Here is a 121,896-nt window from a genome sequence, read left to right on the forward strand (position 1 = left end):
ACTGGGTAGCCCCACTTGTACAGGATCCCATTGTCTCGTAGAATATTTGTTGCTGTTGAGGACTCCCGCCTCCTGTTCAGGGTGACAGCGGACAGATCCATAAGTGCCAGGATGTTCTTGAACTTGTCGGCGATCTCTGGGTTGCCGGCTGCCGCTTTGGTCACGCCGTCCTTGAAATGGAAAAATTACAGCCGGGCAATTGCATCGCAGGATGCAGAGTTGGAGGCACTTTTAAGTTTGGGGATCCTGTGTGCCCGATCTACTAGGAGGTCCCATTGCTCGGATTCGGGAATTAATGCTGTGAAAGTCTTAAGAACTTCTATGCGTTTGCAGTAATGCTTTCTGGTATCGTTTTGAACTGCAGATTTGTCTGGAGCGGTCCTTCAGGTCGGCCAGTTTCAAAGCTGTTCTCTCCTCGTCTGCCTTATGTTCATCCACCAAATTGTGTGCGCTAGTAAACTCCTCCAGCTTCTCAATATGTTGGCTCTATCGCTTATGTGCACACTGTCCGTCTGTAATGCAGTGATGGCTGAGGTGCTATCTACTTGTATAGCTTGCTTTAAATCCCCCCTAGAATATATTATGATTAGCTATACAAAAATTGAGATATGGCTGATAAACCCTCCATTGTTTGGCATACCGGAATAGTGACTCCATGTCACGGCTAAGCCATGAACAATTAGATTGATTCCAAAATATTCAATACATGTTTTGGTGTTTCTCAAACCTGGGTAATAAAGGTTGTAAAAGGGAATGCAATCATTGACACATTCTCATTCAAAGAACCGATTCCAGCCACAATGGGTCTCATGGATGGCGGGAATCTGTTCTTGTGCAACTTGGGTAAAGAATGAAAAATCTGGACTACAGGATGTGATATAAAATAATGCTGTTAGCTGATGGCAAGACCTTCGTCCAATAAGCATTTTAATTTCCTCTAAAAAAAAAAAAAAAAATAACGAGTGGGATTGCATGTTCATTTTGTGGGAGTCACTTAAAGGGATCCTGTCAGGTCCCCCCATGCTCTCCAACCCCGCAGTTTGCCGTATTTGCTCAGTAGATTCCCTGCCTAACCAGCCCTGTAGAACGTTTTTCTGGTCAAATGAGGTTTAAAAAAAAATAAAAAATTGCCCCCGTTTCCTATGCGAATGACTTCTTAGACTGGGGGCAGCCAATGCCCCATCAACTAAACTAGTCTGCCATATTTCCATGTTATCATGCCCCTGTGTGCGTGATGACTCCGCTCGTGCAAGTTACCGCCGCTCAAGGAAGTGTAGCGCATGCGCGCCGTTCATTCCGGCAGATGCGTATTGTGTTCCTCTGAAGCTGGGAAGCGCAAAGCGCACACCCGGACTGGCTTCAGAGACGCAATGACTGCCGAATTGAGCGGCAGGCATGTGCTAGATTTTCTCAAGCAACGATGACTCGTGCAAATTGTAATCGCACCCACAGAGGGGCATGATGACATGGAAAGAGGGCTGACTAGTTTGGGGGCAACTAAGGCTATGTGCACACGTTGCGGATTAGGCTTAGGAATTTCTGGTGCAGATTCTGCCTCTCCTGGCAGAAAAACGCACCTGTGCGTTTTTGCTGTGGTTTTCTTGCGGATTTGCTGCAGTTTTTACCCCTGCGGTTATCTATAATGGAGTGGGTACAAAAACACTGCAGATTCACAAAAAAGAAGTGACATGCTACTTCTTTTAAACCGCAGCGGATTTTCCGCAAAGTGTGCACAGCATTTTTTTTTTTTTTCTCATTGATTTACATTGTACTGTAAATCAATTGCGGATGTGCAGCGTTTCTGCACCTCCAAAAAACGCTGTGGATCTGCAGCAAATCCGCAACGTGTGCACATACCCTTATGGCCCACAAACTAGTTAAAGAAGTCATTCGCATAGGAAATGGGGGCAATATAAATGAGTGTTTTTACCTGATTTGACCAGAAACGTTGTACAGGGCTGGGAATTTACTGATAAATAACTGAATGCTGCTGGGTTGGAGGGAATGGGGGACCTGACAGGTTCCAATTAAAATGGCATTTAGTGAAACCTATAAAGATATATTGAGAATTACCAGTGATCCACCATTGTCCGCAGAGAACCGTCAAATCGGGGTGATTTTTATTTTTTATCCGTAATACAGCCGGTCTTTGTTGGGATGAATTGTAAGACGCTGCGGTCATTAGCTTTATGTAGTTTGCTCATCCTGTTCTGACTCCTGAAATTTGTCCGTAACCCCAGATCTAGATTGGACAGGATAAAATGAAGGGTTTTTAATTTAAAAAAAAAAAAATGATCAGGCTGACCACACATTTTGATCTTCTAGCTTCCAAATCCAAAACAGATTAAACTCCATGGACAATTTTGATCTCCAGATTTCACCACACGGTCATTAATATAAGACACCAGAGGTGAGGGAGGAAGAGATGAATACTCATCATTTATAAAAATGTAAAACTTTTTACTGTAAGATCTCTTAATATTAGTAATGGTATTATACAGGTCAGTGATGTGTGGGAGCAGAATTCGCACCTTCAGACAATTGAGCAAAACTCATGATGAATGATAAAGTTTATAACATTAAATTCCTCTTCCTGCTCGGGTATCTCCTTGTGATGTTCCCTCCTTCCCCATTTTCTGTACTCGCCGCTATAATATGAAGGCCACATAGTTAGTTTGGGTAAATCCTCGGTGGAGTTGTTACCAGGTTTAGCTGAATGTCAGAACGATCAATCTCCGAACAATAACTGACGTGTGTTGTCGGATTGTGATACAATCAGTATTGGCCCAGGAGATCCGTCCCACCTCCGCCCAATCATGAACTTTTTGTATTGGTCATTACTATCACGTTTACATCTTTCTTTCTTTCCGCACAGTATTGGTTCCCTCCAGTTTTCATACCTTGGACTTGACTTTGTGGTCCAGACCCTGTAACTCTCCGGAGTCCTTGTAGTAAGGTCGCAGGTTGTCCTGTATTTTAATGTCCCATTTCCTTGTGTGATCACTACATTCATAAGATGTAATGAACAGTCAGAATGGTGTCCACTCCTCCACACAGCTCTCCGTATAGATTGCTGTAGGGATTTTCTTGATGCTTAACCCTCTAGGGACCATATGTTTATCCATATACACTGTTGGGAGATCCCACCATGTTGGCATTTCACGTGTCATGAGCTTCTCCATGGAGGCCATATGCTCTTCATGTATCATCGCTGTGTGACTAGGAGTCTCCCTTAATGTTAGTAGCTTTATCCATTTGATCAGAATAATCATCCATAGCCTTAAAAAGCAATCTATGTGTGGGTTCCATCATCCATATCCAATATCAGAGGCAGGAGGCTGGAAACACAGCAGAGCAAATGCCACCGGGGAAAAGAGAAAAGTAGTAGCTCAGACAACTGCAGTTCTAGGTGTATTGTGCACACTGATTTATGTAAGCGTTCCTACCTGCACACCCTACACGCTTCTGACCCTGATCAAATCCGGCTGTGTCCAGGCACTGTTTGCAAGCGCTTTTTTTTTTTTTTTTTTTAAATTATTTATTTTTTGTACGTGCATTTTGTTTTTATACTTTTTTTTTTTTTTTTTTTTTTTTTTTCTGTCCATACACACATGCAGGCTAATCAGCCAGGCAGAGTGCATAGTCGTGTGATCTCGGGTGAACATATAGGTGAGAAATTAAGCAGCACACAGGTCAAACGCACGGCCTTACCTTTTCATGGCTTCCCGCCATGCCTCACGGAGCGGCTGTGTGACCTGTTCATTGGTTTCTTTATTGGAATAAAAGCCTTTATGGATGACACGAGTGCTGGACTCTTATTAATAAAATAAACTGGTTTTTAATATGGATAAAGGGCAATTAAGAATAGGTGACGATCCCCACAGCCCATAGTTTGGTGTTATGAATGGTGAGTCAGGGCTGGCGTCTGGGAACTAATGAGACTCGGATTAGGCTTTAATTTAGTGAGGCCTCCACCTAGGTATCGGACCCACGTGTACTTCAGGTAGTAGTAATGGGTCTATTAACATGACGCCCAAGGAGAAACTTCCATTCTAGGTCTGATCTGTAATGTGACTTAGTTCTTGTCTTCCTTTCCCTTCTATGTGGCTTCTTTATTTAATGTGGTTTTGATTGTTTAAAAACTGATGGGAAATGTCAGTAAAAATCCTTTTATTGAAAGCAGAAACTGAAAACGACGTATCCCTGTCACTGTATAGGTGATACGAGGTGTGCGAGTGTTGGATGCCGATTCTGGTGGGTTTCACCACTGAGCCCCCTATGATTCCCGAGGTTCCTTTGAATGTCGACATTTTCTTGCTCACACATCACTTCTATATGAAAATGAGATCAGAGCTCTGTTATTGGGATCAAAAGTGGGATTCCCAATGGTGGGAACAAAGGAATAAGTCATGTCTGACGGGGTAGTGATTGACGTCTGCTGATCGTCACTCTGGGTATGTTTGAGGCCACGATCACGTTACACCGTAACTTACAAGGCCACGATCACGTTATACCGTATGCTGACAATTTGCTTGTACAAGTTAAACCTGTCTATAGGGTATATTGTGTTCAGGTAGTATACATATATACCACAAAGGTGTGGCATAACATGGGGATTATGCTATTTGATGCAACAGTTACAGCTGGCATGGTGGTCACTAAAAAAAAAAAAAGTGTAAAAGCCATATGTACATCAGACTGGGAGTGCATTGGGGGGGTGTCCATGCAATATAACAACTCCAAGTGTCCTGGCACGCCCCTTAGTGCACTCCCAGCCTGATTTGCATATGACTTCTTTGCTAGATTTTTCATCAAGGTCACATCTGATCTCTACAAGAAAACTCAAGTCTATACAACCGTATGTGAATATGTGCTGACTGATTCCCTTTTATTGAAATTCTGATTTTGTGAAATCCACCAGAAATAATCCCGTATAATGCATCCGTAGGGTAACTGAATAGGGCTAAAAATGGTTAATCTTCTGATCTCCCCGATAGGTGCAGATTTCATTGCATGTTTTTTTGTTTTTTTTTTTTTTGTCTCCTGCAGACTCAGATTGACGAGTTCGAGCACAAGCTGATTGTTTGCCACAACAAAGGTTTGGAGAACATGGACGCCCCTGGAGAAACCATCCAGAACGGAGACGCCCCGCCGTTATCTGTGAAGAAGAATCCGCCTGGTAAGTGCCGAGCGACGGCATCGTCCTCATTCAGATTAATGTCTGACAACCCGTGGTCACGGTGACGCTAGATCCCCAGGAGGCATCTGACAACCTTTGTGATGGGGTAGGTCCATGCTGACGGCTGAGGTCACGTTTCCTTTCCAGGTAAGAGACGTCCTCTTAAGTCTGTGAACAACAAAGCCTCAAAAGTTACTGAAGAAAGTGACTTCCAGACTCCAAAAACTCGAGCCCCCAGAAAAAATGTCAGGAAGGTGACGGTGAAGTTCTCCAGTGATGAAGAGTCGGACGGTGAGTAATTCCAGGGTTATGTAATCCCCAGGAAGGTTTACCTCTAGTTCTCTTGTAATGGATTTGCTCAGATTTGATCTTCACATTTTTTTTTTTTCCTCCTTTCCAGATTCAGAAACGGAGTTCAGTGAAGCAGAAACTCCTAAAAATACTACCCCCATCAGACGCACCTCTACCCGATCCCGGGCCCGGTGACCTGCTCTGTGGGCGCCTCCTGTGTGACTGCACTTCATGTAACACTCGGCCTTTTTTAGGTGCTTCTTGTATAATATTAAATCTTTATCTTCTTAAACTTGCCGTTAGTGTGATCCATGCCCCCTGCAGAGCTCACAATGCTGCACCCTGCTGATAAATGTACTGAGGGCCATGATAGAAAGGTGCCGGGATATGTAGGTCGTCACCGCTCTGTTTATTGGGCTGTAGATGACCCGGTACACCTCCAAAAGAGCCAGTAATGGCCACTAAGGCATCAGAACTATGGAGCAATGGAAGGTGCCGGCTCGGGTCTGACCAAAGAGGCTTGGTTTTACATCTAGACGGCCAGATGCATCACTTAAGAGATGTACTATAGAGGCTGGCAGCGACACTGACGGGGCAGCGTTCTGGCATCACATGTGCCGCTACCTAAGCACTGTACACAGCCCCCCATCACAGCAGCGCTGGTCGTAATTTTAGCAGGTTGATATTGCCGCACTCAAATTGTTCAGGAAAAGTGATTTAAAAACATTGCGTGTGATTACGAGGCCCGGCACATTAGATCTGTCTGATGGCCGATTTGTTGGATGCAACATCGGACTGGAGCATTTTGGTCCCACCAAAGAAAATCATTCTTGGGGGGCCCACTATGTAGCTACATGGAAATAAATACAAGACCACCAATTGTGTGGTAAAACACGCAAATATCAGGGTATAATATAAGGTAGCACACGTCTTAATTATGTAGCAGGGGTTGGGGTAGCCCCCTAATGGAATATAAAGTAGCCCCCCTCATGCAATATAATGCAGCCCCCCTCAGAGGTGTATCTAGCCTTTCCAGCACCCGGGGCAAAGGATCAGTTTGGTGCCCCCCCCAAACCCTCCCCCATTTGAACCTTAACTCTATTGAAACAGTATGACCAAGCCAAGGTACGTTCCTGAATTTCCATAATGTTAAAATAGATACCAATAAAAGTAAAATTAATTGAGACATCAGTAGGTTAAGTGTTTTTGAATATCCATATTGAATCAGGAGCCCCATATAATGCTCCATAAAGTTCATGATGGGCCCCATTAGATGCTCCATACAAAAATATGCCCCATATAATGCTGCACAAAGGTCAATAATGGCCCACATAAGATGCTCCATAGACACATTTGCCCCATATATTGCTGCACAAACGTTATGGCCCCATAAGATGCTCCATACAGACACTTGCCCCATTATAGTGCTGCACAAACACTATGGCCCCACATATAGTGCTGCACAAACGTTATGGCCCCCATATAGTGCTGCACAAATGTTATGGCCCCATAAGATGCCCCACACAGATATTTGCCCCATTTGCTGTTACAGCGATAAAAAAAAAAAAATCACATACTCACCTCCGTCGCTCAGGCCCCGGCACTTTCAATATTCACCTGACTTCGTTACAGCTGCCGCTCCATCTCCCGCCTCCTCTGCACTGACTGTCAGGCAGAGGGCGTGCACTAACTACGTCACCGCGCCCTCTGACCTCAGCGTCACTGCAGAAGACGGACCGGCGGCTGTAACGAGGAGAGGTGAATATCGCGCAGCGCTCCCCTCCCCGTATACTCACCTGCTCCTGGCGCTGTGTTGTCCCTGCTTCCCTGGTGCCGGCAGCTACCCCCTGTACTGAGTCACCGTTACCGCTCATTACAGTAATGAATATGCGGCTCCACCCCTATTACTGTAATGAGCGGTACCATGTGGCCGCTCAGTACAGGAAGAAGCCTGGGCAGCCAGGGACCGCGCCAGGAGTAGGTGAGTAGAATTAGACAGCCCCCGCTCCCTGGCCCTGCCAACCCCCTCCTTGGACCGCCGCATCATCAGGCGGCCTGCTGGGGCCCCCCCTGTCGGCTGTGCCCAGGGCACATGCCCCGGCTGCCCCCCCCCCCCCCCCCTAGATACGCCACTGGCCCCCCTCAATCATTGTTCTCATTGCCACCTCCATCATTGCCTTCTCACCCACCACCCCTATCATTACCCTTTCCACCACCTCCATCATTACCTTTTCCACCACCTCCATCATTGCCTCCTCCCTCACCTCCATCATTGCACATTCCACCATCGTTCTTTCCTCCACCAACATTGCCTTCACCACCTCCATCACTGCTCTCTCCATCACCCCCATCATTGTCCTCTCCAATACACACACACCCCACACCACTCCCACTCATACACACAGTACCACTCAGGAGTACTGTATAATAAATGGTTATGTATTTATTTTTTTTCTCTCCCCCTCCTATTGTTCAAAGCCTGGCCTCTTTCCAGACAGTGGGGTGCTGGCAGGGAGCTCTGCCTGGCCTCTTCTAGCCTCCTTATTGCATCACGTGCTTTCCTCCCTGCCTATAGGCTGGCTTTTCTCTGCCCTCCCTGCGATGCTTTGCCCCCTCTCTGCTTTTGGAGATCGCTCAGCTAGATAAAAGATTTGTACCCGGCAGCAGCAAACTAGGAAATTTTGTAATGAAAACTTAATTTAGAAAGTTGCTAATTTTCATTTAGGAAACAAACCCTGTACAGATGTCTGTGGCCGCAGGTTACGTGGCTTATGGCTGTACTATAAGAGCAGCCGCTGAGTCCTGCAGCAGCGATGTGGGGGAAAAAAGTGCCACTTCTGCTCTTCTAATATGTGTATAATACCAGCTTTGTTTTCAGGCGTGCCCCATCGCTGGATCCTTTCCATCACTAATGGCTGGGCTGGCACATAGTCTGATGGTTTCTTGGCTGCCATCAATCACTGCGCTGCCTGGCTACCAGAAGATGCAAAGTCCTAAGAAGTTTTAGACTGAGCTGGTTAAATAGTTTGTGGCGTTGCGATCGGCTGCCGGACGGATCAACCACTTGTGTTTTTGCAGCTGCTCTCAGCAGTTGTCGTTGTTCACCTGGCGCGTCGTGTTCAGTCGCAGCTTTGGCTTCTTGGATTGTACGTCTCTGAGAAGCAGGATATCTTGGTAAATTGCGTAAAGACAACTGTTCCCCTTCCTCCTTATTATTATTTATTTTTATGTAGGTACAACATCCTCCATAATGAATGTAAAGCCTTCTGATAACTGTAGCGCTTGTGGGCCACTAGAGGGCGCAGTGATGGTAAAATAAAGGAATCTGGCAGATGGTGGGCTTCCTCTGCTGATCGCAGCGTGCCCCCCGAATACTAACAACGTGGGCTCATCTGCAGTCAGGAAACGAGCGCATTTCATGCCGGTTTTGATCTTGAAGCTGAACTTTATGTTGGAGACAAGTGGGTCATCAGGGATAAGAGGGGGTGTTTGTACAGCTTGGACCCCTGACGTGCAATGTGCTGTACAGACCTTGGGCAGCCATGACTTGCATGTTTCTTTCTAAAGGTGTCAGTGCAAAATCTGTATTTACTGCCAACAAGAGCATCACAATGTGTTCCACCTGGTCCCTGGGCTCTAGCAGTTTCTGATGGTTGCCCCTTACATGAGATTAAGGCCCCAATCAATCAATGATATTTTTTTACACCGTCTTGATGAATGTCATCCCTTGGCATCACAGACTTGGCCCTATCCTGGATCTCATCATACCTAACAGACCGGACATTCAGCGTCTCCCACTCACACACCACCTCCTCACCTCGCCCCCTATCTGTCGGAGTCCCACAAGGTTCAGTCCTTGGGCCCCTGCTCTTCTCCATTTACACCTTTGGCCTGGGACAGCTCATAGAATCTCATGGCTTTCAGTATCACCTCTATGCTGATGACACACAGATCTACATCTCTGGACCAGATATCACCTCCCTACTAACCAGAATCCCTCAATGTCTGTCCACTATTTCATCCTTCTTCTCCGCTAGATTTCTGAAACTTAACATGGACAAAACAGAATTCATCATCTTTCCCCCATCTCACGTGATCCCCCCAACGAACCTATCCATTACAGTAAATGGCTGCCCACTCTCCCCAGTCCCACAAGCTCGCTGCCTCGGGGTAATCCTTGACGCTGATCTCTCCTTCAAACCACATATCCAAGCCCTTTCCACTTCCTGCCGACTTCAACTCAAAAATATTGCACGAATCCGTTCATTCCTCAACCAAGAATCTGCAAAAACCCTAGTCCATGCCCTCATCATCTCTCGCCTTGACTACTGCAACCTTCTGCTCTGTGGCCTCCCCTCAAACACTCTCGCACCCCTCCAATCTATTCTAAACTCTGCTGCCCGACAAATCCACCTGTCCCCCCGCTATTCTCCGGCCTCTCCCCTCTGTCAATCCCTTCACTGGCTCCCCATTGCCCAGAGACTCCAGTACAAAATCCTAACCATGACGTACAAAGCCATCCACAACCTGTCTCCTCCATACATCTGCGACCTCATCTCCCGGTACTTTCCTACACGCAACCTCCGATCCTCACAAGATCTCCTTCTCTACTCCCCTCTTATCTCCTCTTCCCACAATCGCATACAAGATTTCTCTCGCGTATCACCCCTACTCTGGAACCCTCTACCACAACACATCAGACTCTCGCCCACCATCGAAACCTTCAAAAAGAATCTGAAGACCCACCTCTTCCGACAAGCCTACAACCTGCAGTAACCACCGATCGACCAAACCGCTGCATGACCAGCTCTATCCTCGCCTACTGTATTCTCACCCATCCCTTGTAGATTGTGAGCCCTCGCGGGCAGGGTCCTCTCTCCTCCTGGACCAGTTATGACTTGTATTGTTCAAGATTATTGTACTTGTTATTATGTATACCCCTCCTCACTTGTAAAGCGCCATGGAATAAATGGCGCTATAACAATAAATAATAATAAATAATAATAATAATGTCTCTTACTGAACCTGGCTCCTCTTCCAGCGGCCGTGCACAATGAATGTCAAAGACTAGAGTAAACCGGTCCTAATTTACTCACTTCTTTTACTCCTATTTTAATGAATTGTCAGTTGTGCTTGGTGACCCCCTTAGTTCTTTATCTAGACTCCTCATGTGCAGAATATCTGCTGCCCCCCTGCCGTGCAGTCCACCATCACTGATCGAAGCGCGTTCCTGTAATAAAGGCCACCAGGGTAACAAGTCCGTCTATTACATTTCTTCCCTCCTGAAATTTCTCCTATCTGTTGTGGGTGAGGGGAAGGAACCACCTCAACTCGGCCACGAAGAGGAGACCCCGTAACGTTACAGAGCGGGGGGCCGAGGGCAGAAAAGTCACCACCGCTCTGCTGACCCCATAACTGCAGAGTCCAGACCTCCTCTGGTATAACATCAGCACAAAGACAGCGCCCCCGCCAGGAGCTTAATGGCCGAGCAACCGTACATCAAGCATTGGATGGAGTGGTGTAAAGCCGCCATCACTGAATTCTGGAGGAGACGTGTTCTGTGCAGTGACGGATCACACTTCTCTCTCTGGTGTCTGATGGAGGAGTCTGGGTTTGGTTATTCCTGGAGAACATCGCCCCCTGTACAGATGGTGGAGGAGGATGATGCTATGGGCTGTTATCGGGGGGGGTGGCCTGGGACCCTTGGAGCCAGTGAAGAGAAATCTTAAAGCTTCAGCACAAAACATTGAGGACAATTGTAGCTTCAGCTCTGTGGGAACCGTTTGAGGAAGACCCTTACATTGTCATCTGTTGTGACACTACAACTCTCAGCATGCCCTGTATTTTAAGTGGTATTCCAAGGCATTGAGGGCATATTTTAAAAGACCTTTCAGTCTGGATGGTGGGGGTCTCGGTCTCCAAAACAAGGCTTCCAATCATCCCTTCTGTGCCAGTTTGTTGGAATCCAAAATTTGGTGCAAGAGTTACAAAAAAAAATTAGTGACGTTTTGGGTTCAGGATTTCTCCAGAAAATAAGCGGCTTTGCTAAACCCAGGTGATTCAGAGATGATGTGCCAGCGCTGTGTGGTCACTGATGAAATTGGAAAGTTGGGGTCTCACTCACTGTAGGTGATGTACCAGGGGCTACTCTACATTCACTTTGTCAATTTTTGTCTTTGTCTTGTCGTTTTTTTTTTTGTTTGTTTGTTTTTTTTTTCAAATTATTTTAATTTGCGCCCGATTTTGTCTGGGAGGTTTTTTTGTTGGTACACCGCAAATTTTAGTTTGTCATATTAACACTTTGGGGCTTCTTGCTTTAAAAAGGTGCAAAGAAGGTAAAAAAGCATTGTTATTTTGGTGCAGAATTCATGAACTCGCTTGTGGAATCTTGAAGAATTGGGTAAAAACTCCAATGTTGAATTGAGCCCTCGGAGCATCAGACGTGGCCCTTTGCACATGTAACGGAACTGATTTTCACTTGCTGAATCTCCTGCAATAATTCTGCCTTGTGTGAATACAGTCTCTGGTTTATCGTCACGTTCATCACTGCGGCTCCACTTGAGATCTGTGCTGCCTTTCCCCCCTCATTCACCGCAGACCCACCAGGCTCTGTCGCCTCTCGTGTGAACGTGCAGCTGGAATCGGGCCGAGTCCTCACCAGGGGCAATGTCATAAGAGGATGCACCGCTCTGCCCCACATAGGACCGGCTGGACCTGACCTGACCCTTCACCCTGCTGGGCGAGTTCAGTGATGGCTGGGACCGGAGCTGTAAGATTTCATGATCGCCAGTAGTGAGGAGCGAGTGCAAGAACTGCACCCGATAGACATCGAATATATGTAGCTGTTATATAACCTAGTGGAGAGACCACCTCTGTCCTTGTGACTCGGTTTTCCAGCATTTTCCCACTGATTGACCAGATTGAAATTTGGGAAATCGGAGACCCGACGTTGCCGTGATCTTTATCGTCCTCAAACAATTGCTGAACAATTTTTGCAGTGTTGCTAGGAAGTTGAAGAATCCCACTGCGGTGAAGGAGTGGGCTAGGTCTGTACAGTGTTTCTACAAGTTGTATGTGTTGCATCCACGGGATTAATGCCAGGACCTAAGGCATCATGTCTTCCTATAGTGCAGTCTGACCGTGGGTGTATGCTGCTGCCACTAGGAGGACACTAAGTGATACAAAGAAAGTTCTCCCCTCCCCTGCAGTATACACCCTCCTGCTGGCTCTCAGCTAACCATTTCTTGCTTAGTGTCTGTAGGAGGCATTTGGGTCTGTTTTCAGACCCCAACATTTGTTATTTTTGTTTTCTGTAAATTTTTATTTTTTAATTAACTGAGTGAAGGGGGCGACTGATTCCTTTCTAGGGTCCGCTCTCTCCCGAACCATCAACAGGCAAGCACGGCGAGTATACCTCCCCGTACCTTTTCTGCGACGACTGGGGCACGCCTAATCTACGCTAGGGCGACGGTTCCTATACAGTCCCGATCTCCCCCCTGTAAGATGGCGAGCACATAGAGTATACCTCTTATGTGCATCTCCCGGGCTCCTCCGCAATTAAGCCCTCACCTGTTGGCGTCATGTAGTCCCCACAGTAGCCGTAAGTCCCCTGCGGCAGGCACCGCCATAAGTCCCCTGCGGCAGGCACATATGAAGATGGACAGAGACTCTCCATCCCCTGGCCAAGGAAGGATCGATTAAGCTTATTCCCTCGCAATAGAGGCTGCATCTCTGCTCGGTGGTGGTGAGTAGTTTCCTTCCTCACGCTACCTGCATGGAAGGTGCGGTCCTGGTCCCTGGGGAGAGGTGCCGCTGGCCGGTACGCCAGTGGCAATCATTCGGCGCTACGTCGCGGCCCGCCGACGCGCTCCATAAATTTAGTCCCCGGCTTTTTCAGCCGGACTAGGCCGCAGTTGAAATTCCCGCCAACCGCCGGAGCCCCGCCCAGCTCACTTCAGGGGCGACGGTGCCTTCATGGTCCCGATCTCCCCACACCAGCAGCAGGCGACCACATGGAGTGTCTCCTCCATGTATCCTCTCCTGGAGCCAGGCCTAATGCCGGACAACTGGCCCTGTCCACCCGGGGGCTGAACTCCGTGGATGTACAGAGGCCCCTCTCTATGGCGTCCGAGCAGCCCCCACTGTCCCACCACTGTGAATGCGGATGGCACAAGGAGGCGGACGGTTCCTCTCCACCTCCCTAACAAAAGGGATGATGGATTGAGGTTTATCCCTCTATCCCTGCACCGTCCACGCTGCAATACCCGACATCCGCGTCGGCTCCATGCCGGGACGCGCACCGTTGGTGAGTGGATCCTGCCAGCGATGGGCTTCTGCAGCGGGATATTGACAGGCAGTCTCAGGCTTCCCTGTGGCCACCTCCCTGAGGTAACGCTCCAGCCGGCTACAAATTTTAGCCCCCGCCTTCGGCCGATGTGTAGGCCGCACCCCGGAAGCGCACTGTGGCGTCCTAAGGCAGCTCTGCCTTTTTTCCTGGCGCTTTTCGCCTGGCACGGAAGCACTCAATTTTCTCGAGCAACGCCCCTCACTTCTACGCTGGCACCGGCTGCAGAAATTTAGGCCCCGGCTTGGGCCTATTCATGGAAGTCTGGCTCCGCCCACGTCATGCATGTGGCTCCGCCCCCTGAATTGGCGCTTCTCGCTCGCTGCGAGATTTTACCTAAACCCGCATGACCAGTATTCCTGGTCTTAAAGGCACATGACCAGTATCCCCTGGTCTTAAAGGCACATGACCAGTATTCCCTGGTCTTAAAGGCACACGACCAGTATTCCCTGGTCTTAAAGGCACACGACCAGTATTCCCTGGTCTTAAAGGCACACGACCAGTATTCCCTGGTCTTAAAGGCACATGACCTGTATTCCTGGTCTTAAAGGCACACGACCAGTATTCCCTGGTCTTAAAGGCACACGACCAGTATTCCCTGGTCTTAAAGGCACACGACCAGTATTCCCTGGTCTTAAAGGCACACGACCAGTATTCCCTGGTCTTAAAGGCACACGACCAGTATTCCCTGGTCTTAAAGGCACACGACCAGTATTCCCTGGTCTTAAAGGCACACGACCAGTATTCCCTGGTCTTAAAGGCACATGACCTATCCGAAGCTGGTCATAAATGAGGAGCCCTCTGCCGCTGATCCCAGTTTATCCCAGTGTAACTAGTTCCCTCAGTGGACTTCGTCACTGCCGCAACCCATGGTTTTTCTGACCAAGAAATTTAATCCCTCTGTGGCTCGGAGTGCTTGCAGGACCGATATATCTGGTCCCTCTCCTACATGGGATCCGTCGGCTAGCAGGGGCCGCGAGTATTCTAGAAACGTACAGGCATCTACAAAAGGGAAGTTCTCATTTCATGATCTCTCTCCAAGGATTTGCTGACAACAAGACTCTGAATATGGATCGGATGTTGCCTTGGACCTGGACTTGCCAGAGTTTCAGTAAAGGATGACTCGCCTATTTATTATTATTATTATTATTATTATTATTTATTGTTATAGCACCATTTATTCCATGGCGCTTTACAAGTGAGGAGGGGTATACATAATAAAAACAAGTACAATAATCTTGAACAATACAAGTCACGACTGGTACAGGAGGAGAGAGGACCCTGCCCGCGAAGGATCACAATCTACAAGGGATGGGTTAGGATACAGTAGGTGAGGATAGAGCTGATCGTGCAGCGGTTGGTTGATCGGTGGTTACTGCAGGTTGTAGGCTTGTCGGAAGAGGTGGGTCTTCAGATTCTTTTTGAAGGTTTCGATGGTGGGCGAGAGTCTGATGTGTTGTGGTAGAGGGTTCCAGAGTAGGGGTGATACGCGAGAGAAATCTTATATACGATTGTGGGAAGAGGAGATAAGAGGGGAGTAGAGAAGGAGATCTTGTGAGGATCGGAGGTTGCGTGTAGGAAAGTACCGGGAGATGAGGTCACAGATGTAAGGAGGAGACAGGTTGTGGATGGCTTTGTACGTCATGGTTAGGGTTTTGTACTGGAGTCTCTGGGCAATGGGGAGCCAGTGAAGGGATTGACAGAGGGGAGAGGCCGGAGAATAGCGGGGGGACAGGTGGATTAGTCGGGCAGCAGAGTTTAGAATAGATTGGAGGGGTGCGAGAGTGTTTGAGGGGAGGCCACAGAGCAGGAGGTTGCAGTAGTCAAGGCGAGAGATGATGAGGGCATGGACTAGGGTTTTTGCAGATTCTTGGTTGAGGAATTAACGGATTCGTGCAATATTTTTGAGTTGAAGTCGGCAGGAAGTGGAAAGGGCTTGGATATGTGGTTTGAAGGAGAGATCAGCGTCAAGGATAACCCCGAGGCAGCGAGCTTGTGGGACTGGGGAGAGTGGGCAGCCATTTACTGTAATGGATAGGTTCGTTGGGGGGGTCACGTGAGATGGGGGAAAGATGATGAATTCTGTTTTGTCCATGTTAAGTTTCAGAAATTTAGCGGAGAAGAAGGATGAAATAGTGGACAGACATTGAGGGATTCTGGTTAGTAGGGAGGTGATATCTGGTCCAGAGATGTAGATCTGTGTGTCATCAGCATAGAGGTGATACTGAAAGCCATGAGATTCTATGAGCTGTCCCAGGCCAAAGGTGTAAATGGAGAAGAGCAGGGGCCCAAGGACTGAACCTTGCGGGACTCCGACAGATAGGGGGCGAGGTGAGGAGGTGATGTGTGAGTGGGAGACGCTGAATGTCCGGTCTGTTAGGTATGATGAGATCCAGGATAGGGCCAAGTCTGTGATGCCAAGGGATGAGAGGGTCTGTAATAATAGGGAATGGTCCACTGTGTCAAAGGCAGCCGACAGGTCGAGGAGGAGGAGAACAGAGTAGTGTCGCTTGCTCTTGGCGGTTAAGAGGTCATTGGTGACCTTAGTTAGCGCAGTTTCAGTGGAATGGTGTGACCGGAAGCCAGATTGTAAGCGGTCAAAGAGGGAGCAAGAAGAGAGATGGGAGGACAGTTCAAGGTAGACGTATTGTTCCAGTAGTTTTGAGGCATAGGGGAGAAGTGATATATGATATATTTATATCATCATCCAATCTCTGTACATTGACGAGGACTCCGGTCCTGCTCTAGACTACACAGTGTCCCTCATAAGGAGACTAAAATCCCTCGTAGAGCAGATTCACTGGACAGAAGCCTCTACGTGGGATGCCATGCCTGGTCTGATTTTTAAGGGCGACAGGCCCTTTAAAGGGCGCCAATCTCCCCACACCATCAACAGACGGGCACACGGAGTGTCGCCTCCAGGTATCCTCTTCTGCATCCAGGCCTAACGCCAGACAACCTGTCCTGTCCACCCGGAGACCTGAACTCTGTGGATGTACAGAGGCACCCTTTTCGGGCGTCTTAGCACCCCCCTCTGCATCACCACTATTTAAGGGTACCGTCACACAGTACCATTTTGATCGCTACGACGGTACGATTCATGACGTTCTAGCGATATCGTTACGATATCGCAGTGTCTGACACGCAGCAGCGATCAGGGATCCTGCTGAGAATCGTACGTCGTAGCAGATCGTATGGAACTTTCTTTCGTCGCTTGATCACCCGCTGACATCGCTGGATCGTTGTGTGTGACAGCGATCCAGCGATGTGTTCGCTTGTAACCAGGGTAAACATCGGGTAACTAATCGCAGGGCCGCGCTTAGTAACCCGATGTTTACCGTGGTTACCAGCGTAAATGTAAAAAAAACAAACAGTACATACTTACATTCCGGTGTCTGTCCTCCGGCGTCTCAGCTTCTCTGCACTGTGAGCGCCTGCCGGCCGGAAAGCGAGCACAGCGGTGACGTCTGACGTCACCGCTGTGCTTTCCGGCTATGGCGCTTACACAGTGGAGAGAAGCTGAGACGCCGGGGACAGACACCGAAATGTAAGTATGTACTGTTTGTTTTTTTTACGTTTACGCTGGTAACCAGGGTAAACATCGGGTTACTAAGCGCGGCCCTGCGCTTAGTTACCCGATGTTTACCCTGGTTACCGGGGACTTCGGCATCGCTCCAGCGCCGTGATTGCAACGTGTGACCGCAGTCTACGACGCTGGAGCGATAATCATACGATCGCTGTGACGTCACGGATCGTGCCGTCGTAGCGATTAAAATGGTACTGTGTGACGGTACCCTAACAGAAGATGCAAGAAGGCGGATGATCCCTCTCCACTTCCCTGTGAAGAGGATGGTGGATCGAGGGTTCCTAATTTTTAACTCTGCAATGACCTGCTGGAAGCAGCCGCGCATTCTGCCACTTGGCAGATTAACCGGGTACAATCTCCTGTGGTTTACCTACCAGTATCCCTGCCCGATGTGTCATCAATTAAAAATGCCACGATCTGTCAAATAGCAAATCTGGTTTGTTCCGTTTTGCGGCTACGGGTCCAGCCCTCTACCCTCCCTAGCCGCCGCATGGATTGCTAGAGCAGCGGTCTCCTGCCTGGAGACCTTAACTACTTTGATTCACACCAGTAACCCTTTCCTGAAGACAGTACAGCTGGTCAATCAAATCTTTTGAGCGGGAGACCAACGAAGGATCGTACGTTCCTACAGCCCCGACCAACAGTGAAAGGGTTGTCCGGGACAGTCTAGATCTAAGGGATCTTGGTTTCTAAAAGGGGAACGAGAAGTAGGACCGATCCCGGACCTCAAACTTCTAACAACCTTTCACAAGGTTCTTCTTCGAATGGAGTTCCTCCGCTCAGCCATTACTTCAACAGAAAAAGGTGCAGTTTCTGGCATCCATCGACATTCGGGATGCTTACCCTCTTCAAAAATTCCTTCGCTTTTCCATTTGTGAACAGCATTTAAGTTACGACCTTGTCCTTCGGCCTTGCTACCACACCCAGAGTGTTCGCAAGGGTCATGGCAGCTGTCATGTTCCTCTTGCACCTAGAGGCATGGTCGTCCTGCCCTGTTTGGCCGACTACCTGCCCTTGCTGGACTACGCTAAGTCGTCTATATCACTTGCGATACCCTCTCACCTGGGCTGGTGGCTAGACTTGGACAACTTCTCATTTCCATCCCAGCAGATATCCTTTTTGAGGATGATCTGGTACTCTTCCAGAAGGGTGGTATATCTCCCTCCAGACAAGGTCATGGTCCTTCAACAGGGAGCTCGCGCACTTGCTCACTCATCCCCTCATTTCATTCGATTTGCTGGGAGGGCTCTGAGGAAAAAATGGAGACAACAATGGAAGCAGTTTCCTTCGCTCCGTCTGCTTGACTTGCTGAAAACTGACTTTCAGACGATAGTCTCTGAGCTCCTTCTTCATCCAGGGCCTTTCTCCCGGTTCAATGGTTACTAGTAACTTCCAATGCCAGTCCTGTTCTCCCGATCATTGCTCTGGAGATCCGAAAGGTAGTCCTACAGTAGGTCCACTGCCTTATGGCGGGTCAACCCATCTGAATTCAATTGGACAATGCCACGGCTGTGCCATACGTCAATCATCTAGCAGGTACCCACGTTCAGGCACCATGACCGAGGTACCTCACATGGGCCGAGATCTATCACTCGGTGATCTCGGCAGTACATATCCCAGGAGTATAACTCTGGGCTGCGAACATATTCAGCCGTCAGGGTTTCGCCTCAAGTGAGTGGGAACTTCACCCGGAAGTCTTCCATCAGACCTGCCTTCACTGGAGCTCTCCAGTTGTAGTTCGGATGGCGTCCTGACTGATCGCCTGTGTACTCGAGTTTGTCGTTCGGCCTCGAGATCCAAGAGCCATCGCACTGCATGCTCTGGTTCTTCCGTGGTACCAGTTTCCACAACTCCCCGTTCACTACTTCCGAAAGCTTTTCAGAAGCAGAAAGGGCCCCAGTGATCCTCGGAAATCCGCACTGACCACGTCAATTTGTTTGCTTGCGGAGCTGGTAGCTTTCTGCCTTTCTGCAACAAAACTGCAAGTAGGGACCACCTCGCAGGAAGTTTTCACTTGTAGTTCTTCCCTATCGCATACCGTTAGATCATTGGGATCTATTCTATTACGGAAGGTTGCCCCTTTTTTCTCGGCGATATCCTCATCCTGACGAGTCTTCGGCGCTAACGGGTCCTTTCAGACTTTTTTCCCTTATTTCCTTCAAGGCAAGGTTGTCCTCAGGCCTTCCCCGTCCCTTGTTACCAAGGTGGTATTGTATTACCACTGTTATGAGGGCATAGTTCTTCCCTCATCTCTTTCGGCACCAGTCCACAAAATGGAATGAGTTCCCCATATTCCGGACTCTGAGTAGGTACGTCTCGAGGACGGCGTCCTTCCGAAGGTTGGACACTGTATCTTGGACTTCCTGACGGTAAGAGGAAGGCTTCCTGACGTTTACAGGAAGGGTTTCGCCGTCTTCATCGGCCATTTAGCCTGGTGTATTCCTTTCACCATCCAGGAGTCCTTCCGTGTTAGATGTCAGCCTATCTCCCTGTCTATCGTGGGTTCTAGGCACCAGGCGTCGACAAGACACGCCTGCAAGCTTGCGGATTCGTCCAGTCCGCATGCATTCTTCAAGCATTATAATTCCCAGACTTCCACAGATGTGAGTCTGGGCAGGCGGACTCTGCAGGTCGCGGTGGCGCACTTGTGAGTAGCGGTTACACAGGGCCTGATCTGATGTTGTCCCCACCCAGGGACTGCTTTGGTACGTCCCACGGTCTGTGTCCCCCAATGAGGCGAAGGAGAAAGAGGGATTTTTGTGTACTCACCGTAAAATCCTTTTCTCCGAGCCAATCATTGGGGGACACAGCTCCCATCCTGGTATTGGCTTATGCTTGTTTTTATAATCCGATATGCTATACTCTCATATATAATATGACATGCTGTAAGCTAATATGTTGTTACTGATCTACTGCTTTTTGCACCGAACTGGTTAGCTGAGAGCCAGCAGGAGGGTGTATACTGCAGGGGAGGAGCTAACTTTCTTTGTATCACTTAGTGTCCTCCTAGTGGCAAGCAGCATAACACTCCTCGGTCTGTGTCCCCCAATGATTGGCTCGGAGAAAAGGATTTTACGGTGAGTACACAAAAATCCCTCTTTTTGGTGCTTATAAAACGATCACTGTTTAGTCAGTTGCTGTTCTTTGGATCAGTTTTGGTAGGTTATTAACCACTGTACAGCCGGAGACCTGCCGTGTGGCAGGCGGGCGCCCCTAAAGACCTGCCAGGGGTTCCACAGTAAATGAAGCAGTTTAAGCATTTGCACCTCTGTTCCAGTTACGGATGCGGCTTTGCCCCGATCTCTGGATTGTGGGGGAATCTGTCAGGCTTTGTGTGTTTTTTGACTGCAGCTATGGCATTGTTATGCTGTTCCTACTACATAGATATTTGGAAAGCTGTAGACATTAAATATTTGTGTAATGAAAAGCCTTGCTACTTAACAAGCAAAAGCCCAGAAAGGCAGTGTTTGGTATTAACATGCGAGACTCGGCCGTATTTCTCACATGTGTGATCCTTATACACCGGCTCGCCATCATGTGTAGATTAACCGCTATTGCTTTAGGTCTTATGAGGTGACTGAATCTAATTAGATCCTAAACAAAGATATTTGCTTTTAAGAGACTCCTCAGAAAACTCCATATGTATGTACCCTTAGGCTATGTTCACAATGCATTTTTCCACCATTTTGTTCTGTTTTCTATTAAAAAAAAAAAAAAAAAAACACAGTAAAAAGCACTGCCCTAATGAGGTAAATGATTCTTTATTAATATCTTCCTGCTTTTGAGTCGTGTTTTTTTTTTTTTTTTTTTTTACCGCTTCAAATGCCAAGCTGCTAAATGAAGTAACCGGTCCACTCTTCAGGCTTCTTAGTCTAGGAAGTTGGTCAATACTTTTTGATAGACGTCGAGAGGAAGGCTAAAAAAACTCATAAACTTTTTTTTTTTTTTTGTATGTTTTGTAAGTGTTTCTGCTGCAAAAATAATCTTCATTGGTTACGGCATTTTCCGGACATTATTAGAAAGTGAATTTCGTGCTGGTTTTTTATAGACCTGCCTTTTTGTGTTTTTTTTTATTTTTTTTTGTATTTTTATCCAACAGTGACTACTTGGAGGAAACAGATCACATATAGAGTTTGGGGGGAGAAACCATGCACAAAAAGTGAAAAAGAAAAAAAACAACAAACCACTGCGGAGTGTTTCATATTTTCTTTGACTTGCAGCAATGAGGCCGAATCCTTTTGCTGCTGAAAAATAAAAGGCTGGGAATAAAAGTTAAGTTTTTCATGTAGTCAAATATCTCCTGCGTTTTATGGTTTTGAGATGCGGCTTTTGATAGAACTGTAAGTACAAGTTGCCGCATCAGGAAACCGCAGCAGGTCGCTGTATAACTCGTGAGCTGCTTGTGTGAACACGTCCTTGAGCGCACACAGTAGTGCGCAGGATTTATATTAGTACACAGCTATCATTTATCCACCATCCGTCCACGCACTGAAGAGGAAGCTCCTTCCTGGCAGCGCAGTCGTTGCTGCTGCAACAGAAAGTTATTGAGCTGTGGTGGAAAGTCGTAAAGCAACAAGGCATAAAAGCATCGAGGGATCAGGTGAACATTAAATATTCATCATTAGCAAGGTTAAAAGAGCAGCCGTGGAATTGTCCTTCCTGATTAACCCTGTGGTGCCGTCCATGAGACCCTCACTGCTCCGTGTAGAAAATTAGACTATTACTTAAGACTAAAGCAAATAAACTGCACGATTTTGGTGGAGTCAGAGTCAGTATAAAAGACTGACTCCTAAAATATGTAATAAATTGGGGTCCGTGCGGGATGTGCTGTAAATGTTTTCATAATCTGGAAAATTATGAAATGTCCTATAAATGTCTATTCTGTTCCTGATCTCAGGATCTCGGCTTTAGTGAGGCAGGGCTGTGGAGTTGGAGTGGAGGTGAATCTGCTGCACTTTATGCACATGCTCAGTAGTGAGGCAGGGCTGTGGAGGTGAATCTGTGCTGCACTTTATGCACATGCTCAGTAGTGAGGCAGGGCTGTGGAGTTGGAGTGGAGGTGAATCTGCTGCACTTTATGCACATGCTCAGTAGTGAGGCAGGGCTGTGGAGTCGGAGTGGAGGTGAATCTGTGCTGCACTTTATGTACATGCTCAGTAGTGACCGGTGCTGTGGAGTCGGAAGTCAGGGAAATGTCGGAGTCGGTGGTTTGGCTTACCAACTCCACAGCCCTGACTGTAACCACTATATTTAGTATTTTAGGTCAGTGGCAGTTGGGGTCCTAAGACCCCAGGAATTTCCTAAATTATGATGCATCAGCAGTCAGCTTATTTTCGAGTGTGAGAAGAGAAGGGTACGGAGCAATACACCGATCTGTTCACGGATAAGAGTCACAGGACTCAGATTATCACTGATTTAAACTATTAAACCGTGGCTATAATATGTCAAAATTTAGAAAAGTTTACTTTTTAATTTAGTTTGAATAAATAACTTGTATTAGGAGGTTAGGGTGGGGAAGAAGATAGAGGGGGGTCTTTCGGTATTCAGTGACAGAGCCAATGAAGGTGCCAACCGCAGATGTAGAAAGTCTCTAGGGTGGAAGAATTTGTGTGTTATCCTCAAAGATTTTACGTTTAATGCTATGTTCCTACTATCCGGATGGAGCAGTGCTTTGGACACTGTATTTTTGCTGTGTCCAAAGTGCTGCCGTCTATTGAACGCAGGTAAATCCGCGTGTGATCACTGAAACGTGTGGATTTACCACATTCAATACATTCTATTCATCTACTATTCTGTAACGTTTGGCCGCTGTGGTTTTGACACCGTATAAATACGCAGTGTCAAAACCACAGCAATTCCTGAACGTAGCAACGTACCTTTTTTTTTTTTTCTAATTCTTTAAGTTTTTCAATAAACAGAAAACGAGTTATAATAAACATTAGCTCACATGTCAAATTCAGATAATTTTTAGACCACAAGTCTCAAAATAATCAGGAAATCTATATAATCAATATAAACCTATTAGGAGAAAAAGGACAATTGAGCATTAAACATAAAACAATGATTCAGGTCCAGGGTGGATAGCCTTAGATACTATCATGGTCAATAAAGAAAATTATAAGGCTAGAAGATGAGACAGGAAGGACTATGATACAGCAAATTAATTTATTGACAATTGAGGACGAGTGGATGGCATAAAAAGACTGGAATAGGCTAGTATTGGGTATCGATGTGGAGGCAAGGTCGGCAGTCATGTCTACTTGAAAAATTTGAGTTAGGGGGAATGGAGAAAACTCATGTTCCAGAGCTAGAGGGAGAGGATAAAAATTCAACCCAAGGAAGGAGAAGCCACGAAGCACAGAATTTCTCGTGGGTACGTGTTTCCCAGCTAGACAGTTCCTCTAAGCGATATAAGTCTTGGACCTTAAGAGTCCATTCTTTTAGCGTTGGGGAGGCAGTTTTCATCCAATGCATTGAAATCAGGTGCTTTGCAGGTGCTAGTAAAATAGGTAGTAAGTCGTGTCTCCTTGGGTTAAAGGAGGAAGAAGGGAGGGAAAGCAGAACATCCTGGGGAGCAAGGTCTCGATCCATTAGGTTCATACTGTGGAGAGATTTGTTTATATCTGACCAAAATTGCACTACTTCCTGGCAAAACCAAAAAATATGTGCTAAGGAACCAACGGAGCGAGAGCATCTCCAACACAGCGGGGAGTCTGTTAATCCCAAATGAAACAACCTTTCTGGGGTCCAGTACCACCTAGAGAGAATTTTAAACGCGTTTTCTTGTAATAAGATACATCTGGAGAACCCGTGAGAGTTGGCAAGTACCTGTTGGGTTTCTTGGGAGGACAATGATATCTTTAACTCAGCTTCCCAGGAGGAGAGATATAAGGGTTTAAATTGAGTTGGGGCTTTGAGGAGGTTCGCGTATAATTTAGAAACCAATCTAGTGATTGGTGATTTTAGCCTCACTAGCAGATCGAGCCAGAGCCATTCTGAAGAGTGACCCACCCCAGAACTGAATTTCGTCATTATGCGGTTTATGTGGTATTTTTGGAGAAAATTTATAGGTTGTTTTGTGGCATTGATCGGCCAATTTTCATTGCAAGGAACTTGGTTTGATAGGAATTGAGAGATTGAAGCGTTTGGTAGGGATGTCCAAAGGCCATAGACATCCTCGTATGTAGGGTCCGACAACCATGGGATGATCTTAATCGGTATATTGTCGAGAAAATGGCAATATGGAAGTTGGTTTGGTATAAGGGAGCGTCTTATAGATAGTGTGTTATGTAGGATCTCATCAAATTTTCTATGTGGGCACTTGAAGGACGACCAAAGATAAAGATCAGCCTCATCACCCAGTAGAGCGAGTTCTAAGTTTGTGTTGACATTTTCTGGGTTAGGTTTTAACAAATTCATCCATCTGGCGAGATGTATAGCTTTGTAGTAAGTTTTGAGCAACGTACCTTTTGAGGTGTCTTCTATGAAGTTTGCTCTCAATTGTGTAGGTCCTTTACAGGATTACAAACGTTTTCAATCCTGTGAGTGTACTCGCTGTATCTTGGAAAATCAAAAGCTTCTTCCAATTCTTCCCTTTGAAAGAAATTTGAAGGCACACGTGGTCCCTGAGACATTATTGAGGTATGTCTGAAGGAGGATCGGGAGCATGAATTTGATCGAATTCTAGGATCCAGGCGGGTCAGGCGCCGTTTCCAGCATCTCGTCAAGTGAAAGGGTTATGGTCGGGAAGATAACTACTGGGTTAATTCGGTGGATTTTTATGGGGATCTCTTAATAAGAGAGTTCCATCATTGTCATCAGAGGATGAGGCTGTCTGAGGGTCTGCTGGCCCCTCGTAGAAGGGGGGGAAGGTACTGTCATGGCTCGACTGCAGGGCTCCATCTGGTGACCTCTGGCTGATGGTCGGTTTCCCTTTCTTTTGGACCACAGCCTGTGTTGTCTCTGTCCAACTGCTGATAATACTCTTGCCTTGCTTTGCTTCTATGCAAATCTTTTCACTTCTTCATTTGGTTTGTGCAATAACATCTTTGGGAGGGATTATTTATACTGACCATGAACTTGCAATCTTTTGCAAGTAATAATTCAAGACCGATGGTGTTTGGAGATCCAGCTTCTCCGCTATGGATTATCATGCCTGGTTAATCTCTGATATTTTTCCTGCGGTTTGTTTGTTAGTCTTCCTCCCCAGTACCCTTTCCTTTCTTTGGCGTTTGAGGTCTGGGAGGTTTTCTACATATTCCGTTTGTTGTGTGGTTCTTATTTTCTTCTGTCTTTCCTGTGTGACTGTCTGAACATGCCCTTATCCCTGCCTCTGTGTGCTACGTTCTGTTGTTTTGGGTTACACATTGTGAGTAGTTTAGGGTGCAGTTAAGGACCCTTATGGTCAGACTACATTGAATGGAGGCACCATTGCGTAATCTTAGGGTATGTTTCCACATGCCGGATTACATCTGGATTTGCTGCGGATTGGATGCTTTTTTACAGCCGCAGCATCCAGTCTGCAGCGTCCAGATGTTATAGCATAGTGGAGGGGATTTTCTGAAATCCCGTCTCCACTATGTGTGCACGGCCGCATCCGGCGGCCCTTCGTATCTGGACATACGGCGCGTCGTTATAGACTGCAGCATGTCTATTTATCTTGCGGAGACTCGTCCAATGTGCAGCCATTCCGTTATGTGGAAACATACCCTAAGGGTATGTGTCCACGTTCAGGTTTGCTTCAGGATTTTATGCAGGTAAAATCCTGACCAAAAATGCACCTGAGGTCACTGGCAGGTCACCTGCGGTGTACCTGCGTGTTTTGCTCATTGTAGCAACATGCTGCGTTCTGAAAAAACGCAACGCATGTGCGTTTTTGCGGGAAAAACGCATGCGTTTTTTAATGCACAGTGGAGACGGGGTTTCATTAAATCCCTTCCACTAAGCTGTAACATCTGGACGCTGTGTTTTTGATGCTGCGGCTCAGCGCTGCGTCAAAAACGCAGCGTTTCCTGAACGTGGACACATACCCTAAGGGTGCCAACCTCCGCGGTCAGGAAGGAACAAATCAGGGCCAGGTTAGGGATTGCCTAGTCTGAATAGGAACCTGTGTACAGGTTTACACCCCTCCTGGTTTGTACGTATCCGTGTTATTGTGCATATACGGTCATAACACCTGGATGCAGATTGTAAGAATGGCTGTTGGCTGAGAACCAAAGCATATGTTGAAGTCACCGTAAAAGGACATATACCTTTTGTGCTATGAATAAACCATGCAAAAATCCACTGCACATATACAGTAGACTGAAAAATATATCTAAAGGTATAACAAAGCGGAGAACTGTTAGGCCAAAGCTGGAAAAGAATGTTGTACAAGATGCACCCAATATTGTTCCCCAAACCTGTGACAATCATATCAATACCATAGATGAGGAATAGTAGATGGAAATACAGACTCCTACATCCCGTACTTTGTAATAGCTGATCTAATCCGGCTACTGTTTTCTCAACTTTCTCCATGAGTTTTTTTGCATGCACCCTTAAAAGTGTATACTGAATATAAATTCATTTTATCATATACCCATTACAGCCTGATCTCATTCATCCCAGAATCGGATGTTCCCGCTTACCTTTCTCCTCCATCTTTGAGAATGCGGGTGTCTGTTTAAATTTACCCCCAAAAAATGTGTTGACTTTACTGAAGGAGAGACTGGACTTTGACATGAAAGGTGTGAAGATTAGTATAGCATCGACATGTCTCAGGAGTATTGTGCAGTGAGGGGTTAACAAGGTGAATATAAAACCTGCAGTCATAGAAGGAAGCTGGAAGGGCCACCGACGTAAGAACGGCCACCGATGCAGGTAGGACCACAGATGCAGGAAGGGCCACTGACACAGATAGGACCACCGATGCAGGAAGGACCACCGACACAGGAAGGGCCACCGATGCAGATAGGGCCACCGATGCAGTAAGGACCACCGATGCAGTAAGGACCAGATGAAGATCCTACAACATGTACCCATCAACTGGACTGGCAAGTATCGGTCTGAGCAATGATCAGCTACTATCTCAATTAAAGGGGTTTTCCAGTTTTAAGTAAATAAAGCCTAAAAGGGTTTTCCTACCATAACAGCTTGTGCCCTATGTACAGTATAGGTGGTAAATTGCTGATGACCTGCAACTGTGCAATATACATTTTTTTTCTCAGTAGATTTCAGCAAAAAGCTCTGCAGGACCCTGGCCCGGCGGCAATGTCGGTAGTCTGTGGCCACCGGACCAAAGCCCTGCTATCGTTCTACTACATCCCTGTACTGAGCCTGGCAGCCTCCTCCCTCCACCTGTCTGACCTTTATGTAAAGGTCATGCCCACGACTGGGGCTATTTTAGAACCCTGCCCTTCAAACGGTGGCATTCCTTAGGGAGGCCAAGAATAGTGACTGGGTCCCTAACCGAGGTCATGTCGGAGGGTGTGAAGGACAGGAGATGCCTCAGAGCAGGGGGCAGGGCGGCTTTACAGTGAAACGAAAAATTATCTGCATCTCATACTGAGGCGGCCATTAACACATTGGGATAAGAGGAAGACGGCAGAAAGGATTGATCCTGCCATCGTAATCCCTGCTATTCCCTATAGGATCCAGGCTCTATGGTGATTCTACGCACTGGTTTTGCTCATTATCACCCCTGGTGTTATTCTACTGGGGCGTCAGAGCTCCATGGTGATGGATCGCACGGATTCGAGGGCCCCATTCAAATGTCCCTTTTTCACGTGCATGATCTATCCGTATTTTTTTTTATCGCGGATATAACATACTTATTGACTATGCCGCTGTTCATACATCAGTGGTATTTTTGCATATCAACTGCACGAAAAAATGACACGTCTGTCCCTGATCTATCACACCCATTCAAATCAATAGGTCTATAAAAAAAAGAAGGTAGTCCATGGGGGGCCATCAATGAGTTACTCTCATCCAAGTGTTGTACGTTTTACTTTTTACTGTTTAATAAGTGGAGGAAACTTGGATTATTTTTACAAGACAAATGGACACCACACTCATGTAAAAAACGGAGACGAAGACCAAAAATGGATGACAATTGTATCCAGCACACTGATGTACTCGGGACAAAACAAGGATGTGTTCATGATGCCCAATATTGCACATAATGTATTCCTACGGTCCCACAAAAAAATTGCAAGAGCTGTTGACAGTGCGCAATAATTTATTCCTATAGAATTTATGCAATATTGCAGTGTGATTTGCAGATTTTTTATATCCTAATAAATCACAGATAGTCACATTATACTAATTGTTGGTGTTTTTAAGGTGTAAATTCATAAAAGACAATGTAGCCAACAAATTCCAGGATAAAATGCCATGTACATACTGTATATAGCGGTAATAAGGCCCAATAAAAAATTGCAATAACGCTAAAGTTGCACAGTGACGTGTCGTTCAAGCCACAGCGTTGCATCACGCCATTGCATCGGATGATTCCCAATTGTGTCGCATTGCAACTGTGATACAAAGTCACAAATGTTTCCAAATCTGTTGGATTCTGTGTCACTGGTGGCAAGTAGAGATGAGCGAACGTCCTGGGATAAGGTGTTACGTGCTCAAAAAATATGTTTGAGTTCCCACGGCTGCATGTCTCGCGGCTGTTCAACAACCGCAACACATGCAGGGATTTCCTGCTTGTTAGGCCATCCCTGCATGCAGCCACGGGGACTCGAACATCGTATCCGAGCACATTCACTCAACACTCGTTTGCCATAGGCTTCAATGCAAGTCATGTGACTGGGACTTATCTGCGAATCACAGCTCTCAGATAGTCGCTCAATCGTAAGTTGCAGACAATTTTCAAAAGATGTTTTTGGTTTGCAACTGTCTGAAAATCACTGCTGTGCAACATATGTCGCAGTGCAGCGCCAGCTTAATGGTTTGCTAAGACCGTGTGGTGGGAACTGGGTTTTTGCCACGTGGAGCAGCAAAAAAATGTATACCATTAGCCATGTGAGCTGCAGAGCCTTAGCAATTCACAGTAAGACCACATTTTTTTTTTTACCTCACTGTTCTCAGCCGCATAGCGAGAACCGCTGCCCAAATGTTAGCTCTGAATGAACCATAAGTGTAGCGTGCAATACCTGTGCACATGTGCTGAGTTCCCTGTGATTATAGTAGATGTACTCATTAGATTTCTTGCAAAGGCGATATCGTATAATTATGGTATCACAAGTACACGTGCGACGTCATGTGACCACATAGCTGCACTTTGCATGTAATTTTGTGCAATGCAAATCAGCAGGAATATGCATGAGCAATAACTGCATGTCTTCAATGGCTGTGCAGCCCTGCTTAAAGGGGTTGTCCACTACTTGGACAACCCATTCTTAAATGCTAGAGTCCTTGAAGAACAATCTTAGGCTATGTGCACATGTTGCAGATTCGTGTGTGGATTTTTCTGCGCAGAATCTTAAAAACCCGCAGGTAAAACACAGGGTGCGGTTTTTGCGCGAATTCCTATTAAGGAACAGGTGTAAAATGCTGCGGAATCCGCACAAAGAATTGACATGCTGCGGAAAAAAACGCAGCATTTCCACGCGATATTTTCCACACCATGGTCACTGCGGTTTTCCATAGGTTTACATGGTACTATACACCGCATGGAAAACTGCTGCAAATCCGCAACGTGTGCACATAGCCTTATACTCAACTTCCACATTGGTGCCGTTCCGGCGCTGGGTCTGGTGCCGCTCAAGTGATATTATTATGTCACGTGTGTGCTGCAGCCAATGTCAAATGTTTTATTTTTTATTTTTTTGTGTTGTGAACCCTTCAATCGCAAAAAAAAACAAAACGCGGACCTGTAAACAGCCCTATGGACTATAATGAATACGCACTCTATCTGTGAAAAAGGGAAGGATGAATGAGGCCTAGTGCTGGTAGTCCATAGCCAGTTATTACATGCGCTAAATAGATTGGAAAAAAATAAAATGCAATTATTGCAAGATAAAAGCAATTATCGCAAAAAAACAAATGCAAGTATTGCAAAAAAATCGGACCTGTGAGATATTCCCTCATGATGGTCTCTTCATGGCTTTCATAAAATAATAGGAATCCAAATGCGATATCTCGCTGCAATCTGATGCGATAATGGAGACCTGGCCTCTATACACTAAGATGCTGCACATCAAGGAAAAAGCCAAGGACAAGATGCGAGGTATATGAGTCCTTGACTGGTAATGCGTACAGTCAGGCCGGTCTAACACACAGCGGCCGCGTTGTCATTTGCATTAAAAATGGATGAAAAGAGAAAATCGATTAAAGGAAGGGTAAAAAATGTCATGTGATCAATATGCTCCTGATGAACTGTTCAGCACATAAAGTGTTAATTAATCATCTTGGAGTTTAAAAAGGGTTAATTCTCTACGTCACACGTGCTGACGTCCTAATGGGGGGTGGCGGGGAGGATGGGCTGTGGGTGACATTGGCCACAGCTGAAGGGTGATGGATATTTCAATTATTTAATTTCTGACCAAAGTGGCTTTTGTAGGGGACTAAGAATTAACTCCTTCCTGGCCTTTGAGGCATCTTACACCGAAGGAATGGCCTGCGCTAAATGACATTGGGATTTCACTTGCCAATAACCCTTGACAGCGCGCGTCGTTGTGTCCGTCCATGTGATGTCGTGCACCAACAATTGTTTTGTGATTGGAGAAAGAAATACCATTTTACAATGTCAGCATCGAGCCCCGGCCTTAAAATGAAGCCACAGATTATGACAAGTCAGGTCAGAAGCCGCATATTAAAGCCAGGGTATGATAGTGATTACATGTGCCTGACCGTGGTACGTGTTCTTATATATTTCTATTATTTTGTATAACATCAGGTGTCTACCTTGATAAAACAAAATTAATGCCCTAATGTTTGTAAAAAAAAAATATATATATATATCAAAAATAAAATAAATCCATCATCTTGTCAAGGCCTCAATTAATAAAACTGCATCAGGGAAGAAGTAGGCCTCGTTGCCCTTAGCAACCAATCAGCATTCAGCTTTAATTTTCAAAATTGCTCTGGAAATATGAAACGTGTGCTCTGATTGGTTGCTATGGGAAACATGGCTGCTTCTTCTCTGGGACAGTTCTGATACATGAAGTCCAGAATATGACGAACGTGTCGTAATTTGAGCTCAGATCTTTAATCAGTCTATAAATGCCTACGACTAGACTTGGGATCTGATCCCGTCTCGCGTCTGCTTGTAATTTCCACCTTCTCCCTTTGTTCTATGTGACTGACTACAATTCACATATTACTTTGGGTGTGAACACTTTTACAAAATTGAGTGTGAATTTTCCTAGATGCAGTCATCATCAGACGCTGGATGAGGAACTGGTCATGAGCCTAAATGGGGGTTTCACTTTTGAAAGGACGTATGGGACAGACATTATCTTAGTGAATAAATCCCATTACGGCTTGCTGCGGATTTGCTCTGATTTTTCCATCCAAATTTGCGAATAATCTGCTGCGGAATACAGTAGCAGCAATGGAAGGCCTCGTCTAGACGTCCGCTTTTTCCATTTTTTTATTTTTTTTTACAGATTTTTTTTTTGATAGACCAGTATAAAAAAAAATGAATTTCTGACTTTTTGCACCTTACTTGAAAGTCACAGGGAGCCCCTACTCCCAGGCATTACTCTGTGAAGAAGCAGCGGTATACAGAAAACGCTGGCGGAATTTAACCCGTATTGGAGCCACAGTCGCCGTGTATCTCCAGTCTTAAGCTAAATTCACACAGGGCATTTTTTAAGCGTTTTTTTTTTTCCTGCAGCAAAGCCTGATCTCTTGGCAGGAAAGAAGCTGCAGAAGCAATACTTTTTTTTTTTGTGGCAGATTTGGCATGCTGATAAAGTTTAATGTTAAAAAAAAAGTCCTATTTTATAAAATCAGTTTCTGCCCCCCCCCCCAAAAAAAAAAAAAAAAAAAAAAACAAAAACCCTGCAGCAAAACCTGCTATGTGCATGAGATTTCTGAAATCTCAGACTTTTTTCAACGTATCCGCTGCCCCATTGTGATGTGCGGGGAGGAGGGGGCGGAGTTCGGGCTGCGCATGTGCGGTTGGAAAAGACGGTATTGACGCACCAAAAAACGTTACATGCAACGTTTTTTGGTGGCGACGGACCGACGCAACAGTCGCACGACGGTTGTGACGTGTGGCACTGCGTCGCTAATGCTAGTCTATGGAGAAAAAACGCATCCTGCAAGCAGTTTTGCAGGATGCGTTTTTTCTACAAAACGACGCATAGCGACGTGCAGTGCACAACGCTAGTGTGAAAGTAGCCTTAGCTGGTACTGAAAAACGCAACTGAAAATTTGCATAAAAAAGCATTTTAAAAAATGCTGCAAAAACGCCTAGTGTGAACTTAGCTTTACATCGACATGTGACGCATGTCTGGAATTTAGTGAAAAGTCGCAAAAAAATAAAAAATTGTGCAACCTTTCTGCAATTTGCAAGCGTGCAACTATTTTAGATGTGCAATTTTGCTATATAAAAAAAAAAGCAATTTGCATTGAAGTCTATGGCGAGTGAGACCAGCGACAAAAAAACGGGAAACACTTGTGACTGAGTGAAAAGTCATAATGCGACACTATATTCTTATATCTAAAGATCAGCCTCCTCCTCATCACTGTGCAGCCAGGGTCATAGGCTATCCTTGGCCATGTGAGCGAACTACAATGCCCAGCAGGCGCTCTCTCATCATAGTACTACATCCCCCATCAGTTCCATGGGTAAAATTCAGCCCCTGATGTGATCGTGCACTAGATATATAGTGCAGGGGACGCTAATATTTCACGGTACCGATATATAGTTATGTGCATCCAGGATTATGACTCAGATGATGAGGTTTGGAGGGCTGAATGGTGCAATAGGGTGAAAGAGATTCTGCTGCAATGTGCTGTGGGGGAGGGGAGGGAGCAGCATGGAGGAAGGTCTGATGTAGAGACTACACGAGATGGGAGTGAGCGCAGTGCCCACCGAATCACAATGTGGTCAGATCACAGGGGAAGCACATTACGGTAATTATAAATGAGGGGATCCAGAGGAATACGGGGCGCGTCTACTACAACTATTACGGTAGCACGTAGCCTGGTCTAGAAATGACAGAAGGTGCCGGTGACGCTGTGACTCTGCGGGCGGTGATTGGTGCGGAGCTGTTGGTGGGCGGAGCCTGCGCTGTCACTCATCAGGCTGGTATATAAGGGGGCTGGGCTCGCCGTTAGTCACTCTGCAGCAGGACTTGTGAGAGGTGGGTGCGGGCGCAGTTTGCAGGATTGCGGGTGGTCCTCTGTTACCGGCTCTGGTGTGTTATTGTTTAATCTGCTCTGTTTGTAGGAGCAGAAACTACAGGCAGCAATCATGGTGAAGATCGGCATCAACGGGTGAGCTTCCCTGGTGTTAACCCTGTGGGTGCATTATGTGCTCTGCATGCTTCTGTAGTGGGGGCAGGTTGGCCTGGCCAATAATTAATGGTGGAGGGGGATGGGGGCTGTTCTCCTATGTTGCATGGAGAGCAAGGGGTTAATGGCATTACTACCCAATGAATGATCTCCCTGCCCTGAGGTCCTGGTCACCACGGTGATGAGTGTGTGGGGTGGGTGTGACCTGCCCCTCCAGGGGTTAATGCTGAGGATGTAGGGGGCAGATATGCAGATGAGGAGACAGTGCTGCTTCTGGTCCATTGCATGTGCAAGATGGCTGCTGTTAACCCCTGCTGTTGCAGCTCTGGTCACACCCACCCTCTCTCCCTGCAGTTCCCCTGTGCGCCTCCCTCGTGCTCTGCAGAGATGCAGCATAATCCTCCACCTTCCACCCCTGGCTGAGGAGCCTCAAGGGCATCCCAAGGTCACTGTCTCATGCAGGACCTCTGTCTCCAGAAGTTGGGTGGGATTGGTGGTCCCTGTGCTCCACCTCATACCTGATCCATGTACAGGGTGTGTCTAGGGGGCTGGGGCATGGATCTGTTCTCTCCCCTCCTGCAGTCAGTGACTGGTGCTTGCACAAGAGCCTAGCTGACTCACGTCCTGCTGGTGCATGTAGCTGCTGTGATGGGGGCGGGGGTCTGTAATAAAAGAATCCAATGGCAAAAATCTGCTAGTAATGTGGAGCAGCCAGCCCCCTCCATCCTCCCCACTGCAAAGTAGGTCTCCTATTAATAGAGGAGCACCAGCTGCCCAGCGGAGGGGGTCGGTCTCCTGGTTACCGGGGTGTGTAGTTTGGCTGCAGGGCTTGTTGTCTCCTCTGGTGACCTGTCAGTCATTCTGTGACACTGGATCCTTACAATCCTGCATTCTTGCAGCCGGACTCTCTGTCCGGTCTTCCTGTTTGTTCACACTTTGCACACTCAGCCATGAACTTTGCTCCAGCGGGGGAGGAGGCGTTCTGCAGCCGGGGTTCATTGTTACAGGCCGCACAGAACAACCCTACAGGGCATTGCCCCGGAGTTGGGTTGCCAGAGAAACTTGTAGAAGGGGCTCTGCCCCCCAATGCTCGGTCCTACTAAGTGTACTCCCATGGCCTTAAAAGGACTCGACAAGATAAGAAAACGTCTGCTTTCTTCCAAAAATGGCCCTACAGGCAGTTCTTGGTACTGCAAGTGTGTCCTATTCACTTTATAGAGCTGAGCTGCAATACCAGACTCATCCTGCGGACAGATGTGGCGCTGGTCTGAATGTGCCAGTACTAGAACTGCATGGCGTTGTATCATTGTGGCAGAGCGACGTGAATAAAGGGGAAAGATGACCCTCGAGTCTATAATTGGGCACGCTAAGCCCCCCTAGCTCAGCTGGATCTATAGGGAGGGGTTATGTTTTCTGCTGAATGCACCCAGGGAGGCTTCAGGTTTGGCCTGGGGGATTTGCGCAAGTAAAATCTGCTGTACATGTTGCAAAACGATCTGTGCATGTTGGTTCTGTAAATCCTGCTGCAGATCTGCAATATTGCTCCTAGTGAGCTTAAAGGCCCCGTCTCACTAAGCGATTTACCAACGATCACGACCAGCGATATGACCTGGCCGTGATCGTTGGTAAGTCGCTGTGTGGTCGCTGGGGAGCTGTCACACAGACAGCGCTCTCCAGCGACCAACGATCAGGGGAACGACTTCGGCATCGTTGAAACTGTCTTCAACGATGCCGAAGTCCCCCTGCAGCACCCGGGTATCCAGGGTAAACATCGGGTTACTAAGCGCAGGGCCGCGCTTAGTAACCCGATGTTTACCCTGGTTACCAAAAAAAACAAACAGTACATACTCGCCTTTCGGTGTCCAGGTCCCTTGCCGTCTGCTTCCTGCTCTGACTGAGATCCGGCCGTACAGCGAGAGCGCAGCGGTGACGTCACTGCTGTGCTCTCACTTCTCACTGTACGGCGGCACTCAGAGCAGGAAGCAGACGGCAAGGGACCTGGACACCGAAAGGCGAGTATGTACTGTTTGGTTTTTTTTACATTTACGCTGGTAACCAGGGTAAACATCGGGTTACTAAGTGCGGCCCTGCGCTTAGTAACCCGATGTTTTCCCTGGTTACCAGTGAAGACATCGCTGGATCGGTGTCACACACACCGATTCAGCGATGTCAGCGGGACCTCAACGACCAAAAAAAGGTCCAGGCCATTCCGACACGACCAGCGATCTCGCAGCAGGGGCCTGATCGCTGGTACGTGTCACACATAGCGAGATCGCTATGGAGGTCGCTGTTGCGTCACAAAACTTGTGACTCAGCAGCGATCTCGCTAGCGATCTCGCTATGTGAGACGGGGCCTTAAGTGCTTGCATGCAGCGCGAGTCCAAGGTTAAGACAACTGCCCCCCCCTTCCTCAATGGCCCCCTCTTTAGCTTGCACATTGACTAGTGGTAGATATGTCCTTTATTCTGGAGTGCTGAGTCTTCTGCCCTTGGTTAACGCCATATCGTGACCAATTCATTTTTTTTTTTTTTTTTTCTCTCGGTAGATTTGGTCGCATCGGGCGTCTGGTGACCCGAGCTGCAATAGAGTCTGGAAAAGTAGAAGTTGTTGCAATCAATGATCCCTTCATTGATCTGAGCTACATGGTAGGTGGGCACAGCCTCGGGATGGGGGGGAACTGGATGTCTGTGTGGGGGTTTTTCTGGCATTCAGCTCTTGTAACTATTCTGCTTGTAGTTGGTGTTAGAGCAAGACACATTTCATAACTGCACTAGAAGTTTCAGCATGCCTTGCTAGTTTCCCAGTGCAGAAAAATGCAATTTATGGGCTGGGGTATAGTGGCAGTCTTTGCATATAGTAGGATTTCTAACACCAACCTTGTCTTCCTCAGGTTTACATGTTCAACTATGATTCCACTCACGGACGCTTCAAAGGAAAAGTCGCTGCTGAAAATGGAAAGCTGGTGGTCAACGGCCATCCCATCACCGTCTCTCAGGAGTGAGTATACATCAATGCCAAGCTAGAGACCCCACTAATGCCACTGGGGGCATCTTCCATTCCTAAAGCTTTATTAGCTGCACTGATCCCTCCCCATAGTGCACATGGCCGGCAGACCACCCATTAATAACTAAGACATTTTCTTCAGGCTATCAAATATGTAAAAGTCTGCGGCAATTAAATCTGTGGGGATCCATTATGTCCATCTAGACCATTGGGATCCGATTGCACAGGAACACTTGGACTGCAGCCACAGAGAAGGCTCTGGCCAAAAATCATTAATTGCTCTTGCTAGAGACGCTGCTGTCATACTGGAGTCCCAGCCGGTGTGATCTCCGATAACTGTTACCTTCTGCTGTCTTGTAGACGTGACCCAGCTAACATCAAATGGGCAGATGCCGGCGCCGACTACGTGGTGGAGTCCACCGGTGTCTTTACTACCACTGACAAGGCTTCTGTAAGTGTCCACCGCAGCCATTACTGATCTGATGCCTGTGGCCTGTGCCTCCAATAACTCACCGCCATCTTTCCAGGCTCACTTGAAAGGAGGTGCCAAGCGCGTCATCATCTCTGCACCATCAGCAGATGCTCCCATGTTTGTCGTTGGTGTCAACCATGAAACCTATGATAAATCCCACAAGGTTATCAGGTAACAATGGCCCTGGTGCCAGTCTAAAGATGCATGTGGTGGTAGAGGAGGGTGTACTGGTGGAGCGCAGGGTCCAGGGCTCGGTTACACTTGTGCTTTAAGGGTGTCAAGAGTTCCTGATGCTGGTGGGAATGGGGTTTGGAGATATCACTGCTGGAAATTGCATCATATGCAAGTCTGAGTTCTCAGATCTTGGTCCTATAGCTGCTTATAGCATATACATATGCCAAAACACTATAAAACAAAGCAAAATGAAAGGCTTTTCCATTTCAAGATGTTGACACCAAAAAAGTCCACCTGAATCCCAGTTCAGGATGCTATCCAATCACTGGTGGTAATGTCTGAGCCCATTTGGAGAGTAATTTCCTACAGCAGACATATTTCTGTAGCATGGGAAGGAGGATTTCTTCCATTACTGGGGTATAAAACTACATCTGCTCTTCCATCCACAGCAATGCCTCCTGCACCACAAACTGCCTTGCTCCTCTTGCAAAGGTCATCAATGACAACTTTGGCATTGTGGAGGCCCTGATGGTGAGTTACTACCCCCCCCTCACCCTCTCCAAACCATTGACTCGCTCACCCTTTGCTGATCTTCATGCTCTTTCCTTTCAGACCACAGTCCATGCTTACACCGCCACCCAGAAGACTGTAGACGGACCATGTGGAAAGACGTGGCGTGACGGCAGAGGCGCAGGACAGAACATCATCCCAGCATCAACTGGTGCCGCTAAGGCTGTAGGCAAAGTCATCCCTACCCTGAACGGGTAAGGCTCTGCTGTCCTGGGCAGCCATGTTGGTGCCACATCCCATGCCCATAGCTGTATATGGGGCTCCTAGCAGAAACTTGCTTGGTACAATACTCAAATCTTTTTTTTTTTTTTTTTTTTTTTTTTTCCCCCCAGAAAGTTAACTGGCATGGCCCTCAGGGTTCCCACTCCCAATGTGTCAGTTGTAGACTTGACTGCCCGCCTGGACAAACCAGTAAGTATGGGAAGAACCAACCTCTATCCTAAAGTTGTCCTGCAACTGAAGGGTTAATTTGACCTTTCTATATTGTTAGGCCAAATATGAAGACATTAAGGCTGCAGTGAAGAAAGCATCTGAAGGACCACTGAAGGGAATCCTGGGATACACAGAGGATGAGGTGGGTGTTGTGCCTTCCTGGGCTTGTAACCCTTATATAATATTTATTTTGCTCATGTATTCACTTATAACCCCCTCAGGTTGTCTCAACTGACTTCAATGGTGACACACACTCCTCCATCTTTGATGCTGGCGCTGGTATCTCACTTAACGATCACTTCGTTAAATTGATCGCTTGGTGAGTATAAAGAATTGTTAGGAACTCCTGGGTTTGGGTCACATGCACTGACTGTGTCCATACTGACAGGCGCTGTAGTGACTCCATTCCAGGGTCTTGGCCGAGTCTTACATGGATCTTGTCTTGCAGGTATGACAATGAATTCGGCTACAGCCACCGTGTCGTGGACCTCATAAATTACATTGCCACCAAGGAGTAAAGTCATCAAGTCATCCCACCTCTCCTGTCACTGCAGGGCCCGGCATCTCACCCAGTGATGTGTCCTGTCACTGAAGGGGCCCAGAGTCACCCCTACTAGTCTGTCTGTCAGTTTCTGTGTTAATAAATTGTGAAACACTGAACCCCTGTGTATAGAACTATATATAAAGTCAATGTCTGCAGTTAGAGGTCAAGAGAAACACTGGTCCCCTGGCAGTGCCCAGATAAGAGGTTCTCAAGGCTGAAATGAAGCCTTCAGACCAGACTGATCAGCTTGGAAAACTGTCCTCAGGATATTATACCCCCTAATGGCATGACCTGCCTAATGTAGCCCAGATTTTGCACAGGCTCAACCATTGCCAGGGGCAATGCATGCACAGTTCAATAACACAATTCTCATAACTTCAGGGACTTGTGGTGTGTGCTGGCCCCTATGGGATGATACTGGGAACTGTGGTGCCTACAATATCAAACATGAGAGAAACCAGAGTGACCTGGAAGTAGGCCGAGAGGTGCAGGGCCCATGTTAAAATTTTGTTGTACCACAAATGTTCCAACATCAACTTACAAGCAATATTCACACTACTGTCTTGCCTGCAGAAAATGCAAAGCTTCCTTTGTCTGCAGGACATGTGGTCAGTAAAACACATGGCTGCATTGACATTCTGCAGTTCTCCATGTCTGGGGAGTGTAAGCATGTGCATTGCATTAGACTAGAAAAAAATTGTTTTGATACTATAAACCACAACATTTGACCATGGTCTTGCACATGCTCATAAAGGGAATCTGTCATTAAGATAAACCCCCTGTTTGCATTCTTCATATTAAGTATCTAGTCTTACACTAGCAACCAAGCCCAGTTGTGTGGGAAGCAATCTTAAGGGGTCTGATATGAACAATGATCATTTGAAAAGGGGTATCTGGGACCCTTGTGATCAGTAGTAAAACTGGGGAAATGCAAGTCTGATCTCCCTGCAGTAACCCCTTAGGTGAAAAGTTACAAAGGACAATGGTGCTCTAGTCTAGCTGAGACATGACTCTAACCTTGTAGGAGGCTCTACATGCTTATTCTGCCAGAGGCTGTGAGTTGTCTGAGCCGGTTTAAAGGGATTCTCTTCTCTTAATCTCCTGCGGCATGTACAGGTGTTGGCTGCTGGCCGCACAGTGCTGGTCCTGTATTAGTCCTTGACCAGTGACCAAGGACACGCTGACAGCTATAGTCTAGGTTCTAAGGATAAATCCTAGAAGCTGGCTTATTGCCAAATATCACAGCATTCCGTCCTATGTTGCTAGTCTTTTATACTCGCTAATATAGCGCCATTAATTCCACAGCGCTTTAGACATCTACATCTCTATCAGAATGTCTTGGGGGGGGGGGGAGAGAACCAGAGTAAACCCACGCAAACACAGGGAGAACATACAACTCCTTGCAGCTGCTGGATTTGAACCTAGGACTCCAAGTCTGCAGTGTGAGCCACGTGCTGCCTAGTTGAGTAACTTCTCTCTGGAGGACCATGTTACAACATTTGAATCAGATGCAAGTCTTTACTTGACCTGTGGCGGTATGGCAGGGGACTTTACTTTTTGCTCCATGGGTCCTTTTAGATCAGCAGCGGGTGCAAGAACCTCCTAATCTGAGCACTGTCCTAGTTGTTAACATACATGTACACCCTGTGTCAAAGTCTTGCCCACCAGATCCAAGAAACTTCCACTATAGGGAGCTGCCGGGTATTGTCATAGGGTAGATGTCTTCTGTCATTATCCTGTGGTGGTGTGTGAGGAAGTGAGTGTAGAAAAAGGCACCGCAAAGGGGTCAAAATAAGCCCTTTAAAGATGTAGTCTATAATGAGCATCATAAATGGCACTTCCCAATACACCAGGCTTAGTGGTACAACTATAGTTGTTGGACTTGGGGCAAAGCCTCCACTGGTACATAAGTGTTGGGTATATTGTGTGCAGTTTCTTTGCATTAATTGTTTCGCCCCTGGTTGTTAGATGCTGTATTCTGGCCTCAGATCTTAATAGCTGTCTACAAATATCTCAAGGGCTGTCACACTATAGAAGGATCATCTTTATTCTCATTTGCATTAATTGTTATTTTTCGCCCCTGGTTGTTAGATGCTGTATTCCGGCCTTGGATCTTAATAGCTGTGTACAAATATCTCAAGGGCTGTCACATTGCAGAATATCTTTATTCTCATTTGTACAAGGAAAGACTAGAAGCAATGGGATGAAACTGAACGAGGAGACACCGATTAGATATTAGAAAAAACTTTTTGACAGGGTGATCAATGAGTGGAACAGGCTGCCATGAGAGGTAGTGAGTTGCCCTTCAATGGAAGTCTTCAAACAGAGGCTGGACAGACATCAGGGATGGATTAGTGACTCCTGCACTGAGCAGGTGGTTGGACCAGATGACACAGGAGGTCCCTTCCAACTCTACCATTCTATGAAGGTATAAACGGGAGTGTGGATGATGAGTGGGCACCTGGTCTCCCCTGTTAGAACAGCTCAGGCACAAGTATGAGACTATGGCCTGGCAGCAGTTGTCCTGCTGTGTGGCTGCACGTAGCTCCTGGTGACACAATCATTCCTGTCAGACCAGATCTTGCCTCTTCCTGTTTGCAGCAGTGAGGGAGGGGGTGGCAACATGAAACCCCTTGTGGTTTGCACAAGGCTGGGTTTTCTCCGTGCATGAAGGACGTGACGAGGCGCCATTTCCTTTTATGAGGTGTCACTGATGGAAATATTGTAAATGGAGCTACAATAGCAATGTGTGTGACTATATATGTGGAGTTGGTCCTTGCTCTGCACCTACAACAGCGCCCTCTCTTCTGCGAAGGATTTTGGAGTCTGGAAATTTCCACCCCTTAATCCAGAAGCGCATTTGTGAGGTCTGATGTTGGGGGGAGGCCAGGTTCACAATCTAAACTATAGGTATTGGATGAAGCTGAGGTCCAGGTTCTGTGTGACCGCTCATGTTCTTCCACTAAACTTCCCCTCCTTGTATGGAGGCTTGTGCACTGGGTACTGTCATGGGGAACAGAACAACGTCTTCCCAAACTGTAGACAACTTTCAGCTTTGCGGGAACAATGTCTTGTGAAGCATTAAAGGGGATATCCAGAATTTTGTAAAAAAAATAAAATGTTCCTAAGTACCAACAGGCAGGTAGTTGCCAACTACCTGCTTGTTGTGCTCAGCACCGTTCTTCACCAGACCGCTGCTGACGACAATTCAGCTACTCCCCGTCAACAGAGCAGCGCTGCTGCCTCCTGGATGCTGTGTTGACGGCATGACTGCTGACGTCATGCTGATTGACAGCTGGCTCTCCCAGTTAGGCTGCAAGAAGCCGTCTGTTAATCGGCGTGATGTCAGCATTCCCACCCTGTTCACAGAGCAGAATAGAAGCCACCGCTTTGTCGTAACTTCTCTGTGTTGGCGAAGACTAATGCAGAGCACAACAGGCAGGTAGTTTTTTTTTTTTACAATGAAGTTGTAATAGAAAGCGAAGGTACCGCTAGAAATCCTTGTTGGATGCGGCCATATTGAAGAAGGACCACCATCTAATGGCCAGGTGCAATCCGGTGGAACCAACTTGTACTGAAATGGTTTTGGGTGGGGCAGCTTCATGGGCTAGTCCTGGTCAGGTGACTCATGGGGCAGAGCTCTGGGATATAAAGACCTTGCACGCCAAACCAGATACTTGCCGATGGTTAAGCCTCGTGGATCTGTGCAGAGGGGACGTCACAGGATGAATGACTGAGATGGTGCAAGTAAACAGGGCCATCACTTCCAGCCTGGACATAGTGCCGGGGTTAGGTCAATAGGTTGGGAGGTGCCTATTTCGGTCTCGGGAGGCTCAACGTGCGTTAATAGACCACGTTACAGAGTGACTTGCGGCCTAGCGGAAAAGCCCAGTGACCCTCACTAGCCCCAGAATTCCAGTGAGTGAACGAGAGCACCTACATGTTAAATCCCGTGAATGGATGTGCCGTCTCTGCTCAGAGAACTTCAGTATCGCAATAGTGAAGAACTTCTGTTGCTAATTTATTCATAGCATTATCCAGTTTATTGCTTGATCTATCTTGTTGCTATTACTAACTGTCCAGGATTGCTGTAAATTACTGTTGCATTTAAACAAAGTTATATCATTCACTGACTGTCCCGCCTTGCATTTTCAGTGTGTTGCATCTGGTCACCTGCATTACACAGTCAGGGGGTAACGTCCTCCTGGAATCACCAAACCCAGACTCCTCCATCAGACGCAGAAAGAGAAGTGCGATCCGTCACTGCACAGAACACGTCTCCTCCAGAGTCCAGTGGTGGAAGCTTTACACCACTCCATCCGACGCTCAGCATTGTGCTTGGTGATGTACGGCTGCACGCAGCTGCTCGGCCATGAAGCTCTCAGCGGGGCGCAGTGTTTGTGTTGATACCAGTGGAGGTCTGGACTCTGCAGTTATGGGGTCAGCAGAGCAGTGCTGACTTTTCTGCCCTCTGCTCCTCAGCACTCGGCCTCCCACTCTGTAACATTATGAGGTCTCCATTTCATGGCTGAATTGCTGCGGTTCCTTCCACTTCTTACTATTATCAATCGCATGTGATGGGGGAAGATTCAGGAGGAAGAAATGTCATGGACGGACTTGTTGCCCAGGTGACTCCTAACTCAAGACTTCGCTTTGTGGGACCCAGTACAGGGAGGGTAAAAAAGAAAAGAGACTGGCTCCCCTGTTGTGGTCTGTACAGGATGACGCTTATCAGGCCTTGCTCATCAAAAGACTAAAACTCTCATTGTCAACCATAACAACCAATCGGAGCTCAGCTTTCATTTTACCTCAGCATCGAAAGAAATAATGGAGGCCGTTGTCGCCTTTCAGGAGTTTCTCTGTGGAGGGCAGTAGTGATGTGTGTGCGGCCAACATGGCGTATAGTGATAGCGGAGGCTGATGTACTGTACACACTGGATTATTCACAGAAACACCACGGTTCTGCTGGGCAATTTTCGCACCTTCCTGTTTCAGCATTTATCAGTATATTTGGTTTGGTTCAAATGTGTCGTAACACAGGAACCGTGGCCAACGTCTAAAATATTCAATGTCCACGAGTTCAGACGCCCGTCATTGTCACAGGCGTCCAGAGGGGACTATGGGAAGCCGAGGAAACCGAACATGACCCCAGTGGGCGCACATCAGCAGAACAACATGTCGCCACCGAGTGTCAGCAGTGCAAGGGGTATATGCGGGAGAGAAACAAGTGTGTGGCGTGTTGTCATCGGTTACCGGTAGTCAGCCATTATTAATGTACATAATGTCCGCGAGTGACTCCATATACCCAGGTGTTACCTCACAGAAAAGGGCACCTGCACCATTCATACGTGCCGCACCACTGATGTGGCTCATACACACGTGGCAGAAGGTGTGAGCTGCTCCCCAGGCAGCATTATGGCACATGCTCATTTCATCCTCACACTTTCATCATTTCCAGTTTAGGGTTTCGTCACCATTTTATAAGTGGCCTCCCTCCACCCTAACTGCCCTTTTGGGGATTGTTTTTTGGCGTATTTTTATTTTGGACTTTACGGCTCTGGACGTCGGTACGGAAGTATCATATGGGTTGCGGCTTATTGGGACATTTTGAGGACACGGACTTGTGTGCGTAAAATCATAAAATTCTGTTTTATGAAACAGCTACTTGGCCCGAGAGGCCTCCGCGCATCCTCACAGCCTCCCGCGCATCCTCACAGCCTTAATGTATATTAATTATCTATTTTATTATTGTTTTTTTTCCCCTCATTACTCCAATATAACTGAGGCAACTGTAGTAGGACCCCTAGTTACAGCTGAAAGTCCCCCGGGGTGATAGAAGTCACTGGCAGAGCTTATATGGGCCCACTAGGACCCAGCTATTTTGGTGTGACAGACGGCAACCAGAGATCATGTGTTACCTGGCGATCAAGTGTCTAGGCTAGTGAATTGGTTCCCGATAACATCCTTAGTCTCCTCGGGGCTAGTGAAGGGATTCAAGATAACAGCCGTGTGGGTCTAGGCTGGTTAAGCTGTTCATCATAACATCCCTGGTGGTCTACGGAATAATGCCGGGGATCATGATGACATCCCTGGTGGTCTAGTTACTAGTAAAGGTGTTCATGATAACATCCCTGGTGGTCTACAGCTAAAAAATGGTCAATTCTAACATTCCTGGTGGTCTAGGGGCTAGTAAAGAGGTCTATGATAACACAAATCTGGATGTCTGGGTAAGTAAGTAGCCATTTATCGACGTCCTGTCCAGGGTTTAATGGAGTATTGAATCTTCAGGATTTGGGCAGGGCCGGGTACGGGGTCCAGGTGATGAAATGGGCACTGGCTTTGTTTTACTAATTAATACTTAATAACAAGTTAAGCAGAAAAGCTCGTTAACGCCTTTTAAAGCCATTTCCCAGGACAGTCCCGTGTGTGCGCAGGTAGTGCACGTGGGAGGTTTGCACATGGATGTCGTCCTGTGCCGCCGTGACCAGCGCCACATCCCCGGAAACCGCACTGCACCGGTGTCTGCATCCTTGCAACGGGGAACACTTGCAGCAAACCGCTGCACTTGGATAAAAAATATATATATATTGCGTATATTTAAAGCAGGTATTAAAACCGCAGACATATTCCGGACGTCTGTCCTTAATCACTGCCAGTAACGCATTGCAACTTAGCGACTCAGTCTTCAGAGCTCAGTCCATTGGATTCCAGGGATAAAACCTGTTTGGTGACGATCTCCTTTCTTTATCTTATAGCTATATAAATCCTGCTGTCCTCCACCACCCCCGCGTATCCTGCTGTCCTCCGCCACCCCCACGCATCCTGCTGTCCTCTGCCATCCCGCGCATCCTGCTGTCATCCACTATCCCCGCGTATCCTGCTGTCCTCCGCCACCCCCACGCATCCTGCTGTCCTCCGCCACCCCCACGCATCCTGCTGTCCTCCGCCACCCCCACGCATCCTGCTGTCCTCCGCCACCCCCACATATCCTGCTGTCCACCACCCCCCTCGTATCCTGCTGTCCTCCACCACCCCCGCGTACCCTGCTGTCCTCCACCACCCCCGCGTACCCTGCTGTCCTCCACCACTCCTGTATAGGGTTAGATACACGGCTCAGCAGACAATATTACACAGGATAGGATTAGATACACAGTTCAGCAGACAGTATCACAAAGAAGAAGAATAGATACATGGCTTAGCAGACAGTATCACACAGGACAAGAATTAGATACACGGCTCAGCAGACAGTATCACACAGGAGAGGATTAGATACACGGCTCAACAGACAATATGACACAGGACAGGATTAGATACACGGCTCAGCAGACAGTATCACACAGGATAGGATTAGATACACGGCTCAGCAGACAATATGACACAGGATAGGATTAGATACACGGCTCAGCAGACCGTATCACACAGGATAGGATTAGATACACGGCTCAGCAGACAATATGACAGGATAGGGTTAGATACACAGCTCAGCAGACAGTATCATACAGGAGAGGATTAGATACATGGCTCAGCAGACAGTATCACACAGGATAGGATTAGATGCATGGCTCAGCAGACAATATTACACAGGATAGGATTACGGTAGATGCACGGCTCAGCAGACAGTATCACACAGGATAGGATTAGATACATGGCTTTAGCAGACAGTATCACATAAGATAGGATTAGATACACGGCTTAGCAGACAGTATCACACAGGAGAGGATTAGATAGACAGCTCAGCAGAGAGTATCACACATTAAACAAATATAAAAAGGTAAGAGATAAAGGTGACATTACATGGGGACATCTGACATTACTATGAAACACAGAAGTGCATGTGATGCGGCTCCTGATATATTATTGACCTTTGAAGATCTCTTTTATTCTGAAATTATTTTAAGTCTGATATTATAGAAATTTTCCCGCCTTCTTGTTTGTGCTGTCAGCATGGCCTTCCACATCCACACCACTGGGTGGCAGCATTGTCCTGTACATACTGCGCTGCACATATCTCCCGCCTAGTGTGATGTGACTCCTAATTATCTGCCGCTCCAACAGGAAATTGCCTCAATTACCCTATAGAATTACAGAAGGATTAGGGGGAAAAAAATAATTTAAAAAAAGCAACAATAAGCAAAAAAGGGTTTATTCGTTTACATAAATCACATTGTATAGGCAGGGTGGCTGGTAAGAGGCCTGGTGAGCATTGTGCGCAGCAATGACCGCACAATCCATTACAGACACAGTGGTAAAGTGCTGACTGCGTATCAGTCAACGTTCCCGAGTCATTATGGGCCATTACAGACACCACAGATCGTGAGCCTTTATTGTGGTTTTCCATCATTTTCAGTAAATTAGTTCAAAAAAATTGAAAGAAGTTTTTCAGGACTTAAAGGAAATGTTCACTACTTAGAAAGGTCATCAGTGTCCGATTACAGCAGGTCCGGTACTCCTCACACCCACTGCAGCTGGATGTAGAAAGTGAACAAAGCCTGAACAGCAGGGGACCATACACCGCGTAGTGGCCGTTCTCTGTAACTGCAGCTCAGATCACATTGATGTAAACAGGAGCTGTGATGCAGTACCAGTCCACTACATGGTGTATGGAACTGTGCTGATGTGACCAATGCATCCAATGTCACCGACATTGCAAACCGGATCAGGTGTCGGACCTCTGCTAATCTGATTTTGATGACCAATGCTAAGGATATGTCATTTATATCAAAGTGTCCTTAGGATAGACCTTAAAGGAGTGACTCCAAGGAAAATCATGATAGACTGGAAAAAGTGGATGACACCACAACCCTTTATTCTACTGTCACGTTACTCTCCAAACAGAACCTTGATGACTTATCTTAAAAGACATCCTGGAGAACTCAAAACCAATATATCTACCAACTATAGAAGTCCTCTCTGTGTACTTTCCTCACCTTCCTTATCCCTAAGGCACCATGCAGTAACCCTTAATTTGTCACAATACGATATTACCAGATATGTTTCAAGTTATCTGACAAGTTGTGGATTGCAACATGTGAACAGGATCAGAACCAATAACTGTACACGGATACATCACCAGGACCACAAACAGTACATGAATAAATCACCAAAACCACCAATGGTATATGAATACAGCATCACAACCACAATCAGTTCAGGAACACAGTACCAGAACCACCATCAATGCATCAATAGATCACTAGCACAATCATTACAAGAATTCTGCACCAAACCCCCCATCAATAAATGAATACAGCACCATAACCACAAACATTACAAAAATACAGCATGACAACAACCAACAAAAAAGGAATACATCACCAGAAGCATCAACACTACAGAAATACAGCATCACAACCACCACCAGTACAGGAACAGAATGCATCACCAGAACCACCATCAATATATGAATAACATATAAGAACCACCAATATTACAAAAACACAGCATCACAACCACCATCAGTACATGCATACATCATCAAGCTTAGTATAGGGATCAATTGCAGTATCAGGTCAGCCTCACATACAAGTGTATTGCAAGAATCTACAACTCCCAGGTCCCCCATGCCCTCCAACCAACCAGCATTTGCTTTTAAATATCCTTTATAGTCCTTTAGTGTTTATCACCTACATACATGTTTAAAAAAGTTTTTATAAAACTTTGCTTCTCATATGAAAAATAGCCCTTTGACTAATCAAATGGGCGTTATTTTCCCCAGACAAGTTGGCTCTCACAGCATGTTATCATGATTTGCAAGAAATTGCCAGTTCTCATCAGCAGCTCTAAAGCTGATTGTACTCTTCCCGGCTTCAAAGGTGGTCAGTGTATGTCCAGGAGTGAAGAAGATGTCTTCCTGGCTCTTGGACGTGAGCTGTGTGCCTCTGAAGCTGGGAAGCATACACCTGGCTTCAGAGGAACAATGACGTGGGTGAAGAAAGCCGTCATTTGCAGATTGGGGTGTATGTAAGAGTTATCGCTCTCACTTCTCAGTTTTCTAGCTGTCAACACCGGAGAAGAGAGAGCCGCACGTTGGCCAGTTAAATAGTTGTAAATTGAAGATGAAGATGAATATTCACTGCTCCCCATGCCCACCTCTCGGCGCCGCATCAGTAATAGTAAAAATCTACACAGGCGCCAAGAGATGGGAGGGATTATGGGCTTGGGGAGCAGGGAATATTAATTTTGAATTTACATCTGATTGATTGGAGCGGCTGAGCGCTGTTTCCATCCATTTCAGCGATTTTCCTGCCCCTCCAGCCCTCCTGTTAGGGTCTTCTGCAAAAATACTCGAGTTACCCATTGACTTCCATTGTACTCGAGTTGAACCCGTCCGAGCGTCAGACCTGCTCAATTCAAGCAGGACCGCCATCAGGGCATTACTATCATTAGTGTTGTATGGGGCCCGGACTGGGTGAGACATTCTGCGCAGGCTGCACTGCTGAGCCACTGTATAATGGACTGGCAGACTGCGTGGCACGCTGGGGTCCGTGCACTTACTCCCCCGTCCGACCTTCCATTACAGTCACCATAAAATAATAAACAGAAACTGCTTTTCTAATAGACTGACACGTCCAGAAGAGATCCCTTTTCAGCAGTCACCTCATTATCATAACAAGCAGGAATACAATGAGAGATAACAGAATCCACCATTCGCAGTAGGTAGTGTCACAGCTCACCTCTTCCCCTTTCCTGCACAATGACATCTGCATGTCACTAAACATGAGAACATGTATGGAAAACTCTCCTAAGAAAATAAATGTCTTGTCATATATACCGCATCTTTACAATGATAATATGCACTTTTCCCTCTAAAATTTGGAAGGAAAATGGAGGTGCGTCTTATAGTCCAAATGTAGCCTACTGGGAGGGGGTGGTGGAGCGGGGTCACAGGAGGCAGAGTCGGTGCTACAGGAAGCCGGCGGTGGCAGGAGTGGGATAATGCTGTGTGCCCTGCTCTGGGACGTGTGGGTGTCCCGGCGGTGTAAGGCTGTGGGCCCTGGGCCTCAATAAAATGGTGTAGGTGAGGTAGGAGCGGAGTCGGCACTCTGTACATTGATTTGCCAGCGGTGTGCTCCAGGAAAATGGCCGCCGGAGGCTGCGCATGTGCAGATTTGGATCTAAATTCAGACTAAAAGAAGGACCCCCATATTAACATTAATTTTTTCCACATTTTCCTCCTCAAAATTTTGGTTGTGTCTTATAGTCTGAAAAATTACAGACTTGTGTAACGTGCATCAGATGGTCGGTGCTTGCATGGACGTCTGTGATCTCACTATTATGACGCATACGAGCCTCCTCCACTGCCGTGTTTATCGGATGGACAGACATCATTTTGTATTCTTCCAATTGTCATAGTGCTCACATTTTCTTGGCCTACAGACTCCTATCAATGAGCTGGATGATGCTGTTTCTCTTTTCTTGCAAAATCTTCTTCATGGCGGCTCCTCAATTCAAACCAGTGACCCTTCACTTGGGAATCATCCTAATAACACACTGAGCTAGTAGCAAATGTGAGGACAGGTTGTATTTTCTTAACCTTATTCAGGAAGAAAAAGATTTTTCCACCACCAGCAAAACAGTAACAATGAAGTGACATGATGAGAATCTGCATTGTCTATAAAATGATGGTAGTTTCACGATCAAAGCATTAGTGGATGGTGAGAGGGGAGCCTGAGAGTCAAAGGTTCAAGACATTGTTACCCTTTTGCTCTTCAATGTATATCACATGTGAGTCACTGGGGCTACATCCTATACATAACATAGGAGTCGCTGGGGCTGGAGCATATACATCACATGGGAGACGCCGGGGCTGCAGCATATACAGCACATGAGAGACGCTGGAGATGGAACATATACATCACATGGGAGACGCTGGGGATGGAGCATATATATCACATGGGAGTCGCTGGGGCTGCAGCATATATATCACATGAGAGATGCTGGGGCTGGAGTATATACATCACATGAGAGATGCTGGAGTATATACATCACATGGGAGTCGCTGGGGCTGGAGCATATACATCACATGGAAGATGCTGGGGCTGGAGTATATACATCACATGGGAGTCGCTGTGGCTGGAGTATATACATCGCATGGGAGTCACCGGGGATGGAGCATATACATCACATGAGAGATGCTGGGGCTGGAGTATATACATCACATGGGAGTCACCGGGGATGGAGCATATACATCACATGGAAGATGCTGGGGCTGGAGTATATACATCACATGGGAGTCGCTGGGGCTGGAGCATATACATCACATGGGAGACGCTGGGGCTGGAGCATATACATCACATGGGAGACGCTGGGGCTGGAGTATATACATCACATGGGAGTCACTGGGCTGCAGCATATACATCACATATGAGTCGCTGGGGCTGCAGTATATATATCACATGGGAGACGCTGGGCTGGAGCATATACATCACATATGAGTCGCTGGGGATGGAGCATATACATCTCATTGGAGTCGCTGAGGCTGGAGCATATACATCACATGGGAGACGCAGGGGATGGAGCATATACATCACATGGGAGACACTAAGGCTGGAGCACATACATCACATTGGAGATGCTAGTGATGGAGCATATACATCACATGGGAGTCGCTGAGGCTGGAGCATATACATCACATGGGAGTCGCTGAGGCTGGAGCATATACATCACATGGGAGACGCTGAGGCTGGAGCATATACATCACATGGGAGACGCTGAGGCTGGAGCATATACATCACATGGGAGACACTGAGCTGGAGCATATACATCACATGGGAGACACTGGGGCTGGAGCATATATATCACATGGGAGACGCTGGGGATGGAGCATATACATCACATGGGAGACGCTGAGGCTGGAGCATATACATCACATGGGAGACACTGGGGCTGGAGCATATACATCACATGGGAGTCGCTGAGGCTGGAGCATATATATCACATGGGAGACACTGGGGCTGGAGCATATACATCTCATTGCAGATGCTGGGGATGGAGCATATACATTACATGGGAGTCGCTGAGGCTGGAGCATATACATCACATGGGAGACGCTGAGGCTGGAGCATATACATCACATTGGAGACGCTGGGGATGGAGCATATACATCACATAGGAGACGCTGGGGATGGAGCATATACATCACATGGGAGTTGCTACGTTTTGCGTAGTTTAATGCAACACTTCGTCAGTTCTCAAAAGTAGACAAGAATGATTTAGCTAGACCTCTGGGGTGATCACCATGCAAGAAATGAACACACTGGATTCACCTACATCTTTTATTCATCCATGGTCATACATGACGTTCCTCACACATCATCTCACGGCACGTCCATGACCTCGCTAACACGTTAGTACCCGGTCCTAACCTCATCACTCATCCATTGTCATCATTGGCTTATAATTTTACGTAACCCGGGGTCCATTTATCAGACTGTCTATCTTACATCCCTTCCAGAGGGGCTATGGCCTTACAATATAGATTTTTATTTAGAAAATAGTGATCCATCAAGACTTTCTTACGATATAGATCTGTATTTATAGCGATGATTATGTACAGGATTTATATAGAGAGCTCTGTGACCGTATATATAGCGGATCTATATACACATGCTGAATGTACATTACATCTGTACACATTTTACGATGGTTCCCATAAAACCTATAAAACCTTCCTCCTTATATATGTGAACCCCAATTGCAGCATATATATACATGAGATGTTCATAGCGTTTATCAAAGACCTTACGGCTTCTATAGATGTTACTCTATATGTAGCCTGGAGTGTGTTGCACTTCTATATGTTCCCAACATCGGTCTACTATATACAGATTACCTTCCGGCATAGGGCGGCGATGTATAATCACCTGTACATTCCCGGTATTCGTCCCAGGGGGCTATAGAAAATTCATGCCTAGTACTCACACCTATAGAGACGCTATCTACAGACAGTATAGCAGCTATACTCAACCAGCATCGGATAAAGCATCACACCTATATATAGACCCAGCAGCATTGCACCCCCAAAACATGGGGTATTGCACCCTTTATACACCCAGAGTCTGACTAGCATTTTGTAATATTGCGCCCCCTTGTGTACCCAGCCAGTTAGGTAACATATATACATCCAGAGTCATATTTCCAGAGGCAGTGGTGGCAGGTGTGGGACGACAGGCAGGTCATATATCATCTGGCCGAGCTGTCTGAAGATGCAGCGTCACGATCCGAGTCTTCAGGGTCTTCGTTACAGACAGATTCGCTACTGGGGGGAGGAGATCTGATGAAGAGAATAAATGATATGTAGAATGCGCACGTGTCTCTGAGGAATAACCCTACTTCTGACCATTAGTTAACTTGCGTCCTGCATATTTCACCAGTTTTTCCCTCTGCGGTACACATTTCTGATTTTCAGTTGCCTCTGGGCTAGTGGATGGAGGCTAGCTGCTAAGAAGTCTCCCCATATACAGTATGCACAGACATGAGGGATTCCTGCTCACCTGTTTTTATGTAGCGCATGTTGAGAGGTAACAGCATTATACAAAAAAATTGAGCAGTGTAGCTGTGACTGCAGCTCTGAGGTGAGATAATCACTTACTAGAAAGCTGCAGCAGCATAGAGGACTTTATACAGCAGAACTGAGTAGTGTAGCTGTGATTCCAGTAATGGGATGAAATAAACATTAACTTAAAAATAAACCGCAACAAAGAGGAAATTATACAGCTGTACTGAGCAGAGAAGCTGTGCTGTGAACAGAGTTCTGGGGATGAGACAAAACTCTTACTTGAAAGCTGCAGCAGCATTGAGAACACTATACAGCATTACTGAGTAGTGTAGCTGTGATTCAAGTAAATCTTAGTAAAAATCAACAGCAGCAAAGAGGACATTTTACAGCAGTACTGTACAGCGTAGCTGTGAATCCAGTCTTAGGGTGAGATAATATACTAATGAAGTGATCATAAGAACACTTCCTCTCTGTGATGCACAGGCTTTTCCAGTCCCTGACTCCTAGCGGAAGGGGAATGCAGACCCCAATATATGTGGTCAGCCTGTCATGTAACTGGCGCCCTCACCTCTCCTCTGATTGGGTGATTAGTCGCCGACATGTCTCCATCTGTACATCCAATCCTCTCTTCATGCTGCACATTTCCATGTATTCATGAAGATGCCGGGTCATGTCGTCTTTTGCCGTCGCCAATTCCAGCTGGAAGAAAGGATGAGCTTCATCTCCAAGCCCCATGATCACGGCCAGGCCTCCCTCCGAGCTTCTGCACCCATCTTACCTCTATCTGGTCTATGGTCTCCTGGTATTCCTTCTCCCGACTCTTGAAGAGAGACTCCGTGTCCTTTATAACCTCTTCTAGACTGTCGTCCTGGGTCTGAGGAAGAGAAGACTTAACTGACACATCAGTCTTCAAAACCGGTCCCATATGCCAGGTGACAGGCTCCTGAACTATCAGTGGTTGCCAACAAGAGCCTCCATCTCAGAGGGCTTCATTGCTGCAGAGTTTGGCCTAAAACTATTTTCCAGAAATAGCGCCACCCTTGTGCATGGCTGTGTCTGGTATTGCAGTACTTAAGTGGATGGGGATGAGCTGTAATACCAGACACAGCCACATGCACAGCAGTGGTGCTGTAAAAGAAAACAGGTCTTCTGCTCTATCACAGTCCTGTGTAAACGTTGTATGGTAAGAGCTTATTGTTATCAATTATCAAGACCCGAATTCAATGAAAAAAATAGAATTCTAAATCACATCGATATTGGGTGACCGCACGTTGCCTTCATCGGTTCTTTTAGGCTACACTTGCACAAAGTCAGAGATTTTGTAGGAACATAGTTGGGTGTTTGTATAACCAATGACACCAAACAGATGGCAATCATCATTATCATCATCATCATTTTCATATACAGGATGAAACATAATCATTAAATGAATCAGAAACAGCCGTGAAGGAGGCTTAAAACTGGGTGAGGAGCAGCGAAACTCTGCTACAAAGGTGAGGGTGTGGAAGACAGTTCCATGCTACAGGTCATACACCGTGGCGAGACTGAGCCCAGCAACAAGTCACAAGACAGTTCTACTGCATCAGCGAGGTCTGTCCCAGGAGAAGACTTCACAGCAGACGGGGGTCCAAGCTATATCGAGGAAGCCCAAGGAAATGGCAGCATTTAGGACTGTAGATGTAGCGGTCAGCAGAGGAATCGGTGCAGCATGAGGTGCACCTCATTTTATGGTGACTAATGATGGAGGTGACGGGCAGTCACCAGATACTGATGATGGAGGTGACGGGCGGTCACCAGATACTGATGATGGAGGTGACGGGCGGTCACCAGATACTGATGATGGAGGTGACGAGCGGTCACCAGATACTGATGATGGAGGTGACGGGCGGTCACCAGATACTGATGATGGAGGTGTCGGGCAGTCACCAGATACTGATGATGGAGGTGACGGGCGGTCACCAGATACTGATGATGGAGGTGATGGGCAGTCACCAGATACTGATGATGGAGGTGACGGGCGGTCACCAGATACTGATGATGCAGGTGACGGGCGGTCACCAGATACTGATGATGGAGGCGACGGGCGGTCACCAGATACTGATGATGGAGGTGACGGGCGGTCACCAGATACTGATGATGGAGGCGATGGGCGGTCACCAGATACTGATGATGGAGGTGACGGGCGGTCACCAGATACTGATGATGGAGGTGACGGGCGGTCACCAGATACTGATGATGGAGGAGACGGGCGGTCACCAGATACTGATGATGGAGGAGACGGGCGGTCACCAGATACTAATGATGGAGGTGACGTGCGGTCACCAGATACTGATGATGGAGGTGACGGGCGGTCACCAAATACTGATGATGGAGGAGATGGGCGGTCACCAGATACTGATGATGGAGGCGACGGGCGGTCACCACGTACTGATAGGATTTAGATTTCTCCTTTGTTCATTCATTTTGCATTTTATAGTTGTGTAAAGCATACATTCTGCCACAGTGTGAACTATTACCCCATTAGTGATCATATTGGGGTCTTCTTTGGGATCCCTGTGATTGTGGTCAGCGCTGGATGCAGTAACGTCCCTGGTGATTATGTAAAAGTCATCTTAACTTATTCCGCCCCCTTCTGGAAACTTGAAGGATTACCTCTCCTTGGTTGTCGACACCAGACATTGCGTACCCGGAGAAGTCTTCCCATAACAGCAAAGTTTCCTCCGTCTCCTCCCAAGCAAGACTGTCGCAGTCATCCTCAAAATCATAGTCACGCCTACGGAAGGAAGATCGTGGTTTAGAGGTGTTAACTATGAGTGGCTGAGAAAATGCTCATACACCTTATACATATGTCACATCTGCCATTTCTGATAGTTGCTTTTCAAATTTTGCTAAATTTATTTGCTCTTGCAGTACCGCTTTCCACCACTCCAAGTGCCCAATAGTCTCTATAGAGCATATGCAACAGCGCCCCCCCACCCACTACTGAACTCACTAAATGCAATTGCAAAAACTCTAGTTCTTCAGTTGTTGCAGAACTACAACTCCCATTAAGCCCTGCATAATGCATGGATGCTGGTAATTGTAGTTTTGCAACCTTTGGATAACAATAGTTTTATAGTAGCATCCTGTGTGACTATATTGGTAAAAGTGAAGGTCGTACAGCTGGTTGAGCATCTTCTGCATCTCCTCGTTGATGCTCAGCGCTGTACTCTCATCTTCCTCGCCCCCTCTTGCGCTCTCGCTGTCGCACACAGACGAATCGTCATCAGCCGCGGGTTTCCGCTCTTTTCTTCTTCCCAAAACCTTCATAGGAGAGAGGTGGACAGTCTGGAAATAAAGTGGAAGAAGAAAAATACGATAAAATGTACAAGTCCTATACACCTACCAACATTTCAGAATGGCTCTCGGCACAATTCTGCCAGCAGCGCATCCAATTAAATATAATGGGACCTTTAAAAATGGCCATAATGGCAAATAATTAAAACTGTTGTTTCCTGGAGAGGCCACTAGGGGGAGCTCACCGTATACGGATTTACACAGCATGTTTCCCCTAACGAAGGCTACGAGAAATGGATTTTACAGTCAGCACCAAAAATCCTGACCTGCAGCATGTTGATCATGTCCTCGCAGCTGCGCTGTTGAGCCACGTCGCACAGTTTGGCGGTGATGTCGATGCGCCGGCAGATGTCCATATCTACTCGCATGGCCTTCTCCTGGATCTTGGTGTCTAGGTCCGACAAGTTCTGGGTCAGAAGACGGAAAACATTTCCATTAATTTAGATAGAATTATCGTTCAGGTCTTTCACAATTCTCTAGAACTCTATGGAAACCGTCAACAAGGTGCTTTTATTGTTAGGATGTGTCAATTTTTGGCGCTTTCAGTGCATAACTGTGTCCTACCGTCACTGGGGAGCAAGTCTTAATTAATTAATTAATCCTCCCCCATAGGTCGTCATATGGTAAGGTGGTCGAGATAATCGTGCTCTGGATGACCCAAATATTTACATAGTGAGCATCAATAAGCTCCATCATGGAGCAGTAGTCAGCCTACTTACTGATGGTTTCCTTCATCTTTCAAAAAAACATTGTAAAGAAAAATACAAAAAAAAAAAAAAAAAAAAAATATAAAAAACTAACATTTTACATGTGTGCCTGATGTATAATATAAAATATTTGATGATAAACCAGATACTCACGTTGCTCATTAACCCCTTGAAGACAACCAGTTCCGCTTTGAGCTGCTTGACCTTCATCGCCAGCTCCTCCTGGTAAAGCGCCGACTCCTGCGCCTCCTGTGTAAGAAGAGTAGATGTGGTTGCCCAATGTAGTCAGACAGACTCCCCCCAATAGTGATTAATAAAATGTCTGAATAATTTCCATCTGCATCCGTAGATCATATATTTGTAGGTATGCATTTTTTTTTATGTTGCAGTACCGGTAATGATGTGGCAGACTGAGCCTTATATTGGCATGAGAACCTTGTCTTGTTGCAGTACTGGTAATGACCACCTTTTTGCTGACATCTTCACCGTGTCCATGGTAGATCTAATGCTCTGGAAATGTTTCTGCACCCTTCCTCTGACTGATGTCTCTCAACAATGAGATCCCTTTGCTTTGTAGTCAGCTGTTTACGGTCCATGTAGAATGCAACTAAGAAAATGCTGTGAAAATCCTCCTAGAAGAGCAAAACTTTCTCAGGAGTTCATCAGAATCCTTGTAAATGATGACAGCCGTGCACTTTCTACAATGTAACATGAGGATAAATGTGATTGGCTGATCCTGAACACATCCACATCCCTAATTATAAGAGGGTGTTCACACTTATGCAACCACATTATTTTGTTCAGTATTTTTTTTTTTTGCAACTTAAAATGAATTCAGTTTGCTTCTCATGTATTTGTACAGATAATGGGTGACATTAAGGGTGGAAAAAGTTCTGAAATGATTCGCAGGACTGGTAGTTTAACCCCTTAAGGATATTTTGCGCTATTGTTTTTTTGCTCCCCTTAGTCCAAGAGATATATATTTTTTATCTTTCCTTCCACATAGCCGTATGAGAGCTTGATTTTTGTGGGACGACTTGTACTTTTGAATTACACCATACATTTTATCATGTACGGAAAAAAAAAATCCAAGAGCGTCAAAATAGCAAAACAAGCGCAATTCTGCAATTTTTTTAAATTTTTATTTATTTATTTACAGCGCTTATTTTATGATACAAATCACCTGACAATACGATTGCGCAGATACCAAACATGGATAATTTTTGTTTTATTTACATGGTGGAAATACCGGTAAATTCAGAAATTTGTAGAAAAAACAAAAGAAAATTTAGCTTATGCCGCCTTAACGTTTTCAATTTTCGTGACATGGGACTGCGTGAGGACTGGTATTTTGTACCCCGAGCTGGTGTTTTTATTGATATAATTTTTGGGGGTAGATATGATCCTCTGATCGCCTCTCATTGCACTTTTTTGTGTTGTGGACAAAAAAAAAAAAGGAATGTTGTCATTTTGATTTTAATTCTCGTTTTGACGTTCGCCGATCGGATTAATTTATCGGATGTTTATTGACGCAGCGATACCAAATATGTGTTTTGTTTTTATTTGTATGTTTATATTTTAAAACTTTTTTATTTACTTTTCACTGCAGTCGTTAGTCCCCTTAGGGGACTTAAAGCTATAATCGCCTGATCGCTGACCCCTGGCCATCATGGCTATCCATGTCACATGAGCGCTGACGGGCACATAGAAAGGCGCGTCCCCTGCCGGTGCGCTGTCGATGCCGCTGTCACAGATTTGATCGGTTACCAGCCGCGGGCAGGGTATTATTCTAGGTTATATTTGTCTGTTACTGCCCACAGTGTGAATGTGCCACCTACACATTACACTTATACAGGTATCCTGACCCACTTTTTTCAGTTTTGCCCACTATGACGGACGGACGTGAAGTTTAGACCTCCTTTGTCTGTCTTTTCCCGAGCTCCTCTCAGTTGATTTATGGCCACAGACCACATCAAAGTGCCGGGAAACAAAAACCCTGTAAAAGCCAAATATTATTAATGACACCTAACTGCAAAAATAATATTTAGCCCTAAATCTATGCGTACACGACCTGATAACAAGGATATTGGGAAGTGGAGCTCGATGGTGACCGCAGTGAGGGAGGGAGTAGCTAACTTCTCCTCCAACGTGTTTTTTTTAGTATGGATGTGAATCCATTCAGTAAAAGCTTCGGCAGAACCTGAAGCCCCGAGGCCATGGACGTCCTGACCGCCACATATCTAGGTCACATCAGATCTAATTAGTATGAGAGAGGAACATATGCTAATCTCATCCATGCGTGAGGGACGGTCTACAGCGCCATATATTACTTTACATATAAAGACCCCATTATACCGCATGACGTGTGACATTACCTAACCTCATGTAACACCGGACAAAGCAGATGTGACCCCAATATCTGACTCCCCCATGTCACATTCACAGAGATCCAGGAGATGTGATGAGTAGTGATGACTGAACGTGCAGGGGCAAGGTGTTATCTGAGCATGCTCGGGTGCTAACTGAGTGTGTGCTCGAATACTATGTTCCAGTCCCTGCAGCTGCATGACTCACGGCTGTTTGACAGCCACAACACATGCAGGGTTTGCCAAACAAACAGGCTGTCGAATAGCCGCGAGACATGCAGCCGCAGGCACTCGAGCATATTATTCGAGTGCGCCGAAAACACTCGGTTAGCACCCGAGCATGCTCAGATAACACCTTATCTAGGCGCGTTCACTCATCATCACTAGTGAGGAGCTGTTTGATGGGGTCGTAACAAGTCCAGATGATACGGGCATATACCCAGAATCCACCCTCTCTCCGAGGTGGTATAAATTCTAATGCAAATCTATACTTACTTGTGGCTGTCGTAATATTGCTTTTCTGGAGGCAAATAATTAACCTCCAATTATATTTGTCGCATTTTATGAACAACCCATATAAAAAGTGTCACCGGCCTAGAAATAAGCATTAAAATCAGCAAGGGAATGTGTTTGACTACATGCAGATGTATCGGAATTGTCCAATTTACAGCAGAGTTCTGGAGCCGCAAAAATTAAGTTTATGGGTAAGTTTCCATGTAGCGTTAATGCGGCAGATTTTACAGAGCAGAAAATACATTCCTAAATGAAATTCACAGCAAAGAAAAACGTGTCTGTAGGACGATATAATGGAAGGGATAATCTCACCTCATCCATCTCGTTCACCTTCTGCTGCAGCTGAACGCGCGCCGTGTACTCCTCCTCCCACCTGCAAGAGACAGAGACTGGAACATCAAGAGCCAGACTAACGAGGAGGCTGCAATTATTAGTATTGTCATATTCTACTGCAAATCCTGTATAGATTTATAGAGAAACCATCATAATGGAGGTGTAATAAGCGCGGCTGCTGCATTTCAACTTTTTCTACACACAGGTGCACAAATGTAGCATAGCATTGTGTAGTAACATAATCCCCTGCACTATAAGTCAATAGGGGTCCTGATGAGTACCCTTTAAATGATAAGATTTTGCCTACCTGCAACCACCACTAGAGGGAGCTCAGGAGTATACAATGGTGTTATTTAGCATGCAGAGAGCTCCCCCTAGCGGTGGCTATAATAACAGCTAATCAGATATAATAGAATAATAAATGTATGGTTAGAAATATTTAAAAGAAAAAAAAACAGCAGCGAATCAGATTTCAGCTTTTCACTGATAAAATAATTCACCAGAGAAAAAAATCATAGAAATATCCTGTGTCATCATGGTTCAGCCAAAGGGGGTCATGTATTATTGCTTTTACTACTTTTATTTGGAGTAAAATGCAACATTTTATGATTTTTCTTTTATGTGCAACAAAATTACCGTAATAATATTTTGTCCCTTATTATTTAAAAAAAATTTTTACATTTAGACAAAGTGGGTGAGGGTTAATATTAAATGTTAATTTAGATTAATTTATCACTTGTGACTTGTTAAAAATCTCTCCAATACGAGGTGACGTAAAAAGTAGAGTGACGGTTCTAGAGAAGTGTTTTTTTCTTTTTATCTATCTATCTATCTATCTATCTATCTATCTATCTATCTATCTATCATATATCTATTATCTATCTGTTATCTATCTCTATTTATCTATTATCTATCTATCATCTATCTATTATCTATCTATCTATTATCTATATATCATCTATTATCTATCATCTATCTATCTATCTATCTTTCTATTATCTATCTATCTATATATCTATCTATATTATTATTACAGCTGTTGTCATGCTGAAAGGTAAGATTCCTCTTCATCTTTAGCTTTTTAGTAGCGTTCTAATGGTTTTGATGCACATTTGACTGATACTTGTAACTGATCATAATCCCCTCTACCTTGACTAAATTTGCAGTTCCAGCTGCCAAAAAAACAGCTCCAAAGCATTCTGTTGCCTCCACCATGTATCACTGTGGGTATGGTATTATTTTGGTGATGTGCACTGTTGGCTTTCCACCACACATACCTTCTGGAATTATGGCCAAAATGTACAACCCTATTCTCATCAGATATGACATATTTTCCCACATTCTCTTGGCAGACTTACTGGAGGTTTTGGCAAAACATAGCTGGACTTGTATTTTTTTTGTAAGAAAAGACTTTCATCTTCCCCCTATTGCACAGGCTGGACATATAAAGAACACAGGAGAATGTTGTCACAAGCAGTATGCAACCAGTACGTGCAAGAAATTTCTGCAGCTCCTTTAATGTTGCAGTAGGCTACTTGGCAGTCTACCGGATTAATTTTCTTCTTGTATTTTACAATTTTTTGCATTGTGGTTAATGTCACGGTTGTGCCAAATTTAAAGAAGCACTCCTCCCATTAAAGTTTTATCCTCTGTATTGCAGTCATCATAGTATATAGCACTGTGTACTTACAATTGCTCATTTTGCCTTTTTACCCAGTTAATTCGTCTCTTTGCTCTATGTAGAAACAAGAAGTCTCTTTTCCCTGCATGAGTCATCACTGGAAAAGTCCCTGGCAGAGGAGAGGAGAAGAGCAGCTGGATCAGGAGTTAAAGAGGGGGATCACTTATGTAGGGAAAAGAGAGTTACTGCTTCTACCTAGGGCAGAGAAAAGAGAAGAATTAGCTGGGTAGAGAGGCAAAATGAGCAATTGTAAGTACACAGTGCTGTATAATGTGATGAGTGCAATATATTAAGAGGACAAAAACTTTGATTGGAGCGCTTTTTTTCAGCCACTTCTTGATGACGTTTTCACAGTGTTCATGGTAGATCTAATGCAATGGAATTTTTTTGATCCCTTTGCTGTGTTGTCAGCTGTTTATGGCTTTTACTATAAGATGCAACTAAGAAAATGGCAGGAAAATCCTCCTAGAACAGAGAAACTTTCTATGAGGTTAATCAGAATCCATGTAAATGACGGCGGCCGTGCACTGACTGCTGCATAACATGAGAGTAGATGTGATTGGCTAATTCTGAGCACAACCGCATCCCCAATTATGCACGTATGCAAACACATTATTTTAGTATTTTTTTTTATTTTTACCCCCCTTAAAATGATTTCAGTTTGTTTCCTAATGGATCTGTACAGATTACGAGCGGAAAAAGTTCTGAAATGATTCTTCTTGGTGCAAAACATCTGGCATTTCACAGGGGTGTGTAAACATTTATATCCACTGTATGTATGTGAAATAAACATTTATCTTCTCTCATTTCTTCTTATCTCGTTTGTGACTCATCATAAACCCTATCAGCATTCTTGAGATAAAGGGATTTTTGCAATAACAACAGGACAGGTGATAAACACTCTATGGCCGGGGGCCCCACATTTAGAGCCCCAGCAATCACCAGTACAGAGGGCCGGAGTCCTTGGCTCCTCTTCTCCCGCATGTCGACGGCTGATGGACCCGATGCGCTGTTGTTCCGTGCGACTCGATAATCCATTATTCCCGATTGAATTATCAATCCTTGTGAAAGCCCAATGTTTTTCCTAATTCCTGCGAAATTTTAAAAAATGCCGTTTACACTGAATCATCCCTCCCCTGGGGGCCAGTTGTTCCGGCGTCTGTCCCCCTCCCCACACTTCGGCTGGGCCGCCTCCAGGCCCACTACGCAGCTGTATTGTGTGTGACAGTTGTGCTCGGGGCTGTGTATAACATGGACGATCTGCTGAGGTAGCAGCTATTTGTATATATCAGTATGGACGGGTCCCTGATAATGACGTAGGAAAAACATTGAAGCCAGTCATAATAATATTAAATGGACGATCTCATGAGGGAGATTTATCAAAAGTATTGAAAAGAAAAGCAGTTTATGACAGCAGCCAATCAGATTGCAGCTCTCATTTTCAAAAGGGCCTCTGAGAAATGAGAAGTGAAATCCTATTGGTTGCTATGGGCAGCCCTTCCACATAGGCCTCACATCCAGCCTATATTATCCTATATTACTAGGAAAGACTAACACAAACATTCATATCCAGCCTATGTTACTGGGAGAAATACACAGATCTCACATCCAGGTTACATTACTGGGAAAAACACACATCTGTCATGTAGCAAATATTACTGTGAGAGACACACACAGCTCATATTACTCAGAAAGAAAGACAAGTCTCACAAAAAGGCTATACTACTGAGAGATAAACAAACTTTACAGCCAACCTATATTAATGGGAGAGAAACACAGAGCTCACATCCAGCCTATATTACTGGGAGACACACACAGACCTCACATCCAGCCTATATTACTGAGAGAGACACACAGACCTCACATCCAGCCTATATTACTGGGAGAGACACTCAGACCTCACATCCAGCCTATATTACTGGGAGAGACACACAGATCTCACATCCATCCTATATTACTGGGAGAGACACACAGACCTCACATCCAGCCTATATTACTGGGAGAGACACACAGAGCTCACATCCAGCCTATATTACTGGGAGATACACAGATCTCACATCCAACCTTTATTACTGGGAGAGACACACAGACCTCCCATCCAGCCTATATTACTGGAGGGGACACACAGACCTCACATCCAGCCTATATTACTGTGAGAGACACATAGACCTCACATCCAGCCTATATTACTGGGAGAGACACACAGACCTCACATCCAGCCTATATTACTGAGAAAGACACACAGAACTCACATCCAGACTATATTACTGGGAGAGACACACAGACCTCACATCTAGTCTATATTACTGGGAGAGACACACAGAGCTCACATCCAGCCTATATTACTGGGAGAGAAACACAGACCTCACATCCAGCCTATATTACTGAAAAAGACACACAGAACTCACATCCAGACTATATTACTGGGAGAGACACACAGACCTCACATCCAGCCTATATTACAGTGAGATACTTTCAGACCTCACATCCAGCCTATATTACTGGGAGACACACACAGACCTCAGATCTAGCCTATATTACTGGGAGAGACACACAGACCTCACATCCAGCTTATATTAAAAAGAGAAATACAAACATCTCAGCCAGCCTATATTACTGGGTGAAATACTCACACATCACATCCAGCCTGCATTACTGGGAGAGACACAAAGCCCTCACATTCTGCTTATATACTTAAGAGAAACAAAAAAGCCTCACATACAGCTTATATTACTAGGAGAGCCAAACAGAAAACATATCCAGCCTATATAAACAAGATAGATACTGGAATAAAACCTTACATCCAACTTATATTACTGGGAGGGACACATAAACCTTACATCCAGCTTATATTACTGGGAGTGACACACAAATCTGACATTCAGCTCATATGATTGGGAGACTGACCTAGAGAAAACATCTAGTCTATATTACTGAGAGAGATTCACAGACCTCACATCCAGCCTATATTACTGGGAGAGACACACAGATCTCACATCCAGCCTATATTACTGGGAGAGACACACAGACCTCACATCCAGCCTATATTACTGGGTGACATACACAGACCTCACATCTAGCCTATTTTACTAGGAGAGACACACAGGCTTAACATCCAGCTTATATTACTGGGAGAGACACACATACTTCTCATCTAGCCTTTATTACTGGGTGAGGCACACTGATCTCACATCCAACCTATATTACTGGGAGAGACACACAGATCTCACATCCAGCCTATATTACTGGGAGAGACACACAGACCTCACATCCAGCCTATATTACTGGGTGAGACACACAGACCTCACATCCAGCCTATATTACTGGGAGAGACACACAGAGCTCACATCCAGCCTATATTACTGGAAGAGACACACAGACCTCACATCCAGCCTATATTACTGTGAGAGACACATAGACCTCACATCCAGCCTATATTACTGGGAGAGACACACAGACCTCACATCCAGCCTATATTACTGAGAAAGACACACAGAACTCACATCCAGACTATATTACTGGGAGAGACACACAGACCTCACATCTAGTCTATATTACTGGGAGAGACACACAGAGCTCACATCCAGCCTATATTACTGGGAGAGACACACAGACCTCACATCCAGCCTATATTACTGAAAAAGACACACAGAACTCACATCCAGACTATATTACTGGGAGAGACACACAGACCTCACATCCAGCCTATATTACAGCGAGATACTTTCAGACCTCACATCCAGCCTATATTACTGGGAGAGAAACACAGACCTCACATCCAGCCTATATTACTGAAAAAGACACACAGAACTCACATCCAGACTATATTACTGGGAGAGACACACAGACCTCACATCCAGCCTATATTACAGCGAGATACTTTCAGACCTCACATCCAGCCTATATTACTGAAAAAGACACACAGAACTCACATCCAGACTATATTACTGGGAGAGACACACAGACCTCACATCCAGCCTATATTACAGCGAGATACTTTCAGACCTCACATCCAGCCTATATTACTGGCAGAGAAACACAGACCTCACATCCAGCCTATATTACTGAAAAAGACACACAGAACTCACATCCAGCCTATATTACTGGGAGAGACACAGACCTCACATCCAGCCTATATTACTGGGAGAGACACACAGATCTCACATCTAGTCTATATTACTGGGAGAGACACACAGAGCTCACATCCAGCCTATATTACTGGAAGAGACACACAGACCTCACATCCAGCCTATATTACTGGGAGAAACACAGACCTCACATCCAGCCTATATTACTGGGAGAGACACACAGATCTCACATCTAGTCTATATTACTGGGAGAGACACACAGAGCTCACATCCAGCCTATATTACTGGAAGAGACACACAGACCTCACATCCAGCCTATATTACTGTGAGAGACACATAGACCTCACATCCAGCCTATATTACTGGGAGAGACACACAGACCTCACATCCAGCCTATATTACTGAGAAAGACACACAGAACTCACATCCAGACTATATTACTGGGAGAGACACACAGACCTCACATCTAGTCTATATTACTGGGAGAGACACACAGAGCTCACATCCAGCCTATATTACTGGGAGAGACACACAGACCTCACATCCAGCCTATATTACTGAAAAAGACACACAGAACTCACATCCAGACTATATTACTGGGAGAGACACACAGACCTCACATCCAGCCTATATTACAGCGAGATACTTTCAGACCTCACATCCAGCCTATATTACTGGGAGAGAAACACAGACCTCACATCCAGCCTATATTACTGAAAAAGACACACAGAACTCACATCCAGACTATATTACTGGGAGAGACACACAGACCTCACATCCAGCCTATATTACAGCGAGATACTTTCAGACCTCACATCCAGCCTATATTACTGGGAGACACACACAGACCTCAGATCTAGCCTATATTACTGGGAGAGACACACAGACCTCACATCCAGCTTATATTAATAAGAGAAATACAAACATCTCAGCCAGCCTATATTACTGGGAGAAATACTCACACATCACATCCAGCCTGCATTACTGGGAGAGACACAAAGCCCTCACATTCTGCTTATATACTTAAGAGAAACAAAAAAGCCTCACTTACAGCTTATATTACTAGGACAGCCAAACAGAAAACATATCCAGCCTATATAAACAAGATAGATACTGGAATAAAACCTTACATCCAACTTATATTACTGGGAGGGACACATAAACCTTACATCCAGCTTATATTACTGGGAGTGACACACAAATCTGACATTCAGCTCATATGATTGGGAGACTGACCTAGAGAAAACATCTAGTCTATATTACTGAGAGAGATTCACAGACCTCACATCCAGCCTATATTACTGGGTGAGACACATAGACCTCACATCAAGCCTATATTACTGGGAGAGAAAAACTGACCTAACATCCAGCCTATATTACTGGGAGAGACACACAGATCTCACATCCAGCCTATATTACTGGGAGAGACACACAGACCTCACATCCAGCCTATATTACTGGGTGACATACACAGACCTCACATCTAGCCTATTTTACTAGGAGAGACACACAGACTTCTCATCTAGCCTTTATTACTGGGTGAGGCACACTGATCTCACATCCAACCTATATTACTGGGAGAGACACACAGATCTCACATCCAGCCTATATTACTGGGAGAGACACACAGACCTCACATCCAGCCTATATTACTGGGTGAGACACACAGACCTCACATCCAGCCTATATTACTGGGAGAGACACACAGACTTCTCATCTAGCCTTTATTACTGGGTGAGGCACACTGATCTCACATCCAACCTATATTACTGGGAGAGACACACAGATCTCACATCCAGCCTATATTACTGGGAGAGACACACAGACCTCACATCCAGCCTATATTACTGGGTGAGACACACAGACCTCACATCCAGCCTATATTACTGGGAGAGACACAGACCTCACATCCAGCCTATATTACTGGGAGAGACACACAGATCTCACATCTAGTCTATATTACTGGGAGAAGCACACAGAGCTCACATCCAGCCTATATTACTGGGAGAGACACACAGACCTCACATCCAGCCTATATTACTGGGTGACATACATAGACCTCACATCTAGCCTATTTTACTAGGAGAGACACACAGGCCTAACATCCAGCTTATATTACTGGGAGAGACACACAGACCTCACATCCAACCTATATTACTGGGAGAGAAAAACAGACCTCACATCCAGCCTATATTACTGGGAGAGACACACAGACCTCACATCTAGCCTATATTACTGGGAGAGAAAAACAGACCTCACATCCAGCCTATATTACTGGGAGAGACACACAGACCTCACATCCAGCCTATATTACTGAGAGAGGCTCACAGACCTCACATCCAGCCTATATTACTGGGAGAGACACACACAGACCTCACATGCAGGTTATATTACTGGGAGAGACACACAAACCTCACATCCAGCCTATATTACTGGAAGAGACACACAGACCTCACATCCAGCCTATATTACTGGGAGAGACACACAGACCTCACACATCCAGGTTATATTCATGGGAGAGACACACAGACCTCACATCCAGGCTATATTAATGGGAGAGACACACAGACCTCACATCCAGCCTATATTACCGGGAGAGACACACAGACCTCACATCCAGCCTATATTACTGGGAGAGACACACAGAGCTCACATCCAGCCTATATTACTGGGAGAGACACATACCTCACATCCAGCCTATATTACTGGGAGAGACACACAGAGCTCACATCCCGCCTATATTACTGGAAGAGAAGCACAGAGCTCACATCCAGCCTATATTACTGGGAGAGACACACAGACCTCACATCCAGCCTATATTACTGGGAGAGACACACAGAGCTCACATCCCGCCTATATTACTGGAAGAGATGCACAGAGCTCACATCCAGCCTATATTACTGGGAGAGACACACAGAGCTCACATCCAGCCTATATTACTGGGAGACACACAGACCTCACATCCAGCCTATATTACTGGGAGAGACACGCAGACCTCACATCCAACCTATATTACTGGGAGACACACAGAGCTCACATCCAGCCTATATTACTGGGAGAGACACAGACCTCACATCCAGCCTATATTACTGGGAGAGACACACAGACCTCACATCCAGCCTATATTACTGGGAGAGACACACAGCTCACATCCAGCCTATATTACTGGGAGAGACACACAGACCTCACATCCAGCCTATATTACTGAGAGATACTCACAGACCTCACATCCAGCCTATATTACTGGGAGAGTTGCTTCCATGATAAAAAAAATCTGAAACTTTGATCAGGCTGCCGACTGCATATCAGGGGGTATGAAAAATGAATTAAGGTATAAAAATTTCAGTCTGAAACTTTGTAATTTTTGCCAAGTGAAAGGTGTCAATAACATTTAATTTTTCTGTGCATCAAGGTTCCACAACTCTCACATTTTGTGTATCCTCTCCTCACTATTTTCAAGATCTCTGTTTGCAGTCAGTGAATGAGAAAAGTCAAGCACAGTCCTGGTGCAGGATGACGAAAGACTGTAAGTGGCAGTGGTTGTTAGGAAAACTTCCAAATCCGCAGAAAGGAGACCATTGCCAGAAGCTTTATGATACCTCCAGCATCTCCAATGTTCAGATGACTCAGAGGTTATCCGGAGAAAAGACAATATCATGTACATCATCCACATATATGACCGCCATAGACTAAGACTTAAATAACAGGAATATCCCAGGGTCAGTAAGTAAATCTTCTTTGTAGAATATTTCTAAATCATTTTCTAATGTTGTCAAGATCTCTGCTTGCTGTCATTTACTAACAGTAACAGGATAGAGGTAATATTCAGGCACGGTGTGGTGGTAATACATGGTCATAGTGTGGCAGCATGACTATTATTACAAGATCATTTACTATCAGATTATTATACACTGTTCAAAAAAATAAAGGGAACAGTTAAACAACAGAATGTAACTCCAAATAAATCAGACTTATGTGAAATCAAACTGTCCACTTAGGAAGCAACACTGATTGACAATCAATTTCACATGCTGTTGTACAAATGGAATAGACAACAGATGGAAATTATTGGCAATTATCAAGACACACTCAATAAAGGAGTGGTTCTGCAGGTGGGGACCACAGACCACATCTCAGTACCAATGCTTTCTGGCTGATGTTTTGGTCACTTTTGAATGTTGGTTGTGCTTTCACACTCGTGGTAGCATGAGACGGACTCTACAACCCACACAAGTGGCTCAGGTAGTGCAGCTCATCCAGGATGGCACATCAATGCCAGCTGTGGCAAGAAGGTTTGCTGTGTCTGTCAGCGTAGTGTCCAGAGGCTGTAGGCGCTACCAGGAGACAGGCCAGTACACCAAGAGATGTGGAGGGGGCCGTAGGAGGGCAACAACCCAGCAGCAGGACCGCTACCTCAGCCTTTGTGCAAGGAGGAACAGGAAGAGCGGTGCCAGAGCCCTGCAAAATGACCTCCAGCAGGCCACAAATGTGCATGTGTCTGCACAAATGGTTAGAAACCGACTCCATGAAGATGGTCTGAGGGCCTGACGTCCACAGATGGGGGTTGTGCTCACAGCCCAACACCGTGCAGGACGCTTGGCATTTGCCACAGAACACCAGGATTGGCAAATTCGCCACTGGCGCCCTGTGCTCTTCACAGATGAAAGCAGGTTCACACTGAGCACAAGTGACAGAGTCTGGAGACGCCGTGGAGAGCGATCTGCTGCCTGCAAGATCCTTCAGCATGACCGGTTTGGCAATGGGTCAGTAATGGTGTGGGGGGGCATTTCTTTGGGGGCTGCACAGCCCTCCATGTGCTCACCAGAGGTAGTCTGACTGCCATTAGGTACCGAGATGAGATCCTCAGACCCCTTGTGAGACCATATGATGGTGCGGTTGGCCCAGGGTTCCTCCTAATGCAGGACAATGTCAGACCTCATGTGGCAGGAGTGTGTCAGCAGTTCCTGCAAGATGAAGGCATTGAAGCTATGGACTGGCCCGCCCGTTCCCCAGACCTGAATCCGATTGAACATATCTGGGACATCGTGTCTCGCTCCATCCACCAATGTCACGTTGCACCACAGACTGTCCAGGAGTTGGCAGATGCTTTAGTCCAGGTCTGTGAGGAGATCCCTCAGGAGACCATCCGCCGCCTCATCAGGAGCATGCCCAGGCGTTGTAGAGAGATCATACAGGCATGTGGAGGCCACACACACTACTGAGCATCATTTCCTTGTCTTGGCTCATTTCCACTGAAGTTGGATCAGCCTGTAACTTAATTTTCCACTTTGATTTTGAGCATCATTCCAACTCCAGACCTCCGTGGGATGTTATTTGTGATTTACGTTGAACATTTTTAGGTTTTATTGTTCTCAACACATTCCACTATGTAATGACTAAAGATTTACAATTGGAATATTTCATTCAGTGATATCTAGGATGTGGGATGTTAGTGTTCCCTTTATTTTTTTGAGCAGTGTATATTGTTAGCATTTTTTTGTGGGCTGCTAACACATACACTATCAGCTCTACTGGGGCCCAGCGTCTGATAACACGCTAGTGTGGGGGGACTGGTCTAAATTTTGCCTACAGGACTATTAGTCACTGCCTACAAGGTCAATTTGCAGTTATTTACCTACACAGAAACGTTAGGGCCGGGGGCCACGCTGACATTTTTGTGCAGTGACTAAATTAAAAAAGCTTGAAGAGGCGACGTTCTTGTCTGGACTCATCACATATCACAAATGTAGTAAAGAAGAAACACGATCTGTAGAATAAAATAATTAATATTCTGATTTGCAGCCTTCAGGGAACTCAGCTGTTTGCAAGCTTTTTTTTTAGAGGTTGTTGATGTTTCATCTCGTTGTGCGCAGGAATAAGCTTTGCTAATATAAAACATACTGTAAGGTCGCAGAGAACCCAAGGGCCCATGTCCGCACCTTTATAGACGCCGTAGCTCAGCTTTTCTGATGCAGAGATCCAAATCCCCTGCTTCTTGGGCCACAGCTATAAAAAGTTCTGTGTGTCTCCACTAGGGGGAGCTTAGGACTTACAGGTTATTGAGAGCTCCCCCTAGTGGTGGCTGCAGGCAGCAAAAATAGTATCCTGTGAGGATCACACTATATTAAGGCGAACTGCGGATTGTCTCTTAATGTTACAGCTATAAAATGAGTTGTATAATAATTGTATGATTACAGTGACTTATGAGTGTTGTTGTTTTTTTTGATAATCTATTTTATTCAGCTTTTATAGACTTTTGTCTATATGTTTATTATGAACACTAGTAAATAGTTTTTTTCAGCTGTACCTCCCCTTTGCTCAGCATCAAATTCTGGATCTAAAATGTAACAGTGCAGACTTATTATTATTATTATTATTATTATTTATTATTATTATGACAAAATAAATGATTTTTGCTAATGGCCTTGATATAAATTCTCCTGCTGTTTTGCGTATACAGCTCCAATGCAGACCAATGACTTACCATAAATACAGACTATAAACTATGTGTCCAGTAGTCTGATCCTGCAATCATTCTCTCTTCCACCCGATTTACCATCGCATGAAACGTAAACTATTATATTAGCTGAACCCCGACCCTCCCCCACTCGCCTCATCAGTCGTCATTACTGAAGGCCCGCGCTGCGCACAGTATCCTCATCACACAGGGAAACCGCCATTGTGTCCTTTATTCTTTAGATAACAGTCTATAAATGAACTAGGGATTGAGGACATCACTAAGGCACGCGCTGTCACTTTAAGGACGGACCCCGCTGATACAAATTATTAGTAGTCAACTCCCATCACCGACCAGAAATACTGCAGAGCCGGAACTGAGGAGGGGGAGACCACCGGACACCTTCACTCATCATCACTGTATAACACCAGGATCCCCCATAACAGTGCGTAATACACAGGTCCCCATAACAGAGCATCATCCTCAGATCCCCCATAACAGTGCGTCATCCACAGATCCACAATAATTTTGCGGGGCATTTACCTGTCATTGAGGGTCTCGGGAGAGCGGGTATCTACCTGTCATCGAGGGTCTTGGGAGAGCGGAGCATTTACCGGTCATTGAGGGCCTCAAGAGTGTGGGGCATTTACCTGTCATTGAGGGTCTCGGGAGTGCGGGTATCTACCTGTCATCGAGGGTCTCGGGAGCACGGGCATCTACCTGTCATTGATGGTCTTGGGAATGCGGGTTTTTACCTGTCACTGAGGGTCTCGGGAGTGAGGGGCATTTACTTGCCATTGAGGGTCTTGGGAGTGCGTGGCATTTACTGTATGTGGCACTGAGGGTCTCAGAAGTGCATGGCGTTAACAGTTTTGAGGGTCTCAGAGTGTGGGGCATTTACCTATCATTGAGGGTCTCAGGAGTGCGGGGTGTTTCCATAGTTTTGAGGGTCTCCGATTGTGGGGCATATACCTGTCATTGATGGTCTCAGGAGTGCGGGCATTTACCTATCATTGAGGGTTTCGGGAGTGCGAGGCATGTACCTGTCATTGAGGGTCTCGGAAGAGTGGGGCATTTGCCTATTATTGAGGGTCTCGGGAGTGCGTGGCATTTTTCTATCATTGATGGTCTCGGGAGTGTGAGGCATTTACCTGTCATTGAGGGTCTCGGGAGAGCAGAGCATTTACCTATCATTGAGGGTCTCAAGAATGTGGGGCATTTACCTATCGTTGAGGGTCTCAAGAGTGCGGGCATTTACCTATCATTGAGGGTTTCGGGAGTGCGAGGCATTTATCTGTCATTGAGGGTCTCGGGAGTTAGGGGCATTTACCTGTCATTGAGGGTCTCGGGAGTTAGGGGCATTTACCTGTCATTGAGGGTCTCGGGAGTTAGGGGCATTTACCTGTCATTGAGGGTCTCGGGAGTTAGGGGCATTTACCTGTCATTGAGGGTCTCGGGAGAGCGGGGCATTTACCTATCATTGAGGGTCTTGGGAGTGCAGGGCATTTACCTGTCATTGAGGGTCTCGGGAGAGCGGGGCATTTACCTATCATTGAGGGTCTTGGGAGAGCGGAGCATTTACCTGTCATTGAGGGTCTTGGGAGTGTGGGGCATTTACCTGTCATTGAGGGTCTCGGGAGAGCGGAGCATTTACCTGTCATTGAGGGTCTCGGGAGTGCAGGGCATTTACCTTTCATTGAGGGTTTCGGAAGTGTGGGGCATTTGCCTATCATTGAGGGTCTCGGGAGTGCTGGGCATTTACCTGTCATTGAGGGTCTCAAGAGTGCAGGGCATTTACCTGTCATTGAGGGTCTCGGGAGTGCAGGGCATTTACCTATCATTGTGGGTCTCGGAAGTGCGGAGCATTTACCTATCATTGAGGGTCTTGGGAGCGCTGGGCATTTTCCTATCATTGATGGTCTCAAGAGTGCAGAGCATTTACCTATCATTGAGGGTCTCGGAAGAGTGGGGCATTTGCCTATTATTGAGAGTCTCGGGAGTGCGGGGCATTTACCTGTCATTGAGGGTCTCGGGAGTTAGGGGCATTTACCTGTCATTGAAGGTCTCCGGAGTGCGAGGCATTTACCTGTCATTGAGGGTCTCGGGAGTTAGGGGCATTAGCCTATCATTGTGGGTCTCAGGAGTGTGGGACATTTACCTGTCATTGAGGGTCTTGGGAGTGCGGGGCATTTACCTGTCATTGAGGGTCTCGGGAGAGCGGAGCATTTACCTGTCATTGAGGGTCTCGGGAGTGCAGTGCGTTTACCCATCATTGAGGGTCTCGGAAGTATGAGGCATTTACCTGTCATTGAGGGTCTCGGGAGTTAGGGGCATTTACCTGTCATTGAGGGTCTCGGGAGTGTGAGGCATTTACCTGTCATTGAGGGTCTCGGGAGTGCAGGGCATTTACCTGTCATTGAGGGTCTCGGGAGTGCAGGGCATTTACCTGTCATTGAGGGTCTCGGGAGAGCGGAGCATTTACTTGTCATTGAGGGTCTCAAGAGTGTGGGGTATTTACCTGTCATTGAGGGTCTCGGAAGTGTGGGGATTTGCCTATCATTGAGGGTCTCGGAAGTGTGGGGCATTTGCCTATCATTGAGGGTCTCGGGAGTGTGGGGCATTTACCTATCATTGAGGGTCTCGGGAGTGTGGGGCATTTACCTGTCACTGAGGGTCTCGGGAGTGAGGGGCATTTACTTGTCATTGAGGGTCTTGGGAGTGCGTGGCATTTACTGTATGTGGCACTGAGGGTCTCAGAAGTGCATGGCGTTAACAGTTTTGAGGGTCTCAGAGTGTGGGGCATTTACCTATCATTGAGGGTCTCAGGAGTGCGGGGTGTTTCCATAGTTTTGAGGGTCTCCGAGTGTGGGGCATTTACCTGTCATTGAGGGTCTCAGGAGTGCGGGGTGTTTCCATAGTTTTGAGGGTCTCCGATTGTGGGTCATATACCTGTCATTGATGGTCTCTGGAGAGTGGGGCATTTACCTGTCACTGAGGGTCTCGGGAGAGCGGAGCATTTACCGGTCATTGAGGGTCTCAAGAGTGTGGGACATTTACCTGTCATTGAGGGTCTCGGAAGTACGAGTCATTTACCTGTCATTGAGGGTCGGGAGTGTTGGGCATTTATCTATCATTGAGGGTCTCGGGAGTGCATGGCATTTTTCTATCATTGATGGTCTTGGGAGCGCGGGGCATTTACCTGTCATTAAGGGTCTCGGGAGAGCAGAGCATTTACCTATCATTGAGGGTCTCGGAAGTGTGGGGCATTTACCTATCGTTGAGGGTCTCAGGAGTGCGGGCATTTACCTATCATTGAGGGTTTCGGGAGTGCGAGGCATGTACCTGTCATTGAGGGTCTCGGAAGAGTGGGGCATTTGCCTATTATTGAGGGTCTCGGGAGTGGGTGGCATTTTTCTATCATTGATGGTCTTGGGAGTTAGGGGCATTTACCTGTCATTGAGGGTCTCGGGAGTTAGGGGCATTTACCTGTCACTGAGGGTCTCGGGAGTGTGAGGCATTTACCTGTCATTGAGGGTTTCGGGAGCGCGGGGCATTTACCTGTCATTGAGGGTCTCGGGAGTGTGGGGCATTTACCTGTCATTGAGGGTCTCGGGAGTTAGGGGCATTTACCTGTCATTGAGGGTCTCGGGAGTTAGGGGCATCTACCTGTCATTGAGGGTCTTGGGAATGCGGGTTTTTACCTGTCACTGAGGGTCTTGAGAGTGTGGGGCATTTACTTGCCATTGAGGGTCTTGGGAGTGCGTGGCATTTACTGTATGTGGCACTGAGGGTCTCAGAAGTGCATGGCGTTAACAGTTTTGAGGGTCTCCGAGTGTGGGGCATTTACCTGTCATTGAGGGTCTCAGGAGTGCGGGGTGTTTCCATAGTTTTGAGGGTCTCCGATTGTAGGGCATATACCTGTCATTGATGGTCTCTGGAGAGTGGGGCATTTACCTGTCATTGAGGGTCTCGGGAGTGCGAGGCATTTACCTATCATTGAGGGTCTCGGGAGAGCGGAGCATTTACCGGTCATTGAGGGTCTCAAGAGTGTGGGACATTTACCTGTCATTGAGGGTCTCGGAAGTGCGAGTCATTTACCTGTCATTGAGGGTCTCGGGAGTGTGGGGCATTTATCTGTCATTGAGGGTCTCGGGAGTTAGGGGCATTTACCTATCATTGAGGGTCTCGGGAGTGTGTGGCATTTTTCTATCATTGATGGTCTTGGGAGTGTGGGGCATTTACCTGTCATTGAGAGTCTCAGGAGTGCGGGGCATTTATCTGTCATTGAGGGTCTCGGGAGTGCGTGGCATTTTTCTATCATTGATGGTCTTGGGAGTGTGGGGCATTTACCTGTCATTGAGGGTCTCGGGATTGTGAGGCATTTACCTGTCATTGAGGGTCTCGGGAGTTAGGGGCATTTACCTGTCATTGAGGGTCTCGGGAGTTAGGGGCATTTACCTGTCATTGAGGGTCTCGGGAGAGCGGGGCATTTACCTATCATTGAGGGTCTTGGGAGAGCGGAGCATTTACCTGTCATTGAGGGTCTCGGGAGTGCAGGGCATTTACCTTTCATTGAGGGTCTCGGAAGTGTGGGGCATTTGCCTATCATTGAGGGTCTCGGGAGTGCTGGGCATTTACCTGTCATTGAGGGTCTCAAGAGTGCAGGTCATTTACCTGTCATTGAGGGTCTCGGGAGTGCAGGGCATTTACCTATCATTGTGGGTCTCAGAAGTGCGGAGCATTTACCTATCATTGAGGGTCTCGGGAGCGCTGGGCATTTTCCTATCATTGATGGTCTCAAGAGTGCAGAGCATTTACCTATCATTGAGGGTCTCGGGAGAGCGGAGCATTTACCTGTCATTGAGGGTCTCGGGAGTGCAGGGCATTTACCTTTCAATGAGGGTCTCGGAAGTGTGGGGCATTTGCCTATCATTGAGGGTCTCGGGAGAGCGGAGCATTTACCTGTCATTGAGGGTCTCAAGAGTGTGGGACATTTACCTGTCATTGAGGGTCTCGGAAGTGCGAGTCATTTACCTGTCATTGAGGGTCTCGGGAGTGTGGGGCATTTATCTGTCATTGAGGGTCTCGGGAGTTAGGGGCATTTACCTATCATTGAGGGTCTCGGGAGTGCGTGGCATTTTTCTATCATTGATGGTCTTGGGAGTGTGGGGCATTTACCTGTCATTGAGAGTCTCGGGAGTGCGGGGCATTTACCTGTCATTGAGGGTCTCGGGAGAGCAGAGCATTTACCTATCATTGAGGGTCTCGGAAGTGTGGGGCATTTACCTATCGTTGAGGGTCTCAGGAGTGCGGGCATTTACCTGTCATTGAGGGTCTCGGAAGAGTGGGGCATTTGCCTATTATTGAGGGTCTCGGGAGTGCGTGGCATTTTTCTATCATTGATGGTCTTGGGAGTTAGGGGCATTTACCTGTCATTGAGGGTCTCGGGAGTTAGGGGCATTTACCTGTCATTGAGGGTCTCGGGCGTGTGAGGCATTTACCTGTTATTGAGGGTCTCGGGAGCGCAGGGCATTTACCTGTCATTGAGGGTCTCGGGAGTTAGGGGCATTTACCTGTCATTGAGGGTCTCGGGAGTTAGGGGCATTTACCTGTCATTGAGGGTCTCGGGAGTTAGGGGCATTTACCTGTCATTGAGGGTCTCGGGAGTTAGGGGCATTTACCTGTCATTGAGGGTCTCGAGAGTGCAGGGTGTTTACATAGTATTGAAGGTCTCAGAAGTGCGGGGTGTTTACATAGTACTGAGGGTCTCAGAAGTGCGGGGCATTTATGTGGCATTGAGGGTCTTTGGAGTGCACTTACTTGTCATTGAGGGTCTTAGCAGTGTGGGGCATTTGTATGGTATTGAGGGTCTCAGAAGTGCAGGGCAGTTATGGGGCATTGAAGGTCTCAGGGTTGCAAAACATTTACATGGCATTGAGGGTCTATGGGTGTGGGGAATTTATGTGGCACTAAGGGTCTCGGGGTTATGGGGCATTTACATGGCATTGAGGGTCTAGGAGCTAAGAACTTTTGTGTGCACGGTAATGGTGGTCACCTGTCATCCGTTGTTGGAGTTGCCCCAGCTCAGGATGAGTGCAGTTTGTAGGGATGTGACCACATCATGCCTGGGGATAGTTATGTGTCCATGTTGGGTGTCCGACCTTATGGACGTTGTTATAGGCGGCCATTGGCGGTTGTCACCCAGCGTATATAATATACTTTTAGTAATTATATGCATATAATGTACCGCTCATGTCCTTACCTTTGCTTGTAGGCATCTCGCTCCCTCTTGACCTTTCCCAACACATTGTAGAGAGCTCTGATCTCGGGGGTTATGGTATCGATCTGAACTCCGACCCCGTCAGCATGACCCCAATAAGCACTACATCCGGTGCCCACCGACCCCACGTCGGACCTGGTCACCAGCCTCCGTGTCCCATAGACCCACGGTTGAGGAGGCGGTGGAGTTGGTGATGGACGGGTGAGTCCCATAAGAGGCGGTGGTAAAATGGGCCCCACAAAGCCCGTCTGGATAGCTTGGTCCTTGGTGACGGGCCCCGCTCCTTGGGCTCTTTCCAGCGCCCTCTCCAGAGAGCGGTTTCGACGTTCCAGTTCATGAACCTTGGCCAAGAAGCAGCGAAATCTCAGGTTGAGGGTCTTCAAGACGCTGATGTTGGAACCAAAGTCATTGCGCAAAGCCGAGGCCCCCCCACCTTGAGCATAGGGGGCCCCGAGGAGTAGCGACGACTGCGGCGGTGATGGGGGGCTGTCCCCTGACTGCAGAGGGGAGTCCGACGAAATCAGAAGGAGATTGGGAGTCAATAGCGGATTCATAGCCGGGGCTATTCTGAGCACTGCGGAGAGGAGGGACAGGACCAGCAAGAGCAGGAGGATGATGGGGGTGGTGGTGGTGATGGGAGGGGAAGTCACATCATCTCTGTCCGAGAGATATTAGTGGAGAAGAGGGGGATGCAGAGCGATGATAGAGGGAAAAGGGAAGGAAGAGAAGAATATGATGACTGGAGGCAGAGGAATGGGCTGGAGGAACAAGACTCGGCTGTGACGTGGAGCAAGAGGGGGGGACATTCCTGTGTTCTTCACCGCAGGCAACACACAGAGCAACTGCAGAGAGTGGGGGAGGAATAGAGAAGAGAGAGGAGAAATAGGGGGGACGCAGCCATGAGCTGGGGGGCAAAAAGATCAAATCATGGACAAATAGGATAACAAAGTGGTGGTTCCTATGTACTAAAAATACTGCAAAAGAGAAAAGGAATCAACCAATCAGAAAGCAGCTTTCATTCAAAAAATGGCAGCAGAGGAATGAGATCTGGAAGACTATTGGTTGCTATGGGCAATTGCTCCACTGTGATTAATCACCGCCAAGACGCTCATCTACAAGGTGGCGATATCCCATAAATGTTGACACAATCCCAGAAAAGTCATGAAAGCCCTTAATAGAAACTGCCGTTTAAAGGGGAGGTGGACGTTATGGGCAACTGCTTCACTTTCCCTTTATAAATCAGCCCAATTATGGTCATCTACAATGTGGAGGACATCCCGTAGACGATAATATGAAAGCCCCCCGAATAGAAACCGCTGCTTAAAGGGGGAGTCCTTTATATAGCAAGATTCCTTTAGTCCGGCATCAAGTGTCGGATTATCGGATGTTACGTTTCATGAGGTGAGATCTGCTCTCCGTCTTTTACTTAATCCCAACAAGAAGTTCGGTGATGAAAACAAGCACCAGATTATCAGATTTATTGGATGATAGGACTCCGGATTAAAGGAATTTTGCTGTTAAATTTTTTAGTACAAAAGACCTAAATGACAGAAATCACCTAAAGATCTAAACCTAGTGAAACACAAAGGGTTAAAAGTCAGGTCCTGAGCGCAGACCCCACTGAGGAAGCCGTCCTAAAATGAAACACGAAGCTGTTGCCCATAGCAACCGGGTCCACGCTCTCCGCCATTTTGTAAATGAAAGCAGCCTAGGTTACCGGGGGCAAATGCTAATATCCCCCCACCAGTCTCATATAATGGAGCACTATAGAAAGGATAATCTTCCCTAATATTGCGAGGATTTACAGGGAGCTGTAATGGCGGCCATGTTACCCAGAGGGTCAGAAACCACGACAGCTCTAGTGTCATCCACCAAGGAAAATACATAGAAAAATGGCGCCTTTATGGGGATGTGATACCATACGCCCCTCTTCTGGCACAGGAGCGCACTTAGTATAATGGGGGACACGTACAAAACTGGGGTGTCGCATATCATGGTCTTACTACATGTGTATACAAGTCCTGCGCTTTCAGACAGCGCCCAAAGGGGGCTACAGTCATTGTGCGTCCCCTAAAAACATGCTATTAAAGGGGTATAGTCTACTATATGAATTTAGGGTGCAAGTTCTCAGTTTAACAGTGCACCATATGGCGGCACAATGTCCGACTCATATGTATGAACCCTTGGGGCGACCAAAGAGCCTCGGCCCCTTTAACAAATGTAGCTTATGACGGATGACTGACATTTGGTCTGTATGACTCACAAAAAAAAATAAAAATAGAAAAAAAAAAAGGAAACTCCCCGTACAGTTTCTTCTTAAAAAGTCTAATTACAGCTTCTGTAATCGCTGGGTGGAGGAGGTCGGACACAGAGATCCAGGCTGGAGAAAATAAAAAATGAAGCAAAAAAAGAAAAAAAAAAATAATCAGTAAAACCTGGCATTAGGTTCTCCATGTTGAACTTGCGGCACGTCCTCATCAGCTGGGGTTTAGTGTACGTTCTCACGGAGTATTGTCACTGTGGACCTTCCGCCATGATACCCACCGGTGTAAATAACATTTTCACGTACCGCTCCTAGTCCCTGCCATTATGGATAGGAGAGAATCCGCCTTTGCATTGAGCATCATTGCAATTACAGTTAATAAATTGTAGAGAGGAAAAAAAATCCCAAAAAACTATTTTTTTTTAAATAAAATCTTAGCTACCCCTCTAAATATAAGCAAATTCTGCAAAGCTCCGATTCTTCACATTGATGTCAAAATTGTGCAATAAACTAATGTGCTGTCATCTTCTATGACAAAATCTATGGTTGCTGTCAGTGAATGGATGCACAATTTTTTTTTCTTTTCTTTGTCACAACCAGAGCTTGAAGATCTGCTGTGATCAAGTCCAACTGATGTAGGGGCACAATTCACTACAAGATAGCCCTCTGAAGGGCCAGGCCTCACACCATGGCTGCCGTTTAACCACACAGTATCTGAAAACCACAACAATATGCATTTTTACTGCAAATTTGCAGAAATTTCCATAAATGACCATCTCTGATTTGAAGGTAGATAGCAGCATTATTTGTTAAATCTGTACAGACATTTATGTTCCCATTCACTAACAGCAAGTAGAGATCTTGAAAATGCTGAGACAGTCTAACAATGTGTATTATAAGATTCCTAGTCCGCTGCATGAAGGTAAAGGGGCAGACAATGGCCGTGTGCGGGGCAGACAATGGCCGTGTGCGGGGCAGACAATGGCCGAGTGCGGGGCAGACAATGGCCGAGTGCGGGGCAGACAATGGCCGAGTGCGGGGCAGACAATGGCCGTGTGCGGGGCAGACAATGGCCGTGTGCGGGGCAGACAATGGCCGTGTGCGGGGCAGACAATGGCCGTGTGCGGGGCAGACAATGGCCGTGTGCGGGGCAGACAATGGCCGTGTGCGGGGCAGACAATGGCCGTGTGCGGGGCAGACAATGGCCGTGTGCGGGGCAGACAATGGCCGTGTGCGGGGCAGACAATGGCCGTGTGCGGGGCAGACAATGGCCGTGTGCGGGGCAGACAATGGCGGTGTGCGGGGCAGACAATGGCGGTGTGCGGGGCAGACAATGGCGGTGTGCGGGGCAGACAATGGCGGTGTGCGGGGCAGACAATGGCTGTGTGCGGGGCAGACAATGGCTGTGTGCGGGGCAGACAATGGCTGTGTGCGGGGCAGACAATGGCTGTGTGCGGGGCAGACAATGGCTGTGTGCGGGGCAGACAATGGCTGTGTGCGGGGCAGACAATGGCTGTGTGCGGGGCAGACAATGGCTGTGTGCGGGGCAGACAATGGCTGTGTGCGGGGCAGACAATGGCGGTGTGGGGCAGACAATGGCGGTGTGGGGCAGACAGTGGTAGTGTGTGGGGCAGACAATGGCGGTGTGGGGCAGACAATGGCGGTGTGTAGGGCAGGCAGCAGAGGTTTCTTGCTTCGACCTCCGCCAACAATGGCCACATCTGTTCCCAGCTGGTATCCCCTCCCCCCCAACATAAAAAAAATCTGCAAGAACACCACACCACCCTTCACTTTACAGAGTTTCCTAAAAGTGAAGTTCCACCTTGTATCCAAGGTATTTAATCCCGAGGCCACTACATGGAGGCATTTACGCCACTTTGTTTTTTTGTTTTGTGCAGTATAATAATACCATAGTTAATTAATCCTATGGGTTGGCAGAATAATACAATTACAAAAAAAGTTGCTTGAGATAAAGGGGTTGCTTAAGATTAGAAAAACAAATGTAGCCTTCTTCCAAAACCTGGAGCCATGTTATTTAAAAAAAACAAAACAAAAGTGAAAAACCTATTCCTAATATCTCACTTCTGTTCCCTTTGTCCAAAGCCTGAGGCTGCACTACTGAGATCGTGACAACACGATTGTGTGGATCTAAGTCACCAAATTCAGCACCAAGTCCTGTGCACCTGGCTGGGGGGTGCACATGCCTGGGGGGTGCACATGCCTGGAGTGCGCATGCCTGGAGTGCGCATGGCTGGGGTGCGCATGCCTGGGGGGTGCACATGGCTGGGGGGTGCACATGGCTGGGGGGTGCACATGGCTGGGGGGTGCACATGGCTGGGGGGTGCACATGGCTGGGGGGTGCGCTGGGCATGGAAAATACCAAGCTCATTACCCCACTTGTCTGGAAATAAAGGAGCTCGACCCCCCCAGGTCCCAACTGTCAGAAAAGCTTACCCATTATTTATCTAGAGACTACCAGCACCTTCATTGTATACTCAGGGCCAGGCTGCCGCTCAGATTAAGATAAGGCAGACATTGCATATATTTATGTTCACACCCATGTTCGGAGCTTAAAGATGAAGACACTTAAGGCAAATTACTTACATTGATTTTTACGTAAGTGGCTCTTAGCTTGCAGGACAGCCTATTTAAAGGGGTTCTATGGGACCATCAATGTAGGATCAGAGGAGGTCCAGCTACTAGGACCCCCACCAATCAGTACAATAAAGGGTCCGTGGCGCTTACATATCCTTCACTTCTTACCCACAGCAGCTCGTCCATACAGGTGGCCAGAGGCCCCCAACCAATCATCATTGGCTTTTCTCATGGTTAGGGTAACGCGGCGCTCTTATTTATAGGATATGGGTGCCAGACCTGCACGAGTCAAACATTTATGGCCATAAATATTGCAAAACTGAAAAAAAAAACACCGTTAAAAAGATTGACATGTTGAACATTGTGAATTTACGCTTGTCTAATTGAAGCAGCCCGATGTCCATATTTTACGAGTGACGCCCCAGAATTCCACATTCTCCTATTTCAGGCACAGCTGCTGACTTCCATACATGAGGGTAAAGAGCAGCGACAGCTGCCGGGTAACACGCCCTGTCTGTACTCAGTATGGACTTCTATAATCTGTGACTTATGGCGGGATTAATACACAAGTGATTGCAGACAATGCTCTCAGTATCCTGGCATGGCACTGAGTGGGAGAGGATTAATAAAATAAAAAAAAAAATGGTTCATCTTTGAGCACAATTTCACATCCCAGAATAACATTTCTATATTTCTGCATGTATAACTTCGGTGCCCAGCATTCAGCTGAAAAGGAGATTTGGGAGGAGCATCATGATGAGGGCAGCCCTGTCTGTCAGACTGTCTCAGCCAATAAGCACTGCTTAGACCATCCCCGGTGATGCTGATTGGCTGAGGGTACTAGACTGACCAATAGAAAGATCTCTCAACTGTTTATTTTAAATCTTTCCAGCTGGATGCCAGACAGTAGACACTACTGCTTTTGGGAGCTGTATAGGAGGTTCACTGTTATGAATGCTTGTACTAAAATACCAAATTATTTTCCCTTAGTTGATAAAAAAAAGTCCTGCCCAGAACATCTGTCAGTGGAGAATGTCACATTTACAACACACGCAATCCATGTTTTTTGTTTTTTTTATACAATTTATAATAAAACAAGAAGGTCACAATTGACAAAATCAGCAGAGAGTCCATGGCATGGAGTTCATTGCCTGCAGAGCATCTCAGCCGCCCTAGACAGTCCAAGCTCACGCAGAGCATCTCTGGATCCCAGAGTCCACGTGTAGAGAAGACCTTGCACATATGGAGCCCACACTCTGGTCATATTGTGGAGTTGTGCGGGCCAGCTCGTTGTTCTCGATACATGGGGTAGGATGATAACTGATCAGGGGACCAGTGCAGAACAGGAGATGGTGGATGGGGTCTATGGTACTATTTACTCTTCTTTTTCTCTTTCTTCTTTTTTAATAAAAGCTTCTTTTTCTTCATGAACATCTTCTGCTGCTTTTCATCCACCAGGTTCTCCCGTTCCTCTGTTTTAGGAATTGACAGCTCTGGTTTTGCCGGAGGCGTTTTCTGGCCAGGTTTTGCCAGAGAAGCTTTCTGCCAAGGTTTTGTCAGTAGGGCTTTGTTCCCTGGTTTTGCTGGAGAAGGTTTCTGCCAAGGTTTTGCTGGAGAAGTTTTCTTCCCTGGTTTTGCAGGAGAGGCTTTTTGCCCAGGATTTGACGGAGAAGCTTTCTGCCCAGGTTTTGCCGAAGGGGTTTTCTGCCCAGGTTTTGCCGAAGGGGTTTTCTGCCAAGGTTTTGCCGAAGGGGTTTTCTGCCAAGGTTTTGCCGAAGGGGTTTTCTGCCCAGGTTTTGCCGGAGAGGCTTTCTGCCCAGGTTTTGCCGGAGAGGCTTTCTGCCCAGGTTTTGCCGGAGAAGCTTTCTGCCCAGGTTTTGCCGGAGAGGCTTTCTGCCCAGGTTTTGCCGGATAAGCTTTCTGCCCAGGTTTTGCTGGAAGGGCTTTCTGCCCAGGTTTTGCCGAAGGGGTTTTCTGCCCAGGTTTTGCCGGAGAGGCTTTCTGCCCAGGTTTTGCCGAAGGGGTTTTCTGCCCAGGTTTTGCTGAAGATGCTATCTGCCCAGGTTTTGTCGGATGGGCTTTCTGCTTCTTCTTCAGTTCTTGGATGGCTGGTTTGGGGCTTGCACCCTTCTGTCCGGCTTCTTTCTTCTCTGGGTCACTTTGTTCAGTCCGATCAGCATTGGATTCTTCTGCCACATTAATGGAAAAGATAAAAGGAATTAGAAATTTGCAAAACAAACAGAAGAACAACCCATTCAAATGATGACATTTTAGCCTCTTTAGACTTTTTCATTCACTGAGAGACATGAATTAATGATTTGCAACTCTTTTCCGTTACACATTGGATAGATCCCTGGTTGCCTCATTGTCCAGAAGGATGGAATGAAAAAGCCCCAGTCACCAACACACACTGTCCCCTGTGACTGTTCCTGCAGACCTTTTGGTGGGGGAATCAGTGATCAGACTACTATTCTAAAACCTAGCAAAAAAAAGGGGAACAGCACAACACTTCTATATATACTTATCTTCGGGTGCAAGGCCCCAGGCAACCAGTCCAACGATTGCACCAAGTTTACAAAAGCTCAAAAAAAAAAGAGGCAGCACTCCATTCCTTTTGTGAAAAATGTGGAAGATTTAATCAACCCACCTCACTGGGCGACGTTTCGGCTCCATCTGAGCTTTTCTCAAGCAGTGGGTATCTCTACTTAGTGCTTATTTATACGTGTCTCAACAATCAATAATTCCTCCCAATTACAATTTACATTAAATAAAGTGCGTTTTACTAAATAGTGCATTATTCAGTACTCAGTTGTAGCTGCCTAGAGTGTTCATATACAAAGTGCTCGGTGCTTATATATATTAAAATATATCATCTCCTTGCCTCTCCGATCTCAGATCTTACTAACTTATTGATTCTTGCAATCGCTGTATTAACAATTTATTTACATTGATTATGTTAATCGTTTTTCCACCTACCACTTGGAGACATGTGGGCTCATGGAGGACGCCATGTACGCTGAACGGCGTTCATTGCACTCCACTGCGCATGACACAAACGCATCACCGCCTTGGAATGCAATCCTAACCAATAGGACGCCTTGTGTGGCAATTTTCTCTATGCGCAGTAGCGCAAATAGACGCCATGCTTGTTGTGGCATCATTATCACCGCACATACGATTTCAAAATAGGAAGTATCCATTATATACTCATTTGCTATTCAGGCCATATATAGAGAAATATACTTATTATTTAAGAATATGATAATTTATCCATAATTAGATGATTTTAACATATATTACCCATATTTTTTTCAGTATCATATTGTTGTCAGCCATATTATAAGTACTCATATCGGACCGGTATGGACTATTAAAGGTGCCACGGCATATCCTGACACCCCAGACGACACCTTACTCAGGTTGTCTCCGAGGGCCACATAGGATCACAATGCCACAAAGTGGTCCCTCCGGATCAAAATGTAACAATTGCGACACCTATAAGACAGCCTGCACCATTGTCCAAGTCCCTTATTAAATGATATTCACATGAAATGGTTTCTTTAAATGCTTAATCTTTTTATTTTTATCTATATTTAATCAATGATATATCAATTTATATAGCCAAATAGCATAAAGAGCATAGATAAAAAACAAAATTATATAGAAATTTTTTTTTTTTAAATAATACATGTAAATATAGAAGGCAAAATATATATAGTATAAATATCTTTATCCTCCACGATACAACATCTCTCCGGGGCAAGTTTCTTCACAATATTACATTTCTAAAAGGCAAAGAAAAACATTTTTTTATTTAAAAACATTAGGGTATATAATGACCGAATGGTTCTGTCATCAACTCAAGCTCAATTATAAACATAGTACAAGGTCCGTACATACCCCTCTATAACACCGTATGAATTTTAAAGTCCACATTTAATCCGTTTGGTTTAAGTGTTTTAAGCTCATAAATCCACTTAAGTTCCTTCCTTTTTAGAATTTGTTCTCTGTCCCCTCCTCAAATTTGGGACCACATCTATAATTTTGCACTTAAGGTCTTTTTCAGTGTGATTATGTTCCACAAAATGTTTGGGGACTGGGAGATCCATTTTTTTTTCTTTCTAATCGTATAACGATGTTGGTTCATCCTGACCTTGAATGAGCATGTCGTCTCCCCGATATACCAAAGATTACAGGGACAGATCAAACGGTATATCACATGATCAGTATCACACGTATGATATAAAGGAATATCTCACACTTTGCCAGTTTTCGGGTGCTCAAACTTAGAGCCCTTCATCATGTGAATACAATTCACACAATTGAGACAAGGAAAGCATCCTCTTTTCTTTTTGCCTGTTAATATTAATTGGGGATTCTTTTTCAAAGACCCTATGTCTGATTTCACTAGATAATCCCCTATATTTCTGCTTCTTTTATAGGAGTATAACGGTGGCATAACAAACTCATTGATTTCTGGGAGACATCTACCTAGCATAGACCACTATTCTAAAACCTAGCTATTGATGTAAAATCCAAGAAAACATGTTGAAGCTATACTTCAACACTTAAGTTGGCTGGGAGTTGCAGTACTACACAATCAGTGATATCTGCTCACCCATGGCACTGGACTAGCGCTCACCTTCTTTACTAGATGGGATGGTATTTGCAAACTTTCTAAGTTTGGCAATGAAGAACCCGTCCATGTTGTGGGTGTGAGGATAAAATCTGCGAGTCAGGCGCAGAGACTGGTGGAACCGCCTCTCCTTATATCTAAAGGAAGGAGTCAAAAGAAAATGTATTATAAAATCACGGCGCCCCCCCCCCCCCCCCGATAAATTTCATCACAGACCATAAGAATAGTCCATTAAAAACAGATCTAACAAGACACTTACTTAATAAATCCTTCTTTGCCAAAGTCCAGACCTGTTGGCACAAGTTTTACATTTCTTTTGTTCAAGGCATAATCCACCACGCACTCGTTCTCCTCCACCTGTAGGCACAAAATGGCAAACTCTTGGCATACTTGCATCCCAGTGCCACAATGGATCCAGCATGAGCAGCTCGGGAGGTCAGTGCCGGCTCTGGAAATGATTTCTGGAAGTCATAAGGCACAGCTGCAACCTGTGCTTGGCTGCAGCGCTTACAGGAGAAGAATGATGGGTTCTTCTATTCACCTTACCCCTGCAGCCAATCACAGGCAGCAGCGGTGCTGTGACTTCTGGAACTGGGGCAGATCTCCGGAGCTACGAGTATGACTTAGATTATTATTTTAAAGTCATTCAAGGCTGACTTTTTTCATTTCAGGTGTTCAACAACCCCTTTAAAATGTAAGTTATTGCTGTCTGCCATCAGCCATTCTGTAGGCTAGGGGAAGGGGTGACTAGTGTTTGACAATGGGATAAGGGACAGGAAGCAAAAAAAACAAAAAAAAACTAAACAAAATAGTATTAGACCAAAATGCAATGACACTTACTGTGATAGAGCAAGTACAGTAGACCAGGAATCCACCGCTTGTAGATTGGGCATCGAGAGAGTCGATGGCGCTCAGGATCAGCTCCTTCTGGATGTGTGCGCACCTCTGGATGTCCTGTGCATTCTGCATATACACGAGAACCATGTCAGACTATATATCATTACACAGAACTCCCTCCAACGTGTGGGGGTCCACCTATTGCAAACTACAACTCCTGACATGCTGAGAGTTGTAGTTGACAAGCTTTGGAGACCACTGACCTTTATAATATACAAGCATTAATCTACCCAGCCAATCTCTGATGACCACATGAGAGCCCCTTCCCCTAATGTCACCCACCTTGTTAGTTTTTACAGAAGGATCTTTGCTGATGATCCCAGTTCCGCTGCACGGAGCATCGAGGAGAACCCGATCAAATCCTCCGAGAACCTGAAAACAGAGGGAAAAAATAATCAATATCCATAAAATAGGGGAGAACGTCCCGACTGCTGAGGGTTTGACCTTTGGAACCCCCCAGGAATCCAGAGAAGAGACCCATGTGAATGGAGCCATTGTGGGCATGATCGGCTACCTCTCCATTCATAGCCCCGATTCTTGGGAATAATGAGGGTCGGACGGAAGGTGATTGGGAAGTTCTGCCATATCCATTAGCTATGGTATAACTACCAAACATGGTACAACCCTTTAAATCTCTGCAGAGGCATGATGGAAAGAGAAGGCGTTCACTATGCCACACAAACGTCTGTATCTAAGGGAATCTCAGCCACATTCGCCGTGATTGCCCGGGTACGGCTGCTGAGCCCGCACAATCTGGGATGATACACCCACACCCCCGTTTATAACCTTCGGCCCCCTCCGTGTCGTCTGCTGTTACTAACATTATGCAGAGCGGACGGTGGTGCGGAGCTCACTGATACCAGTGTGGTCCTATAATAGGAGCCACCGGGTAACAAGTCTGTTCATGACATTTCTTCCTCCTGAATCTTCCTCCATCACTGGTGAGTGATATTATTGAGAAGTGAAAGGAACGGAGCAACTCGGCCACGCAGTGGAGACCCTGTAACGTTACAAAGTGGGGGGCCGAGTGCTGAGGCGCAGAGGGCAGATAAGTCATCAATGCTCTGCTGACCCCGTAACTGACCAGACCTCCTCTGGTATCAGCACAAATACTGCGCCCCTGCCAGGAGCTTCATGGCAAGCAGCTGCGTGCAGCCGTACATCATCAAGCACAATGCCAAGCGTCGGATGGAGTGGTGTAAAGCCGCCACCACTGGACTCTGGAGGAGACGTGTTCTGTGCAGTGACGGATCACACTTCTCTGTCTGCGTCTGATGGAGGAATCTGGGTTTGGCGATTCCAGGAGGACGTTACCCCCTGACTGCATTGTGCCCCCTGTACAAATAGTGGAGGATAATGCGATGTGCTGTTATTGTTATCAGGGGCGGCCTCAGACTCTTAATTCCACTGACGGAAAATTTTAATGCTTCAGCACCAGACATTGGGGACAATTGTAGCTTCAGCTTTGTGGCCTCCCCTCGAACACTCTCGCACCCCTCCAATCTATTCTAAACTCTGCTGCCCGACTAATCCACCTGTCCCCCCGCTATTCTCCGGCCTCTCCCCTCTGTCAATCCCTTCACTGGCTCCTCATTACCCAGAGACTCCAGTACAAAACCCTAACCATGACATACAAAGCCATCCACAACCTGTCTCCTCCATACCATCTGTGACCTCGTCTCCCGGTACTTTCCTACACGCAACCTCCGATCCTCACAAGATCTCCTTCTCTACTCCCCTCTTATCTCCTCTTCCCACAATCGTATACAAGATTTCTCTCGCGTATCACCCCTACTCTGGAACCCTCTACCACAACACATCAGACTCTCGCCCACCATCGAAACCTTCAAAAAGAACCTGAAGACCCACCTCTTCCGACAAGCCTACAACCTGCAGTAACCACCGATCGACCAAACCGCTGCATGACCAGCTCTACCTTCACCTACTGTATCCTCACCCATCCCTTGTAGATTGTGAGCCTTCGCGGGCAGGGTCCTCACTCCTCCTGTACCAGTTGTGACTTGTATTGTCAAGATTATTGTACTTGTTTTTATTATGTATACCCCTCCTCACATGTAAAGCGCCATGGAATAAATGGCGCTATAACAATAAATAATAATAATAATAATAATAACAACAGTTTGGTGAAGACCCTGTTTTGTTCCCATTAATGTGCCCAGTGCACAAGCTCCATACAGACATGGAGGGGAGAACATGAGCGGCCGCACAGAGCCCGGACCTCAGCCCCATCCAACACCTAGACCAGAGATTGTGAGCCCGGACCCCCCAACATTGGGGTGTGACCTCACGAATGCTCTTCTGCATTAAGGGACTAAAGTTCCCACATACTTTAGTCTTTAAGGTGGGCACAGACATATTCACTTTATGGAGAAAAGTACATGATTTTGTAGGAGGAGATTAACCTATATTAATTAGGTTATTCTAACATGGCGAATGTTGACACCTGGTACGTGCCCCCCAATGATCGCTCTATGAAGCGGACGCTAGATAAGGGTCTTCTACACAACAATGTGCTGGTTACACAGGAAACAAAAATAGTTTCAGAGGAATAAACCCGCGAGATCATTGTTCTCTCACCCGCTGGGGATGGTTAAGCCCATCACCTCCAGATCGGTGGAGAACCCTCCTGTCTATGCCCCGTTGTGGAGACATTACAGGATGTTTCTCCCTCACCTCAGAAAGCTTCCGACCATCATAATTGCAGATTATACAGTTGGTGACTCCCAGCCTGTGCAGGTTTCCCACCACACTACGAAGACGCTCAGTGTTCATGTCATTGGCGACAATGACCCCCGTGTTCTTCATCAGTTGGGCTGTGGAGACGGTAACATCGTCAAATAACCGTGAAACCACCGAAAGGGAAGACCCCAGAATATACAACATATCCATAACCGAAGCCCCCCGCTTTACTCACCCATATAACTGGTCTTCCCACCAGGAGCGCAGCACATGTCCATGACACGTTCATTTTCTTGAGGTGCTAAAGCGATGACGGGTAAGAGACTGGAGGCTCCCTGAAGCATGTAATGCCCAGCCAGATACTCCGGAGTGGCCCCTGGAAGGAGAGGAAGCTTTATATACCCCATCCCAAGAAAGACAGCTAGACAGTGTACCCCAAACTCACCTATTGGCACAGAGGAATCATAGATGACCAACCCAGTCTTTGACCATTTGCCCAATGGGTCCAAATTGACGCCACGGTTGATAAGAGACTAAAAAGAAAGTAAGAACATGGAGCAGTATTATAGTAGTTATATTCTTGTACATAGGGGCAGTATTATAGTAGTTATATTCTTGTACATAGGAGCAGTATTATAATAGTTATATTCTTGTATATAGGAGCAGTATTATAGTAGTTATATTCTTGTACATAGGGGCAGTATTATAGTAGTTATATTCTTGTACATAGGGGCAGTATTACAGTAGTTATATTCTTGTACATAGGAGCAGTAATATAGTAGTTCTATTCTTGTACATAGGGGCAGTATTACAGTAGTTATATTCTTGTACATAGGAGCAGTATTATAGTAGTTATATTCTTGTACATAGGGGCAGTATTATAGTAGTTATATTCTTGTACATAGGAGCAGTATTATAGTAGTTATATTCTTGTACATAGGGGCAGTATTATAGTAGTTATATTCTTGTACATAGGAGCAGTATTATAATAGTTATATTCTTGTATATAGGAGCAGTATTATAGTAGTTATATTCTTGTACATAGGGGCAGTATTACAGTAGTTATATTCTTGTACATAGGAGCAGTAATATAGTAGTTCTATTCTTGTACATAGGGGCAGTATTACAGTAGTTATATTCTTGTACATAGGAGCAGTATTATAGTAGTTATATTCTTGTACATAGGGGCAGTATTATAGTAGTTATATTCTTGTACATAGGAGCAGTATTATAGTAGTTATATTCTTGTACATAGGGGCAGTATTATAGTAGTTATATTCTTGTACATAGGAGCAGTATTATAGTAGTTATATTCTTGTATATAGGGGCAGTATTATAGTAGTTATATTCTTGTACATAGGGGGCAGTATTATAGTAGTTATATTCTTGTACATAGGAGCAGTATTATAGTAGTTATATTCTTGTACATAGGAGCAGTATTATAGTAGTTATATTCTTGTACATAGGAGCAGTATTATAGTAGTTATATTCTTGTACATAGGAGCAGTATTATAGTAGTTATATTCCTGTACATAGGAGCAGTATTATAGTAGTCATATTCTTGTACATAGGAGCAGTATTATAATTATATTCTTGTACATAGGAGCAGTATTATAGTAGTTATATTCTTGTACATGGGGCAGTATTATAGTAGTTATATTCTTGTACATAGGAGCTTTATTATAGTAGTTATATTCTTGTACATAGGGACAGTATTATAGTAGTTATATTATTATACATAGGAGCAGTATTATAGTAGTTATATTCTTGCACATAGGGGCAGTATTATAGTAGTTATATTCTTGTACATAGGGGCAGTATTATAGTAGTTATATTCTTGTACATAGGGGGCAGTATTATAGTAGTTATATTCTTGTACATAGGAGCAGTATTATAGTAGTTATATTCTTGTACATAGGGGGCAGTATTATAGTAGTTATACTCTTGTACATAGGAGCAGTATTATAGTAGTTATATTCTTGTACATAGTGGCAGTATTATAGTAGTTATATTCTTGTACATAGTGGCAGTATTATAGTAGTTATATTCTTGTACATAGTGGCAGTATTATAGTAGTTATATTCTTGTACATAGTGGCAGTATTATAGTAGTTATATTCTTGTACATAGTGGCAGTATTATAGCAGCTACATATGTAGATAATACACGATAAATGTTAAATATGAGATGAGGAGGTGGTTATACCTGTGCCAGGTCACGTCTTCTGGTCTTCAACGTGTTTGTTCTGATGGTTACTGGACGTTGAACCTCACAGGATTCCAGAAAGTCTACTAACTTTAAAAGAAGAAAGAGAAGTAATATTTGGTGCAGAAGACATTGTCCAGGACATCACTTCTTGCATTTTACAGCATTTCGATATAACTAAATCTTAATGGTAAATCTCACCTCTGACACTGGAAACAGGTCACTGAGCATTTCGATCATGTAGTCTCCATAACTGTAGTAGGTAGCGAGATCCCGCCGCAGCACAGTGATGTATTCCTTCCTCGTATGCTGTCCCCCTCGCTTGGCAAAATCTTGCAAAACAGCTACGATATCCTTAATCCGTTCTTGCACACTGGTGAGGTCCAGATGTGTGGAGACTAAATAGTGATGTAAGGAGGTGGACACGACATTGACGACATACTACTTATGTGTATGACGGAAGGAAAGACATACTTCTGACTAAAACCCCAATATGAACTACACCCCTAAATAGAGACCATCACAAACAAGGATACGTTCTTGCTCCATTTCCTCTGCAGTTGGCAGGGTAAAATGCTCATCACTGTCTACATTGAGCTGAATGTCTTCTTCATCCTCTGTCTCCTTCTCCCTGTATGGAATGAGACCATTTTATAAGCAATTGATTGGTTTAGTGAATGACATAGCGGAGCAACACCATGAAGCAGAGGGAAGAAAAGGAAAGGCAGTGACCTTCACTACAGAACAGGAGGCAGAGAAGGAAGAGCAGGGAGCAGGAGGCAGAGAAGGAAGAGCAGGGAGCAGGAGGCAGAGCAGGAAGAGCAGGGAGCATCACTACGCAACAGGAGGCAGAGAAGGAAGAGCAGGAATCACCAATACGGAGGCAGAGAAGGGCAGGGAGCAACACCAACGAAGGGCAGGGAGCATCACTATGGAGCAGGGGGCAGAGAAGGAAGGGCAGGGAGCATCACTATGGAGCAGGAGGCAGAGAGCATCACTATGGAGACGAGGGAGGGAGGGAAGGAACAGCAGGAAGCAATGTTATGGAGCAACACCAAGGAAGGGCAGGGATCATCACTACGGAACAGGAGGCAGAGAAGGAAGGCTATGGAGCAAGGGGAAGAAGCATCACCACAGATCAGGGGGAAGAAAAGGAAGGGCAGGGCAGGAAGTATCACTACAGAGCAGAGGGAAGAGAATGAAGGGCAGGGAGCATCACGACAGAGCAGGAGGAAGAGAAGGAGGGCTATGGAGCAGGGGGAAAAGAAGGAAGGGCAGGAAGCATCACTATGGAGCAGAGGGAGAGAAGGAAGAGCATGTAGCAACACCACTGAGCAGAGGGAAGAAAAGGAAAGGCAGGGAGCATTACTACAGAGCAGAGGGAAGAGAATGAAGGGCAGGGAGCATCACTACAGAGCAGGAGGAAGAGAAGGAAGGGCAGGAAGCTTGAATATGGAGCAGAGGGAGAGAAGGAACAGCAGGGAGCAACACCAAGGAAGGGCAGGGATCATCACTACGGAGCAGGAAAAAGAGAAGAAAGGCTAAGGAGCAGGTGAAGAGAAGGAAGGGCAGAAAACATCACTAGGGAGCATTACTATGGAGCAGGAGGCAGAGAAGGAAGGGCAGAGAGCATCACTATGGAACAGGAGGCAGCGAAGGAAGGGCAGGGATCATCACTACAGAGCAGGAAAAAGAGAAGAAAGGCTAAGGAGCAGGTGAAGAGAAGGAAGGGCAGAAAACATCACTAGGGAGCATTACTATGGAGCAGGAGGCAGAGAAGGAAGGGCAGAGAGCATCACTATGGAACAGGAGGCAGCGAAGGAAGGGCAGGGAGCATCACTACAGAGCAGGAGGTAGAGAAGGAAGGGCAGGGAGCAGAACAGTCTATAGGTTACCAAATTTGCTATTTTTACCTTTTACTCTTTTTCTTCTGTTTTTCAGCAGCTTTCTCAATTGGGAGAAGCTATAACAAGAAGGGAAATCACAGAGTGAATATATGAAATACAAACGAACATATGAAGAGTAAAGCAGGTGAAGAAGACAAGATGCTGAAGGACCTACATCACCACCATCATCATCCTCATCCTCCGAGGAAGCGCCAAAGTCATCCTGTAGGTCATCATCACTGTCAGAAAGCTCCAGCTCTTCAGCAGGTTCATCATTTCCACTCTCTTCATCATCATCATCATCATCTACTAGTTTTACAGGTTTCTCATCTCCGCTGTCCATCTCTTGATCACTGAAATCTTCATCCTCTTCCTCATCATCATCACTGTTCTTCTTTGCTCTCTTAACAGGTTTTAGCCACTCTGCGTTCTCATCGCTGAATCCTGACAGTTTCTTCTTCCCTTTCTGGACGGCTTGCGCATTACCTAAGGAACAGTGAGATGTCAGCGGCGATAACGTGCAAGACGCGAGTGCAGCCGGGACGCAGCTGGTGACTTCTTACCATTCTGCTTTACTTCTGGTTTACTCAACTTTACTTTCTTTTCTTCCACTTGCCGCCTTTTTGCTGCTCTGTGATGGGGATTAGAATAAGACGAATAATAAATCTAATAAAAAGGACCACAAGTCACACGCGGAAGACCCCCACAAGTCACACGCGGCAGACCCTCACCTCTTTCTGCTGCGGCTGGACAGGCGTTTTACTTCGGAGTCTATTTAAAAAAAATGGAAATCAACTGACTTTATCAATATTAGAAAATGCTTAAACAAGGAATATCAACATCAGAATCTATTAAAAATAAAAATCAGGATGAATAAAGGCTTTTGTAAATCTCCGCTTGCAGTCAGTGAATGAAACCACACACAATTATCTTACACCTCTCAGTCCACATTTGGGGCGTCCAGACACTCAGAATGGGAGGTGCGAGATCGCTTTTAGCTTGTTATATGTACAGATCATTAAATAATTGTCTCATATTGGCAACTAGCCAGAGCAGCTCTTCCCCCTACACCGTGGACTGGCCGGGCTCTGCAGCTCAGCTCCTATTACAGTCACTGTGATCTGAGCTGCAGTACCCCAGAATGGCCACTACACGGTGTACGGATCGGTGCATTTCCCGGGGCGCTCACTGCACTCTCTCCATACACCCACAGGACAGCTGATGGATCGGATTGCCGGGAATTGGACTTGCACCGATATATTAATGTGTTCTCCATCAATTTCTCAGTCCTGGACAACCCCTTTAATTAAGGTCCAGCACAGGTCTCATTCGCCGACACAGTGGTCCTAATGGGGGCATGTAGTAGATTTCACCCCCTTGCTCCTAACACACACTAGGCGTGTTGCTCATATGTTGCACTTACCACCGTCGCTCAGGATCTTGCTCAGCTCCTTTTCGGCTCCCGGTTGCTTTCTTGATTTCCTGCCGGGTCCTCGGGGCACTTTATTGAGCGGGTCTAACTTCCTTCCCATGATGAAATTTTAGGGATACGGCAGAGGTGTTTTATAAGCGACTGTGAGAGGAACAGAGAACGAATTTCAGGTCAAAGCAAAAGTACAAAACAACATTTTTATTGGGCTTTTAGTAACCCCTTCCCGTTGCAGCGGTAAGCCACTTAAAATGCAGCTGTTACTTTCTGCCGTTGACATTTAAGGCATGTTGTCCAGGTGGCTATTGCCCACCCGCAGAGCAATCGCGGGGAGCCGATGGACTGCCACAGACTGGGCCTCATAGGAGACTGGGATTTTACTTATATATTGCAATATACAGTAGCTGTAATGTAGTATAGTAGTATATAGCACAAGTGATCGAACAATCACAGGTTCAAATCTTCTAAGGGAGGAATGAACAAAAAAATATGCAAAAAAAAAATAAATTAAATATTAAAAAAATAAATAAACAAACATAGAAATGATTCCCTTTTCCTCCATTAAAAATAAACATAAAAATATAGTATATTGTTGCATCTCTAAAAGTCTGATTTATCAAAACATAACATTATTGTAAAGTTATGGCTCTTAAAAAAAAATTGCATACTGGCCGTGCCAGAAAAGGGATAAAAGTGTATTATTGACATAGACATTTATAGCATAATAGAATACCCCTAATGTAGACCCCCTCACCGGACTATTGACGTGAATACTGGATGCTGCGTCCAGGCTCAGAATAAATCTAGAGGCAGTCACAAGTGTGTGCACCGGCGTCTATACATTGTGAGCCTGCAAGCCGGAGCTGTCAGTCTCCTCTCCCAGGTACAAGTGCGATCTATGCAGCATCTAACACCATTCTGCTGGTGCAGACCAAATAAATGTCTGAGTGCAGCTCTGGAGTATAATACAGGATGTAACTCAGGATCAGTAATGTAATGTATGTACACAGTGACTGCACCAGCAGAATAGTGAGTGCAGCTCTGGAGTATAATACAGGATGTAACTCAGGATCAGTAATGTAATGTATGTACACAGTGACTGCTCCAGCAGAATAGTGAGTGCAGCTCTGGAGTATAATACAGGATGTAACTCAGGATCAGTAATGTAATGTGTGTACACAGTGACTGCACCAGCAGAATAGTGAGTGCAGCTCTGGAGTATAATACAGGATATAACTCAGGATCAGTAATGTAATGTATGTACACAGTGACTGCACCAGCAGAATAGTGAGTGCAGCTCTGGGGTATAATACAGGATGTAACTCAGGATCAGTAATGTAATGTATGTACACAGTGACTGCACCAGCAGAATAGTGAGTGCAGCTCTGGAGTATAATACAGGATGTAACTCAGGATCAGTAATGTATGTATGTACACAGTGACTGCACCAGCAGAATAGTGAGTGCAGCTCTGGAGTATAATACAGGTTGTAACTCAGGATCAGTAATGTAATGTATGTACACAGTGACTGCACCAGCAGAATAGTGAGTGCAGCTCTGGAGTATAATACAGGATGTAACTCAGGATCAGTAATGTAATGTATGTACACAGTGACTGCACCAGCAGAATAGTGAGTGCAGCTCTGGAGTATAATACAGGATGTAACTCAGGATCAGTAATGTAATGTATGTACACAGTGACTGCACCAGCAGAATAGTGAGTGCAGCTCTGGAGTATAATACAGGATGTAACTCAGGATCAGTAATGTAATGTATGTACACAGTGACTGCACCAGCAGAATAGTGAGTGCAGCTCTGGAGTATAATACAGGATGTAACTCAGGATCAGTAATGTATGTATGTACACAGTGACTGCACCAGCAGAATAGTGAGTGCAGCTCTGGAGTATAATACAGGATGTAACTCAGGATCAGTAATGTAATGTATGTACACAGTGACTGCACCAGCAGAATAGTGAGTGCAGCTCTGGAGTATAATACAGGTTGTAACTCAGGATCAGTAATGTAATGTATGTACACAGTGACTGCACCAGCAGAATAGTGAGTGCAGCTCTGGAGTATAATACAGGATGTAACTCAGGATCAGTAATGTAATGTATGTACACAGTGTCTGCACCAGCAGAATAGTGAGTGCAGCTCTGGGGTATAATACAGGATGTAACTCAGGATCAGTAATGTAATGTATGTACACAGTGACTGCACCAGCAGAATAGTGAGTGCAGCTCTGGGGTATAATACAGGATGTAACTCAGGATCAGTAATGTAATGTATGTACACAGTGTCTGCACCAGCAGAATAGTGAGTGCAGCTCTGGGGTATAATACAGGAGGTAACTCAGGATCAGTAATGTAATGTATGTACACAGTGACTGCACCAGCAGAATAGTGAGTGCAGCTCTGGAGTAGAATACAGGTTGTAACTTAGGATCAGTAATGTAATGTATGTACACAGTGACTGCACCAGCAGAATAGTGAGTGCAGCTCTGGGGTATAATACAGGATGTAACTCAGGATCAGTAATGTAATGTATGTACAGTGACTGCACCAGCAGAATAGTGAGTGCAGCTCTGGAGTATAATACAGGATGTAACTCGGGATCAGTAATGTAATGTATGTACACAGTGACTGCACCAGCAGAATAGTGAGTGCAGCTCTGGGGTATAATACAGGATGTAACTCAGGATCAGTAATGTAATGTAGGTGTTGAGGAGAGCCATAAGATCAAATACTTAATTAACCTCAACACATAAGACATAAGGTAATTGAGAGAAGCAACCCATAACATGTATTGTTAATGGTGGCCCAGAGCCATGTGCTAAATGTAATAGCTGCCATTTTGTTGATGGCAAATGTGTTAATTGTACCAGCAGCCATTTTGTGGATGGCAAATGTAATTCTGTAGCAACTGGACTAAAATATAACTTTTAATGTATACAATTTAAAAAAAGACTAACAGTGAAAACTTCACCACGTGATATGAACATACAGGGGACTTAAAAAAAGGGGGGATAGGCGTACCCCCTCAGGACACAAAAGGTACGTAGGAATAAACGAATATGAATGTGCTGATCCGTTCATATAGAGATCCAGCAACATGCACTGGTAACATGCGGTGAGAATAGCAATGCTAATGAGTCGAGCAGGCTCAAGTATCTGTGCACATTGGTGAAATATGTAATGTCTTATAATAAGTCACCATAGGGTTCCAGACCCCAATTGTCTTTGTACACACACAGTACCTATAACCAAAATGCTCATTCAGTCCTTTCAGACTAACGACCTAGCTATATGCTTTAAACCAGATGCAATCATAAATTCAGCAGCAAAGAAAACATGTTGCTGACTATAATAATCAAAACAATGCATGCATATTGTGGAATACTTGTATACCCATCTCATGGGTTTCCACCCATACCGCAGCAATATGATACTTCTAGTCAGTCACAATGTGCATATAAACATAGCGCCTATATTACAGGCGACTTGGAATAATCTCACCCATTCCATGTGTTATGGAGAGAGAATATGTAGGTGGCAGATAGCGTCTCCCGACGCGTTTCGTCCTATCCAGGACTCATCAGGGGAATGACAGGGAACCTGCAGAGCTGCGTTACCTAACGTCCGCTTGTGCCTCCCTTATATGCGGTATGATAGGGACCGCGATACACGGCACGCTGTTCTCGGCGTGCGCGCCGCTTCCGGTCCTCATGACCTCACTTCCGGTTTTGTTTGTGCATAGTTTGCGCATGCGCTGGCTTGGAACGCATCAGCGCCCCGCAATGAAACGCAAACATGATGTATTCTAATTATCATCCTAAAAGATGACCCGGGGCTTATTATAATGAGGACATAATTCTTGAAGGTAGAGCTCTCCATAAATGTGATTGCGGAGGAGTTTTACCCGTGAGGTTGTACATAGAGTATACATTATCAAAATTGAGACAACCTCACTTATTGGAATCAACTTGTTTTTACAAAAATTATGCAAAGTTGTTCCATTAATCCATGGGCATGGTCCGGTTTTTTACCCCGGTGCTAGACAAGTAGTTAAAGAATCGGGTAGAGAGGCCAAAATTAGAGGCAAAAAAAAAGGAAAAAAAAGAACGTAAAAATACCACACAACACGTTTTTGAAGGAAATTCCAATTTGGAAAAATGATGAGCATTTAGAGAAAAGAAATTTTACGACTAGTATAAATTCGTAATCAGGGACACCACGGACCTGTTTAAAGCCTGTACGCCCTATGAGGCCAGCTGCTCTGCTGTGCCCTACCTAACGCGGAGGTTGGCACCTCTACAGAACCTGCGCAAATGGCGCCCCCACTCGACGACGGCTATCCCTATCTATTCATCCCTACATGACCCTAAAAGTAGGGGGACAGGGGAGGTATGTAGTGCCTGAAGAGGATGTGGGGAATGAAAAGTGGGTGGCCACTGAGTTGATATTAACTAAACGTATGCCGTATAATAAACCTATAGAGAACTGCAACTTCTATGCTGTAATGCCTTTTTGCTGATATCCTACCTATAGCAGGGGTAGGCCCCCTAAGAAGTATACGTTTGGTGGCGCCCCCACTCCTCGGCGGCTTACCCTATGTTATCTCTGTTACCACCTAACTATTCAAAGGTGGAAAAAGAATTGTAAAACAATATAGGGATATGGGAGTTGAAAGGGGAGGGTTTAGGGTTTGGGGGGAGGAGACTGGGACTTATGCTGATTTAACCGTTGGAATACTTGCTAAGTTTACAAAAAACAGCCATATGACAGTTGCTCGTTTAGGCCATAGGGCTGTGTGGTTTTCAAGTTGAAGATCCATCTGCATTCTTTTTGCAGAATTTGTTTGTCCCAGTCGCCCCCCCTGGGTGATGGTACAATTTTGTCGATCCCGACAAATTTAATTTTCTTGGGGTCACCATTATATGTATTCATGTGATTCGCCACCGGGGTATCCCTTTTATTAAGGATATCCCGGACATGTTCGCGAATCCTTCTGCGGAATTCCCTTTTGGTTTTCCCCACGTACTCCATTCCGCACACACAGGTGGCCTTGTAGACAATCCCCTTAGTGCGACAGTTGATGAAGTGTCGGATGGAGTACGAGGTACCGCTGACATTGCCGCAGAAGGACCTGCTAGGAAGAATAGAGTCGCAAGCCCTACACCTCCCGCATTTGAAGCAACCTGTAGTTCGATTTGTCAAAAAATTGCCAGTCCCGATTGGACTGAAAGTGACTGTGGACAAGACGGTCACCTAGGGATCTTCCCCTTCTGTATGTGATCTGTGGTATTTCTGGGAGGAACTCCTTGATGTCATTGTCCATTGCTAGAACAGACCAATGTCGTTGCAAAATGGTTCTGATGTGATTAGCCCCATTCGAATACCTTGTGATGAAGCGAACCTTAGTGTCGGATTCTTCCCTCATTCTGGGCACCAATAATTCCCTCCTGTCTCTTGCTACAGATTCTTTGTAGGCCTTTTTCAAAATACTTTGAGGATACCCCCTTTCCAAAAATCTCATTTGTAAATCGTTGGCCTGTTCTTGGAATGTTTCAGGTTGTGAACAGTTTCTACGCATACGTAAGTATTGCCCTTTCGGTATCCCTCTCTTGAGAGGGACAGGGTGGTTACTCTCCCATCTCAAAAGGGAGTTGGTTGAAGTGCTCTTCCTGTGTGTTCTTGTTGCTAGAGCTCCGCTAGAGGTTTTTTCAATGCAGATATCTAGAAAGGACAATTTAGTGGGGTTCACTTCATACGTAAAGCTGAGGCCTATGGTGTTTGTATTCAGGCCTTCAACAAATGAGCCAAACTCCAAAGAGCTCCCTCTCCAAATTACCAGAATGTCATCGATGTATCGAAGCCATAATATGACTTTGTCATCGAGACACAACGTAGAATCACCAAAGACCATTGTTTCCTCCCACCAGCCCAGGAGCAAATTGGCATACGATGGCGCGCAGGGACTGCCCATTGCAGTGCCCCTGAGCTGGTGGTAGAGTTTCTGGTCAAAGAGGAAAATATTCTTTGTGAGGCAAAACTCCAAACTTTTCAATATAAATTTATTGTGTTTGTCAAATTGTATGCCTCTGGTGTTCAAAAAGTAACTGGCAGCTGTTATGCCTTTGTCGTGCGGAATGGAGGAATATAGGGCTTCGACATCTATACTTCCTATTACCATATCGGGGTCAAGAAAAACACCATCCAATTTACTTAGAAGGTCCGTGGTGTCCCGTACATACGAATTTAATGAGCTGACAAAAGGTTTGAGTACCTTGTCAATGTACATCCCCAGTTTTTCGGTCAAACTATTGTTCCCCGACACAATGGGTCTCCCCTTCAATGGATTGGTGCCCTTGTGAATTTTGGGGAGACAATAGAAAGTTGGCAAAACCGGAAATTTGGGAAGTATGAAATCCCTCTCCTCTTTCCCCAGAATGCCATCTGCGAAGCCCTGTTCAACAAACGTCCTCAATTCCCCCAGAAACCTGGTCAAAGGATTAGTTCTAAGGAGTTGATATTCTTCAACTTTTTCTAAGAGGCCCAGGCACAATAGTCTATAGTCTGTTGTGTTCATAACGACCACATTGCCCCCTTCATCAGAGGGCTTTATAGTAATGTTGGAGTAGTTTTCAAGGTTATTGAGGCAAGTAATCTCATCTTTAGTGAGATTATGAGTGTTTCTGCCTCTTGATCCTGATAATTTGACTATGTCCTCTGTAACCAAATTGAGGAAGATGTCCAAGGAGCCTATATCACTCAATGGTGGGGGCATTTTGGAACTTTTGTTCTTTAATTTAGTGAAAGGGCCTATACCTTCCTGATTAGGATCTGTATCTGCGAGATGAAACAAAAACCGTACATCACTTAGCAGGTCATCAGGTATACCCAAACTATCACATTGTTTTTTATCCTCCCTCACAAAGAATTTCTTCCATTTCAGTTGTCTGATGAAAAGGTTTAAATCTTTGATAACCTCAAAGGTGTCCATGTCGGACGTCGGGACAAATGAAAGACCTCTACTCAATAGTTGTACCTCTTCCTTGTTGAGGGATCTGGAGGATAGGTTAATGACCTGTGTGTCTATACTGGATTGTGTGCGTTGGTGCGGCTCCTGAGAGGGTAGCTGAGTTCTAAAAAACTGTTTTTGGGGGGGGATCTCCTGTTGCCTCCTCGACCCCTGCCGTTACCCCTACCTCTGCCCCTACCTCTCTGGTTATGAGTTCTCGTCTCACCATCAGAAGCTTCTGCCTCTGATGATGAAATATCTGTTTCAACTTTACGTTGAGATCTCGTTGTCAGGAAGGTATAGTCAGCAATATGTTTTCTTTGCTGCTGAATTTGTGATTGCATCTGGTTTAAAGCATATAGCTAGGTCGTTAGTCTGAAAGGACTGAATGAGCATTTTGGTTATAGGTACTGTGTGTGTACAAAGACAATTGGGGTCTGGAACCCTATGGTGACTTATTATAAGACATTACATATTTCACCAATGTGCACAGATACTTGAGCCTGCTCGACTCACTAGCATTGCTATTCTCACCGCATATTACCAGTGCATGTTGCTGGATCTCTGTATGAACGGATCAGCACATTCATATTCGTTTATTCCTACGTACCTTTTGTGTCCTGAGGGGGTACGCCTATCCCCCCTTTTTTTAAGTCCCCTGTATGTTCATATCACGTGGTGAAGTTTTCACTGTTAGTCTTTTTTTAAATTGTATACATTAAAAGTTATATTTTAGTCCAATTGCTACACTCAACAAGTATTTTCATTGGATTCTATCCCGCTAATTTCAAATGTAATTCTGACGGCAGCCATTTTGTGGATGGCAAATGTAATGCTAACGGCAGCCATTTTGTGGATGGCAAATGTAATTCTGACGGCAGCCATTTTGTGGATGGCAAATGTAATTCTAACGGCAGCCATATTGTGGATGGCAAATGTGCTGCTCCTGGTGGTGAACATCTCAGACTAAGGCTACACACCACATCACTAAATCCTTGTTACCCAGTAATGACCACTAACGGCCAATACTATATTCCTTCGGGAAGTGAACAGGCTTTACCCATGTTTTCTGTCTCAGTGGTTTCCAATGGGGCACCGACCCTTTCCACTATCACTCCTGTCGTGAATCCAGCAATACTCCCACCTGGATCGTCCCCGGCACCGACCCTTTCTACTGTCACTTCCACTGCCAATTTAGCTGCACACCCACATGAGATGCTCCAAGCAGCGGCCTCTCCTCCCAATGCTTCCGCTACAACAGCACTCTCACGCAGTCTACCTAACCCTATACCCGGTACCTCACAGGCTGTCTCGCAGCCAAGCGCACACCTGTATGGGACGATGGCAACTGTAACAAGGGGGGGCTCAATCTGGGAGGGGGATACCAATAGCACAGGAAGCACAAAGGGGCGGTGACTAAAGCTGGCAATCTCCCGTGTAGAATGATCATACACGCTGTGTGACCCCTACTTTATTAAATAGTAATGAGGACAGGACTGTTAAAGCTTTTAAGACTGCCTGTGTCACCTGGACCCCACACCATGATACTGGAGCTGCCCAAATAGAGCCCCTCATTCCAGGACTGTTACCTCCTCCGGCTCCTCATACACAAGGGACTACATCTATACTCCCGCCTCAGATGTCACCACCAACAGTGCCAATGCTCATGTCTGAGGAGCCCACCCTCTACGTCAAGTTTACACCCCAGCAAGCTGCTACTCTGTTGAACCAACTTCCAGATCCAGAAAAACAGCCGATGCCTTTCTACAGAAGCATGCTTCAAATCCAAAGTACTTAGCCAGCCAAGTGGCAAGATCTCATTTCCCTGGCAAATCTTAACCCCTTCATGACCCAGCCTATTTTGGCCTTAATGACCTTGCCGTTTTTTGCAATTCTGACCAGTGTCCCTTTATGAGGTAATAACTCGGGAACGCTTCAACGGATCCTAGCGATTCTGAGATTGTTTTTTCGTGACATATTGGGCTTCATGTTAGTGGTAAATTTAGGTCGATAATTTCTGAGTTTATTTGTGAAAAAAAACGGAAATTTGGCGAAAAATTTTAAAATTTCGCAATTTTCACATTTTTAATTTTTATTCTGTTAAACCAGAGAGTTATGTGACACAAAATAGTTAATAAATAACATTTCCCACATGTCTACTTTACATCAGCACAATTTTGGAAACATTTTTTTTTGCTAGGAAGTTATAAGGGTTAAAATTTGACCAGTGATTTCTCATTTTTACAACAAAATTTACAAAACCATTTTTTTTAGGGACCACCTCACATTTGAAGTCAATTTGAGGGTTCTATATGGCTGAAAATACCCCAAAGTGACACCATTCTAAAAACTGCACCCCTCAAGGTGCTCAAAACCACATTCAAGAAGTTTATTAACCCTTCAGGTGTTTCACAGCAGCAGAAGCAACATGGAAGTAAAAAATGAACATTTAACTTTTTAGTCACAAAAATGATCTTTTCGCAACAATTTTTTTATTTTCCCAAGGGTAAAAGGAGAAACTGGACCACGAACATTGTTGTCCAATTTGTCCTGAGTACGCTGATACCTCATATGTGGGGGTAAACCACTGTTTGGGCGCACGGCAGGGCTCGGAAGGGAAGGAGCGCCATTTGACTTTTTGAATGAAAAATTATCTCCATCGCTAGCGGACACCATGTCAGGTTTGGAGAGCCCCCGTGTGCCTAAACATTGGAGCTCCCCCACAAGTGACCCCATTTTGGAAACTAGACCCCCCCAAGGAACTTATCTAGAAGCATAGTGAGCACTTTAAACCCTCAGGTGCTTCACAATGATCCGTAAAAATGAAAAAGTACTTTTTTTTCACACAAAATTTCTTTTAGCCTCAGTTTTTTCATTTTCACATGGGCAACAGGATAAAATGGATCCTAAAATTTGTTGGGCAATTTCTCCTGAGTACGCCGATACCTCATATGTGGGGGTAAACCACTGTTTGGGTGCACGGCAAGGCTCGGAAGGGGAGGCGCGCCATTTGACTTTTTGAATGGAAAATTAGCTCCAATCGTTAGCTGACACCATGTCGCGTTTGGAGAGCTCCTGTGTGCCTAAACATTGGAGCTCCCCTACAAGTTACCCCATTTTGGAAACTAGACCCCCCAAGGAACTTATCTAGATGCATAGTGAGCACTTAAAACCCCCAGGTGCTTCACAGAAGTTTATAACGCAGAGCCGCAAAAATAAAAAATAATTTTTCTTTCCTCAAAAATGATTTTTAGCCCAGAATTTTTTATTTTCCCAAGGGTAATAGGAGAAATTGGACCCCAAATGTTGTTGTCCAGTTTGTCCTGAGTACGATGATACCCCATATGTGGGGGTAAACCACTGTTTGGGCGCACGGCAGGGCACGGAAGGGAAGGCATGCCATTTGGCTTTTTGAATGGAAAATTAGCTCCAATCATTAGCGGACACCATGTCGCGTTTGAAGAGCCCCTGTGTGCCTAAACATTGGAGCTCCCACACAAGTGACCCCATTTTGGAAACTAGACCTCCCAAGGAACTAATCTAGATGTGTGGTGAGCACTTTGAACCCCCAAGTGCTTCACAGAAGTTTATAACGCAGAGCCATGAAAATAAAAAATAATTTTTCTTTTCTCAAAAATGATTTTTTAGCCCACAATTTTTTATTTTCCCAAGGGTAACAGGAGAAATTGGACCCCAAAAGTTGTTGTCCAGTTTCTCCTGAGTACGCTGATACCCCATATGTGGGGGTAAACCACTGTTTGGGCACATGCCGGGGTTCGGAAGGGAAGTAGTAACATTTTGGAATGCAGACTTTGATGGAATGCTCTGCGGGCGTCAGGTTGCGTTTGCAGAGCCCCTGATGTGCCTAAACAGTAGGAACTCCCCACAAGTGACTCCATTTTGGAAACTAGACCCCCCAAGGAACTTATCTAGATGTGTGATGAGCACTTTGAACCCCCAAGTGCTTCACAGAAGTTTATAACGCAGAGCCGTGAAAATAATAAATAAGTTTCCTTTCCTCAAACATATTGTTTTAGCCCAGAATTTTTTATTTTTGCAAGGGTAACAGGAGAAATTTGACCCCAATATTTGTTGCCCAGTTTGTTGTGAGTACGCTGATACCCCATATGTGGGGGTAAACCACTGTTTGGGCACACGTCAGGGCTCGGAAGGGAAGTAGTGACATTTGAAATGCAGACTTTGATGGAATGGTCTGCGGGCGTCACATTGCATTTGCAGAGCCCCTGATGTGCCTAAACAGTAGAAACACCCCACAAGTGACCCCATTTTGGAAACTAGACCCCCAAAGGAACTTATCTAGATGTGTGATGAGCACGTTCAACCCCCAAGTGCTTCACAGAAGTTTATAACGCAGAGCCGTGAAAATAAAAAAATAATTGTTCTTTCCTCAAAAAATTATGTTTTAGCAAGTAATTTTTTATTTTTGCAAGGGTAACAGGAGAAATTGGACCCCAACAGTTGTTGCCCAGTTTGTCCTGAGTACGCTGGTACCCCATATGTGGGGGTAAACCACTGTTTGGGCGCACGTCGGGGCTTGGAAGGGAGGGAGCACCATTTGACTTTTTGAACGCAAGATTGGCTGGAATCAATGGTGGCGCCATGTTGCGTTTGGAGACCCCTGATGTGCCTAAACAGTGGAAACCCCTCAATTCTAACTCCAACACTAACCGCAACACACCCCTAATCCTAATCCCAACTGTAGCCAAAACCCTAATCACAACCCTAACCCCAACACACCACATCCCTAACCACAACCCTAACCCCAATTCCAACCCTAACCCTAATCCTAACCCTAATCCCAACCCTAACCCTAATCCCAACCCTAACCACAACTGTAACCCCAACACACCCCTAACCCTATCCGTAACCCTAACCACAAGCCTAATCTTAACACTATTTCCAACCGTAGCCCTAATTCCAACCCTAACCCTAAGGCCATGTGCACACGTTAAGTATTTTTCGCGTTTTTTTTCGCGTTTTTTCGCTATAAAAACGTGATAAAAACGCGAAAAAAAAACGCTTACATATGCCTCCCATTATTTTAAGTGTATTCCGCATTTTTTGTGCAAATGTAGCCTTTTTTTCCGCGAAAAAATCGCATCGCGGAAAAAAAGCAACATGTTCATTAAAATGCGGAATTGCAGGGGATTCCGCACACCTAGGGGTCCATTGATCTGCTTACTTCCCGCACGGGGCTGTGCCCACGATGCGGGAAGTAAGCAGATTATGTGCGGTTGGTACCTAGGGTGGAGGAGAGGAGACTCTCCTCCACGCACTGGGCACCATATAAGTGGTCAAAAAATAAGAATTAAAATAAAAAATAGTCCTATACTCACCCTCGATGTCTTCCCGCCTCCACTGCACGCTGTCGCTTCGGTTCCTGTAGCTGATGTGCGGCGAAGGACCTTGCCGATGACGTCACTGTCCTGTGATTGGTCGTGAGCGGTCATGTGACCGCTCACGTGACCGTGACGTCACGGAAGGTCCTGTGCGCACAGACCAGCTATAGGAAGACGAACGGACGCCGCTGATGAGATGTCTGGGTGAGTATAAGCATTTTTTTATTTTTTTTATTATTTTTAAACATTCTATCTTTTACTATAGATGCTGCATAAGCTGCATCTATAGTAAAAAGTTGGTCACACTTGTCAAACAGTATGTTTGACAAGTGTGACCAACTTGTCAGTCAGTTTTCCAAGCGATGCTACAGATCGCTTGGAAAACTTTAGCATACTGCAAGCTAAATACGCTTGCAGAATGCTAAAAAAAACGCAAAAAAAACGGAAAAATAACGCAAAACAAAAAATGCGGATTTCTTGCAGAAAATTTCCGGTTTTCTTCAGGAAATTTCTGCAAGAAATCCGCAACGTGTGCACATACCCTTAGGCTATGTGCCCACGTTGCGGATTCGTGTGAGATTTTTCTGCACGATTTTTGAAAAATCTGCAGGTAAAAGGCACTGCGTTTTACCTGCGGATTTACAGCGGATTTCCAGTGTTTTTTTGTGCGGATTTTACCTGCGGATTCCTATTGAGGAACAGGTGTAAAACGCTGCGGAATCCGCACAAAGAATTGACATGCTGCGGAAAATACAACGCAGCGTTTCTGCACGGAATTTTCCGCACCATGGGCACAGCGGATTTGGTTTTCCATAGGTGTACATGGTACTGCATACCTGATGGAAAACTGCTACGAATTCGCAGCGGCCAATCCGCTGCGGATCCGCGGCCAATCCGCTGCGGATCCGCAGCCAAATCCGCACTGTGTGCACATGCCCTAACCCTACCCCTACCCCTACCCCTAGTGGAAAAAGAAAAAAAAAAATGTTCTTTATTTTATTATTGTCCCTACCTATGGGGGTGATAAAGGGGGGGGGGGGTTATTTATTATTTTTTTATTTTGATCGCTGTGATAGGTTCTATCACAGCGATCAAAATGTACTTGTAACGAATCTGCCGGCCGGCAGATTCGGCGGGCGCACTGCGCATGCGCCCGCCATTTTGGAAGATGGCGGCGCCCATGGAGAAGACGGATGCACACAGGGAGCCTCGGTAAGTATAAGGGGGGGGGAGATCGGGGCACGGTGGGGAGATCGGGGCACGGGGGGGCGTCGGAGCACGGGGGGGTGGCATAGGTGCACGGGGGGAGCGGACAGGAGGACGTGGGAGCGGAGCACAAGACGGAGGGGACCGGAGCACAGATCGGTGGCTTGGGGGGGCGATCGGTGGGGTGGGGGAGTCACATAAGTGTTTCCAGCCATGGCCGATGGTATTGCAGCATCGGCCATGGCTGGATTGTAATATTTCACCAGTTTTTTTAGGTGAAATATTACAAATCGCTCTGATTGGCTGTTTCACTTTCAACAGCCAATTAGAGCGATCGTAGCCCAAGCCACCCCCCCCTGGGCTGAAGTACCACTCACCCTGTCCCTGCAGATTGGGTGAAATTGGAGTTAACCCTTTCACCCGATCTGCAGGGATGCGATCATTCCATGACGCCACATAGGCGTCACAGGTCGGATTGGCACCGACTTTCATGACGCCTACGTGGCGTCAAAGGTCGGGAAGGGGTTAAATCAGGTGATGCATATTGGCCTGTTATGGATATCGTGTTCAATGATGACTCACTTGCCAGTGACACTACATGGGACTCTGGTGTTGAGTTCTGCCAAGAACCTAAGACATTGGCCTCAGATGAGCTGGCTGACCTATCACTTATTGTCGCCAATGGATTCCGGACGCCTCCAAGCTGATGCAGCCATTGTATGATGACCTTAAGACGTCAGCGTTTCCACTATGTCCCAAATCTGTTGAAGCCTTCTACGCTCTTAAACAGGCCATACAGTCTGCACCAGCTCTTGGAATCCCAAATTATCAACTACCTTTTTACTTGTTTGTCAGTGAAGTAGCAGGACATGCTTCCGGAGTCCTAGCACAAAAATATGGGGGAAGAACAAGACCAATCGACTATTACTCTGCCCGCCTGGACTCTGTGTCTCAAGCTTCCCCGACTTGCCTCAGAGCCGTTCATGCTGCACATATCCTTCTGGACAAAACTTCTGATATCATCTTAGGACATCCGGTTCTCTTAATGGCTCCACACGACATAAAAGCTATTCTAGGCCAGACTCAACCTAAACACCTGTCGCTACAGCGTCATATGAGACTCCAATGTTCGCTCTTGGTTCCGGATAATGTCACTCTTGCCGGCTGCAGCATCCTCAACCCGTCCACGCTGCTTCCTCTTTCCAGGGGGGATGTGGATGATGATACTGATGCTCTCGGAGAAGATGCCTCTACACACAAAGGAGGATCATGACTGTCTCGAACAAATGCAGGAAGAAGCAGCCTCCAAGAAAAACGTGTCTGAAGACCCACTCCCACATGCTGACCTGACGTTCTTCACTGATGGTTCCAGATTTGCAGAAAACAGGAAGATTCCATACGGGATATGCCGTGGTTACACATGACCAGGTCATCTCAGCTGGATCACTACCACCGCACATGTCTGCACAAGAAGCGGAACTTAAGGCTTTGACGTTGGCTTGTCAGGAAGCGACGGAGAAGGTGGTCAACATCTACACGGATTCAAGATACGCTTTCGGAGTGGCTCATGACTTCGGCAGTATCTGGGCAGCCAGAGGATACCTAACGTCCAGTGGAGCTCCTGTAAAACATGCTGCTATCATACAAGAACTTGTGGCCACTCTAGATCTACCTTTGGAGGTTGCAGTGATCAAGATCAAAGCTCACGGGAGATTGGATTCTCCAGAAGCAAGGAGGAACTTCTTTGCTGACAAAACAGCAAAAACCTATGCTGCGGATCCATTTGGGAAAGAGAAAGCAGCGGTGTACGTGTCACAAGACACCGAAGAAGGGACTAAAGGCTCTCTTATGAGGATCATCCATCTACATCAAAACAAGGCATCAGATGATGAAAAGAAGTCATGGCAAGAAGGAGGAGCTAAAAAGGATGAAGATTGAGTCTAGAGGATAAACAAAGGTCTGTCTACCCCATAATCTGTACCCCTCAGTGACAGAATGGGCACACGGTATTACCCACAGAGGCAAGAATCAGATGAATGACCTAATTTGGAAGACTTATATGGCACCTGGGATCTCTACTGTCAACCAAAAATATTGCAAGTCCTGCCTTGTGTGAGCAACATGCAATCCAGCACCGACTCAGAAAGTTACTCAAACATTTGGCTAAACCACTTTATCCCTCTCAGAGAATTCAGATTGATCACATTCAAATGCCAAAAGTAGGGAAGTACGAGCATGCACTGGTAGTGACTGACATGTTCTCAGGATGGCCCGAAGCCTATCCAGTAACAAACATGACTGCCAGAGTGACTGTTAAGAGACGGATGACTGAAGTAGTCTGCAGATATGGGGTCCCAGAGGTAATTGAGAGTGACCAAGGACCTGCGTTCACTGCAGCACTGACTAAGGAACTATGGACACTGGTGGGAGCGGATTTGGGTTTACATACTCCATATCACCCACAGAGCAGTGGGAAAGTAGAAACACTGAATGGCACCTTGAAAAATAAAATACTGAAAGCCAGTCAGGAGGTCAGACTTCCTTGGACAGACATTTTGCCCGTTGCCTTATACTCAGTCAGAAACACTCCAAGGGGTTCTACTAAACTCACACCATACGAGATTCTTTTTGGGGGGCTTCCAAGGTTGGGTCAATATTTTCCACAACAGCTAGCCTTAGGAAGTGATACTCTTGTAAACTATGTCATTGTCCTTACTAAAGAACTGTCAGTAACACATGTACAAGTTTTATCATCCATTCCAGGTCCAGATTCCAGTGAAGGTACCCATGCTCTCCAACCTGGTGACTACGTGCTTGTAAAGAAGTTCATCAGAAAGACATCCCTGGAGTCGAGATTTGAGGGTCCCTACTAAGTGCTCCTGACTACTCCTACTTAAGTCAGGGTTGCTGTGCGCCTCCTGGATCCATCTCTCACATTATAAACTTGTTAGACAGTTAGGGACAGAGTAGGATCTGACCTGCTTGTCAAAGTCCAGCTACAAAGGGAGGTTTTCCACCAGGGAAAACTTGTCTCAAACTGGTGAAAACTCCAATTCCCCCTCCCGGGCAAGACGGTCAGATCTAGGATGTGTACATCAGGGTTAGTCGCTCATGTGTATTTTATGTAACCATGGAGATGGGAGACTGGAGAGTAATGGATCCAGCAGGTAGGGAAGTCCCGAGGACATGGGTAACGCGCTCCGATATACCTCCGCAGTATACCCATAATTAGTCACACATTCTCTGGTGTCTATAGCATCCATATTGTCATGAAGCCTCTGATGTCATAGTGACACTTAACACCGGTGGGTTAGGGAAGCACGGTGGGATCAAGATAAAAGAAAAAGGTTAATAAAGTATTTAGGGGGGACTGTTGAGGAGAGCCATAAGATCAAATACTTAATTAACCTCAACACATAAGACATAAGGTAATTGAGAGAAGCAACCCATAACATGTATTGTTTAACCTTACATAAGTTTCCTCAGATCAAAGTGAGATCCTAAAGATGGCCGCCATCTCCTGTACCAGAGCCATGTGCTGGTATCCAAGATGATCAATGAGACCCTAAAGATGGCTACCATCTCCTGTATCAGAGCCATGTGCTCTGGTATCCAAGATGATGCCCACCCTGATGACCTCATGGATCCACCCACAGTGACGCCCACCCTGATGACCTCACGGACCAACCCACCCCGATGACCTCATGGATCCGCCCATGGACTTGCTCATTGCCCAACCCACTAACCAATGAAATACATCCGATCACTCCCATTTTAGAGCTAACCGAGCCCCCTTACAGGAAATATATAAGCTTGTGTTTTAACCCAAATAAAGCCTTCTTGGAGCTGAGCCATACATTGATCAAGGAGAGTTACATCTGACTGTGTCTGGTGTATTTCTTTAGTGCACATGATCAATATCCATTAGGCCAGGAGTAGGCAACTAGAGAATTGAACATTATATTAATTGTTCAACCCAACATATGTACACAGTGAACTGCACCAGCAGAATAGTGAGTGCAGCTCTGGAGTATAGTACAGGATGTAACTCAGGATCAATAATGTAATGTATGTACACAGTGACTGCACCAGCAGAATAGTGAGCGCAGCTCTGGGATATAATACAGGATGTAACTCAGGATCAGTAGTGTATGTACACAGTGACTGCACCAGCAGAATAGTGAGCGCAGCTCTGGAGTATAATACAGGATGTAACTCAGGATCAGTAATGTAATGTATGTACACAGTGAACTGCACCAGCAGAATAGTGAGTGCAGCTCTGGAGTATAATACAGGATGTAACTCAGGATCAATAATGTAATGTATGTACACAGTGACTGCACCAGCAGAATAGTGAGCGCAGCTCTGGAGTATAATACAGGATGTAACTCAGGATCAGTAATGTAATGTATGTACACAGTGACTGCACCAGCAGAATAGTGAGTGCAGCTCTGGAGTATAATACAGGATGTAACTCAGGATCAGTAATGTAATGTATGTACACAGTGACTGCATCAGCAGAATAGTGAGTGCAGCTCTGGAGTATAATACAGGATGTAACTCAGGATCAGTAGTGTATGTACACAGTGACTGCACCAGCAGAATAGTGAGTGCAGCTCTGGAGTATAATACAGGATGTAACTCAGGATCAGTAGTGTATGTACACAGTGTCTGAACCAGCAGAATAGTGAGTGCAGCTCTGGGGTATAATACAGGATGTAATACATATAGATATCCATTCTCTGCCATGGAGACCAGTTTTGCTGTCACAGTCAATTATCAGTAAATGCTGCATCAAATGATTGCCTGTGATTACAATAAAGTTGTTTAATAACAGGAAATATTATAAAAACATCTACAATAAATCCTACTTCCTCTCTGTTACATAATATACATCCTTGATGTGACCGCTGCAGCAAATCACTGGCCTCAGCAATCAAGCACCCTACACGCATCACTGCTGAGGTCAATGATTGGCTGCAGCGGTCACAAGAGCGGTGTGTCCCTGCAGGATGGTCGGGGAGCACATGAGCAGCGGCGGGGGCTCAGTCACTATAATTACAGATCATCTCACACTTCCTCCTCTTCTAACATTTGACCTCACAGATACAAGTAACGTTTCGGGGATGAAGGAACTTGCGTCTCCACACAGGGGGCAATGATGGGGGGCGCAAAGATGGGGGGCGCAGAGGTGGTCATGGCACTGGGGGCCCGAAACCACCCCCTGCCCAAGGAAGGACTGTGCATCGTGGACCCGCAGCAACGCCTCGTCCTGCTCTAAGATTTGATCATATTTTAGAAAGAAAACAAATAAAAGTGAAGTTTTTATTAATAATAATAATAATAATAATAATAATAAAAAAAGTCCACCTTAAAAAGTTAATTTTCAAGGCTCGACCACGCACCTTCTAAATACAACAGACGTCGTATAAAGGGGTCTCTGCAGCGGCCCAGCACCCCCGATAATCAGGAAGAATAACGCTCCCCCTGCCCTCACCTGTGACCCGCAGCCCGGCTCGTCGCTCCTGCTCCCTCACGTGTTGGAGGAAAGTCGCCTGCCGATGACGTCACCGCCACGTTCCTTCCACAGGGATGACGCGTCCGATCACATGACTGAGACTTGGCAAAACGCGGAGATTTTTCTTTGCGGAATGTCCCTCTTCGGGAGCCGTAGACTCCGGTCTTCAGGAAAATGGCGGCGGCGGAAGGATCAAATAGAACAGTCCGACCTCTAGTGTGTGAAGCTGATGGTGGGACTTCTCTGGGTGACGTCACGTGCCTCTATTAACCTCTTGGCTCCCTTGTCGCTCTTTAGTTGACTTATTTTACAATCTTGATGTCCAATTTTTTTTAGGGTTTTTTTTTTTTAACACCTTAGGCGCTGGACATTTTTTGAATTGAGAAGAGGGGTTTAGAAGTTAAAATGTTTTGATATTTTTTAAAATATTTTACAGCTAGGAACCTGCTGACGTCCCCGGCGCCTCCATCTTGGTCTTCCGGTGAAGAGACCATTTTTGTCAATGTCATTTTCTGGAAATAGAGAAAGTGATCAGATCGGACGATCGAGCGCAGGTTCACGGCCGCAGGAGGCAACTCACAAAATATTTATAAATCTTTTTTCATTTTGTGAGTCGTCTTCAGCGGAGGACCAAGATGGAGGCGCCGGGGACGTCAGCAGGTTCCTAGCTGTATCGGTAATGCATCAGGCGCCCAGTGATGGCATCACTCAGGATGGGGGGCGGCTGACAGCGGCATTTACATGGTTAAGCAGCAGTGATCGGCGCTCGCTCAGGTCGCTGCTGCAGTATTGCGCCTCGTGACTGTAGAGTCATGTGAGAGTGTGCAAAGGGGGTCACAAAGATTGGGACCACGAACGCCTGCTGTGAGCTCTTAAAGGGAGTGTCCAGTGACATCATGTACATACCTGATAACTGATCAGCGGGGTCCGGCCGCACCCAGAGGGACACTTGTCGCTCCATTCATTCCCTGTGGGCTGCCGAGTGTTGTGCACACATTTTTATTTTTTTTGTGTGGGGTTCAGGTCCCAGCGTCCGACCCCCAGTAATCGGCGAGTGACCACTGATCACATCCTGTAATACTTTCTCACCCCTTTAAAGTGAGGGCCCTAACCACGCCCCCATTCAGAAGCCGCACCCTTCCAAATTTTCCGTTTGGATGCCGCACCTCAATGTCGCTTTGGATCTTCCCGGCGTCACATACAACAAACTTTCTGGACGTTTTCCCAACACTTCCTTTTTAAAAGTTCCCAGGTGTTGTCGGGAGACTTAGACGTGTGCAGACGGCTGAGGCGATCGCTTCTACAATTTTGTCAAACTTATCCCCGAGGCACAAAGTGCGCGGTCCCTGGAATCGCAGGCCGTTCTGTGGCTAAAAATCAGCTTTGCAATTGGATTTCATTAAACATTTGGCAGCTTTTGGCTTTTAGGAGCCTTTTCCCCCCCGCACCATTGATGCCATCTGTGGGCTTAAAAAAAAAGGAAAAGATAAGAGTCACACGCTTCAAATCTGACTGTCACTATGAGCTCAGCGCTGGATCATCTGTTACCTCATTTTGAAGCAAAACACGGAGGCCAGAGAATGCAAAAAAAACAAAACAAAAAAAACACACACTTTTTCCGCTCCAGGTGAACGCAAATGAAAAAAAGCTCCCCAATGTGAACAGAAAAATGTTTAGAATTGAGAGTCCTCAGTGGTTGATACCTTTTAATGGCTAACTGAAAAGATGGTAACAAATTGCAGCTTTCGAGACAACTCAGGTCTCATCAGGCATCTAAATATTTTTCTATCCGCTGGCTAACACGGTACCAAGCTATATATCTTTCCTGTACCAATGTGAACAAGCACTTAATGCTGCAACATGACGGCATCGGCTGCATCCACAGGCGCGGATGTATATTCCATACAGCGCGGAAGCTCTCGCTGGAATCACTTCATTTTTTGATGAATATTAAATTCAACTTCACTTCATTTTATTTTATTTAAATTTAATTTATTGAAAATTAATCCATCTCTGCAAAGTCTGTATTACACCATCTCCTCCGGTTGTGTCTGCAGCCCCGGATGTGTCCGAACGCCCCATGTGGTCCGATCCTGCAGCGTCAGCCATCGTCTTCCCCTCACTTACTGCTGCTATACTAATCGGTGTATTTGTAATGTTACCACGGTGACGCATCACTTACAGAGGAGCTGCAGCAACAGATCGTTTGAAGGCGAGCGACTGTGAAGTGTCACGCGTGCTCCGGTCAGAGACAAACTCCTGACAAATTCCATTTACCTTATACAATAAATAAAAACCCGGTGTGTGTGTGTGTGTGTGTGTGTGTGTGTGTGTATATATATATATATATATATACATATACACATTTTAAAAAAAGCCTGCAAAAGGTGCACATACTATAGTAAGTGTCAAAGACACCGCTCCACTCTCTCAATTTCACAGACTATTTCTGCCTTTCTTTGACCATTTTACACAAATATTATTAAGATGACGTTGATGTTCAAAGGGAAACCTGGCACCTCAAAACCCGCTATTAACCTGCAGCTATGGGGTTAATCTGCAGGTTAATAGCGTTCTGAACCAGCCCGCTGCCGGCGCTCAGACCCCGCTGCTGGGAGGAAATTCACTTTATTCTCCCCAGCAGTGTTCCGGTATCAGTCACAGCGGTCCCGGCCCTAATGTGGGGCGTCAGTCAGGGTCGAGTGTGTGCTTAATCCCTTCATGACCTTGTGATTATCCTTTTTTTTTTTTTTAATTTACCACTTTCACTATATGGTAAAACAGACCTAGCCATATGATTCTCCAGGTCAGTACGAGCACGCAGACACCAAACATGGATAGTTTATTTTTCAACTTAAATAGTGGAAAAAAAAAAAATGTAAAGACTACATTTTTTTTTTCCTAGTGGCACCGTTTTTTGAGACCTGTAAAGTTTTCATTTTTTGTGGTCTGGGGCTGAATAAAGGCTTTTTTTTGCTACTTCAGCTGACTTTTGACTGATACCATTTTGGAGGTAGATAACGATGGTTTGAGCGAATGTTATTGCAGTGAACGAAAGAAAAAAAATAAGGATTTTTGTGAACTCACCGTAAAATCCTTTTCTCCGAGCCATTCATTGGGGGACACAGACCGTGGGTGTATGCTGCTGACACTAAGTTGAGACAAAAAGTTAGCTCCTCCCCTGCAGTATACACCCTCCTGCTGGCTCCCAGAGATCCAGTCCAGTGTAAAAGCAGTAGGAGATCATTAACATATCAGAGTACAACACATCAAACGAAAGACAAACAGAACAAACGGAAAGGCTAACAGGGTGGGTGCTGTGTCCCCCAATGATTGGCTCGGAGGAAAGGATTTTACGGTGGAGTACACAAAAATCCCTATTTCTCCTTCGCCTCATTGGGGCACACAGACCACAGACCGTGGGATGTCCCAAAGCAGTCCCTGGGTGGGGACAACATAACAGATCGAGCCCCATGTACCAACTGATTAAAGAAGAGCCACCACCACTTGCAGAATTCATCTGCCAAGGGGCGGATGTCCAGGAGTCTGAGTGTGAATACTGTAGTGCTTTGAGAATGTGTGCACACTAGACCAAGTCGCAGCCTTGCATACCTGTTTTGCCGACATCTGATGCCGAAGGCTCAAGAAGCGCCCACCGATCGAGGAGAGTGCGCCTTACTCCCCACTGAGATAGGCTTACCTCTGATGACGTAGGCCTCCTGGATAGCCCAGTGAATCCCTCTGGCTATTGTGGCCCTAAAGATACTTACGGAAGGCCATCCTTGAGATGTACCTTCTTAGAGCCCTCACCACAAACTTTTGCTGAACCAGACGAAGGACGGACAATGTCTTCAATATGGTGAAAGACGAGATCATGTTGGGTAAAAAAGACGAAAATGGTCTGAGGACCACCTTGTCCTGGTGGAAAAAAAACTCATCAGGACAGAGCGGTCAGCTCCAAGACCCGCCAGACAAACGGCACTGCGACAAGAAGGCAAATAAAGACAGAACTGTCAGCGAGACGTCCAGCAACTGTTTTAAAAAGCGTCCCCTGAAAAGCGCCCAGGACCAAATTAAGGTGACAGGCCTTTGATGACACACTATGGGGGGGGGGGGGTACCATCTGGAAGACCCCCTGAATGAAAAAAGGAGATTTTTGTGTACTCACTGTAAAATCTTTTTCTCCGAGCCAATCATTGGGGGACACAGGACCATGGGTGTTATGCTGCTGCCACTAGGAGGACACTAAGTTAACAGAAAGATTAACTCCTCCTCTGCAGTATACACCCCTTCACTGTCTACAATTCAACCAGTTCGGTAGTAAAGCAGTAGGAGCATTAAACAAAAGACAATAAACTATGTCAAAACCAAAGAAGTAACAACAAGCCAAACAGGCTAACAGGGTGGGTGCTGTGTCCCCCAATGATTGGCTGAGAGAAAAAGATTTTACGGTGAGTACACAAAAATCTCCTTTTCTCCTATGCCTCATTGGGGGACACAGGACCATGGGACGTCCCAAAGCAGTCCCTGGGTGGGTAGCAACCATAGCTGCTAATACCCCATGTACCACTAGCTTACGGCTAAGGTACCGCTGATTGCAGAATGCGCCTGCCAAGGGCGGCGTCTGCAGAAGAGAGAGAATGAATGTGGTAATGTTTCGTAAAAGTGTGCAAGCTGGACTATGTCGCAGCCTTGCAGACTTGTTGTGCTGACGCCTGGTGCCGAATGGCCCACGCGGCGCCCACCGACCGAGTAGAATGGGCCTTGATCCCTGCTGGGATAGGAACAAATTTGACATGATAGGATTCCTGAATAGCCGACCGAATCCATTTGGCTAGAGTAGCTTTGGAAGCGGGAGAACCCCTCCTTG

At 45.9% G+C, this 121,896-nt stretch overlaps 4 protein-coding genes across 7 annotated transcripts in view; 2 read left to right on the forward strand and 2 right to left on the reverse strand.

Moving 5' to 3' along the window:
- The window catches only part of NCAPD2 (non-SMC condensin I complex subunit D2), a 34,372-nt gene extending 28,610 nt beyond the window's left edge, over positions 1-5,762 (forward strand). For both annotated transcript variants that reach the window (XM_077258219.1, XM_077258220.1), the window contains exons 29-31: positions 5,050-5,179; positions 5,327-5,470; positions 5,580-5,762. In XM_077258219.1, the coding sequence (XP_077114334.1) occupies positions 5,050-5,179; positions 5,327-5,470; positions 5,580-5,665 (360 nt within the window). In that variant the 3' untranslated portion in view covers positions 5,666-5,762. The remainder of the gene's footprint in view (positions 1-5,049; positions 5,180-5,326; positions 5,471-5,579) is intronic.
- Positions 5,763-33,514: 27,752 nt separating this feature from the next.
- GAPDH (glyceraldehyde-3-phosphate dehydrogenase) lies at positions 33,515-39,169 on the forward strand. The gene is made up of 12 exons (XM_077258221.1): positions 33,515-33,707; positions 33,794-33,840; positions 36,404-36,503; positions 36,749-36,855; positions 37,222-37,312; positions 37,389-37,504; positions 37,957-38,038; positions 38,120-38,271; positions 38,410-38,488; positions 38,568-38,651; positions 38,731-38,828; positions 38,958-39,169. The coding sequence occupies exons 2-12, from the start codon at positions 33,818-33,820 to the stop codon at positions 39,025-39,027; spliced, it is 1,002 nt and encodes a 333-aa protein (XP_077114336.1). The 5' UTR covers positions 33,515-33,707; positions 33,794-33,817; the 3' UTR covers positions 39,028-39,169.
- Positions 39,170-52,325: 13,156 nt separating this feature from the next.
- Positions 52,326-80,095, reverse strand: IFFO1 (intermediate filament family orphan 1). The gene is made up of 9 exons (XM_077258222.1): positions 79,294-80,095; positions 60,785-60,845; positions 57,747-57,842; positions 57,153-57,293; positions 56,711-56,877; positions 56,203-56,323; positions 54,329-54,424; positions 54,119-54,249; positions 52,326-53,325 (listed from the first exon to the last, which is right to left on the reverse strand). The coding sequence occupies exons 1-9, from the start codon at positions 79,863-79,865 to the stop codon at positions 53,235-53,237; spliced, it is 1,476 nt and encodes a 491-aa protein (XP_077114337.1). The 5' UTR covers positions 79,866-80,095; the 3' UTR covers positions 52,326-53,234.
- Positions 80,096-85,246: 5,151 nt separating this feature from the next.
- On the reverse strand, positions 85,247-117,141 carry NOP2 (NOP2 nucleolar protein). 3 transcript variants are annotated; one of them, XM_077258223.1, is made up of 17 exons: positions 117,006-117,141; positions 97,916-98,065; positions 97,224-97,263; positions 97,056-97,123; positions 96,668-96,978; positions 96,520-96,569; positions 95,143-95,237; positions 94,808-95,004; positions 94,607-94,696; positions 92,848-92,935; positions 92,638-92,778; positions 92,397-92,536; positions 89,985-90,074; positions 89,646-89,768; positions 89,065-89,162; positions 88,812-88,942; positions 85,247-86,358 (listed from the first exon to the last, which is right to left on the reverse strand). In XM_077258223.1, exons 2-17 carry the CDS (start codon positions 98,022-98,024, stop codon positions 85,541-85,543), a joined length of 2,589 nt encoding a protein of 862 aa, XP_077114338.1. In that variant the 5' UTR covers positions 98,025-98,065; positions 117,006-117,141; the 3' UTR covers positions 85,247-85,540. The 3 variants fall into 3 exon arrangements, with proteins under 3 accessions (XP_077114338.1, XP_077114340.1, XP_077114339.1); XM_077258225.1 differs by having other exon boundaries at positions 85,403-86,355; XM_077258224.1 differs by having other exon boundaries at positions 85,403-86,358; positions 116,914-117,054.
- Positions 117,142-121,896: the final 4,755 nt, after the last annotated feature.

This window comes from Ranitomeya variabilis, chromosome 4 (genome assembly GCF_051348905.1).
Source record: "Ranitomeya variabilis isolate aRanVar5 chromosome 4, aRanVar5.hap1, whole genome shotgun sequence".
In the NCBI taxonomy this organism is placed as follows: domain Eukaryota; kingdom Metazoa; phylum Chordata; class Amphibia; order Anura; family Dendrobatidae; genus Ranitomeya; species Ranitomeya variabilis.

What these genes read in the sequence shown, in the direction of transcription:
- GAPDH (XM_077258221.1), top strand. Translation starts at nt 33,818, where the DNA reads ATGGTGAAGATCGGCATCAACGG. An exon ending in AAATCCCACAAGGTTATCAG is followed by an intron (nt 37,505 to 37,956) that starts GTAACAATGGCC and finishes TTCCATCCACAG; the next exon opens with CAATGCCTCCTGCACCACAA. An exon ending in TTCGTTAAATTGATCGCTTG is followed by an intron (nt 38,829 to 38,957) that starts GTGAGTATAAAG and finishes CTTGTCTTGCAG; the next exon opens with GTATGACAATGAATTCGGCT.
- IFFO1 (XM_077258222.1), bottom strand. Translation starts at nt 79,865, where the DNA reads ATGAATCCGCTATTGACTCCCAATCTCCTTCTGATTTCGTCGGACTCC. An exon ending in TCAAGGGGTTAATGAGCAAC is followed by an intron (nt 57,294 to 57,746) that starts GTGAGTATCTGG and finishes CTTCTGACCCAG; the next exon opens with AACTTGTCGGACCTAGACAC. An exon ending in CAGAAGATGCTCAACCAGCT is followed by an intron (nt 56,324 to 56,710) that starts GTACGACCTTCA and finishes TTCCTTCCGTAG; the next exon opens with GCGTGACTATGATTTTGAGG.
- NOP2 (XM_077258223.1), bottom strand. Translation starts at nt 98,024, where the DNA reads ATGGGAAGGAAGTTAGACCCGCTCAATAAAGTGCCCCGAGGACCCGGC. An exon ending in TGGGAAGACCAGTTATATGG is followed by an intron (nt 92,537 to 92,637) that starts GTGAGTAAAGCG and finishes CCGTCTCCACAG; the next exon opens with CCCAACTGATGAAGAACACG. An exon ending in GGCAAAGAAGGATTTATTAA is followed by an intron (nt 88,943 to 89,064) that starts GTAAGTGTCTTG and finishes TCCTTCCTTTAG; the next exon opens with ATATAAGGAGAGGCGGTTCC.